This window comes from Taudactylus pleione, unplaced genomic scaffold (genome assembly GCF_031769625.1).
Source record: "Taudactylus pleione unplaced genomic scaffold, aTauple2 ptg000019l, whole genome shotgun sequence".
NCBI lineage: Eukaryota > Metazoa > Chordata > Amphibia > Anura > Myobatrachidae > Taudactylus > Taudactylus pleione.
Genome location: NW_028284421.1, coordinates 35,947,491 through 36,082,993, shown reverse-complemented (window position 1 = coordinate 36,082,993; position 135,503 = coordinate 35,947,491). Strand labels below are relative to the sequence as shown.

At 44.2% G+C, this 135,503-nt stretch overlaps 2 protein-coding genes across 2 annotated transcripts; both read right to left on the bottom strand.

Annotated features, from left to right (window-relative positions):
* Positions 1–9,629: 9,629 nt before the first annotated feature.
* On the bottom strand, positions 9,630–45,068 carry LOC148540539 (cathepsin S-like). Its single transcript, XM_088444239.1, has 8 exons — positions 45,060–45,068; positions 39,649–39,743; positions 33,133–33,275; positions 28,829–29,041; positions 25,583–25,759; positions 20,965–21,127; positions 10,039–10,138; positions 9,630–9,815 (listed from the first exon to the last, which is right to left on the bottom strand). The coding sequence occupies exons 2-8, from the start codon at positions 39,740–39,742 to the stop codon at positions 9,710–9,712; spliced, it is 996 nt and encodes a 331-aa protein (XP_088300365.1). The 5' UTR covers position 39,743; positions 45,060–45,068; the 3' UTR covers positions 9,630–9,709.
* A 26,844-nt stretch (positions 45,069–71,912) lies between these two features.
* Positions 71,913–117,827, bottom strand: LOC148540538 (neuronal acetylcholine receptor subunit alpha-3-like). Its single transcript, XM_088446931.1, has 6 exons — positions 117,721–117,827; positions 87,337–87,476; positions 82,664–82,708; positions 77,996–78,105; positions 75,007–76,003; positions 71,913–73,110 (listed from the first exon to the last, which is right to left on the bottom strand). Exons 1-6 carry the CDS (start codon positions 117,776–117,778, stop codon positions 72,988–72,990), a joined length of 1,473 nt encoding a protein of 490 aa, XP_088303057.1. The 5' UTR covers positions 117,779–117,827; the 3' UTR covers positions 71,913–72,987.
* Positions 117,828–135,503: the final 17,676 nt, after the last annotated feature.

The window sequence follows — 135,503 nt, the reverse complement described above, 5'->3', positions numbered from 1 at the left end:
AGTACTGACTCCTGAGGACTGGGACTGAGACCGGGACGACGACGGATGGATCCTCCAGTGACCAGTCTGGACTCCGGCATCAGACAGACTACGCGGCTGTAGGGGCTGAGGCTGAGCGGCACACTAGAAGGAGCCAGCAGCAGCTGGCCTGGACGGAGCTGCTACGGCTCGGTCATCAAGCCAACCAGTCAGCAGACATCTCTCAGAGAGACTCTGTCTGACTGGCGGATGTAGAAGTGGACTGTGTAACGGTGAGTACTCGTCAACCGCAGATAGGTGGTGGGGAGTCACTCGTCACGGGGGGGGGGGGGGTTGGCGGATCGGACACAGTGCTTTAAAAAAAAAAACATTTACTAACTGGCTGCGGCTGCTGGGGAGCTGGCGGGCCCCTTGAAGCTTCGGGCCCTTGGGCAACTGTCCAAAAAGCCCAATGGAAGAGACGGCCCTGCTACAATCTCTCTAACCAACACAAAAGGGAACTGAAAAAGCTGCAATAACTGAAAAACAAATGAACACACACCCTGTCAACAGATCTAGATCATCTTACAACAAATAGAAGGAAATATAATAGATAATGATTTCAGATAAATATCAAGACAAACTGAAAATGCAGAAACACTCAGGTATCAGGTGATAGTGAGAAGTTCTTTTTACTATAAAAAAAAACTTTGCTTCTGCACATGTCTATATTCTTTTAATCACATTATGCTCAATCCAAATAAAGGTGTATTTCTACACCTTTTAAAAGAAATAATAATAAAAGTTATTAATTAACAACTGAAAATCAAACCATTGATGAACAAATCATTTACCTGGGTTCTTTTGTGCACCAATTAACACATTCATATTTGTCTTGTCTAGTACTGTATGTGTCTATAATCTAAAGTATTTGTCAATTTAAATCAGTTTATCCTCCAAGTATAAAACATGTCTGAAAAAGTGAATGCATGCATCAATACAGGACAACTAGATATTTGTTCCAGATTAGACAGTGACTATGAAGTTTACAAAATACATTTATTGTCACTGGGTCTAACTGTTTCTGATCCTGTACATGTGATATTGTATTGCAAGATATGTACATTATTTCTATGCATTGCTTCAATAAAAATATATTTAAAAAAAAAATACATTTATTGTCATATTTTCCTATTAATCACCCCTGTGGGAGAATTAATGAAAATGATTGATTGAATAATATCATTTTAGATATATTGCTCTGTGGAAAGTTAGAAGAAGAGTAGTGTTTCCATTTTAAACATAACGGGGCAGAAGCAGAGTGGGACATAATTGCACCCCAAATTACAGGTGCAAAATGCGTTCACTAAAACAGTCACTATTGCAGGCATATGGAAAGCTGCAGCTATCGCAGAATATGTGCAGGTTGGCAACAATAGCATATGCACCTGGTTTACGCCAACCATACGTTGCATTCACTTACACTTACATTTTTAACCATTTGTTATCCTAGTGTACAGTATATATAGGGAATGGTACACAAATACAGTTATTCTGGAAGAAAGGACCTTTTCAAAGTACTAAAACTAAAAAAAAAAATAGTTTTTTTTTAATGTGACTTTGTTTTATGGGGCCCCTATTATTTTTTTCCTAGGACCTGGCTACCCTAGGGCTGCTTCTCTCTAGACCCCGTAAACTTTTTGACACATTTGACTTTCTAACCATTCCCCCAAAGGTCTGACCTCTAGGGTGGGTTGAAAAGTGGGGCAAAAAGGAAAATTTTTCCGCATCAATTGCAAGGTTCGAAAAAAATTTGTGGGACCACTTGAGCAGATGATTGCTGTTTAGTTTTTCAAAATTGGATATCTTAGTCGGCCAACCGGTGCCTAAACATTTTGTATTTGCCCCCTATAAGCATGCCCGCAGAACACCACTGCAAAGCGCTCTAGCAGCGCTTTTTTTCATACTGTTTGTTGCTAAGTAACAGAACACAATACTTTTGACTCGTAACACACGCCCAGTTCACTGTATAGTGTCATATAAGTGCGCTCGACATAGTCGTATCATCTAAAATGCAGTAGTAGGATATCTGTTGCCCTCTGCCTGCAGCTCTCAGATTGTTGCGAAGAAATACATGCAACATCCAAGTACTCACCATGGGGATTTGTGGCTGCAACTCGAGTCCCACCTGCTGCCCACCTTGTCACGTTATAACGTGCTCAGCCATTCATTGCTGACTCTTCAATCAGCTTGTAATTTTTTTTTTTTATCAAACTGAGGCATTACTGCACGTGACCGAAGAGTAGACATAATGAACCATCCTGACTCACCTCATCACAGCATTTTTCAGAAGCCTCAGTCAATAATTTGACAATTCTCTCCACACTTCGGGTGTGTGAAGGGAACGCAGAAAGAGGACTTACTCCATTCGTGCCACCAATCGCCATACGACGCTTCGATCGCTGGTCTTTTAGAAACATACGTTCCTTCTATTGACCTTCTCTTCCTTCTGACACTTACATTCTCCTTCACAAGGACAAGTGCAAACATCAAACAGTAACCTTGCCTCAGTTTTGAACTTTTCAAGCCTACTATGGAAAGTAGGCCCTCTCTTATTTTTAGGAGTGTCGAGCAACGCTCAATATTTCTTGTAGTATGTCTGAACGCGTTTGTCTATGGTTTCCAGGGTGACAGGAGGTAATGATGCTTTAGTCCATACAGCTATAAATCTGTTAGCAACAGCCCTAGCGACCTCTGCAGATGACGGGTTACGATGTGTATCTAACAGAATTTCATGTCAAATGACATGGAATTGAAGAACTACTTTTTCGTAAGTCAGAAGAGCAGTACCATCAAACTCCTGAGGGGTCCTGAAAATAGGACAGTTAGGACGTGGGGGAGGAGGGAGAGTTGTTTTCTTTCTAGTGGAATCGGCCGGAGCCTTATCCAAAAGCATCCTAACAAATTATTCAATGGTGTTCTGACGGTTGACTTTTTCTTTAATTCCTCAGAGCTGCACTGGCCCTGGCTCCTTCCTGGCTCCTGTGTGTTTGCATTATGGGCATCTTGTACTCGTTGGAGCTGTCTCTGGGAATCAGTCAGCCTCAGTGATACCTCCCCTCTGTAGGCTGCTGCTAGACGGCCACACACATTGCTAGCACTGATTGGCTCACCGAAACCGTGATAACCAATCAGAGCACAGCTTGCCCCTCTCCCCTGCTGCAGCTTCTACTAGCACAGCCACAGCATGATGAGCATGGAAGCAGATAATATCTTAGTCGATCTCACCAAGTCACTCGTCACTAATATCTTCGATCACTCCGAGTCACTCAGTGACTGTTGCTGGAGACAGGCTGGACAACAACAACACAGTATACCTCTATCAGCACTGCCAGAGTGCTTTGCGGTGCCGTTCTGCGGGCATCCCCATAGGGTGTAAATACGAAATCTTTAGCCGCCGGTTGGCTGACTAAGATATTATCTGATTTTGAAAAACTAAATAGCAAATAATCTTTTTTTCTTACCCTAGCAATCGATGCAGAAACTGTTTTTATTAACTCACCCTACTGACTCTCTGTACAGATCACCTCATGAATTCTGATGGGAAGAAGACTCGACAGAGCTCCCAATCTTGGAGCACTGCTCAGATTCCTGGGAATGGGAATCCATTACCTTTATCTGTGTTCAAATTGTAGTAAATTCCTGTATATTAATAAAAGTTGTGTTATTAAATCTCTTTGAGACTTCATAATATGATTCTGAATGTCACAGACAATGCTGAAAAATTTGTAAACAGAATGGTTCTTTTCTCCATCTCTGGTGGGCTTGCCTCAAAAAGCTAATATTTTGGCTGGGGATCAGGAATATACAGTATTTTGTGTATTATTTCAGTGTGTGTCCCTTTTAATACCAACAAACATTTTCTTCCACTCCCTACACCTGTATGTAACTAAATAGCACAATACATCTATCAGACATTTTGTTGATATTTTTGGTTTTATTATTGCAACCTCCTGACAATTAGCAACATCATGGAGAGAACCATATTCCCCTTAAACTCCTAACAGTCGTTACATGCATATGGCAGATTTATGGGATGGAGTATATGACAAGCATTCTGGGAAATATTTTTGTAGGACCAGGGCCACATTCATAATGAAGCCATATTTGCCGACATTCTGACTTGCCCACTTTTCCGGACGGCCAAGAGCACCAACCGATTTTTGGGAACCTCCCGAACATTCCGGAAGAGTAGACAAATATGAATAAAACTAAAGTGTAATCTTCCCGAGTGGATATACTAGCCCTACATGATTTGTATGGATTTATGGCTACATGATTTACTTGGATATATGAGCTATCTATGTATCATTTGTTATGTATTTGGTATTGATGTACTTGATTTCTCTAATAAGCAGTTCTATAAGTAAAACAATGCTCATGGTCTCCCTGTCACAATGAAAATAGGAGCTAGTTGTGGATGTAAATAGGGATAACGCTGTATCTAAAATGTGTTTCTCCTCAAGATGGGGTCCCTTAAATGTATATGACGAGACCTTCAGTGGTAAAGTGCATTTCTAGACTATGTAATAAAAAACACCCTACACTCAAAGTTACACAAATAATAAATGCGCTTCCAATGTCCACTCTCTTTCATGATTTCATTAAGTTATAAATAAGGATAAACTGAGCAGTATTTTGTAGGAGAGGATAGGTCTTTCCTCACTTTTACTAACCTGGCAAACAATGAAGGCCCACCAGTGCAGAACCAAGGTGCTTTTGTGATGATCTTTATATAGCAAATGATTCATATTTGCCTACTCTCCCAGAATGTCTGGGAAGCTCATCAATATTCAGGGAGTACCATGAGCCCCCAGAAGAGTAGATGACCCTCCCGCATAACCCCAATTCCTATTGAAATGGGCATGGGGTGAATTGCATCATGTTGTCCCCGCCCCTGCTGGGTCCCTCGGAGGGGAGAAATTAAAAGTTTGTAAGTATGAAATGATCTCCCCTAACTATAGAAATGCAAACCATGCAAATGAGTTACAATTCAAACACAGAGCTCCCAGGCAAGTAATACCATGATGACGTGGTAATAGATGCTGAGCACTTATGAAATCAAGTTATATCTATACCTTTTGTGGTCTTGTTGATAACTGTATGCTGAATAAAGCAAGATAGTAGGTATATGGTCCTCCTCTGTTGCCTGATTGTGATTCCACATATTCCACACACAGGTACTGTAAGTCTAAAATGTATTGTAATGTTTGGTTCAGGGTGTTTTAAAAGTACCTGCTTACAATTAATGTCACAGATCTCTCAGAAAGCAAACCTAGCGAATGTTATAGCTGAATGTTCTAAATTCCAGAAAATTGGCAAATCCACAGACCAGTACATTGTAACCTTGAGGGAGATGGTGGTCACAGGTGTAGAGGTATACATATCCCGTTTGGCAGAAGTGACTTGCATGCCAACCAGTTTCTGCCCTGGAAGACCCGGCCCTTGGTGGCCATGTTGTGTTGGTTCTTTGTACGTTAGTTTGCCGTAAAGACACGCTTTGTGCATCTCAGGGGTGTGGTCTATTTTGTCGACGTTCATAATGTTGACATGAGAATGTTAATATGGTGCTAATGTCAACATGCAGCATGACATCGACCACATTAACACTGTTGAAATGGCAACATGATTAGAATGGCCTGGTGGTCTTGTCGTGACTTACCATATCTGGTGGCTCCAGCGTTGTTGGGCAGTGACGTCCTGATGATTTCTTGAAGGTCCTGCAGTGCTTTCGGCAGTGAATGTATCTCTAGCCCCTATCACTAACTCCTAGCCCTCCCACTGTCTAAAAAGGTACAGACTTACTGACGCTGTGGATAAAACTGACACTATTGTTTATGCAGAGGTAGAGGATAAAGAGGATCCGGAAGTCCTAGGGGTCTATTCATTATCACTTAATTTCTACAAGATTCCCAAGTCTGAATCAGGCCCATGTTTTGCTGAACCAAGAGGGACAACACTAGTCTCGGGACTGGATCGATAGAGTTTATCACCAAATACTTCTGGTGAAGACAGTGAGGATCTACTGTAACTCCATTTATCATGCTTGATGGATTGTCTCATTACAAACACATGCCATACAGGTTCACTTCATCACCCAATTGTTTTCAGTGGGTGACGTCTCCCATTCTGATTGGTCCTTCCAGGAAACCAGTGTTATCTTGTCAAAGTGATTGGAAACACCAAATGAGCACTTTCAACATCAGGGCTGATACTGAACTTTTTTAAATGTTTCTTCAGACAAACCAAGTTGTAATTTTACAGACAGGACTGAACATGTTGTCAATACAGAAGGGAAGCAGCACTTCATGGGCGGGATGCATGACGCATTGCATTCGGGATGCGATGCATCCCACTGCTATTTGCATGCATGCATGATGAACACCAAAAAGGACCACACTCCTGGTAAGAGCACCCCTGTCACGACCAGAGTTTTTCGGCATTGCGGTCGGCGGGTGATACATGTGAGGATGCTATGGCGAGGGGCGTCTGGCGGTGGCCCTGGTGCCTGGCGGGGAGCATTGGCTGTGCGTGGTTCAGTGTGGGCATACTATCACTCTAGTCTGGTTAGGCTTGGTGGTGCTTCCGTTCCGTTCTGGCATGGGCGCCGCCATCTTGCCTCTGGACATGTGACCTAGTTGCCCAATCCTGGTGTGTCACATGCTCCTCTCTGACCAGTCACGGCTGAGCACTTTGGATTTAAGGGAGTTCAGAGCACCCTTGCATTGCCAGTGCAACGTGTTTCTCAGCATAGCTGAGAGAGTTCCCTGTGCTCACCTGTGAAATGCTACCTGCCTAAGCCTGTTTCACCTAACCTGCTCCAAACCCTGCTGGATTCCCCTGCCTCCTCCAATTGCCTCTCCCATTGCCTGAGTACTTGTGTCAGCTGTTACCCTGCACCTTGCCTCCACCTGCAGTTTCCCTGGACATTATTTCTCAGACAGCAATTCACTTCAGTCTGCAATTCATTTCACCTCACCACACCTGCATACTGGACTGTTTCTGCCTGTCACTATTTGGACATTCTCCCATTTGCTTCACTACAGTTCTCAAGTGCACTTCAGTGCTATACCTGGACTATTTATTTTGCCATATCCATGTCTACTAAGTCACTCATTAAAAGTTCCACATTTTCATTTAAATCTGCTTCTGTGTCTGCTCCTGTCACCACCCCGGGCCCACAACAAAACCAGAACCTCACAACCCCTTTGCGATGGAGGGATTTCTGGGTCTATGACCCAGAAGCCCCTCTGGTGTCCTTCTGCCCATGTGGTGGGGGGTGCTGGGAGGGATCCGATTGGATCCCTCTCTCAATACTTTCCCAATAGCAGCACATAGGCTTCTATAGGGTAACGCTAATCAAGAGATGGCGTTACCCACCACAACCAAGCCCCGGGGTGCATCACATTCTGGGGCTTGGTGCATATGAGAAATACGGTCAAACCCGCATTGTCTGGGTTTGACCACATTTCTACCTTTCCTGCATCCCGCCCCATATATGAGTCAATTCTCAATTTCTACAAATAATATCCCTGGTGTTGGCGTGTTAGTTGAATAATGTTTTATTTTAAACTTTTGCTATTATAAAAGTTCTTCCACTCTTCCAAGAGGTGCTGCCCTTCCTCAGTCTCCCCTTTTATGAAGATGGTGTAGTACCTGTAGAGGTGGCTGGTGTATCAGTTTGGCTGCTGGTGCTAGAGAGCTGTGTTTGAGGTACAGTATGTTGCCTATTTGCACCTGTTGTAGGCTGGATATTGCAGCACAGATCTAGATTGTCATTAGCTGCTGTTTGTTATTTTGATCACATATAGTCTGTGTTAGCTCCATGAGATGTCTATCAATAAGCTCCATTGTTATTGTATGTTTGGCTTTCATGCACTGAGATGTAATTGTGGACCGTGTAAGCCACACAAAAAACAGACAACAATTATCACTGAAATAATAATTACAGTAAAAACAAAGACTAGCACACAGCACTCAAACAGAAAAAAGACAGGAAACACAGACAGAAATGACAAAGACTGAAAATGCAGTAACAAAATATAAAAATACAGAAAATTTCACAAATACAATTCACTCAGTTATTGATATTCAAATTGATATTGATATTCATATTACCAATTAGTAATAGCAACAAACTTTCTCGTCTCACTTCTCTCCTATCCACCTCTTACTGTAGCTCCTTCACAACCCTTCAAAGACAAAACAGCACAAACAAGGCTTATGAAGGGCAAATGAGGTTAAACTCCCACAACTTCAAACATCCAATAGTTACAGTATGATGGTTTCAGATAGAAACTCATCATGGGATTAGCAAGAATTTTATAGCTTTCGACACCAGCCAATTGATGTCAGTCACCATCGAGCCTATAGCTTGGGTGACTAATCTATCAGAACAAACTTGCTGCAAACTCATACTTGCCTACTCTTCTGGAACGGCCCGTTGGCTCCTGAAAAATAGGTGGTGCTCCCAGTCGCACGGGAGGTTGGAAAATTCTCTCAGTGCAAATCTCCTGCCTGCAGCTGTCCACACCCCCATGCAGCCAATGATGAGATTCGCTCTTAATTGCATCATCATCCCCGATTTACTTTGCCTGCTATCTTCGCACTGTATAGTAAGGGGTGGGGCCACCATACCCCACACCATCCCCTATTGTGCCACGCCTCCTGCTGTGACTACCAGGCTGCACCCTCCCTGAGGGGACAGCCAGAAACTTGGTAAGTATGCTCAAACTCTATTACATTTCCACAATGACCAGATATAAAAAGCTACATAATATAATAAAACAGTTACGGTAAATGTAATGTATTGGCTAGGTATAAGCTTTTTGCATTGCTAATGTCTTACTTTATACTATGTGTAAACTGTTGTTAGCCAAAGTTAAACAAAGTAACATTCATTTTAGAAGTTATATGTAGTGTATTACCAGTTTTAGCCAGTAGGTGGCAAGACAGTTAAAGTTTAAGCAATTGTTATGTGTATGGTTGTTGTCTTGTTAATCACTGAATAAAGGAAGGTGTAGAAAGTACCTCTCCTCTCTCCCCTGATCACTATACAACAATTATATACAACGTGACCATAATTAAAGTTTCACTCTTCAGAGCTGTCTGCAGCTCTAACAGGCAAAATGCCACCATAAGCGTTCTATTGAGGATTCTGTGAAAAAGGAAAACTGAACTGATCTGAAATTCTAATTTTAAGTGAAAAAAAACTGCTCTCTGCACTTTTACAGATCAGAAAATTTGCATTAATTTAAAGATTAGCTTTTTTAACTATCAACAGAGAGCTAAAAAGTTCATTTTCTTTTTCCATTTTTTACAAAGAAATTTTAAATGTAATTTTGAATAGTATATTTACATTCTGTCTATTAGAGCTGCAGACTGCTCTGTATCGGGAACCTTTTCCCTATTCATCACAAATAAAACACTTATATACATTTAGTTTAAATCGTCAACAGCTGGATGATTATTTACAAGGAATGCAATAAAATCATCTATTTGCAAATGATAACAGTATTTTTTCAAAAGTGTCCTCAGATATTTTAACAGGTCATGTATAGTTATTTGTGAGATGAAAGTCTGATAAGTCATTCTGTAAAAGCATCAGCATTATTCTTTATTGAGATTTATGCACCAGACACATTTGTAGAGAGGAATAGAAAGTATGAAGCATATTATGAATACATTCATTTTATGTAGGATCTGCAATGTCTCCTGCTGCCACAGAGCCTGGCATAAAGCACTGGTTTATGACGTTAACTCTTGCATAACCATCCTCACCCCATTCCTTGCCCCAGCTGTAAGAGGGAAGAAAAAAAAACAGAAAAAATTAGTCAAGAATACAACTAGGTTCCAGAATAATCACATATTAATTAGGTTAATGTCTGAGATGAATCTTACAAGCCAAAGACATGAAGATCCATGTATTGGGGTTGGCTAATACCAACTGTATTAACCCAAAACTTATGCAAAGGCATACTGTAAATATATTTGTATTATTGACATAGTAACAGACAATACCTATTTTTAATTATCCAATAATCTGTTCCACAAGAGGATCCATAGCCTACAACTGTCATCCCAAAAGCTTCATATGGAGAACATTCCTCATCATAGATTCCTGTTACAAGAAATACAATTAGATTAGCTTAAAAAGATCAATTCTGGGCTAGAAGGTGATTACTTTATGAACAAAACTGGAATAATTAAAATGTGTCCAATAAAATTGTAAACATTGGACTTTGTATGTATTGAACAAATGAATCAGTGGGAGAGACCTTAAATGTACCTTAAATGGAAATGTATTATTCATTTTGTGTTTTATTGCCTTTATTATTCACTCTATGTCAGTGGTTCTCAAACTCGGTCCTAAGGACCCCACACGGGGTTGCCAGGGGGGTTTCAGGCGCCTTGCCTGGGCTTTCATGCTCCTTGCCAGGGGGTTTCATGCTCTTTGCTATGGGGTTTATGCTCATTGCCGGGGGTTACATGCTCGTTGCCATGGGGTTTATGCTCGTTGCTATGGGGTTTCACGGGCAAAGATGCAGCTTTCAGAATCTTCTCATGGCACTTGCGCTAGTCCACATGGAATCTGCTGAAAATGGCCACCGCCAAGGAGGAGACAGACACTAGAGGTCCAGTAAGGACCTTTAGCATCTGTCTCCACCTTGGCGGCGGCCATTATTGGATGGCTGTTTTCTAAATCTGCAGCCCCAAGCCACCGTGAGTCAGCCCTTTTTCACCCCCTGCATTCTGGCACCCGGTGCACGTGCACCTCTAGCCCCCCCCTAATTGCGGCCCTGGTGCCATCTACGCACATCGGCCAGTCACTCAGCATTTACAACAGGTCTGATCAGCCACAGATTCTGCAAGTCTCGTCGCACACAGAGAGCTCTCATGCTGCATATGCAATCGCAGTGGCTAATTTTGCACGCCCATGAAATGGCGTTCATGGGTGACCATACCCCCATCACCACTCCCAAATGCTGACATCCTGTCACTCAGTTTGCAATGGATTCCTTTGTGCATCTGTAATCGCTATGCAATCACTGTGCACACGCAGTGCGGCTTGTACACATGCGCAATGGCAAACAACCGCTCGACTAAGTCCATAATCACTATTGCGTATGCTGCTGAATCCGGCCCGATGTTACTTAATCTCCCATTTTTTTGTTTATGTTCTTTGTTGCAAACTGTCCCTGCATCCAACACCTGTCACACTGTATTATACCCACTCACAAATGTATTGGTTTAATGTTGATAAAAAGGGGGATGTAGATGTAAGTTGTCTGTGGATAACGGTAGTTGCATCACTTCCATTCCCTTGTTATACAGGAAGTGCTTCTGCCGCACTTTACAGCCTCTGTAGTCACATGGAAGTTCTCCAGCTCTCATTGACTCTTGCACCTGTTATTTTGATTTAAAATATATTTCAACTTATTATTCCCAGTACAATTATGTATTTTCTAAATGCAATGTAGAGCATACTTACAGAACATACTGTCCCAGAAGGTGCGGGAGAAGGTGCATACACACGTAACGATTTTTTGAACGATTTGTCGTTAACGACGTCGTTATCGTTCCAAAAATCTTTCAGTTTCTGAGTTATAACGATGAACGATAATCGTTCAAGTGCGCTCCCGTTTGTAGTTCATCGTCCATTTCAGACTGTCCAACATAACGATTTTCATTAAGGGAAGGAACATTTTTCATTCATCGTCGTAAAAATCCACAGAAAATCGTTGGATACAAAATCGTTATGTGTGTATGCACCTAGACTCATGACTTTTCAAGTAGTCCCACGCATGAAGAATGGGTGCATGTACTGCATCCCAAACACTTCTGATTGAAGTGGGCAGGATGGGGAGATAATACAGAGAATCGATGGTCCGTAGGTGAGGGGTGGGGCTACAATTTCATGAATTGTGTCCTTTTAGCCTTGCGCCAGGGCACTGTCTACAAATGACCAAGAATAAAGAAAACACCCAGTGCTAAACACCTAGGATAAACAGATATTATCGCAGCAGTATAAGAAAGAGGTGTTTGCCAACCTCACACAAATATACCAGAAACCAATTTACTGTGCTGAAAATATCTTTGTCAGGATATTCAAGACATGCATATATTAGTAAAAGAAATTATATTTATTATATCAATTAATAAATAATACAATCAAAAATTGCAGACATAAAAATAAACAAATTAAACAATTTAAATAAACTCTCATATAATAAACTCTGTATATAAGCCTTGAGGTAAATAATAAACTTAATAATAAACTTCTGTTCACAGACCAATTATCTAATATTGCACTGCTAAAAAAGAGTTGATCAGGCTCTTATGTAAAAACAATGTATCAGACACAGTTGGTTATAGTATTATATTATGAAACACAAAAATGCAACTGTTCTCCTTAGTTGTAAAAAAATATGCCGTTTTAATTGACAAGCTAGAAATCAAGCTGCCACTCTACTTTGTGCACACAACTGTCACATCCACAATTAGTGTCTAATTAAAAAGATTATTTCAATCACTGGGGATTTCCACTAATATAATCAATTGCCATGTAAAGTACTGATCTTGAATCAGCCTTCCGCTTGTAGCTTTATTAGTGTAATATATATATAATTTACTCCAATTCCTTTAAACATTCACTGACTGCCAGACCGTTATAGTGAGTTAATAAAAGCAATGGCCTTCATTCAGAGCCGCTCGCTATTTGCGGTCGTTCGTTCTAAAACAAGGGGTGGCTATTCAAATGAACCGTTCGCTAATTGCGGTCTGTTCACGCCTCTAAGTCTGAACGAGCGAGCAAAACTTGCGGTTGTAATTTTGAAAAATACGCCCCCTTGTCGCTTGCACCATACGTCATGTCCGCTATTTATTAGATTAATCGAGTACATCGAACAGCGTATGAACTGCTCGCTATTCTTGTGGCTGGTTTTTTCAACTGCTATTTTGCGAGCAGTTCTGAGTAAAAAAATAACCCAGTGACGTGGTCAATGACGCTGCTGTATTAATTATGCACTCCCTTAAAACGCCCGTTTTGACCTTTAAGCACGCCTGCGTTCGAATTCCACACCCCCCGTTTTCAAGCACCTTCCCCTGTTACCACCCACATATGCCTCCTTCTGTCACTCAAAATAGCAGGCATTAGCTATATAGCGAACAAACGATTTTTGGCCGCACTGACTGGTTCGCGCATGCGTATTAAAATCCGTACGCATGCGCAGATGTGCGAACATCGGTCAGAACGAACGAGCGGCCGCTTACGAGCGGCTCTGAATCAGGGCCAATATATGTGAGGATAAACACACTGAACCTCTCCCTGTCTTATCCAGGGAGGAACAGCGGGCTACATCACCTCATCTATTGCACTGATCCCATGTCAATGACTCCTTCAGTCAGGGCTCTGCTTATGTCCGGCAGCACCATATACGCGGTGCAGTAGTGATCTCCAGCCATGGCTGTAATTCTAACCGGCAGCTTGCACACACCGCAGTGTAGTAGCGGTCTCTGGTTCCCGGCTGTGGCTTGCAGCTGGCTTCAGGGTAGTGTCGGGCGGGTGGCTGTAACGATAGCCGGCAACTTACACACAGTACAGTGTAGTAGAAGTCTCGGGCTCCTGGCTGTGACTTGCGGCTGGCTATGGAGCAGTGTCAGACGGGTGCCTGAATAGAAAGTTGGATCCCCGGTGTCTTGCAGGCCCATTTATCAAGGATCGTTTTGCAACGCGATCCGGGCATGCCAGTAACGCCCCTGATCGCACTGCAAAAAGCGATATCTTCGGCCGGATGTATCATCCGGGACATGCAGGGACATGGGCTCTTGTGGACTGCACATGCAAATCTGCCATAGCCGGGGAGAGTTCCGGCGGATACCTCCACCAGCAAATAGTGCGCGGTGTAGCCCATAGGCTACAGCGGCTAATGTCATCTTCTGATGGCGTTAGATGCGGGGGCCAATATCTGGAATGCTTCGCATTCCGGATATTGGCAAATTTGGCAGCATCGAATGCCCCATAAAAACCTATGGGGGAGGCGGCTGCCACCGGTAATGGAGGGCTCGCAGCAGGTATCGGAGATACCTGCTGTGGTCCCTCCTTAATACATCTTAATACATCTGGGGGATACTTAGTATTTGAGGTAAACCCCCCCAAATGGGTGTTTTCGGGGATTTTACTTCAAATACATTTATATAAATGGGCCTCATGGTGAGAGCAACAATGTGTTTCGGCTAGCTCAGTAGCCTTTTTCAAGCTTTGATACTCTCATAATTTCCTTATGCAATTTAAATAGTATAGAGGCTTTGGTTATTGGTTAATTAATTAATTGGGTTCTTAACCTTTTCATATCCACAGTCTCGGTATTCCGATTACAAGGATCACATTCAGCTTCTATATGCCGAGAAATTGGTCAGCTGCATGTCCTCTCCAGGCTTCTCCCGGAGAAGAGAATTTCAAAGTAGGCGAGTATGATGCAGAGTCCTTGATTCCCTCTTCAAATATTTTTTGCTTACAACAGTGGTTCCCAAACTGGGTGCATTGGCAAACCAGGGTGCCGTAGTTAATTGGCAGGGATGTCACAGGTTGGTGGTCCAGTCCCCAAATGGTTTATGGTCAATGTGATGGGCAAAACTAATGCTTGTGGCTGCCAATGATAATATGCCGTACATGGACTAACAGAAGCGCATCTGCATAATTGAACCTAAAGATGACAGGTAAGCACAGTGGCCTTCATTCAGAGGCGGCCGTACGGTCTACCCACAGCCTAACGACCGAAACAGAGGCGGGCGGTCAGGATGCAAGCGGCCGCCCAGTTTCTGAGCGACCGCTTGCATCCTCCGACCGCCTCTGAATGAGGCCCAGTATGCTTAATGTAATCATTTTTGCTGATTATCTCAACAAAAAAACTTTTGGCCTACCGGTTGGGAGTAAAGCAAAAAAGAGCAAGTTACTGTGCACCTGGACAACACCATGTTACAATTTAAGGGGTGCAAATACATGTATATTTTTGCATGCAGGGTAATAACTGGCTACTTTTGCATGTAGCACACAAATGCTGGACAGCTTTATTATTACACTGCAATTTAGATGTCAGTTTGGCCACAGGGGGTCATTCATTCAGCGTCAGGACGCTCGCAAGCGGGTCGATGTTCCCCACTGCGCATGACGGATGGAGCTCTGGCGTGCGCATGCGCGAGACCCGGGGAGCGACGTGCTTTCCATCGCTCCGGGTCTCGCACCAAAGGGGGCGTGCTGTCGATGTTGATTGACAGCACGCCCCCTTTGGTGGGCGTGCCGGGGGCGTGCCTGCCAGACGGAGGCGTTCCCATGGGAACGCCTACCGTCTGAAGCCGGCCCCACTGACATCACTAGTGATGTCAGTGGGAGTGATTTTGGCTCTGATAGAGCCAAAATCACTCCAGGGCTTGTGGCAGGGAGACCCTACCGCAGGGTCTCCGTCGCAAGTCCGATGGTCGCGATGGTCAAGACCATCGCGACCATCTTTTTGGCCGCTCGCATATGCTGTGGTCACCCACATCTATACGAGCGGCCAGGAGGCCGCTCCATTTTCATGGAGGAGGGCCCTGATTCAGAGCGAGCACTCTGGTCAGAGCGTTCAGCTCTGAATCAGGCCCACAGTCCTCTCAGATCTAAATCTCCCTGTACATTTTACATCTGCCCTTTATCTGCAGTGCAGCATGGTTTTACCAAGGTGCACAGTTACTTACTCTTTTTTGCTTTGTTCCCACCTCAGAATCAGCCCTGTGAATCAGTATTATCTAATGTCCTATATTTCCATGAAACAGTTTAACTTTCTATCAAACTAATGGGCCCATACCTCACACTAATACTGGTTCCACAATGGCCGATATATTGGCCGATCAATTGATCAGCCAATATATCTGTTGGCCGTTGGCTAGTGTGTACAGACATATCGCATTGGCTCTGCTGTACTGCCGCTAGACAGATATGTTTGCAGACATATCTGTCCATCAGCAAGTGTGTATGGGCGGTCTGCAGACTGCCCATACACATACAACGGCAGCCGCAGGGAGGGCGGCGGGATACGCCCCCTACAGTACATGCCTCCCGGTCGCCAGGACCCACGGGCAGGAGTAGATGATGGCCGTTCAGTGTGTATGAACGACCATAATTTGCAGGTATATCTGCAGATCACTCGATCTGCAGATATATCGCTATAGCGTGTACCCAGCATAAGATCAGCTGGAAGATCTTGTGTATCTCATTGAAACTTTCACTATCTAGACCACAGATTTCCAGCACATACAGTATGAAGTAGCCATTTAGATGATTCATAGAGCCCATTGATCAACGTCTGTTGTTCTTATGTTTACAGAACACAATAGTTAGATCATTTGTCCCCTGCAGCTCTCTCCTGACAAATCAAGACCATTATTAGCATATATAAAACTATTTGTCTCTCACATAGCTTGCGTGTACAATTGGTTGTGTACTTTAATTGTAAACTCTAATATACCTATTACTAAACTGTGCATATGTACTAAAAATTGTAGAGGTAACACAATTTTTCATTGTAGATCGCAACTGGATGATAATTTTTCACATGATAATCTCTATGTACTAAATGTAACTCGCAGGAACAGAGGTAACACTAACCGCTGTCCTGCGAGTTACATCCCCGACATATCAGTGAAGTCTTTAACATTTGTTTAGTATCATATTATACTGTTTTGTTTATTTTCTTTTGTTTTTTTAATAGATAGAATCTAACAGTAAATGTATCTCTGGCAATACAATCCATCCCGGTGATATATATTACATGAGTATGGAATTAAACTATAGTCTTAAATCTAAGGGGTATATTTACTAAGAATCGTGTCTGGCCGAGATATTTTTCCCGTGAAACTTTCCCCTGATTTTCAAACACGGAGATTTACGAAAGGCAAACACGGGTGTAAAAGCAAGAATCTATCTGCAAAATACGGCTGATCTGTGCAGGATTCTGTGTGTAATCCAGTAATAAAAGGGTTTAATAAAAAAAAAAATGGCATGGGTTCCCCCACAAAAATATAACCAGCCCTGGATCTCTGAGCCTAGTCTGGTAGAGGAATATCGGGGAGAAAACCAACATGGGGTTTCCCCTATGTTCCTTTAACAAGCCCCAGGCTGAACCTGCCTGGGTACTTAAGCTGGGTACACAATAGACGATATGTCATCCAATCCGGCAGGTTGGACAACATATCGTCCACATCGGGCAGTGTGTACTCGCTATGTCGCTGGTCGTCAGCGTCCGAATGGCGATATCATCAGCGGGGCTGTGCTGTTGAATGCAGCATGGCCCCCGCTGCCGCTCACGGTATTGGCAAGTGTGTACACACTTGCTGATGCCAGCATCCCTGCTGGGACCCGCCGCATGACACATCAGCTGGGTACACATTGTTAAGTGTGTTCCCAGCATTACACTATAGCAGGGAGTCACACAGTGTGGGGTCCCCCTGCCATAATGTAAACCAGATCCAAACTGGTCAACCCATGGCTGGCAATCCTGAAAAAGTGGGGACCCCAAAAAATGGGGTCCCCCCTCCTGAGCATCAACCAGCCTTGGGCTGAAAGCCCAGGGCTCTTCCCTGCACCCCTGGTGGTGGTGGGTACAGATGTAATGTTATAAATAAAGGGTTAATATTGTTTTTCACAGTGAGACTACAAATCCTAGGCATCCTGCCATGTGGCACTAGTATAACTACTGCTGGGACTGGGACCCCCACTGTGGAAAAAATATTAAGAAAAGACACACACACCAAATATTTTAGTATTTAATACACTTAGCCAATCATGGCTAAGGTACAGGAAACACACATGGGTTTCTTGTACCTTAGCCATCATTGGCTAAGATTCAGGCTGCTCTTAACCAATCAGCGGCCATCAGAGTAACCTGCTGCTTATTGGCTACAGACAGCTGAGGTGCAGAAAACCTTGTGGGTTCCCTGTCACTCGGCTAGCGCAATACTGTAGATACATTATACAGTAGTGCTTGTTCTGGTCTGGGTAACTCATTTTATTTTATGAAGACTACTGGAGAAGAGGTCCAATCGGCGCCATGGAGTAGGGAAGTATGTAGTGAGTGGGGATGAGTGTGAGTGAGTGACTGAGTGAATGTGTAATAAAAAAAATAAAAAAAAATACACACTGAATGTTTTAGTACCACAGTGGGGGTACCAGAGCCAGCAGCCTGCTGGCACTTGTAGTTCTACAAGTGCCACATGGCAGGTTGCCTGGGACTTGTAGTACCACTGTGAAAAACAATATTAAACCTTTCAGCCCAGGGCTGCTTGATGCTTAGGTGGGGGGACCTCATTTTTTAGTGGGGTCCCCACTTTCCGCAGATTGCCAGCCCTGAGCTGACCAATTTCTGGTTTACATCATGGCAGGGTGACCCCACACTGTTAGGGGAATTCAATATGGAGCGAAAACTCAATTTTTTGCATTAATATCGCACCTATGACGTCATTATTGCAGGTTTTAGTTTTACACTGTATTCAATTTCAAAGACTTTTCGCAGGTTCGAAAAGTCTTTGAAAAAAAACGGGGATGACTTTTCACCACTGAATAGGTGGCTTAAAAAGTGCAGAATTGGGGTAAAAAAAATAGCCTGCACCCCTGGGAACGACATTTTAAAAAGAACTGTTTCAAAAAAAATAGGGACACCCCAAAAAATTAATTTAAAAATTGGGGTGATAAAAAAAAAAAAAAAATGGAAAAAAAGTGTTTAAAAATAGGGAAATAGGTTCAGGGCTATTTTGCAAGTATGCGGCAGGTATATTCTAGAATAGGCTATTAGCGGCAGGTGCATAGATGCAGAATTTTTAAAAACTTACCGTATATACTCGAGTATAAGTCGACCCGAATATAAGCCGAGGTACCTAATTTTACCACAAAAAACTGGGAAAACTTATTGACTCGAGTATAAGCCTAGGGTGGGAAATGCAGCAACTACTGGTAGTAATCCCCCCTCTGGTACTGTCCCCAGTAGTAATCCCCCCCTGGTAGTGCCCCCAGTAGTAATCCCCCCCTGGTAGTGCCCCCAGTAGTAATACCCCCCCTGGTAGTGCCCCCAGTAGTAATATCCCCCCCTGGTAGTGCCCCCAGTAGCAATATCCCCCCTGGTAGTGCCCCCAGTATTAATCCCCCCCTGGTAGTGCCCCCAGTAGCAACATCCCCCCTGGTAGTGCCCCCAATATTAATCCCCCCCTGGTAGTGCCCCCAGTAGCAATATCCCCCCCTGGTAGTGCCCCCAGTATTAACCCCCCCTGGTAGTGCCCCCAGTAGTAATACCCCCCCTGGTAGTGTCCCCAGTAGCAATATCCCCCCCCTGGTAGTGCCCCCAGTATTAATCCCCCCCCTGGTAGTGCCCCCAGTAGCAACATCCCCCCTGGTAGTGCCCCCAGTAGCAACATCCCCCCTGGTAGTGCCCCCAGTATTCCCCCCTCCCTGGTAGTGCCCCCAGTAGCAACATCCCCCCATCTGGTAGTGCCCCCAGTAGCGATATCCCCCCCCTGGTAGTACCCCCCGGTAGTAGCCCCCCCAGTAGAAAGAAATGTAAAAAAAAAAAAAAACACTTACCTGTAACCCCGCTCCTGGTCCCGACGCTGCTACAGGCTCCTCCGCCGCTTTGCATAATGGGAGAGACGTCGTCATGACGATGTCTCTCCCATTACCCACTGCGGGAGCCGGAAGATGCTTCCCGCAGTGGGAGCAGCAGTAGCCGCTGAGAGTCTGACAGACTCTCAGCGGCTGCTGATTACACCAAACACATAGCTGCCGGCTCCGGAGGCTGTGTGTTTAGCAGTGTGTAGTGCTGACTGAACTCCGTCCGGTCAGCTCTACACACGCGGTGCAGGCTGTGTCACAGTGACACAGTCTGCACCGCGGCCCGCATGGTACGCTACTCAGCAGCGTACCATGCGGGCATGACTCGAGTATAAGCCGAGGGGGTGCTTTTTCAGCACAAAAAATGTGCTGAAAAACTCGGCTTATACTCGAGTATATACGGTACTTTAGGGACATAAAAATATGCTAGTACCCATTTTCATGTACCCCAAATTTGATGGGACCACTTAAAAAAACTAAAAAAATAACCTAAGTGCTCTTCTGCAACACTTCTTCAATGTCGGGGAAAAAACACCTGCTGCGGCTATTTAAATCCCCGACTTTTATTTGCAGGTTAAAACGGGGGTACCCATAGTGATCTCCCATGTTTTTACAACTTTAGGGGGGTCCTACAATATTTTCAAGGAAAATTAAATTTTTTTACGCAAATCCCACTTCGCACCTTCCCGTTTTCGTAGATTTGATATTGAATACGGGGATAAAGCGGGCGCGCGCCCGATACTTTATCCCAAAAAAATCTCCGATATGAAACGTAAACTTCGACAGCGAAGTTTACGCTTCATATTGAATAACCCTCTGTGTGTCTCCCTGCTATTGTGTAAGCCCCCAGATGGTTCTGCCTGGTGCTAGTTGAAGGAAAATAGGAGGAACCCAGCGTTAGCCTTACCCCTGTTTTTCCTCTACTTTTGGGGGGGGGGACGACTCTTTAATTACTGTATTACACAGGGAAGCCTGCACAGATCATAACGCATTGTTTCTACTAAACACACTGCTGACAGGCAGGACTATTGTTTTCAGTCCAAATGCACCTGAACACACACACTTGCAAACACCATCGCATACACCATCGACAAACACAATTCAGTCAAACACGATTCTTAGTAAATTTGAGAGTCTACTTGAAACAAACTAACTTGTGTCTATGTGATGCCTAGCGTGTTTAATACAGGGCCAGACATGATTCTCTGTAAATATACCCCTAAGAGTACAAATGAAGAAAATAATTTTTAATTACTATATACACAAAACAATTGTAAATATACATGATTTTGTGATGTCTTATTTGAACTTACCTCCATTATATAGGAAGAATTCTGAAGTCATGCCAAATACTACTGCTACTGGTCCATCTGTTGCCACTGACTTCGCAATATTCTCCTTTTCTTCTGACAGTGTATAGTATTTGGTAACATTTAATTTGACTGCTTTCTTGGGCTTGTACAAGCACCGAGATTTCTTAATGGGAAGATATAATGAAAGTGTTAATAATAGTGTGAATGATGCTCACTGAAGAAAACATCTTAGCGAGGTGGTCAGGTAAGTCAGGTTGTCAGGTAAAGAACATGGTTTGATGAGTTCATTAGGCTGAAGATAACAGGCCTTATTCAGAGATGCATGCAAAGTGCATGAACAAAAATTTCCAAAAGGTCCTAAGGTGCATGCGTTACACAGAGTGTACGCACAAGTGCGCTTTAGTCACCTGGACAGATGGTATTAGAGATGTTGTGGAAAAGTGATGGCCATTCCTTGGCAGTGACTGGGAGACGGCTAGTAGTGCACGCAAAAATGTCTGTTTAGTGTCCATGTTATGAGTGTAGCCGAGTGCGTCTATGCAAGCAGGCATAGAAGGCCATGGTCAGACAGAGAAACTTCACCTGCCGTAGTGTTTGTGAAGGTTTTGATGGTGCAGCCGATAGTGGCATATAAGACCTCACCTTTCGGTATTACAGTGTGCACGGATACTAAAACTGGGCTCTTCAGACCTTGCACATTTCCTTTTGCGCTCAGATAGTGCATCTGCTTTTATAGTTACTGTTGAAACCTGGAGAGCGCTACTGCACAGTCTTTATATTGGTTCCACTTCCATCTGGAAGGCTTCAGTCCCTAACCAATATGGCTGCAGTTTAGTCTTCTGTACATCCCTGACACCATACGGTCACTTTGTTAGAGCATCACAGTGGAACATGGACGTGTTCCATTTAGCTCTGTAAGACCCTGGCATTGCTGCATTACATACCAGTTATCACCGTTTGTATCATACACCACTACCCCAGTAAGTCACCAGCTGTTGTCTCTAAAGCTCGGCTCCATGCTGAGTGTCTGTTACATACTAAACTGTGAATACAGCTGTTTATTCAGATAACTACTGCATACACCACCCCACTGGTTTAGTATTAAGCTGCCTTGTGATTTGAAGATCCGCTGGTGTGTACTATTGCTCTGCCATACCACGACCAACAGTATACATACTAATTTTCAACAGGTTATGGGCCCAGGCATACATGCACTAGTCATAAAAGGCCCTAAGCAGCCAAAATGCCCAGCAGTCACACAGATGCCATTAGACACATGCAAACACAGTGATATGCACAGAGTGTTTCCAGACACAGAATGAGGTTAGCACAGAGAGTTTCCAGCACAGCCTATCACTGCAGAGAATTAAACAGAGCACAGAAACTGCCTAACTATGTCAGTGTGCAGCATGCATTCAGGAGCTACACCCAAGATGGGGTTCATTAAATTTAAAGGCACAGAAAATTACACCACATACAAAATTTTCAATGAAAATGCAGTAAAATATAAATGGCTGCTAAAGGTCACAGTTGACCCAGGTGAAGGTCCAAACCCAGTATATGTAGAGAGCCATGAGTTCCATAGGCTTAAGTGTAGAACAACAGGTATATTTTATTATACTTGGGAAAGTGTCAGCAAAAGACATATGGATGGAGGTCTAATGAGTAGCATCAATCTGAGGCATGTATTATAGAATACCAAGCTATTTGAATGATTAAGTTTGAGTGACTACATGAATAAGATGATGTCCATATCCCAACAGTTAACATCTGTAAGAGTACAGGTGGATGACAATGGCAATGCTCCAAAATCTAATGCCTGAGTTTGACTTTCTAGTGGTAGCGTTGGAAGCATACACAGCCAAGTTAACTACAGAGGTGGCCAGAACAAACCTACTACAGTTCCAAGAACGTGTACCCAGGGGTGCCGAGAGGGGGGGAGCCGGTACTAGTTACCCAGGCCTGGGCTTGCTGGAGGGGCCCGCAGGGGCCCGGATCTGGTGCTGCCCCCCCTCTTACATCACAGCAGCCCAGCACATGCTGCTGTGTGCTGGGAGACTGCATGCAGCTGCTAAGCAGCAGCTGCAGCAGTCCCCTATGCCTGCTTTCAGCACCCCCACCCAGGGTGTGGAGCTGCAAAAATGTTTGTTTTTTTCCTCTAAGGGGACATGGCCACACCTCCCACAATTAGGCCACACCCTCTTCATTACAAAGATGCAAGATGTGCTTTATGTATCAGAGATGGGAACAAATCACATAGCAATCAATGTCCTAGAGCAAAAAAGTTACAGAGTCCATTTTGCAAAAGGAAAATACATTGTGCGGAACAGACCAGGGACTTTATATAGCAACAGGTACCCTGTGTCAATGATTGTATGTCCTTGACACACAGAAAAATATGAAATAGTGAAGAAAATTGCAGATTACAAGAGATTGGTGGAAAATCAAACTGGTCACAGACTAAAGACCTTGAGATCTGACAATGGAGGAGAATATCTAAATAGAGATGTGGAATTATTCCGAAAGAAGCATGGAATTGAGCATCAATTGACCATCACATACACGCACCAGAGAAAAACAGTGTTAAATGAGCGTGCAAATTGCACATTAGTGGAGGATGTATGATGCATGCTGAAGGATTCAGGCCTAAACAAACAATTTTGGGCAGAATCAGTGTCCACAGACATTTACCTGAAAAATCATTCTCCCACAGTTGCCTTAAATGTCAAAACACCAACTGTGGCTTAAGGGTATATTTACTAAAGTGAGAGTTTTTAGAAGTGCAGATGTTGCCAAGAGCAACCAATGAGATTCTAGCTATTATCTTCTGGAAGGGAGCTTACTGAGGAAGCTGTAGGTGAAACGCGCGTCTGCTTGTCTGCTGGGAGCCTCCGGAGTGCACGTGGGGACTCCCGCTCTCTGGACCCACCGCCATCACACACAAGACACAGGTATTTCCCTGTCCTTTTCTAGGAATATCCGGACTGCACCAGTCTTCACTTACTGTTCCTACTGCGCTGTCACATGATATCAGTAGGGTGAGGTGATTTAATTGCAGATACTGGCGCTGTTTCCTTCTTTCACTATCCTCCACGGTGCTACTAGTGCCGTCTAACATCAATATCTTTCGGCTGATTACTATAGCAAATCTTTTCTTATACCTGATAAGGATGTTTGCTAATCTTGCTATGATTCACCTATTCTAACATCACTTCTGGACATCTCTCACTCCCCTAGTGCTCCACCAGTAAGCCAGCATATATAAGCCAGCATATATATACTTGGCTATAGGTGGATCTACACGGGTGACAGTGTATGCCCTCTTATCACATTATATCATACCCTCATGGTACATGTGGTGGGTCCGCTCATATCCCATTCAATACTTAGGTACATGGGATACAGAAGCCACCTATCCCCATACTTCAAGTGAGTGGTATCTCTATTGTGTCATCTTTATCCTACAACTATATATCTGTTTTAAATATGTGATATACTATATATTGGGTTTATGTCTACCTCACGTACGCAATGTACAATTTCATACTTGATTTTATGGTCATTCTGTATGTACTGTATGGCATTGGAAGTGCTTCCTATTAAACCTGATTTTAATAACATAGTGGCTCTTACATTATAGCCTGCAAGTTGATTTTAATGATTTAGCCTATAGGTTGAAGCCTCAACTGTTTTGCTTTTTAATTTATTGCCACCTTAAGTATACAGGCTAAATTGTCGGAATTGCACCAGTTTCTACAGCTTGAATCCTCTTTTATAGAATCCAAGTATTAGTTTATGCCGGGGCCGGCTCCAGAGGGAGCCACGCCCTGTGCAGGTCGGTAATTTGTTGCCCCTTACCCACGCGGGACCGAAAATGGGGGAGTGGATTAATTACCATAGGCCACGCACCCTAAGTGGCTTTATTTGGGGGGGTATCCATATGGCATGCCTTCTGTTGATGTCAGGTTGGAGGCGAGCCCAGTACTATGGAGTCTATTTACTAAGCAGTGTTAGGAGACAGAGTGAAAAGTGATAAGGTGCCAGCCAATCAGCTCCTAACTGCCATCTCACAGGCTGTGTTTGAAAAATGACAGTTGGGAGCTGATTGGCTGGCACCTTATCACTTTTCACTCTGCCTCCTACTAACACTGCTTAGTAAATAGACCCCTATGTCAGTAGCTGGGCTGTCACTAACCCTCTTCCTGCACTGAATAGATGCCGCGTGCCTGCGCACAGCATCTATTCCTCTTCTCCGGGGCCCAACATCCCGACAGCCCGCGGGACACTTTGTCCCACGGGTATAACAGTGAGGCAGTGCCCAAAAAACGGGACTGTCCCATTGAAATCGGGAATGGTTGGGAGGGGTGTGCCTTCTATGGGGTGGCACCCCTGTTCAACCGCACTGGTCGATCATGCCTCGAGCCAGCCCTGGTTTATGCTAGTACTGTAATAACTAAAGAAATGCAATATAGAATTCCAATCTAAGCAATATCGAACATTGTCAGCATTCTCTATTGAATAATTAGCACAAAACATCAAATATTTTTTATGAAAATAAAATGTACAAAAAACATTAAGTGTAATGCAATATTTTCTTCGAAATGAAGAAGGATTTTACCGATTGTTTGTATTCATAATCCTTGCTCTCCATGATCCCTTTGTGAGAAACATATTCAAATGCATAACTCCCGCTGCAGCATCCATTATTGTCATCATCACAGTCTATCAATTGCTGTTCACTGAATGTAAGCAGACGCTTATGCTTGATACAGTAACGTGATTCAAGGACGCTCACCTGTAATCACAAATTAGCCACACACAGATGTAAGTCTCGTCCCTTCTGAATAATTGCATATATACAGTACTGTAGTTAAATAAATCTGGATTCTGGACAGTGGCGTAATTAGGGTATTTGGAGCCCAGGAGATAAAAAATGGAGTCCCTCATGTGCAAGTGCGCGCGCACGGTGAAAAAGTGGGCATGTCATCATGACAACAAGACCATCGTGACCATCGGGCTTGCGACGAGACCCTTGTGGTAGGGTCTCGTGGCCGCAAGCCCCAGAGAGCTTCTGGCTCTAATAGAGCCGGAAGCTCTCTCACTGACATCATTGGTGATGTCAGTGGGGCCGCCCACAAATGGCAGGCATTCGCATGGGAATGCCTCCGTTTGTGAAGCCACCGCCACACCACGCCTCCAAAATGGTGCGAGCTGTCGATCAAAAATCGACAGCCGCCCCCTTTTGGTGCAAGACCCAGAGCGACGGAGCACCCGTCGCTAGCAGGGTCTCGTGCATGCGCACATTGGAGACAGCTCCGGCGTGCACATGTGCAGAGGCCTAACATCGACCCACTCGTGAGCGGGTCTGAATCAGGCCCTATGTGTATATTTGTATTTATGTGTTCTATGACTGGCAGAGGCCTCAACTGCAATGCCATCCTCTTTAGAATATAATCCATCCTGACAAATCCTACACTCAGTCTTTTTATCCTCTATCACACCTTATAGGCATAGGGCCAATCCCCCGTGGAGTAAACCAGTTCCAACTGCGTTTATTGGGTCATTCAAAAATGGGTTGGCTAGTTACAGTTAAGGAAGATTGCACTCTCCCCTCTCCTTCCTGTGAATAAGGTGCCAGTCAGACTAATTAAGTCCCATCTAAGAACAATGGCCCTCATTCAGAGCCACTCGCTATTTGCGGTCGTTCGTTCTAAAACAAGGGGTGGCTATTCAAATGAACCGTTCGCTGTTTGCGGTCTGTTCACGCCTCTAGGTCTGAACGAGTGAACAAAATTTGCGTTCGTTTTTTGAAAAAATACGCCCCCTGGCCGCTCGCATCCTACGTCATGTCCGCTATTTATTAGATTAATCGAGTACATCGACCAGGGTATGAACTGCTCGCTATTCTTGGGGTTGGTTTTTGCTACCACAATTTTGCCAGCAGTTCTGGCTCTAAAATAACCCAGTGACGTGGTCAATGACGCTGCTGTTTTAAATATACACACACCCATAAAACGCCCGTTTTGACCTTTAAGCACGCCTGCGATCGGATCTCCACTCCCCGTTTTCAAGCACCTTCCCCTGTTACCACCCACATACGCCTCTTTCTGTCACTCAAATTATCAGGCATTCGCTATTTTGCGAGCACATGAATTTCAGCCGCACTGAGTTGTTCGCGCATGCGTATAACGATCCGTATGCATGCGCAGTTGGGCAAACATCGCTCGGAGTGAACGAGCAGCGACTTGCGTCCGGCTCTGAATAAGGGCCAATGTGTCATCCATCACTTTAATTAAGAGGTTTGGCTTCCTTGAGACTCCCAAGTTTAACCTCTTTCATGCTTTCGTAATGTCACTAGGCTTCCAGTTGATTCAAGCTTCCTTTGAAACTGCAAAAACTGAGCGGGGCTAGTTGACAGGTGAGAACATCCTGTCCTAAGCTTAATAATGCAGTTTAACAGGGCAGCATATCTGAGTAGATCATAGCTATAACAGGTTATATGTGGAATCTGAGCTTGTGAAAGTGCAGAAATCTTTATTACAACTGCAATTGACAATAATTAGACCAAAAGCTGGAGACATATAAGAAGAATGCACTCTGGTAGCAGGTTGTCAGAAATTCAGGATTGCTCACTGGTAGCAGAACTTAAGGAACTTAGGATAGCACATGAGTAGCAGAGTGGCATGAACTCATTAACACACAATGGTAGTTGTTTATGAGGAACATACTGCTAGCATACTGAGAGCATACTGGTAGATGGATGTCAGGAACTCAGTATAAGTGGAACATGATAGAATCGCAGGAGCTAGTGTTGTGTGGCAGCCAAACTTCACTAATGATCTGGCCCTTATTTTAGGTAGAACTAGAGTTTTAAAATGCCAGGCAAGGTGAATCTCATTAGCTGTGGAATGCATCAGGGTTTATTAATTGCTACATTGCTGTAAAATAAGAAATTCAATATACAGCAAATCCTCTACAAACTGTAGAGTCAGCAAGACCAGAGTTGCAAGCACTGACCGTCTATGTCCAAGGCTACTATGAGACATTAGCAGACTCAGTAATAAAGTTTAAGACATTAGTGGGACCACAATTATCTTTGCGAAAAACAAAAGTGGAAACTTTGGGGAAACAGTTGGGGAGTTTGACTGAGGCATTACACCTGTCAAACCAAGGTGCCATAAGGCGAGCTCAGGAAGGACAGAAACCTCCCATGAAGAAGGACTAAAGCTTAGCTTGAGGAATAACTTTCAATAGATCGCAGTGAGGGAGCTGCTCTGCAATACATGAAATGGTTTCTTTCCTCCCTGAGATCGCCTTAGGACACCTGCGTTACTGTTTGACAAGTGTAACGCCCCAGTCGAACTCCCCACCTGCCACTGTACCTGGAGCAGTACATATTAATGGTACAAATAATCCAAGGACATATTTAAAAGCTGCTTAATTACACTCAAATAAAAACAGAGAATTATACAGCTAAGCTTTACTAACAAAACAGTGAGTTTCAATGGACATTTGAGTAACCATAAGACTTAGGACAAGATTCAGGAAGGACATGTTTTTAGGGTTCTACCATCATCATATGTAGCAGTGAATATAAGTAGAAGCCTTGTCACTGTGATTATCCATATCTTTACAGGATAAAAGACTGAGGTAATAAAACATAATGAATTGTTGTAATTTCAATCTTAATTTATTAATGTATTTTAATACTTGATTCAAAGCTGGTTAATAAATATGCCTGTGTGTATGAGCCTATTTTGTGACTGATAGTGCAAACAAGTCAGTGACTTTAAACAGAACTATAATATAAACAATCTGTTAAATAAAATAATACATAACAATAATAAAATATATCTTTACTTACTGTGGCAAAAGCCCATGATGAAAAACAAAGCAATCCAGAATTTTTGACAGGAGTGACACATCCCGACTCTCTCCAGTCCACCTGCTCAGGGAATATTTTTGTTTTCTTTGTTTCACAAGAAGAAGCCAGTGCTGGGTCTGAAGTCATTTCTGTTTTTGTTTTTTTTTGCCTTGTATAACATGGGATTTTTTGAGGCATCAGTTCTTGAACAGTCTGTAAACAATATAAATTTTTTTTAAAAACTATTAGGATGAATATATTCATATATTTATGTAATTATACTGGCTACATACTTTGGGTATTTCAATCTACATACAATGATAGCAAAAGGGAGCTCAATAAATCAAGGCATATGATATAATGCAATTAATACAAGTTTTAAGATACCAACTCCAATGAATGAGTCCTCAAAATTACTCACAGATGCAAGCCAACCTCAGTATAGATAATTGGTTAAAACATAACAATTTTGCTATTCTATAAAAGGTGATCATCAGCAGTATAACAGGAATTCCCCAACGCATTTAAAGGCCTATGTACTAACAATTGCAGAACTGCCGCGATTAAGGTTCCATTTTGTGGCGGAAATTTTAATTTTTTATGAAAATATCCTCGTTGTGTACTATGGGAAACTTGCAGTGACATCGGTTGCAGTAACCGCTGTCCCTTCGAATTATATCCCCAGCATTTTATAGAAGTCTTTCACATTTGTGAAAGAATTCTCTTGGGGAAGCTGACACGCAGTGTCAGTTTCCGCTGCCGGCCAAAGTGTGCGGGAGGGATATCGGATCTCTCACCTGCATGTAAACCTCCATAGGCTTAAAGCAGTGGACACCATCTTTTTGCTTTTCAGAGTTTGGTACATAGGGGTCAGATCATAGTCCCCATTCAAAACAATGGGGACTGTGATCTGCAGTACTAAATTTATGTGAAATCTCCTGCATTGTGCCATTAATATATATCTACAATTCATAAAATTGTGCAAAAATCACAGTTTCTACATATTTTTATGAAAAAGAAAGCTTGACACATAGGCACCTTAGTCTGACACCACCAAGGTGTCACAATGACTTCTTCACAAGCCTGTGACCATCAACTGTGAAATTGCTGTGGGAAAATACTTTTTTAGATAGGCCTATTATCTTTTTATTATTGTAAGTGCATTTTCTCTTTATTAAACACTTATTTGTGAAAATACTACACTATGGTCTTCTATATCTTTTTCTTTGAGAGATAATTCTCCCACAGGTTTCTGCAGAAGAAGAAGGTAGTGTTCAGTGTCATAATCTACTAGCTGGGATACCCGACGTTGCCCAGGTTGAAGGCTGGACCCTGAAGTACACCTGCAGCCTTTATTTGTTTACATTGTCCTCACCTATAACCCCATTCCATTGATTCTGAAAAGGACCCCACTGTTTGCAGGAGAATGCAGGATATTTGTAGATAAACACAAGCACTTGGAGAGTACAGGATTATTGTAGGTAACAGGTGCTAGGAGATGCAGGATATATGCAGGTAAGCACAGGCACTAAGAGAATGCAGGATTCTTGTGGGTAACACAGGTACTAGGAAAATGCAGGTTATATGCAGGGAAACACAGGCACTAAGAGAATGCAGGATTCTTGTGGGTAACACAGGTGCTAGGAGATGCAGGATATATGCAGGTAAGCACAGGCACTAAGAGAGTGAAGGATTCTTGTAGGTAACACAGAGTCTTTGCAACAGAAATTAGCAAACCTTAGGTGTAACGGCATGAGCACTGGAATAGCAGCTGTTTCTGACTGGCAGAGGCGACACTCGGTGTGGTGACACTAGGTCACCACAGGCACTTACTGACCTCTTGTGCATGCCATAGGAGTGAGCACTTGAAAGAGTTATGGCCTCACTTCCACGAGGCCAGGCCCCTCATGCAACAAGTTTGGGGGTGTGACCACATGTCATGACCCCGTCTGCATCACATTGGGGGCTTGCCCATTGCTGCGAGCTGCTGTGAAGCCCCCAGCCTCTCCAGACACAGGGGTGGTGCGGATGATGTGTGCAGACTCTGCTGCAGTGCTGGCCTCCTCAGATGGTAAAATATATACAGTGTGCGGTTTCTCCAATATACTTTAAAGAAAGGGGGAAAGCTGACTGCTCTGTCTAACATTCAAAAAAGTCTCAAATGGTTAAACAAATATATAACATTTTTATTACATATATGTGGAATCTGAATGTTTCTATTTTGCTGCTCTAAAATCAAACTAAATGTCTCTCTCCTACCTACTGACCAATAAGCGGCGAGCAGAGGTGTGTCTCGGTCAATTATCGGTGAGCGGAGGTGACCTCCAACCAATGAGCAGAGAGCAGAAGGAACACCTGGTGATATCAAGGATGGGACTCCAAGTCTGTATTATGCAGCCGTCACGTCAAGGGTGCACAGAGTATTGGGTGACGAAGTTCATGAAGACGATGCCCAGCAGTCGCGTGCTGCCCAAAGACTGCAGACACTGTTTGATATCTTAGACTATGGTCATAATGGATAAGTGCACATCCACACTATGGAAATCAGTGATCAGTAGCTGTTAGCAGGGGCATTCAAATGGTGTAAGCTCCAATGCACTAACGCTAGAAGGAGACTGTACATGATTATATAATAGATATACATGTTTTGAAAGGGAAAGATCCCGGCACCAACTTAGAGATTTAAAGAGGATTTTTTAAAAGATGTATCAATATATGTTCTCCCTTCAGATAAAAGGGTGTCTGCTATACCCAGAGTTATAGGATTTTTGGTGAAATCCATATGTGTAAATGTTCAAAGTGTACCAGGTAGTCGAGCGACTGACGTATAAATAAAACGTTTTTTGTGCAATAGTGCTTGCAAGTATGGTACATACAATATGTGTTTAGAAGATGTGCAAATACTGCTTTGCAAGTATAATACATATAACACGTGTTTATAAAAATAATAAATAACACATTTTATTATTAAAAAAGGGCGGACCTACATAGATTAGGTCCGTTTGAATACAGCAAGTGCAATTGTCAAATATATACAAAGTGCAATCGTGCTGATAAATCAATAAATAAATAAATATGTCTTATATAAAATTCATATATTCATATAAAAGTTATTGGAAGGATATATAAATATATAAAAAACAGGAGAGACATATAAGGTCAAAGCATAAAAAGAATCAATACATATTAACAATTTAAAACTGGTACTTAAAAGGTTCTTAAATTGTTAAAAAAAAGGGAGGTAAATAAATAATCCAAGAAGTAGCTTAGAAGGTATAGGTTATATGTATCAGTTCATTCAGGCAAAGGCAGCTTCCCCAACGCGTTTCGTCCAAGGGGTCTTGATGAAGTTCCTAAACGGACGAAACGCATTGGAAAAAGCTGCCTTTGCCTGAATGAACTGATACAGATAAGCTATACCTTCTAAGCTACTTCTTGGATTATTTATTTACCTCCCCTTTTTTAACAATTTAAGAACCTTTTAAGTACCAGTTCTAAATTGTTAATATGTATTGATTCTTTTTATGCTTTGACCTTATATGTCTCTCCTGTTTTTTATATATTTATATATCCTTCCAATAACTTTTATATGAATATATGAATTTTATATAAGGCATATTTATTTATTGATTTATCAGCACGATTGCACTTTGTATATATTTGACAATTGCACTTGCTGTATTCAAACGGACCTAATCTATGTAGGTCCCCCCTTTTCTAATAATAAAATGTGTTATTTATTATTTTTATAAACATGTGTTATATGTATTATACTTGCAAAGCACTATTTGCACATCTTATAAACACATATTGTATGTACCATACTTGCAAGCACTATTGCACAAAAACCGTTATATTTATACGCTAATAGATATACATGTCAGATTTTACAAGTTAACTCCTCTAATTCACATGATGTGTGTATTGTTATCAGAAGGATCAAACTGTACAGTACTTGGTCATATCTAACAGTGCACCATTTGTGTGGCTGGACAATGACCACATGCACATAAGATGTGTTTAACGTGACTAGACTTGACTTTTGTCTGCCACAATCTGCTAGAACCCAATCAGATATTGGTTAGGATTGGGGATCTTTATATCCCATACACATTGTGATTTGTGGCCACTGGCCAACTACATCTAAAATTGTCAGTGACACATGCAATGTACAGTACAGGCTTCTCAGCAGGTGCTCGTTTTGCATCGTTGTTGCTTCCAATTAGTTATATATAATAGATTAGGGCACCCAAAGCTTCTTTACAATAAACCATTTAGGAGGAAAATGCAATTCTACTACTCACCTTATCAGCAAAGTGATTCATAGCCAGAGTGTAATTCTTTAAGCCCTGCTCCGCCAAACTATTGTGCTTCTGCACTTTCTGCCAAGTTGCCTCCCAAATTTGTCTTCTATATGCTTCTTCATTTCTATTACTATATTCCTTTCCTGCATAACAAACGCACAGATATAATCTCTGATTGTACAGTATAATGAGGATTGTCGGCACTTTACAAAAGAATAGTAGCTTCCAAAATATTCACCCAAGCTTCTTACTTGATTTGACACATAACTTAGAAGAACAGCACAACTATGGGCTATGCTTTACTATTTACCTAGCATACTGTATAACTACCCCTCACATTTGCAAAACATATTAAAGGGGAAGTCTTTTAAGTTCTTGCTATTCGCTACTCAGATTGAATTGACAGGTAACCCGGCAGCACTGCCTGATCACACATTGGTAATATGAACTTGGGCCTAGTTCAGATCTTTACGCAGTTGAGCGATTATAAGCAATCTGCGCATGCGTATGCGTCACACAGCGCATGTGACAAGGTACATTACCACAGTTGCTCGCAGCGACTATTTACTCGCAGTGTGATTGACAGTCAGGGAGTGTTTGGGGGAGGTAACGTGGAGTGCAGGCATATTGCGATCATTTTTGGGGCATGTCACAGCCTGCATCTGCGATCCTGTACGCAATGAAAGTGGCTACGACGTATCAGTACACATGGCCATTCTGCGCAACCATAGGATTACTCAGAAGTCCAAATATCTAAGGATTTGCAACCGATGCTGCGTCTTTCTATGCAGATGCTTGTTTTGCAATGCCGCCAGTGGGCATCTCATAGATTCCTCAGCGTATGCAGCATTTGCATATCTTCGCACAGCAGCTGCATCCGAGATCGCAGATGCGATAGCATAGCGCCAGCCTCATTTATCAACGAGATTATCACTCAAAACTAGTGATAGGTTTCACTTTTTATGATAAATGGTGCTCCAGCCAATCAGCTCCCAACTGTCATTTTTATAACAGATGACAGTTGGGAGCTGATTGGCTGGAGCACAATTTATCATAAAAAGTGAAATTTATCACTAGTTTTTGAGTGATAAACTCGTTGATAAATGAGGCCGAATCAGGCGCTTGGCTCTGACATTAGTTGCAGTGTACATTTCATGAATAGGCACAGCAATTTCCCGGGCATAGCAGTATACTGTACTTCTCAGAATTGTGCGGTACTGGAATAGTATTGGGCAATGACAATTAGGATGCTGCTGCAGATTGCCTGTGGAACATCCAGATATCTCAGGTTTGGCAGAGCAAAAGCAGTAGGACTGAATGGTCCAGTTCAGGTGTTGCCTCAATCAGTTATCATCTAATTAATTAAACTGCACCTGTAATTAGCCTTTAAGGATGTGTTCAGAGGGCCTGATTCAGAGGCGCTCGCATAAAGCAAGCACTCACTCTGAATCAGGGCGGCCGCTTTTTTTTTTTTTTTACCCGGCCTCCTGGCCACTTGCTAAGCTGTGGGTGACCACCCACAGATTTTGTGAGCGGCCAGGTGATGGTCACGATTATCGCGACCATCAGGCTTGCGACGAGACCCTTGCGGTAGGGTCTCATCTGCCACAAGCCCCAGTGAGCTTCCTGCTCAAATAGAGCAGGAAGCTCACTACTGACATCATGAGTGATGTCAGTAGGGCCGCCCACAAACAGAACACCTCCGTTTGACCAGCCACCCCCCTCCCGCCTACAAAACGGGGCGAGCTGTCGATCAACATCGACAGCCGCCCCGTTTGTAGCGAGCCCCGGAGCGAGTGAATTTCTCACTCGCTCCAGGGCTCGCGTACGCACATTTCGCACGCCGCGCATGCACAGTGCCCCACCATCGAACCGCTTGCGAGCGCATAGCGCTTGCGAGTGGTCTGAATGAGGCCCATAGCACAGAATGGGGCCTCTGACGGTGACTAGCATCCAGAAGGGGGTGTGGAATGTCAGGGCATCTGTTCCTGTAATATGATCTGGTGCTGACATACTGATATGTTCCTGTGCAACTGTGAGCTGATGTGAATCTGTACTGCTGTAACATATGCTGTATGGAGAACTGCCTAATAACCTGCCTGTGCTGGTAATAAAGAGTGTTTTATCCGGTATATGTGATTTCTTGTCACAATATATATATATATATTCCATAGACAAAAAACCTTACGGTTTCACCTGTCCCATTAAGGCTGCTTAGACATGATCTAAAAATTCACAAAACCATTTGAATTTCTGTCTATCTATCTATCTATCTATCACATATGCACAAAAACACTAATATAAAATAGCCTTAAGTGGGGTGAATATATTGTGTGCAATGGAGGCGGTGCCTCTTCAGTGTTGGCACCTGACGGCAGGCGTCTCCATTCTGCCCCTGTTCCCCCATCCACCATACTCTTATCCCATCTGCGTAGCTATATGAACTGCTCAGACCTCAGTTGCATAGACTGCATGTGTGTATTCCAATGAGCACACAATTCTGTGAATTAGCAGCTCCACCATTTTGTGAGTGACAGCAATCTCACTCTGTGAGAGTTCTGAATCTGCAGTTAACCATATGGTGTCATGGCATACCATATCATACCAGCAAGGAACAAGTCCATTAAGGCGTCAGCCATAATTATCGTAATTTCATTGCTTTTTGGAGTTTGAGTGGCAGAAATTCAATAGGTTTTGTGAATTTTTAGATCATGTCTAAGCAGCATTAATGGGACATGTGAAACCGTAAGGTTTTTTGTCTATGGAATTTCATAGCTTTTTAAAAATGTATTAACCATCAGGGTTTTGACAAGCAAACTGGGCCATCTGCAGGGCAGAAGGACAACAAATAGGTACACTAACACGGGTGGAGGAGCAGACAGCACACAGGATTTGTTTTAAGGGTGCAGAAGGAGAGAGACGGCTGTGGGGGCAGGCTTCAGGTGTTTGGGGCAGTGGCAGCAGCGGGGGTATGGAGCAGTGGCCAGAAACAGAGCCGTGCACAGAAGCATCAGCGGGTGACAGAGGTAACTATTGTTCAACGGTAGGTGCTTTTGGGGTGTAGGTAATTGAGCAAGTTACAGTTTTTAAACTATTACCTCACAAATCCACCATTATAGAGATAGGAAGTTTCAACTTGATGCACAGCCTCAGTCAAAGTGTATATCAAGTACTTACAGTGGCTTCACTTGGGTACACTAAGATGGCAAGTCAGTGCGGGCTGTAGCGGCGGATGGGCTCTGGGAAAGGAAGCAGCCGTAAGTTACAGCAGGAACCCATGGGGGCAGCAGGCGTTATCTGTGGCCGGGACCCGGGGGCGTTGGTGGTGGTGCAGGTGACCTGACGGAGGTAGCAGCAGACAGATGCAGGCTTGGATCTGAAAGATCCGTGATACCTGCATCTGTTTATAAATAAACACAGAAGCATAGATGAGATCAGTGAGACCTGTCTGTACTTCTGTGATTAAAAAGAAACCCTGTGTAAAACCCCCCACCTCCCCAGAAAACCAACCAACCCCGGACTATGGAGCCCCAGTACTGGTTGTGCTAAGTACAGGGGACAAACAATGTAGGGTTCCCTAGTATTTAGCACAACCAGCACTGGGCTCTGAGTCGGTCCTGGTTCTGGAAATACAGGGGGAAAAAATGCATAGGGCCCCCCTGTATTTCCCAGAACCAGCACCGGACCCTTTCTAGCAGGGGGGTGATGCCACAGCCAGAGGAGCCCTTTCTACAGGCCCCCCAGCCGAAGCATCAACCCTGACTGCTAGTCAGCCCAGGCCAGGGATCCCTGGGGAGTTGGGGAACCCCCATTAAAGGGGTCCCCCCTCTCCAGGGCACCCCAGGCCCAGGCTGATAGCTCGGGGCTATCCCCAGCACCCCTGGGTGGTGGGTGCTGGGTTGATTTGTGTTGTGTGGTGCATATGAATATCTAAATATTGTCAAACGTCATTTGTCCCCCGTATTTTGGCAACAATGACTGGTTCTGAAAAGCCCGGTGCTGGTTGTACTTCATACGGGAGACCCCTATGTCATTTGTCCCCTGTATGTAGCAAAACCAGTACTGGGGCTCCATAGCCGGGGCTGGTTGTTTTTTTGTGGAGGGGGCCACACCATTTTTTACACTGTTTTTATTTTTAAACACAGAAGCACAGATGGGTCTCACTGACCCATCCGTGCTTCTGTGTTTGTTTTTTTAAACACAGATGCAGGTATCACGGAATTTTCAGATCCGAGCCTGCATCTGTGCGCTGCTACCTCCCTCAGGTCCTAACACCTACACCAACGCCACCTGCACCACCGCCGCACCACCACCACTCACGCCCGCTACCGTGCTCGGTTCCTGGCCGGCTAATGCCCGCTAACCCCTACCCCCTCTCCCCCGCATCCCGGCCGCAGCAAACGCCAGCTTCCTGCCCCCTGGTCCAGCCCCCCCGCTACCGCCCGCAAATTATGGCCATCTTGCTGCACCCAAGTGAAGCCACTATGACTACACCTGTTGGAGGCTCCTACTGAGGCTGCGCAGCAAGTTGAAAAGTCCTATCTCTACAATCGCGCATTCTTGAGGTAATAGATTAGAAGCTGTAACTTTCTAATTTACCTGAACCCCAAAAGCATGTACCCTGGAACAATAGCTACCTAATAAAACAAACCCCAAGTCTAAATTCGCCACCTAGCCTTTGCCTTCCCAAAAAACCCCCATAGACTACAGCAGAAAAGTTGTCCTAATTGAGAATGTCAAAAAATTTGACAGTTGGCGCTTTAGATTACTCCCAAAGCCTATTTTTTTAAGTTTATGCCTTGAAATTTGGCATGCAGCACCGTGTGACAGTTCTACCCGCCCCTACCAAATTTCAACTCGGTATCTCAAATAGTTTTTGAGGTGTAGCCCCTTAAACATGCCGACCCCTTCGGAATTCTCTATGGAGAAAGCCGTTTTTTTAGATGCAACCTTAATATAAGGGCACGACTGTACCTTTATAATATATATATATAATAATATATAATATACCATAAGAAAAAAGCGTCACTCCCGGACAAATAACACAAAGAATAGCTGTTGATTTAATACAACGTTTCCGGGTTAAAGCCCCGTCATCAGGATGGTGACGGGGCTTTAACCCCGAAATGTTGTATTAAATCACCAGCTATTCTCTGTCTTATTCGTCCAGGAGTGCCACCTTTTTCTTATGGCATATGTGGAGGGGGCTGAATTCCCCAAGGTGGGCACCCTGGCAAGCTTCTTATGAGCTCAGGTCCATAAGAGTGCTGGAAATTTGGAACTATATATATATATATATATATATATATATATACTAACTGGGTTGCCAGGGTTCAAATATTCAAGTTGTCAATTAGTTGGATGTATCTGTCAAAATTCAATTTCAAGAGTATGAATAAGTGGATGATGAGAATATGAGTGGGTGGATGATTATTTTGTAAAAAGTTTGGTTGTTAAGAATGTTTAGTGTATTTGAGTACAACACAACAGTAGTTACAGTAATATTTAAGAAAAGTGGATAAAAAAGTTCTTGATGCTATTATTTATCTATAAAATGGGCTTAATATAATGACTTAACATTGATTGAACAGATATTATTAATATATTACTTTAATTGTAATATATTTTACATTAAATTATATTTGTTTTAAGATTATTATGTGATGTCATCCAAATCCATCCAGTGGAAGGCCCAGAACAGGATCCCTCTGCGTGGCACTCTCTGTCATGAGGTCCTATCAGGACCTCAACCACACCATTAGGCCTCCCAGACCAATAGCCACCCTTCTGTGAAGTTTTCATCCAAATCCATCCAGTGGAAGGCCCAGAACAGGATCCCTCTGCGTGGCACACTCTGTCATGAGATCCTATCAGGACCCCAACCAGACCAATAGCCACCCCTCTGTGAAGTTTTCATCCAAATCCATCCAGTGGAAGACTCAGAATAGGCTCCCCGGGTCAAAGTTTTGCCCAACGTACACCAACAGGAGGTCCGACCAGGACCCTAACCTCCCTAAAACCTGACCAGGATCCAACTGGACCACCTCCCGCTGGTTTCATCTCAATCGGTGCAGGGGTGTCCGAATGCATACCCGGACAGACAAACAAACAGTCCAATGAATTTTATATAGAAGATATATGCTGTATTGGTAAATAGTCAAGAAGTTTATTCAGTTTCTCTGATTGTAGAAATTGCCTGCCCTACTAAGGATGCTGAGGAAGATAATGATTGTGTAAGAGCAAAACAGTCTGCCATCTTGTTCAATCACATTCACCTCCATCCTATTCAAAATGCTATAGATATAAAATCAGTGTGGGCCTCATTTGGAGTTATGAGCAAATCACCTTAAAGGTTGTGATATGAATCTGGGCAAACCATGATGAGGAGTGCAACTATGCAAATTCACATTTATTGTATATATAAAACACTACAAGTTTTTCTGTTAATCTGATGTTTTTAAAATTCTAAATTAACATTTAACATGCAAAATGTAAATTATAACCTCACTTTCTTACCATAATTAGATTTCCAAATGTTCCACTCTTCATCAAGAACATTTCCAGCTGAAGCCACGAGAAATGTTGCTCCTAAAACAAGTAAATTCTTCATCCTGCATGACAAGATGACAAGCCTGCTATAAGTGAAAAGTAGCTATCCTTTCTCTTTACCTACAGTATATCACTTGATTGTAATATTTATAAAGAAAAATAACTTGTGACAAACAAATTTTTTTAAAAGAAAATAATGTACAATTCCATTGTACAATTACAGTGTAAAGGGCCATAAACAAAGGCCGGCTGGACAGGGTGCACCTGGATGGATTCCCACTAACAGCTTATGGTTGGCATCCAGCCTTCCCAGTGGTCCAGTGAGCGAACTTGATGTGGCCACATATGAGCGACCTTAGCAGCCGTGGCATCCACTGACCCTAAGGGAGCCTGTAGGACACATTCAGTGATTATGAGTAATGTCCCCTACCTCTTACAGGCACTCCGTGGAACATGGATCTGACAGGCCTCTTGCCATCTCTACTGGTTCAGGTCATTTCTGGTTGGGGTCATTTCCTGTTTTCTCATCTATACAGAAGACTGCTTAAATGGGCTGGGGGAGGGAGGGGGGGCAGGGTATAATAACTTATTTGAGTTAGCTTTACTTTTAATATATATCTTCAGTATATACGTATGTAAAAAATGACCATGGATGGGACTCGGGCACAGAATAGTGTAAGAGCAAATGTGGTAAAAGGCAATGGGTACAAGGAAACTGAAGAATGAAAGTAAATAGAAGATGAAGGGAGCAATAGCAAAATGATGAGAGCAAATATGGACCAATGTTAACATTAGGGGCCAAATGTAATAGGGTGAGAGTTTAGAAAATGTGAGAGTTTAGCAGTAAACTCTCACATTGGTCGAGATTTATCTTCAAAATGGGAAAACATCTGGATGAGATTTTAAATCGTGAGAGTTTTCTAAGTCTAAAAAAAATGCAAGTTCGCTCTGTTACTTTGTTTTTGGACACTATTACATTGGCAAAGTTTAAAAAGTGTCAGAAACTCTCACTTTTCTAAACTCTCACCCTATTACATTTGGCCCTTGGAGTCAATTGGTTTAGAAGATGCATAGCATAACAAGAGGGTCACATGAAAGACATAAGAGAAATACTGTATGTGTATTGCTATATGAAAAGAGCTAGAGAACAGGTTTAATGAGATATAAATAACATTTGAATCCAGGTCAGGTGATAGAACAAAAGAAATGAGTATAGATAAGTAATGACTAAATTAGTGACAAACAAAACACAAAATAGTTTATTATAGTATGGGAAATATCAGGGCAAGAAATACAAATATCAAGAGAGCGAAGGGGAAAATAAGCAAAGGAGTACAATGGGCAGAAGGGCTGGGTGTAAGATGGGGGCTACACTACCAATCACTACCAATCAGACATTGGGCACCTGTTTGTACAGAACATGCTTTCCAGATCCATTCAAGGGTCATATATTACATTTCAATGCCCCTCAATGAGAAGAAAACCTGAAAACTACTGTAGGCACAAGTGACAGGAGAGGATATCTGGAAGCACAGGGTTTTCAACAGATCTGTTACATTTTTCTGTTTAAAATTAGAATTCTAGGTTTCTTAATAATAGAGGTTAAAATTGGGTGCCCAGAAATAAGAATCCTATTTGTTCTGCACCCACAGCCCAGTTCACCATCCTACATACTGGCATGTGGAAGTCCCAGTGGTACCACTGAATATTAGACATTAATATGCATTGTGTTTTGTTTTGTGTAGTGGTCATGAGAATAAGGGCGAGATGTATTATTGTTTTAACGCAGCCTTAAACAGCGCTTACCGCAATGATGGAGTGTATCGCATATGTATTAATAAAGTTTCGCAAAAAACCTTGTTGTCATTACAAGCATGAAATCCCACTGGAATATCGCGGCGTTTCGTTCTGTACCTGCTCCCAGTACATACTACACTACTGCGCATGCCGACGTGAAAAGACAACTGCGCATGCGCCTAGGACATCGCGTTGACATCCTGCCACGGCAACGGTAAATCTTTGTTAAAATAATAATACATTACGGCGAAGTTCTAGACATGGATTAACCTTTTCGCGGCGAACTATATGCGGAAAAAATTAACTTTTTTAGCGATCAATAATACATCTCGCCCTAAGTTCTGTATTGTGTATAGGATGGTCTCTGCATTGTACAGTAGTCATTTGGGGCTGCTGTTATATTTGTGCCTAATTTTTTGACAGTCATTTTGCATGACACCAGAATTTCTGTCACACCCATTTGTCCGTTGAGGCATCTGATAGTAGAACATGGGCTGCTTGCTTGTATTTGCCCCCCTTCCCCAGGAGAAGAATTGCCAGACCACTCCTGGTCATAAAACAATACATTAATGCAGTACAGGACAATTTATAACATGGTTTGCTTAAAAAAAGGCAAAATATGACATTTTAAACATATGTCAAAAAAAGATCAACTGACTCTTCTTGGTTAGATTCTAAGGGCTAGATTTGCTAAAATTTGTGTTTGGCATTGGCACCCTCCAAACCCAAATATACAGTATTCTATCATGTTTTGGATTGTCATAGGCAAACCGAATATATTCTGCATCAGTTTAATGTCATGCATTTTGGTTTACACCTCATATAATTTTGACGTTTTTAAACTATCGCACATTGCCGTTTCATTTTAAAAATATCCTGGGCGGGTGTCTGTGCCAATGCACAGCAACATCGGCCCCTTCCTGGTAAGGTAGACTGATGGGTTGTAGGGAAATAAAAGGGACTTTTTCCCCGTTCATTTAAGAATAATAACCTGTGCCCCCTTTAGTAGAATAAATCTAATCTGTGCTCAGTGGCGTTGCTATGCGGGTCAGGGCCGTACCCGGGTGTCACCCTCTGAGGGGGGTGACACCAAAATGCTGGCTCCTCCTCAGTGACAGGAGCTAGGTACTGCAGTGTGACTTTCTCCTGCAGCACTCAGCCCTGTCACAGACGAGGAGTCAACACTGCAGGAACTAGTCTCCGGGGATGCTGGGCACGCCCCCGGAGGGATGTGATTGGGATTTCCCATGAGGCCATGCCCCTTTAGTAAAAATAATAATCTATGTACCCTTTTCTAGAATAATATATTCCTCTTATTATCTTTTATTTATTATATAGGTGCCATAAAGTGTACGCAGCGCAGGAGGTAGACATAACAACAAATACTGTTCCCCTGTGCAGCATTTTTATACGTGACCCATTTCCCTTGTCCTTGCAATTTTTGCATCTATATCTTAGTCAGGATGACTGGTTATATTTTTCCTTTACTTTTGCTGTTCATGAGTGATTTTTCCTGTTGGGCAGATGGCTACTTCTATATTTTATAATTGTGCCAACTGTTGTAATCTGCTTCTAGAAATAACTGGTTTAGGTAGAATCAGCAGACAGTTGTGTGTAACTGGGGAAAGGCCAGTGCCCGGTCAGCCATTAGCTGCAGCCAATTGCGTTAGGACTTTGGTGGGCTCCATGCAAGTGACAGATGGGGAATAAAATGTAGAACAGAGGTATTCAGCATACGTCCCTCCCACCCAGCAAATTATGCATTATGAAACCTTTGTACATATAAATATACAGATTTATTTTTTGTCTTTTGTTTTTTGTTGTTTTGCGGTACATATTTATCCACCTATCCTGAGGTAGTGTGGACGGAAGTTCTTAAAGTGACAACCAGATGGCTGTGCCAAAGTGACCAGGTAGATGGCTGTGCCAAAGTGACCAGGTAACTTACTGCTAAAACCTTTACTCTATGTACATTGCGCTACAGCACCATCTAGGAAGTCTGAAGAGCTGAATGCAATTATCTTTAGAGTGTTCCTTGCATTACCCAGAAGCCAGAATCTCCTTCACACTCCACAAACATCATTAGAAGCCAAGATCAAACATGTCAGTTGTATAACCTTCATTACCTGCACATGCACAATAGGAATGGCAATTTCCTGATCATGCATACGCACTGTACTCTGTGTTTGCCAATATTGCATGGCATGCTACAAGTGTATTAACCTAGGGCACAGGTTCACAAACTCGGTCCTCAGGACCCCAAACAGTGCATCTTTTCCAGGTCTCTTCACAGAATCACAAGTGATATAATTAGCTCTTCTAAAATGTGTCAGTGAGTAATGAATACACCTGTGCACCTGCTGGGTGACCTGGAAAATGTGACCTGTGGGGTCCTGAGGACCGAGTTTGAGAACCACTGGCCTAGGGCATCCAGCTCCTAACCAAGCCCTGGGAAAGGCACAATTGCTACTAATAAACCTGTACCCCTCTTATGGGTGAGCAAACAATGTCAGGGTTGCTGAAGGCGAGGAAATAAAAGACAAGGAGTACTGGTGGTAAAGATAGTGTAAGAGAAGAACAAGAGGGTTCTGGCCGAGAGCTTACATTTTACATGGAGGGAGAAAACAGATAGATGGCATACCGGAAAGGAGACAAGATGGGTAGGAGGGAGAAACAGAAGTTATGAGGCGCGCTGGAAGACTTTAGTAAAAAGGTGTGTCTTAAGGGTACATTTAAAGCTGGAGAGATTGGAAGAAGTCCAACTTGGCAAGGGAGTGCATTTCAGAGGATGGGGAGAAGAAATCTTGGAAATGGGTGAGGGAGGAAGTTATCACAGTAGAGGTGAGGTGGCAGTCAAAGAAGGAGCGTAGAGGGCAAGGAGAGTGTGAACAGAGATGAGCTTGAAGATGTAGGTGGGGTAGGAGTGATTAAGAGCTTTATATGTTTAGGTGAGGTGTTTGACCTGGATGCTGAAGGGGGCAGGTACTGTAGCAGAGGGGAAGGCTGATGACATGTGGAGAGAGGAAAATGAGAAGCAGCAGTGGTACAGATAGACTGGAGACAGGCAACATAGAGGTAGGCTAGAAAGGATCCATCACACAGATGGCTCTGAAAAATATTCAGTGATAATGTGACTCACACAGATATGATCACTGTGTGCCTATTCCTATAGAAGCTGTCATACACTTCACTAAGGAGGAGAACTGGTGCTCATAATGGCAAATGAATGGAAAAAATTCTCTTTACAGTTGTACAATATTAGTACAGTGTCAACTTATTTTCTCATTTGTGAACTATCCACTATATATAATAAATAATTCATATAAGTAATGTTTAACATACTTTAAATATATAACATTCCAATAAATCTTATTGATACTGTAATGGAGAACTTTAAAAAAATGTAAAATAAATATTACATGATATATATACAGTATATGTCCATAGTAATGGTAATGTGTTTGTTACAGTTTATACAGTAAAACCAGACACTGTTACCATAATGTTTAATACTGGTTGATAGATGTTACCAAACAGAACCTCAATCACAATAGACAATGATAAATCTATCTATACCTTACCTGGATGCTTCTGTTCTGTATCTCACAACTTCCTAATACACTGAGACTATATAAAGGCCATGATCCTATCACCAACTAGAACGCATGTGTTGATAACCAGTACACAATCACTTGAGATTGTTTGGAGATTTCTATCATAATCTTTACAGTGTTTACATAATTCATCATAGACTAGCTCTAACTGCACATGAAATGTGATTACAAGCCAGAATTATATCTATATGGATTTATGAAAAGTATTTATTTATTGCCAGTTATTTATATAGCGCACACATATTTCGCAGCGCTTTACAAAGAATATTTGGCCATTCACATCAGTCCCTGCCCCAGTGGAGCTTACAATATGTGTTCCCTATCACATGCACACACACACACACTAGGGTTAATTTATATTTGGAGCCAATTAACCTACCAGTATATATTTGGAGTGTGGGAGGAAATCGGAGCACCCGGAGGAAACCCACGCAAACACAGGGAGAATATACATACTCCAGTTAGGGCCCTGGTGGGAATCAAACCCACGACCTCAGTGCTGTGAGGCAGTAACGCTAACCATTACACCGTCTGTGCTGCCCAATGTAAAAACATTTAAAGATATCTAGATATTTCTTGATGATTTTTACATCAGGTTTGAGTGAAATATTTCATTCTGAATATTGCCATTTGTCCATTTTTCCACCTAACAGTATCTTTTGGTCGGATCGTCCGTTTAATGGGTTGAAAAGGCAATCTCCCGGGCCCCCTGCAGGCACCTGAACTGCACGAGTGTCTGCTTTTCTTTTTTATTTCACGTCCTGACCGCCACATGCATGAGTTGAGAGAGCACAGTTCAGAGCGGACTAGGTAGTGAGACAGACCACAAGTGAGACAGACTATGGCCGGGATGTACTAAAGGAAAAATGTGGTAAAAACACAGTTTACGTGGTTTTTAACGCATTTTCATGTGTACCAAACCCCTACCGCCTGATTTTCGAAGTGGAGGGTAACTCCATGTTTTTCTGGGCCTATGGGCTTCTTATCGCATCCTGCTCCCGACACTTTGCCGCCGCCTCACTGCCCCGTAGTCACCCAGCACTGGCCCCCCCTTCACCTCAGCCTCCTGTGTGCCAGCCCGTGCTCCTCCTGGGTCTCCGGCCACCTTCTCCTCTTCTTCTTCTTCCGGAAGCAGGGAGGAGGAGTCGGACCCGGGACTTCCTGCAGAGGTCACCAGCAGGAAGCTCCCGGGGCTAGGAGGGGGAGGAGACCCACGGAGACCCCACACCCGGTGACAGCAGCTTCGCAATGTGCAGCTCTTATCGCAAGAGCTGTCCTTTGCGATACTAATCGCATACACTGATTAGTATTGGTGCGATGCACCGAAAGGTTAGAGCATCACGGCCTATTACTTCTCATGACTTCATCCAGTATGCAGTCACTTTGTCGACAATCACTATGTTGATATTCATATGTCGACACCAGAATATCGACACAGTGAAAATGTTGACAGTAGTGTCAGAGTTAGGTTTATAGTTTGGGTTAGCATTTGGTTAGAGGTTAGGGAAACATTAAAAAGTAATTGTGACCATCTAGACTTGTAATACATGTCAACATGCTGAATGTCGACATGCTAGGTAGTAAAATAGCAGTTGTACCTTGTGGTGGAAACAGTGTGTGTAGCTACTGTAAAGGTGTGTATCCACTACGCAACCCACGGAAGACAGTACAATTACGACATCGTAATCATACCGCCGTTCTCCATCCCCTGCAGTGCCTACACTGGACGATTAGTCCTTCAGTGTAGGTGTGGTACTCCAGAACCTGGGAGTACCTCATGTTGTGTACCCTTATATAGGTGTTGCTGGACATTTGAATGTATTCATTGGTGACAGTGGACAATGTACCCAGCTTCTGGAGCTGGCGTGCGGCTGGAGAGACTGGACTTCCAATGCAATAGAGAAACAGTGCCCCGCGACCAGAGGGGCTTGTACTGACAGTTGGGCAGCAGTTGGTGTGGGCAGTTGGTGAGGTAGCTGGACAGGAGAAGGGTCAGCGCTGCCTTGATGCTTATCTGAGGGCTGCGGCCGTACTCCGGGACAAGCAGCGGAGGTCTCTGAGGCGGGGAACATCCGGCGGGACCAAGCTGTGTCATCCGGGGAGGTTCCTGAGAACAATCAGCCTAAGAGGGGTGTGTCGGACGACCCCTAAGGGAGTTCCTCAGGCGGAGCTGCGGAAATATAGAGAGACTGAGCTTGTAAAGGAGCCGGAGGTTGAGAGCTGATACTGGAGGGGTAAGAAAACTGCTGCAACCTCCCAAATAGACACTCAGTGACATTAGCGCCTATTAACTGGAGGCCTACAGTTGTCCACCATTACATATGCACAGCAGTCCCGTCAGAGATGAGTGTGGGGTTTATAGACTGCATTCATAATAGTAAGAGTAACCCCCTGATACCCCCTGGAGGTTAGGTACAACAGTTACCAGCAGTGTTAGGGCGACACCTCACTGCCAGCACCTGTAATACTTCCGCTATGAGCTAAGGTTGCTAAGCAGAGAAGGAGCTGACTGTAACACCAACACCATCGCAGCAGGATCATTTACAGAGGATTACAGTGTTGCATTAATTAGAGACAAGTACTGTAGCTGGAGCAGGTTAAGAACATCTGTACAGGACTTGGCAAAGACAGAGTAGATTGCCAGTTAAATAATTCCCAAAGAACTGTTCTTCATATCCCGGGCAATGAAGGGTGCACCCTATTAACTATTTCAGCGCTGTACTAGCATTGTATGAGACATGTAAAGTGCAGTAGTGTGAGGAAAATGTTTTCCTAAAAAGGTGTATAGAGAAGTAACACAAGTTTGCAATTGTATTCTTGATGTAACCTTATCCTACTCACGTGAGGTTGTTTGTATATATTTTAGAGATGTTAAGGGAATTGCAAAATGAGTCATTTGATAATCGCCACTAGAGAATACTTACCCATTTATAGTTTGCAGGTTCGAAGTCCAGAGTTCGCTGGTGATCTTCAGGTTCCTGAAGAGTAAAATAAACGAGAGTGTTAATGTGTGTGTTACTGTCTACTGAAATACATTGTTGATATATGAATATTGCCAAGAGTTTATTTGTTCCTGCAAAGTTAAATAATCATAAGAAATGATTCACTATCTCTATCTTTACTGTTATACTATGTTGTATGATTACATTGTGAATAAACTAATAGTTTAGGGTATCACATAGGCACCCTCTGTTATCCCCGAACATGGTCAATCTGTTGTTATCTGCAGATTGACCAGCATGTTCGGGCAAAGATTGATGCCGGAAACGACCAGCGGGAGCGCGCATCGCTGGTCGTTTCCGACATTTTAGTGCCCGATTCATGCACGATTAACAGACGACTGACCGATAACGATGTCATTATCGTTCAAGCATCCAATAATATCTGCTAGTGGATGTGCGCCATAAGACAGAAATATTATTAAACACCAATATTAATCCTAGTATTGGTGGCTAGCATTTCTGTGCAGCTAATGGTGGTGTTAGAATTGGGAGAGAAAGTGTAGAGTAGAGACATAAAAGATGAACCAAACACTGTAAAAATGTCTAGATAGCTACCAGCATTTTTCTCATCTGAACAAGGAAAAGGAGTTTGTTGTTGTTGTGTTGCACTCATGTGGTCATCTGCCAGCTCAAACTAGCTTTGGACCCTGTAATTTTTGATGGTATCATGCTCGCTGCTGAGCACAGAGCAAGGATGCTGTTTGCTAACATCGTGGCGCCAGTTGCTGTCACCAAGAAGTGACATGCACAAGCCTCAATTAGATTATTTTTTAGAAAATCAGCATCTAAAATGTCTTAGGTTTTAGGAACCTGTGTCAAATACCCCCATATGCGCCTTGTAGATATATTTCTCATTAACTTTACAGTTTTAAATTTATTCTAGTTTCATTGTTTTAATTGGTATACAATTACATTTATTTAATATTTTCCTTAATCCCTCTGACCCAAAAAGGCAGCACACTCCTCCCACATCACAAGAGAAGTACGACATAGGGGGGATGAATTATTGCCAGATATAATTATATGACATAAATTTTTTGTTTAGAGGTTGAAAGTAAAATTCTATGATTTACTGCAAGGATTTATAGGGCCCCTGAAACCAAAAGTACAAAATGACCACATGAGAAGATTTCCTGTAACTGTCAAAAATATGCATTTGAAACTTCCTATTTCCCAGCAAAGGATACAAAGTTGAAGAACCACAAGACGTCCCCTTCAGCAGCGTCATTAGTCTTACTGACAGATTGGATGTCAGTCAGGTGCTTCCTTCAAAGCTATGGACTCATATTAAATATATGTAGTTCTGTTAAAGTCATGAGTCGTTTGCATATACAGTATATATTTGTAAGTTTTATCATTCTATTAGTTTAACCAGCTTGTTTAGTGATTAAACTTGACAGGAAATTAGCTTTGCTTACATAAGATGAAGCATGTAGAGGGAAGGACAATATGATAGTGAGACAATGCCAAATGTACTAATAGCCCAGTCACGTTTGGTGTTCCTACCTATGTGTTGCCCGGAATGGGATTGAAATGCCGGCGGCTGTGTAGCCGCTGGTCCAAATCCCAACAGTGTCAGCCTGAGAGGAGGAAATGCCGACAGCAGCAGGTAAGTCACCTAACCCTCCCCTCTCCTCCCACTAACCATCCCTTATGGGTGCCTAACGCTAAACTCCCAGGGTGGTGCCCAACCCTAAGTCCCCTCCGGGGGAGCCTAAACCTAACCCCCCTCCCCTGTACCCTAAACCTACCCCTCACAGGGGGTGCCTAACCCTAACCTCCCCCCAGTGGTGTCTAACCCTAACCCCCCTTCCCCTAGCCTAACCGTAACCCTAAATCCCCATGAGGTTGCCTAAACCTAACCCCCCCCAGCTGCTAAGTGCTAGGGGCAGCCTTACTCACCTCGATCGGTCTGGTATCCTACTGCACTCCGGCATCGGAATGAAGATAGGCATTGGTATTTCGATACCCATTTTCTGTCCCTTGCCGGTCTTCTGGTGCCGGGATATAGACCGGTGGCATTTAGTCCACCAGTCTATTAACTACATCCCGTGTTGCTCATCTATGCACACTGATATGATCTAGACGCAAAGTCACATCTTAACATTACCTGTTAAGCTAGCCGTGCACTGCACGATAATCATGCAAACCAGACAACTAAATTACTGGATTGACTGTTTAACGTACAGCGTATGGTATTGAATGATGACCATTCACAGCATGAAAATGGTTAAAATAATCATAACTCGATCCTTAGGTTTTCTTTTCAAACATGTCTAATCCACCAGACCGTTGTTCAGCCTACTTCATACTTGCCCACCTTTTGGCTGCTTCCTCTGGAAGGAGGAAGCCAGGCCAGAACTGGGGGGGCATGACTTGGCGGAGATTGGCGGGGGCGGAACTGGGCAGAGGTGGATGGGTCTGGGGCTAACACGTCATCGTAGCCCCGTCCCCAATATGCAATGATATTATTGCCATTGTGGAGCCACCTGTGTGTGGCTGGGTGTCCCTAAACCCAGAAGACTTGTCCACCTTTCGAGGTGGCCTGAAGCACCACCCTATTTTCAAGAGCCTCCTGGTAATTCCGGATGTATAGAAGCGCTCCAACTATTGGACAGTCGGCTACTCTGCTATCCCTGTCAGCTGGTCTGCTGCATGTTTGTGTAGTGTATTTAGTATTGCTGGAAACACACATTGTGCTATTGCAGCCAATTATGGCTGATTGTCCGGATATGTTTTGGTTCAATAAGGGGGTTGGCAAGAGAGATAAGCTAACTATCTACCCCACCCCTTTCTTAAAGCATCTTCATTTAATTATATAAAATGATTAAGGGCTCTATTTACTACAATCCGCATATTGAATGCGGATTGTAGTGTGATATTACCGAGTGAATTCGCATTGCGAATTCAGGCAACATCACAGGGATTTACTATAAATCCCTTGCAGGGACAGAGCTTGCGATAAAGCTCTGTCCCTGCGGATCCCATCCGCACTGTAGTCGCGGTATTTTCGGAAAAAATACCGCGACTAAGAGCCCGCGCATGCGCCGACCGACCACCGCTACTAACCCCCCCACGACGCTAAGCCCTGCCCCCTGGTGCTAAGCCCCGCTATCGCGGACCCCGCGAAAAATCTGGCCCTGCACAAACTGGCTCTACGGAGGCAAGATGTCCTCCTCATCCTCCTCATTCACCGATTCCTCACCCTCTTCAGTGTTGTGTACATCCTCATCCTCACAGAGTATTAATTCGTCCCCGCTGGAATCCACCACCACAGGTCCCTCTGTACGTTCTGGAGGCTGGTCTCCCTGGAAGAGTTGATAATAGAAAACGAAGGTTGCCTAAACATGAGTGAAATAAGAATCCTGGGGTTTTTGCTGATCGGCTGTCTTGACAGCCTTGTTACTAGGCAGATTAAGTTGGTTTGGTGGTCAGGTGGTTTAGGTGACCAATACTGTGATTTATGGGTGTGCCTGTGACTATCAGTATAAAAGAGGTGATTGGCATTTGATCTGCCTCTTTGGTGATTTCAGGAGGACAGATGAGTATCCAGCTGTTTGCAGCTTTATTATTTCTTTTTCTTTATCCCTTTCCAGTTCTTTCCTGTCACCCCCCCTTCTTTTCCCCCCTTGCTCCTTTCTTTCTTTCTTTTTATAGGCTTTGTCCTCTTATTTAGCACCCCTTTCCGCCCCCCCTCCCCCCCCCGAGACAGGCTTGCCTGCCCAGACAGCGCTTCAGTGGCACAGGAGCGCTCTCCCCTACCGACTCCAAGTTCCCCCTCTGTGGCAGGACTCTGGCTGATGCCGAGTCCTGCTCACTGTGCGTTTTTCCTTCACCAGCGGGAGTTGTCGCGTCCGCGACTCCCGCTGGGCACCCCCCCTGGCCTCCTTTTGTTCCTCCCGTGCAGGACTCGGCGCTGACGCAGAGTCCTGCTCATTTGGGTCTTCCCCTTCTCCAGCGGGAGCAGTCGCGGCCGCGACTCCCACTGGGCACTCTCCCCTCTGACCTCCTTGTGTGCCTCCCGCGCAGGACTCGGCGCTGACGCCGAGTCCTGCTTATCAGGGTCTTCCGCTGCACCAGCGGGAGCAGCCGCGGCCGCAACTCCCGCTGGGCACTCTGCAGGTGGCCGCCGCCGCCTGTCCCCGGCAGGTGGCTGCCCCCCCCGCAGCAGTTTTTGCGGCCCCCGGCCCACCCCCCCTGCATGGAGCATTTCGCCTCCTCATGCCGGACCCCACCGCAAGGCAGGTCCGGCGGCCATTTTGTGGTGGCGGCCATCTTGGATCCCACTTTTACAGTGGGATCCAGTGTTTATATTTAGAGCAAAGTTTTTCTTTGGTGGTGCCCCCCTTTATGTTTTAGTGCCCCAGGGGCCTAACCCTTCCCTTGCCCCAGCAATAATTGGGCACCCCCCAACATCCCACAGCCCTTCCTCCCTCGGGCGTATTTATTTCCATTTATTTTTCGTTTATTACCCATTTTAGGGGCCAGGCTTTCTTATACCCTGGTCACCAACCCCCCCCCCTTTCCTTCCCCCCCTTTTTTGCCTCCTTTCCCCTTTTTTGTCTGTGCTGTTTTTTCTCTGTTCTCGCATTGTCATAGTACCCCCCCCTTTACCTTGTCCCATGTCTTTTTATACTCCCCCCCCCCCCCCTCACCCAGTTTCCCTTTTATGCCCCCCCCTCATCTTTTTTATCAAGTTCCTTTCCCCTCCTCCCAGCAATCCTGCCTCTGGCTTGGCTGCTCACTTTTCTCATTTAGTTACAGGTCTGCCGGACTCAGCTGTGGTTTCTCGAGATGATGCAGTAGTTGTACGGCTGCTGTTCCAGTGTGCGACGAGTTGACCCCGGGTTACGATCCGATGGCTTCGTCAGGTGACGTCGCAGACGACGCAGTTCCCGTGCCTTCTGGTGGTGGTGAGTATGGATGGCTTGTTTTTTCCTCACCCTGACTCTGTTACAGCTCTCGCCTGTCTAGTTCCACCAAGCGTTTTCCGCAAGCTTATTAGGGGGTTTGCGCGAGGGTGGCCCGAAAGTCAGGTGCTAGTGTCGGGGGCCAATGGCTTCTCAGACCTAGGAGCCTTAGATGGGGCGGGCTTTGTAAATTGTGACATTGCAGCGGTCATTTAGGGGTTACGCAAGAGTGGGCATGAGAACATTTCCTTAGGTTTATATGTGGTTTTCTTTCAAACTTGTTTAGCTAATTCTTTTTCGTTCCTTAATTCATAGTTATTGCCGTTTATGCCCCCGGGAGTTCATTTCATAGCAGCGCGTCTGGTTGATTCACATGGCATGTGTGTAGGGTTGGTCCCATGGCACTTGTTCGGCCAGTCTCACATTAGTTTGAGATTAACTGCCCGACTGGATGTAATGGTACCCTGAAAGTGTTTTTTCTCCCCTTTTTTCTCGCAAGTTAGATACATAGAAACATAGGGCCTGATTCAGAGCCGTTCGCTATTTGCGGTCGTTCGTTCAAAAACAAGGGGTGGCTATTCAAATGATCTGTTCGCAAATTGCAGTCTGTTCACACCTCTAAGTCTGAACGAGCGAGCAAAACATACGCTCGTTTATTTGATAAAAACGCCCCCTGGCCGCACGCACCATACGTCATGTCCGCTATTTATTAGATTAATCGAGTACATCGTCCAGCGTATGAACTGCTCGCTATTCTTGTGGTTGGTGTTTGCTACCACAAATTTGCGAGCAGTTCTGGCTATAAAATAACCCAGTGACGTGGTCAATGACGCTGCTGTATTAATTATGCACACCCATAAAACGCCCGTTTTGACCTTTAAGCACGCCTGCGTTCGGTTCTCCACTCCCCATTTTCAAGCACCTTCCCCTGTTACCACCCACATACGCCTCATTCTGTCACTCAAAATAGCAGGCACTCGCTATATAGCGTACAAACGATTTTTGGCCGCACAGACTTGTTCGCGCATGCGTACTAAAAACCGTACGCATGCGCAGATGTGCGAACATCGCTCGGAACGAGCGTACTGCCGCTAACGAGCGGCTCTGAATGAGGGCCATAGTTTGCTATAGTTAGTACCATTTGGCCCATCTTGTCTGCCCCAATTTTTCACATAGTGTTACCTCAACCCTTATTATCCTTACTTTTTCTGAAGTATTCCCTTGGGTTTATCCCATGCATGTGTTAATAGCTATGCTGCCTTAGCCTCTACCACTTCCGATGGGAGGCCATTCCATTTGTACAATATCCTGGGATGCCTGGTTGGTTGCAATTAACCATTCGGGGTCACTTAATTTAGGAAGCCCTGGTTGTTTGGTGGGTTGCTGTCGGCACTGAGTTTGTTGGGTAGGTTTTAGGGCCCGTTTTTTCTCTTGCCCTCCCTGCAGAAACTGTTAATTCTTTTTTCTGGGTAGTCATCTTTTTTTTTTTAGGCCCTGGGGTGGTATCTGTTTATTTCAATATTTACCTTGGTTCTACGTTTTTTTCCTGTTAATTCGTCATACCAGAGCCGGCCTGTTTGTTGAGGTCTTGTGGACGATTCGTTTGGATTCAGGTATTTTGTTACAAGGCTAGATGTTATCGGTATTCCGGTTGTTGCCTTCCATCTGTAGGCATGCGTTATATAGTTTCAATGGGACCTGGTGTATTTGTTTATTCCTTTTCGCTCCTGACCCTATTTTTAGAGCTTTACTTACTTTAACACTTGTGCATTTACCCTGGCATTGCCGGTCCCATGTTGCACATTATTTATACCACATTTCTCTTTATAGGGCCAGGGGGGACTATGTTTGTGTTTTCCTCCCTCCTTTCGGATTTCGGGTGTTTCGGTAGTGCATTACGTCGTATATTTTATATTCATTGGTGGTATTTGGGCACTTAGCTAGGTGTGGTTTCTAGTCGTTGTTGTTTGCCGCGGGGTATATCGTCTTATTTTTATTTCATTTTATTTAGTATTTTTATCCTTTACGCATAACAAATTAAAGAATTTGCTTTATCAGATGTCGGTTTGTTTAGGAACAGTTAGTGTTAAATTGCGCGCAGTTCAGCCTTTGCTTGGTTCATTTAATTTTGCCTAGCGCATTATCCCCATAGGGTGGGTTTTCTGTAGAAAGTTGTAGAAGTCCACGGCAAGGGTGAGCCAGCCTCATCATTTCGTTCATTTGTCTTCTGAGATTAAGGAGGATCTTCGAACTTGGTGCAGTTTTGTGGTTCATTTTAATGGTGGACGCATTTGGCCCTCTGCTCCTGGGGCGAATGCTTCTTTGCAGCTTTTCACCTATGCGTCTGGTTTCTCTAGTTTTTGGCCTTTTTTAACGGGGAGTGGTGCGCAGCGCTCTGCCTCCTGAGTGGCATTTGGAGGGCCTTACTGGCAATTTCTACTTCAGGGTCCATAGGGGTCCACAGGGTGACCTTGGGGTATAGCTGGATCCTGGATCCTCGGGCACCATGGAGTTAAAGCTTTTAGCTGCTCCCAGGATGCACTTGGGTCCAACCTCCCCTATACCCCGCCCCCGAGCCACAGGCACCTCAGTTTTAGATGGTGCCCGGCCGGAGTCGGGTCACCCTGCGGGGTGGGCTGCAGGAGCAGCCCCCTAAAGCTTTTAATTTTTTATTGAACTTAGTTAAATTTATTTATTTTTTACTATTAGTTTTTTCTCTAGAGCAGCAGCGCTGGGCTGTCTGTACAGACGCCCACGCTGCCGCTCCTTCTCCCTGCTGGCGCCGCGACGCCAGCACTGAACTGGGGATCGCGGCGGGGGAAGCCACAGTCTGTACTAGCCGGACTCTGGCTTCCCCCGGGACTGCTGCCGGAAGACGCCGGGGAGATCAGGTAAGCCGCGCACCGCTGATTAGCGGCGGTGCGCGGGTTCCTTGTAAATGCAGTCCCATGCCCCCGGTCTAGGGGACAGACCGGGGGCGCTAGCGGTGGCGGCGGGCCCCCCCTCCAGCGGAGGCATACCCCGCCAGACCACTAGACCACCAGGGTTAATATCGCGGCAAGCGGGATGCCGGCAACCCGGGGGTTAATATGCTAGCCAGGGGAGGAAGCCTTCCCTGTCTAGCGGCTCCTCCCCTCAGCTCAGCGCGCCTTTCAGCTCGGAGTCTGGCGTCGCTGAGCTGCAGATACTCGGCCACTCCTCCTCTGAGGTCTCCAGCGGCCATTTTCTTACTGGCAGCGTGGATACTCTCAGGGAGCACGCGGACCGGTCCCCCTGTGTACCTCTCCCCTGCAGAAGGACAGTGTACACAGCACTATAGCCCTCCCAGACACTGAATCTGGGAGGTTGATTGTAGTGGAAAGGTGCAGTGAGTATATCTTCCTGCATGGTATGTGACTTTTCCTAGTGCTGCCTGTCTGTGTCTTTTTTCTACTTACTGTCAGCCTGTACCTATCCCTTTCCTTCTCCTACAAGCCCTACAGGTGTGCGGGGGAAGGGTGTTTCTACTGACCTCACCTATATAGATCACGTATTTGTGAGGTCCGTCACATACAGTTGTGTGCTACACAGTACCATATTGTGGGCTGTTGTTCAGCACATTGGTGAGTGCGCACGTTTTCTTCCTAAGTCATGTCTGAGGAGGAGATTGAGCACTCCGGGGCTCCAGCATTGTTCTCCTGCAGGCGCTGTTCTGCAGGAGTGGATAGGGAGGATTTGTCACAGGACGGCCTGTGCGGACGGTGCCAGGCGGTCCCTGGTACGTCTAAACCTCCCATTTCGCAGGAGCCACCATGGGCGATGTTTTCCCAGGTGCTGGTGTCCATCGCGGACCGTCTGTCGGTCCCGACTGCCGCCCCTACTAGGGCGTTGCCCCAGCCTGCCATCCCCCATTCCCCGGGTGTCCCACAATTATTGCAGACTCCCCCGGGGTCTCAGCCTGTTGGTCCCTATGCGGGGTTGCCAATGTATATTCAGTCCACCCCTGTGGCACAGCCGGCTGTGGTGCCGTTTCAGGCTCCTGTGACAGCTCCTCCACCCTGGGTGGATGCGCTTTCCCACACTGTCCAAGATTTGGCGGCAGCATCTTCGGCTTTTCAGTCGATGTTGCGCAGTGACGTGCCCTCCAGGGCGTCTAAACGCTCAGTCATGGCACAGGCTGCGCATCTTTCGGATTCTGAGGGGTTCTCGGATGATGGTGAGGTACAGGATGACTCAGCCTCAGATGCCTCAGTCCAGGAGGTAGACACTAAGTCTTCCATCAATGTGCGGGCTCTGGTTAAGGCGGTGCGGGCTATTCTTCTGATTGAGGATGAGGCACCCGCTCCCAAGTCAAGGTATCCTAGTTTTAAAAAAGCTAAGGTTACTTCTACAGCGTTCCCCTTGTCTGATCAGTTGACTGATCACATGGCGGTGGCCTGGCAGACGCCCAGTAAGCGTTTCCTGCCACAGAAACGCTTGGCGTCCAATTATCCATTCCCGGAAGCGCATTGTAAGAAATGGGAAACTCCGCCTGCAGTCGATTCCCATGTAACACGCCTCATCAGGAGTGCTACTTTGCCATTGCCGTCTATATCCTCGCTGAAGGATCCTACGGACAGGAAGGTGGAGACTTGTCTAAAGTCTATTTATTCTCTCTCAGGGGCTGTAGCCCGGCCGTCCATGGCCATCTCCTGGGTGGCCAAGGCCATTGAGGGGTGGGCCAACGCCTTGGAGGACACGTTTACGGATGAATCTCCGGACGTCCAGGGGGCGTTGTTAGGACAGATGAGAGATGCCGCCTCCTACATTGGAGAAGCATCTTTGGATGCTAGCCTGTTGACCTCTAGGGTTTCGGCGGCAGCAGTGTATGCTCGTAGATCCTTGTGGTTGCGGTCTTGGAGAGCAGACGCGGATTCAAAGAAAGGCTTGGAGGCCTTACCTTTTAATGGGGAATTACTATTTGGTCCGGACCTGGACAAAATAGTAGATACCCTGGCAAAATCCAAGTCAGCCTTCCTCCCTTCAGCTACTACACCTGCTAAGGTCCGGAGCTCGGCGTTTCGTTCCTTTCGGGTTCAGGGCAAGGCAAAGGGTCAGTCCTTCCCGAGGCAGTCCGCACCCAAGACCGCCACAAAGCCAAAGAAGCAAGCCTGGAGTGCTAGGCGCCCTTCTTCCAAGCCAGAAGATAAGCCTTCTGCGTGATGGGACGGGCCTCCCTCTGGGGGACCCCAGAGTGGGAGGCCGACTTCTTCAATTCGCCCAGTGCTGGCACAATACCACCACGGATGCCTGGGTGCGAGAAGTGGTCTCCCAGGGGTACGCCCTGTCTTTTCGGCACAGGCCGCCTTGCCAGTTTTTTTGCACAAGTCCTTCTCAGGACAAAACCAAGGCCTTGCAGGTTCAGGAAGCCATAGAGGCCTTGCTGACGGCGGGGGTCATTATACCCGTACCACAGTCTCAACGTGGGATGGGGTATTACTCTACGCTGTTTCTGGTGCAGAAACCCAATGGCTCTCATCGCCCCATCCTCAATTTGAAGTCCCTGAACAGGTTTCTCAGGGTTCCCAAATTCAGGATGGAAACTTTGCGTTCCATCATACTGGCGATGGAACCGGGGGATTATATGGTCTCCCTGGATATCCAGGACGCCTACCTCCATGTGCCTATAGCAACATCGCACCAAAGGTTTCTGCGGTTTGCTATTCTCCACAACCACTACCAATTCAGGGCTCTACCCTTTGGTCTCTCCACGGCACCAAGGGTATTTACCAAGGTGATGGCGGTCATGGCGGCTCACCTTCGGAGCCAGGGGATACGGTTGCTACCGTATCTAGACGACCTCCTCTTGCTGGCAAGCTCCCCGGAGGTACTGATCCAGCATCTCCACCTGACGGTCGCTTGTCTACAGGCGCACGGCTGGTTGATCAACTGGAAGAAATCCTCCCTCATCCCATCACAACGGATGGTTCATTTGGGGGCCCTGCTGGACTCTCGTCAGCAACGGATTTTTCTGACTCCAGAGAAGGTCTCCTCCTTACAGCTGCGGATTCACAGTTGTCTGAGCAGTGGCAGAGTGTCGGTGCACTCAGCGATGAGAGTTTTGGGGTCCATGGTGTCGGCATTCGACATGGTGGAGTTTGCCCAGTTCCATTCCAGGCCCCTGCAGGGGCTGATTCTTTCAGAATGGAACGGATTGCCACACAGGATCCGCTCTCAGATGCTGGTGTTGTCCTCGGAGGTGCGTCTGTCCCTAGCCTGGTGGCTGCAGACAGCGCATCTCCTGGAGGGGCGCCCCTTTTGGATCCCGGAATGGGTTCTGCTCACGACAGATGCCAGTCTCCGGGGTTGGGGGGCGGTGACAGGCTCCTTGTCACTTCAGGGTCGTTGGTCGGCGGAGGAAGCGATTCTTCCCATCAACATCCTGGAACTGCGGGCAGTATACAGAGCCCTGCAGTCGTCCGGCACCGCTCTTCACGGAAGGGCCGTTCAGGTGCAGTCAGACAACGCCACCACGGTGGCGTACATCAATCACCAGGGAGGGACTCGCAGTCGAGCTGCGATGTCGGAGGTGTCCCGCGTCCTGGCTTGGGCGGAGCGCTATCTTCCAGCTCTCTGGGCAGTTTTCATCCCAGGAGTCCTCAATTGGGAGGCAGACTTCCTCAGCCGTTACGATGTGCATCCCGGGGAATGGTTGCTTCATCCAGAGGTATTCCAACTACTCGTGGACAAGTGGGGGCTGCCAGAGCTGGACCTGATGGCGTCCCGTTACAATCACAAGCTGCCTGTGTACGGGTCAAGGACAAGGGACGCAGGCGCAAGTCTGATAGACGCGCTGTCGGTGAAATGGCTGTTTCAACTGGCTTACTTGTTCCCTCCGATATCTCTGCTGCCTCGGGTCCTGCGCAAGTTCAAACAGGACGGAGGCACACTGATCCTGGTGGCCCCAGCGTGGCCCAGAAGGCCGTGGTACTCCGATCTGCGGAGCCTGTCCATCGAAGCTCCGTACCTCCTACCTCAACGGCGGGACCTGTTGTCTCAGGGGCCCTGTCTTCACCCGGATCTGGGTCGACTATCTTTGACGGCGTGGCTCTTGAGACAGCCGTCCTGAGGTCTCGGGGCTTTTCTAGCTCCGTTATTACCACCATGCTGAGGGCGCGCAAGCCTACTTCCGCGAGGATCTATCACAGAGTGTGGCACACTTACTTTCAGTGGTGCGAGGCCAGAAACTATGATCCCCAGGTGTTCCGAGTTTCGCGTATTCTGGCTTTCCTTCAGTCCGGTTTGGACTTAGGATTACGTCTTTCTTCACTGAAGGTACACGTGTCTGGTCTGTCGGTGTGGTTCCAGCGCAGGATCGCTGCTATGCCGGACGTACACACCTTTTTCCAGGGTGTTTTGAGAATCCAGCCTCCCTTTGTGCCACCTGTGGCCCCGTGGGATTTGGCGGTGGTTCTTAGGGCCTTACAGGGTCCTCCTTTTGAGCCCTTGGAGTCAGTGGAGCTCAAGTGGCTAACTTTTAAAACTGTTTTCCTCTTGGCAATTGCTTCTGCCAGGAGGGTTTCAGATTTGGGGGCGCTTTCTTGTCGTCCCCCTTTTCTGATTTTTCATCAGGACAGAGCGGTGCTTCGCACTCGTCCTGATTTCCTGCCTAAGGTGGTTTCCAGGTTCCACATTAATCAGGAAATTGTTGTACCAGCCTTTCAGTCACCTGATCTTTCGGCTGGGGAGACTTCCTTAGACGTTGTAAGGGCACTCCAGGTTTATGTGGACCGGACTAGTTCTGTGAGGAAGTCGGATTCTTTGTTTATCCTCTTTGGTTTTCACAAGAGGGGTTGGCCTGCCAACAAACAGACTCTAGCCCGTTGGCTTCGTTCTGTTATTATTGAGGCTTATATGCAGGAGGGTTTAGCTGTTCCAGCCTCTGTTAAGGCTCATTCCACTCGGTCCGTGGGCCCTTCTTGGGCTGCTAGCCGTGGCGCCTCTGCTGTTCAGCTCTGTAAGGCGGCCACCTGGTCTTCCATTCAGACCTTTTTGAGGTTCTATGCGTTTGACACCTTTGCCTCTCAGGATGCATCCTTTGGGCGCCGGGTTCTCCTATCAGCACAGGAGCGTCCCCGCCCTTAGTTGGACTGCTTTGGGACATCCCCAAGGTCACCCTGTGGACCCCTATGGACCCTGAAGTAGAAAACAAGAGATATGGTAAGAACTTACCTTTGTTATCTCTGTTTCTACGAAGTCCATAGGGTCCACAGGGCACCCGCCCTGACGCACCTGGCTTCATAAGGGCTCTGTGACTGGTCACCGGTTTTCCGTCTCCCATTTCTGTGAGTATGGTTCTTGTGTGTTCCAGTCTTCCTTCTCTCTGTTTCGTCTCCTCCTCCGGCCTGGGCTGCTTACCAACTGAGGTGCCTGTGGCTCGGGGGCGGGGTATAGGGGAGGTTGGACCCAAGTGCATCCTGGGAGCAGCTAAAAGCTTTAACTCCGTGGTGCCCGAGGATCCAGGATCCAGCTATACCCCAAGGTCACCCTGTGGACCCTATGGACTTCGTAGAAACAGAGATAACAAAGGTAAGTTCTTACCATATCTCTTGTTTTTCTTTTGATTGGAACTTTTCCCTATTGTTAGTAGCAGTTTAGCGTTGGAGGGAGCGTTTGGCTAGTCAGCATGTAGTTTGCTAGTGCGACAATCTAGGGGTGGTCCAGGTCATTAACAATCAGCGTTCTTTCTCCACTCCGGCAAGGCGTCTCCTTATATATATATATTTGGTTTTGCGTTGCTAAAAGGCCAACATTCGGGTTTTGCGTGCGCCTCTTCCCTGAGCTGCATAATACGATTGCTGATTCATTGTCCCGATTCCAATTTGCCCGTTTCCGTTTGCTGGAGCCGGCAGCTTCTACAGTTGGGTTTTATGCCCTCCTTTCATCAGGCCGGAATATGGGCCTAGCATGGGGGTCGCTGGCTTCAGCAACTCGGATGGCTTATTCTGCGGCGTTTAGGGCAGGCAGGTGTTCTGTTCGCAAAGCCCCCAGCCGGGTGAGTCTTCCTCAGGGTTTATGGCCAGGTTCGTTTGGGGGCGCTAATAGCATGCTCGCTCCAAGGGTTCTGTGGCCTTCGGCCCTGGCGGGGATTTCCTTTTTCAGTAAATTAAAGGGTTTATCAGATCCCAATATATCATTCCTCCCTTCTTAAGCCCTTAAAAGTAGGCCGAGGAGTTACTCGCCAGGATTGACTCCCGCAGGTCTATCGAGCTCAATCTCCGTGTTCGCTTGCTGGGTGTGATGTACAGTGTGGCTTCAGATTCTTTCGATGCCCTGCTTTTTCATTTGGCTTTTGCAGGGCTTTTAGGGTCAGTGAGATTGTAGCTTCCAGTAAGTCCCCGGTGACCACAGGGTTCATGAGAGGAGTCATTATGTTTCAGGAGTCATCCGTTTTGTGCAAACTTCAGTTTTCCAAGACTGATCAGTTAGGCCGGGCCAGGTGTGTTGCCTTGATTAAATGGGGTGACTCCTCTGTTTGCCCGGTGTGACTTGCCGCATTGTATGTGGCTGGTGGTACGGCAGGCGGTGACCAATGGTTGGGGCGAAAAATTTGTCCCGCTTTCCAAATGTCAATTTCCTTGGTAAGTTTAGATGGCGCTAGTTGCGGGGCCCATTCTTTTCGGATTGCTGCCGCTGCTAGTGCAGCATTAGCGGAGCATCCTGCGGTGATATTCAATAGGGTTGGGAGGTGGAGGTACTATGCTTTTATATCTTATGGTCGCTGCGACAAGCTTTAGGTGCGCTCCTGCGCCAACCCGAAAACGCTGTTTACCCGCCAGTTATCGAATGGTTAGCATTCGATAAGTGGGGGTGTGAAGGGATTTTTTAATTTTTCCTCCCGGGGACCATTATCTGGCCCAACTTGGTTCACGGGGAAGGTTTTTTGGGTTTTCTTCTTCACTCGGGTTACCTGCTTCCCCCATTGCATCCCTGCTAGTTTAGTTGCTGTGTGTTAATTTTGTTGTGTACAGCTTGGTTTTGGTGCAGTGGCTCATAGTTCGGGTGTTCTTTCCTTACAGTGGAAAGACTTTGGAGAAGAGCAGGTTTGGCTGGTCGGCCATTCCTATATTTTCTGCCAGTTTGTTGTTGGGTTGTAGGCATGTTCGCTGGATAGGTGTGCATGGCCTGCTGTGCGTATCCGTTCAAGGTTTGTTGGTAGAGTCTGCAGCGAAATGGGGGATGCCTGATTGGTTGGTCCTGCATGTTGGTGGGAATGATCTTTGTAAGATGAGAGGTTAGAGTTGTCTTTTCGGCTGAGAGAGTTGGTGAATGCGGTGCGTTTGTTGTGGCCGGATGTGCGTATTGTATGGTCTGAAATAGTGCCACGACTGGTGCTTTGAATACACATGTTCTGTCCTGTCCTTTGGTGGCTTGGTAGTCAGGCATAGCTTTTAGGGTTCGGATTTAGACTGAATTTTGCACCATACGGTGTTCATTTTAATAATTTGGGTTTAGGTTTGTTATTAAGGATTTGCTTGCCTTTTGGATTAGTGGGTTTTTTCTCTAGGTGGCGGGCCAGTCTCAATTTGAGTCTGGCTTTGGCGGGAGAACGCTGCATCTCAGTGGCTTTATTGTGGCGCAAGAGAGCGTTGTGAGGGCGCTGGACCTCGATGTAACATGACGAGTCTGTCCTTCTCGTATGAGGGGACCTGAACGCTTTTGTACGGAAGCGCTCGGAGTAGACTGGCCCAGGAGGGAGGCGGGACCTTCGCAACGTAAGCACGTCTTTAGGGGGAGCGTTTCAGTCATTCCCTGTGTGTGTCTCCAAGTTGAAAGCTAGAACTGAGTATGCAGCATCTCCTGGCCACCTTGGTTAGGTGAATTAATTAATTCAGAAATAAAAGCTGTGACCTTTTATCCAAGCTGTTATGGTGTCCGTCTCTTTATTTAATAGATAAGTTAAGTAAGGATGTTTAGGGTATTTGATTAGCAATAAGCCAATGGAGATCTTATAGAAAACGAAGGTTGCCTAAACATGAGTGAAATAAGAATCCTGGGGTTTTTGCTGATCGGCTGTCTTGACAGCCTTGTTACTAGGCAGATTAAGTTGGTTTGGTGGTCAGGTGGTTTAGGTGACCAATGCTGTGATTTATGGGTGTGCCTGTGACTATCAGTATAAAAGAGGTGATTGGCATTTGATCTGCCTCTTTGGTGATTTCTGGAGCCCACCCTCCTGCCCAAAGCTTTGCTGTTTGTATTTTGTTGTGTTCATTTTCCTTATTCAGGGAAGGCGCAGCATGGTGGGAGAACGCTGCATCTCAGTGGCTTTATTGTGGCGCAAGAGAGCGTTGTGAGGGCGCTGGACCTCGATGTAACATGACGAGTCTGTCCTTCTCGTACGAGTGGACCTGAATGCTTTTGTACGGAAGCTCTCGGAGTAAACTGGCCCAGGAGGGAGGCGGGACCTTCGCAACGTAAGTGCGTCTTTAGGGGGAGCGTTTCAGTCGTTCCCTGTGTGTGTCTCCAAGTTGAAAGCTAGAACTGAGTATGCAGCGTCTCCTGGCCACCTTGGTTAGGTGAATTAATTAATTCAGAAATAAAAGCTGTGACCTTTTATCCAAGCTGTTATGGTGTCCGTCTCTTTATTTAATAGATAAGTTAAGTAAGGATGTTTAGGGTATTTGATTAGCAATAAGCCAATGGAGATCTTATTCATTTTTATGAACATCATCTTCTCCACATTTTGTGGAAGCAACCTCCTACGCCTTTTGCTGACAAGGTTCCCGGCTGCACTAAACACTCTTTCGGACTACACTGGAGGGGGGGCAACTCAGGTAAAATAGAGCCAGTTTGTACAGGGGCCTCCAAATTGCCTCTTTTTCCTGCCAGTACATGTAGGGACTGTCTGACATGCCTACTTGGATGCTGTCACCGATGTAATCCTTTAACAGACAGACGCACGCTTGTCGCTGCTGCTTTGAGGATGCAGGTGCGGCTACAGCCCACACAATTCACAAAGACAGGAAAAAAAAGATTTTTTTATTTTGGTTGGAGCGCACTTTGGGGGTTACACCACCCTTTAACAGACAGACACACACTTGTCGCTGCTGCTTTGAGGATGCAGGTGCGGCTACAGCCCACACATTTCACAAAGACAGAAAAAAAAAGAATTTTTTTATTGTTTGTGGAGCGCACTTTGGGGGTTACACCACCCTTTAACAGACAGACGCACACTTGTCGCTGCTGCTTTGAGGATGCAGGTGCGGCTACAGCCCACACATTTCACAAAGACAGAAAAAAAAAGAAGAATTTTTTTATTGTTTGTGGAGCGCACTTTGGGGGTTACACCACCCTTTAACAGACAGACGCACGCTTGTCGCTGCTGCTTTGAGGATCCAGGTGCAGCTACAGCCCACACAATTCACAAAGACAGAAAAAAAAGAAGAATTTTTTTATTGTTTGTGGAGCGCACTTTGAGGGTTACACCACCCTTTAACAGACAGACGCACGCTTGTCGCTGCTGCTTTGAGGATGCAGGTGGAATCTAGACGGGATTTGGAACCGGGGACACACTACCTCCATCAATTGTCTAAATCCCACTGCACTAATGGCGGATACCAGACGCACGTCTAACACCAACATAGCAGTCAAGGCCTCAGTTATACGTTTTGCTTCAGGATGACTGCTGTCGTACTTCATCCTCCTCGCTAGGGACTGTTGGAAGGTCAATTGTTTAGTAAAAGTAGTGGTGTTCCTACTTCCTCTCTGGGATGATGAACAACTCCCAGCAGCAGCAACAGCACTAGGAGGAAGTGGTTCTTGATCTTTCCCTATTTTATTTTTATCGGAGAAAGTTTGGTCCTCCATTTATGTTATATTGATATATACGTGCGGCTAAGGCGCACACAAACACAGAAAATAATTTTTAATTTTTGTTGGACACTAGTGCACTTTGTGGGTTACACCACCCTTTAAGAAATGAGCCAGCCGGCCCTTTACTTATGGGACACAGGCGCACGCTTGGCGCTGCTCCTTTGTTGATGCACGTGCAGCCACAGTGCACACAATTCACAAACACAGAAAATATATTTTTATTTTGTTTGGAGTGCCCTTTGGGGGTTACAGCACCCTTTAATAGACAAGCCAGCCGGCCCTTTACTTATGACACAGGCGCACGCTTGGCACTACTTTGTTGATGCACGTGCTGCTACTGCGCACACAATTCACAAACAAAAAAATATTTTTTTTAATTTTGTTTGGAGTGCTCTTTGGGGGTTACAGCACCCTTTAACGGACAAGCCAGCCGGCCCTTTACTTATGACACAGGCGCACGCTTGGCACTACTTTGTTGATGCACGTGCGGCTACTGTGCACACAATTCACAAACACAGAAAAAATATTTCTTTTTTTTGCACTTGGGGGGAGCACCCCTGATGGACGGAGCACCCCCTGGACAACACTACAGCACCCCTTTAGGACTGGGACACTGTACAGGACTTTGGAGAGGACACAGCCCCTATGGACAACTGACTGCACAACACAGTCCAGCAAGCCCCTATGGACTTTGGAGGAGTGGACACAGCCCCTATGGACAACAGCAGCACAACACAGCCAGCCCCTATGGACTTTGGAGGAGTGGACACAGCCCCTATGGACAACAGCAGCACAGCACAACACTACACTGCACTACACAGCCCAGCCAGCCCTATCTCCCACCCTCCCTCTTCACTGTCCACAGCCGAGTGAGAAAATGGCGCCGACGCGGGTACCTTATATAGGATCCAAAACCCGCGAGACCCGGAAGGCGGGATGATGACGTTTTGCCTCGATTTCAGATCCGAGTCAGGCGGGAAAAGTCAAGCCTGACTCTGATCAGCCTCGGATCGGGGGGGTTCGGATTTCAGAAATCCGAACCCGCTCACCCCTAATATATATATATATATATTTCATGTATACATACAAATAGAACTACAGTGATATCATGTTTTGAGGCTAGCATAATTAGAAATAAATAATCTTGTGAGTTTTGTTCCGTTAGATAAACTCCGGAACCGTTAAGATAATATGCGATAAGCTGTAGTTAGTGCACCCTGATAAAGTTCATATCTAAGGCACATTTTTATATTTCATATACAGCTATTGTAGTGTCTGTAAACAGATTAGAGGTCGAACAGTGATACACAGCACTTGAAAGTGCTAAAATTTTTTAGGAGATCTCTCTGACAACTATCCCAATTCTGGTGCGACCGTCCCAATTTAGGGGTCTGTCCTGAGCTGACCGGACATGTCCCCTTGCTTCATTACCTAACCTCAGAATAGCGACATTAAATTATTTCCTACCCCCTTTTACCACACAACTAGGGTTATTGGTCTGGTCATAGACCTTAACCAAGATATGTACAGTATAGGGAAAAAAATCCACATATCATCTACTGACAATTTGTGATTGAAGAATGAGCTATACATACCAGATATATTTGCAATCCATAATCTTGGGTCTCTCTAAAGAATTCTCTTCATTGATGTTACTCTATATATAATTCTATTAATTCTTGCAAATCCCCATAACTCTAATCTATAATGGTCCCTTCTATCAACTAAGCTATAACCTTTACATGGGATAGTATATAAATATAGTGAAATGGGGTGCATATTCGTGCAATTTGTATATATTGAACTGAATCATATTTATGTGTATGCATTATGTATGTATATTGATGTGTGTTTATTTTTATATGTATAATTATGTATGCAAGTGTGTGATCACGTACAGTTATTTGGGTTAAAAGAATTATAGTTATGTAAACACTGATATATCTATCAGTAATTGAATGGGATTACTTTATACCACTATGCGCATTAGAAAAATAACTTTTGAGCTTTTCTATATCCTTTCAGGGTCCTAACTAGACCCTTTACTTGCAGCTGGTGTTATTTAACTATACTATTTTATATACTATTAGCGCCGGGAAGTATATTAGTTTCACTATATCAGAAATTGCTAACCTTCTGGAACGCAACTAGACGTCAAGCTGCGTATGGCATCACAGTGGCTAATTTATGCATGTCCCTGTAACGGCATTCTAGCGCACTGACATGCTTGCTTTTCACCAACCCCCCCGTCAAGGGAAGCAATCGGGAAGCCGACTGCCTATATACCGGCAGCCGGCTTCCCGACTGTCTTATCCCGGCAAGGGTGAAATGCCGGGCGTCTAAATGTAGACGCCTGCATTTCCCCGGACCGGCGCCCAGCATCACGATCGTAGTGATGCTGGGCGCCGCGAGCGGACAGCCGCGGGGGGGGAGGGTTAGGTTTAGGGCTCCCAGGGGGGGACTTAGGGTTAGGCACCCCCCCGGGAGGGTTAGGGTTAGGCTAGGGGGAGGGAGGGTTAGGGTTAGGCACCCCTGGGGGGGACTTAGGGTTAGGTACCCCCCGGGGGACTTAGGTTTAGGCAGCGGGGAAGGGGGTGGTTAGGGTTAGGCACTTAGAGGGGGGATTAGGGTTAGGCACTTGGGGGGGAAGTTAGGGTTAGGCACCCCTAAGGAGGGTTAGGGGGGTTAGGTTAGTGGATACTTACCTATCCACAATCGGGATTTCCAGCGCTGTCGGTCTTCCGCTGCGTCGCACTCTGCTCCTGTCGGGCTGCCACTGACGGGAATCGAACCGCCGGCGGTATATCATACCCATTCCCCCGTCAACATCCCCAAGCACTCACTTCCTGTCATTCACTCTGCAATAGGTCTGCGTGGTCTCTGCGATCACAGTGATGCCTTTGGGCAAACGCACGGCGATGCATGCGCAGTACGCAACAATCGGCCGTCTGCATGCGTAATCGCAATTGCGATCCTTGCTGAATCAGGCCCAAGGTACATATTTTAGATTTCTAATTCTTTTTCACGCTGTTCATGGTACCACTCTCTATCTAATGGCGCTGGACTGTCAGGAGCCCTGATCAGTTAATTGTGACAACTGAATTACTTAATTTTAGTCCTTTAAATCCTATGTTGTGGTGATTGTAGATCAGCGTAATTAATAGCCCAGGTCCAAGTTATGGCAGCACCCAAAGGAGAAAATAGATTCCATTTTAATAGCATATTTAGTACTTTATATTATGCAGTATAGTGCTTTCAAGTTGGATATTTTAGAAATTTACACTTGCAGAAAAAATATTTTGAAATTGTTGCTTATGTTAACATTGTGTTGTAATATACATGTTGGCACAGGGCCGTAATCAGGCTGTTGCGGCCGGTGATGCTGCACAAAGAGCAGGATGCCCTGGGGCGGAACCTGCCACCACTGCAATCTGGATATGCCGGGCACCTGCTGCTATGATTCTGAGCTCCGCCTCCCCTGACTCCCTCACTGTCTGTAGGGAGAGACATCATGATGTCTCTCCAGACTCCCACAAGAACAAGCATTGAGTGAGGAGCTTTTGGGCGCGCAAACAAGGCAGTGACTTAATACTCCTGGCAGAGTCCAGGCACTGACACTGATAAACAGAGTTACTGGTCGGGTCAGCGCTTGCTACATATGTGAGAGAGAGAGAGAGGGAGGCATGGGGTGAGGGGGCATAATGTGTAAGAGGCATTACTGCGTAGCATAATGTGTAAGGGGCAGGGCTGCAGAGAGCTGGTATGGGCCTCTGTAATTCTGGGCCTCGGTAATCATCAGGGGTGTGGTTTGCAGGAGGCGTGGCCACGTCCCTCATAGAAAAAAATAGAAAACAATATTTGAGCACTGAGCAGGGTGGTCGCTGTGAGCCCTTCAGCCAGAGACGAGTCCAGGGGGCAACGTGATCAGTGTGATTGCTCCCCCAACTCCTGCACAGGCAGAGGAGACTAGTGCTCAGCAGCAGCAGCCTCCCTAGCTCACAGGTAAGAGGGAGGGGTCTCTCTCCGGGCCCAACAAGCCCAGGCAATTAGTACCCACTCCATCCTTCACAGCACCCCTGGTAAGGGGCATTACTTTGTGGCATAATGTGTAAAGGGCACTATTGTGTGGCATACTGATCATAAGAGGCACTACTGTGTGGCATAATGTGTAAGGGGCATGTCTGCGTGGCTTAATGTGTATAAGGAGCACTACTGTGTGACATAATGTGTATGAGGGGCTCTATTGTGTGGCATAATGTGAATAAGGGGCACTTTTGTGTGGCATAACGTGTAAGGGACATGTCTGCGTGGCTTAATGTGTATAAGGAGCACTACTGTGTGACATAATGTGTATGAGGGGCTCTATTGTGTGGCATAATGTGAATAAGGGGCACTACTGTGTGGTGTAACGTAAATAGGGACACTACTGTGTGGTGTAATGTGAATGTGGGGTACTACTGTGCGGTGCAATGTGAATAAGGTTGCACTACTGACCCTATTTAAAATATGGGGGGTGCCAATGCTCTTTCTGGCACATGGCACCAAAATGTCTAGTTACGGCTCTGTGTAGGCATGGTAATCATTAATCTGTTCAACTGTATTTAGGTATCTGTGCATCGGCAACTCACTTAAGCTGGATAGTTTGTTGGAACATTGAATGATATATCAGCAGCAGTTCAGCGGGTGTACACACCCAATATGTCTGAGAACTACATCATTTGTAGACTTATCAGGTCGGCCCTGCAGTACAGTTGATGTTGATATTTCTTGCAGATATATCAGTGCATCTGCATGTGTGTACGGGCGACCTGCCGACTGTCTGTACACTAGCTGCAGGTACTACCAACACTGATTTTAAACTGGGTGGGAAAATGTAAATGCTCACCCAGTTGTGATGTCTGGCCAGACACATCGAGCAGACGAATGGTAAGTGTGTATAGCTTTCTAAATTGGTCGCTTGGTCAGTACGAACTCTGGTTGTCCATTTCGTCTTTATAGTGTACCTAGCATTAGAGGCAAATTTACTAACCCACCGCCAATCATCAGCAGCTTCGATCGGTAGTTTTAATACGGCAATAGCAATTACAGCTAACCCAAGCCTATTTACCAATAATTCCTTTTGCTATTTTTAAACTATTGTCAAAGCTGTAAAAATATGCTTTATTGCTCTGCACAATCATATATAAAAAATGGCTGTATTTAGCGCCAAATGTAACTAGAACTTGGGGATCATTACATCCAGAGAGACAAAATTGTGGTAAATGAATATGTTAGTACAGTAAGGGAATGCACAGCCCCTGGAGAAGCGTCCTATTGCCAGACACACCTCTTTGGAAGTGTACGTCTTGTGGCTCCCAACCACCTGTTGTATAGATAGTTGCTTTTGATTATTTGATTATACTATCATTACACGTTTTAAGAAGATTTCAGTACATAATTTAAAAATGTAACAGCTCCCAAATGAATAGCCAACCCCAGTGCTATATGATGCCAATACATAAAGATGCTGGAAACACAATGTGTGCTGCTACTAGACCACCTTATAAAAGAGGAGCTGCTGGGATTCTGAAATGGTGCCTCAGTCATTGGCATATATTCTTGTTGGAATTTTACTGGTTTTCTAGCATAATGTTGTTGCAAGTTAGACATTGTAAACAGCCTAGAGCGTTAACATTTCTGGGGTGCCTAAACCACTGAGGCGCTCATGCAGATTTATTAACAAAATGGGTATAGATTCCTGTAAATCAAAATTCACCCCCAAATAGTATATATCTGCCCATATGCAGACATGTGCATGGCTCCATATATACAGCAAATACGCCTGATTTAGCTGATTTATCTTAATCACCATGTATTGTACCTGCCCTCTAGCAGGTGCAACATATTCGCCTCCTAACAGGTGTAGTTGTGTATTTCTGCAGGTGAGTGAAAATACCCTTACAGTACGTATGATCGCCCTCCCCTACAAAGGAGGTGCATGTGGCCGCTGCATCCTAGCACTTCGTACAGATTCAGGCTCATTCACACACACATGTACAATGTCACACTTCAAATTGAATAGTACAATCCAGCAGTAGTTTTGTCAATTCTAGTTGTTTTATTTGTGCAAATAAGACACTCGGCATGGCTGAGTCACCTGGGACCTGGCAGAGAGAGGCTGTTTGGCGCGACTTAAGCCACCGTGCAGGCAGAGAGAGGCTGTTTGGCGCGACTTAAGACACCGTGCAGGCAGAGACAGGCTGTTTGGCGCGACTTAAGCCACCGTGCAGGCAGAGAGAGGCTGTTTGGCGCGACTTTAGCCACCGTGCAGGCAGAGACAGGCTGTTTGGCATGACTTAAGCCACCGTGCAGGCAGAGAGAGGCTGTTTGGCGTGACTTAAGCCACCGTGCTGGCAGAGAGAGGCTGTTTGGCGTGACTTAAGCCACCGTGCAGGCAGAGACAGGCTGTTTGGCGCGACTTAAGCCACCGTGCAGGCAGAGACAGGCTGTTTGGCGCGACTTAAGCCACCGCGCAGGCAGAGAGAGGCTGTTTGGCGCGACTTAAGCCACCGTGCAGGCAGAGACAGGCTGTTTGGCGCAACTTAAGCCACCGTGTTTGAGGAAACATCTGCGCCTCCAAACTGGTATGAAAAATAAGTAGGTCTTTTGCACTATAAAATATACGGAACAATATCATGCCTGCTTACATTCCACCACTTGTACGTAATTAAAATATCAGCAACATACAAAATTAGATTCTTGTGTTTTGTGCTGTTCCTGTCACATCATTGTGTTTAAGGCATTATGCATAAAAATTCCCTATTTGTTTTCATTCACAGCAATCTCATTCACAGCACGTCATTTGGTACCCAAAGCACAATGTCTAGATGCAAAGGTTGGTGCAAGTCATCACAAGAGAGGAAGAAGGCTTCAGTACAACACTGTAGTGGCAATAATGCCCCCACTGCATACATGCATCAACATTCAACTGAATAACACTGAAATAAAAATATTTATTTAGTGTTCCAATGCCCGTCTATGTTCACGTGTTCAGTTTCTAGGAAATCTGTATTTTCATGCTCATGCAGCATCCTCTTCTTTATACATATTCCCCTTTCATTTGCCTAAATGTATTTGGATGCCACAAAGAGGCTGTTAGTGTTCAACTCTTCTTCAGTCGCCAAACACCAATGGCTGCAGAAAGAGTCCAGCAGTGCCCAGGATGCAGACCAGTACAAATACACAGAGAAAGATGCGATCAATCACCATGGCAACATATTTCCAGTCATTTTCAATCTAAAGAAAGGAGATCAACATTTACATCAATATCACTTCATGCAATATAGAAATACTGTATTTGTTGATTTGGAATGTTTAATATTTCTTAAAAATAAAACCAAATTGTATCAGATTTTGTTAGAGACCCTAAATTATGTTTTTGAAAATGTCAAAGGAGAACTCTATCTCCGTTCCTCCCACCTCACACAACTACAGATAATCACGTAACAGCAAGTAATCTTCAGTATTATTGGGATTGCTTTAACACTGCTTAGACCATACTTTCTTCTTAACTCCAGACATTCAGGGTTTAGCATGGAGTATAACCGTTAGTAGTTTGAAGCCAGTCACAGTGCTTAGGTAAGTTGGACTTTGCCCTGAGTGCGACACCTATCTGTACAGAATGGCTACTGGATATGACTGAGGTGACGCATGAGTTCATAGAAAGGCATATGGGTCTATATAGTGTATAGTGCATGAGGTATTACTGGGAATATCAATATATAGTGAACTGTTGGGTAAATGGGGCTATGTGGAAGTATGTGATAAGACCTCTTAAAACATGGAAACCCATTATTCAGAAAGATCTCAAATTCAAGGAAAACTAAAAATGATTGCTACAAAGAATCTGGGTCCATGTCTGCTTTGGTGACCCACAGCAATGGGAGACAATAATAAGTGCAGATAGGGACCAGAGCAGTAGGGTGTTCAATAACAAAGTGTGTGGCAGATCCAAAATGTCCGCAATGTCACAACACCTCTGTAAAATCGTATCTTTCTTATATGCCCAGTTCTTGCCTCGGGTATCCCCAATGGGCTTGCTACCTCCAGGCCTAAATGGCTGACATAGGGGACGTTTCCAGTAAAGATGGGTATGCTAAGTTGGGTGGTATAAGGAAGGTTACATCAAATGTACGATACCAGCAGATACATCTTTATATTTTCCATACGGTTTACTTTACCCTACTCAAAGTATTTTGCCTGGGAAACCGTAGAACATCCGAGTTCCCTATCACACTGAAACTGTCCAGTACTGTATAAATTCTGGGCTGAAGTGTAAAATGTTGTTCTTCTCACTGGTATTACTGTTTCCCTTCTCTGTTCCAGTGTCTGGCTCTTTGGGATCACCATTGAAGAGACCCTCAATAAACCTGTGTTTAAATACTGTTTTATTTTAACATCGCTGGTGAGGGTTGTTTTTGCTAGGAGCTAAATTGCAGCATGTGCCCCCTGCTTGTAGACATGGATTATCCTAGTTATCAATATTGTGACCCATGAACAATTCATGTATCGGAGCCCACGGGCGGTGAGTATGTCATTGTGTGTGGTCTTTCTGGTACTGGCCTGATTTCACAATTCTTTCTTATGAGATTGCCTAGGAGCATATATTTCTGTCACTAATATAGAATGTTTTCATAGACCAGAGTGACAACACTGATTATAATAAACTTGCTGCTTCTCTCTTAATTCTAATTTCACTATTGAATCTAAGTGATGATGTTTATGGAAATTATGACCTTTATGGAAATGTTAGCTCTGTAACATCCTCTATATATATGAAACACAGGATCTCTTATTTTATTTTGTTGAATGGGGGTTTCTTTCCCCCTTCTTTTGTTTTTTTGTTGTTTTTATTTCCCTACTTGTTCATGTGTTCTTTACTGTAAAATGGAAAAGCATGCTATAAAATTTACCTGATTAAAAACAGAAAAAAAAACAATTTCCACATGCTAAATTTTAAATGTCAATTACAGCAATGCTTCTGATAAATTGTGCTGAATTTAGAAACAAAAATGTACAAACAAAAACATCATCCATCCTTGCAATGTGAGAAAGTGTATTCAGTCCTAATGACCAAGCAGATTACTAATTGGAGGTAAGTATGCATATATTCATATAGGAATATGATATTACCTCTTTCGATTCATTTTGTATCTTCATGTTGTCTGCAATAAAATGCACATTTTCAATGACTTCTCTTATCTCTGTGGACAATAGTGAATTTGAGATCAAATTGTCCATCGATTCGAGGCTGGACCCACGAGTAAGGTTGCATGCAATGTCTGAGGTATATAATCTTTTCATTTGTCCACATGGGCATGAGTTGTCCTGGCAGTACAGTTGGTCATTGCAACTTCTACTCTCAGAACTGCTGATGCTACTGATGTTGAAGATATCTACATTTGATTGTGGTTTTATGTCTTCCTTTGATGGTCGTGTCATAAACATTATTTTTGGGAGCTTTTCCAAGAAGACTTTCTTGACCCACTGAGGCATTGTGTGTGTTTTAGGAGTTCTGTAATGTACATTCAGCACAAATACAGTTATAACAATAGATAGAGTAACAAAAATCATGGTAAAGAGTAAATATTCACCAATAAGAGGGATCACCAGGGAAGTGGATGGGATGATTTCAGTAATAACTAGAAGAAATACGGTTAGCGATAAAAGGACAGACATGCACAAAGTCACCTTCTCTCCACATTCTGATGGTAAATAGAAAACCAAAATTGTTAAGCATGAGATGAGAAGACAAGGAATGATCATGTAAATGGTGTAGAACAATGGTAGACGTCTGATATAGAGAGAATAAGTGATATCCTGGTAAATTTCTACACAGCAGTTGTATTTAATTTCATGCTTGTATCCGGGAGCCCTAATAATGACCCACTCTCCACTTTCCCAGATGTCCTTCAAGTTCATCTCAGAACTGATCATAGCAAGATCAATTTTTGCTTTGTCATATGTCCATGAGCCAAACTTCATAGTGCAGTTCTGGTAATCGAAGGGGAAGAACGTTACATCTATCCTGCAGGAGCTCTTGAATATTGCTGGTGGGATCCAAGTTATGTCTCCTGTGTATTTTAATATTGCTTTGACTTTGTCATCCACTTGAAATATCCCGACTGCACTAAAAACATACACAAAAATATTTCAGTCATTTGTTTCTGAGTTTCTTATAGCTCTCTGCTTTAGCTAATAATGGGCCAATGGTTTGCATCCTACTCCGATGTTAGAAGATAGACAAATGCACAGGACCTGTACTGCGCATGCGCCGGTTTTCTACAGCAATATCTCTCTCAGTTCCCCAAAGCCTCAGCCTGATTGTCAGGCTGCGGCCGTTTGTGGGTGGGGCTAGGCTTCGTTCTGGAAAACAGGGGCGTGTCACCGTACAACTCTGATTCAGGCCCATTGTGTCAATAATTTTTTGTTGATGTTCATCAGAATTGGAGACTATGTCTTATATCAGGCACTAAAAGACTGCCTTGCACACTAGCCATCGGAATTGGGACCTGCAATGATCCCTAGCCAATTTTATATTAGTAATTGGAATAGTTCCCAGGCTATACTAGGCACCTACATGGATGTTTGAAACTTTGACTGATATACAAGTCACCGGAATGGGTGACTGCGTTGTGTATTCAATACCTGAATACAGTATGCCCTGCTTTCTACGCGTGTCACTAAAAGGGGCCTCTCCATTATATATTGATTGCCATAATGGACTTTGGGCCTGATTCAGACCCACTCGCGAGCGGCTGTCCGCTCGCAAGTGGGTCGATGTTATGGACTGAGCATGCGCACGACGGAGGGAGCTCCGTCGTGCGCATGCGCCAGACGCGACGAGCGAAGGAAAGTCCTTCGCTCATTGTGTCCGATCAAAGGGGGCGTGCTGTCAATGTTGATTGACAGCACGCCCCCTTTGGTGGGCGTGCCGGGGGCGTGCCTCCCTGACGGGGGCGTTCCCACGGGAACGCCTCCCGTCAGAAGCCGGCCCACTGACATCACTAGTGATGTCAGTGGGAGTGATTTTGGCTCTGATAGAGCCAAAATCACTCCGGAGCTTGCGGTTGAAAACCTCAACCGCAGGCTCCGGCTCGCAATTTCGATGGTCGCGATGGTCTCGACCATCGCGGCCATCACAAAGCACGCTCGTATAGCCTGTGGGTGGTGACCCACAGCTATACGAGCGTCCAGGAGGACGCTCCATGAAAATGGAGCCCGGCCCTCATTCAGAGCGTGCGCTCTGCTCAGAGCGTACGGCTCTGAATGAGGGCCCTTGTTTTGTATGCTATTCAAAATAATGTTTCTGCTTTTTCACTATTAAACAGTGATCACACTACTATCTATTCTTTATGTAGTGTTTTTGTATATATTGTTATAAGATTGTTACAATGTACAATAGGTTGCCCAGAATGGGATGTAGTCAAGATCCCGAAGGTCAGAATGCCACCGGTCAAAATCCTGACAGGTTCAGACAGTGAGTATTAGGGTTAGGTTTAGGGTTAGGCTTAGGCACTAGGAGGAAGGTTAGGGTTAGACTGCGGAGGGGGACAGTTAGGGTTAGGCTGCGAGAGGGGACAGGTATGGTTAAGGTTAGAATTGGGGTTAGAATAGTTACCAAAATCCATCTGGATTTTGACCATCTGGTTGCCGCTATCGATATTCTGACCTGTCGGCATTGTGATTGTCGGGATCCATACCCAACCCACCCAAAACATAGTCTCAGTGCTAGTCTCCCTCATATCTAAGACCAGTCCTGAAACAATGTGGTTACTTTGATTAATAGCTGTGTTTAGCTAGTATGTTTGTAAATTTAGTCACTGTTGCGACCTTTCTTCCTCCTCTGTTCAACATATACAAAACTATTCAAATCTTTGGAATTTTTAATGCTTAAATTTCTAATGCCCAGAAACAAACTGGAGAATGAAATTCAGTTGTCATCGCCTCCTAGCAAGCACCTTACAGAGAGCTACAACCTCTAGCCTCTTTTGACCTCATTTACATTGATTTTCGGTCACTGAATTGCTAGAATGTGGCAGTCACATACACAGTAAACCAAACATATCTCTGAACATGTATGAAACATTCACAGTTCAGTCTGGATTAGAGTAGTCATTACTTGTTATAGAGAACTATGTCTGGCCTCCAGATCTGGGAAGACGGAACCCGAATATATTCAATTCCTCCAAAATGACTTGGAACCCATTTAAGCTTGTAATCATTCCATATCTGTAAAACAATAGAACAGCCATGAATCATGTACAGTGACTTTAGTTACTCTATGAAATTTAGCATCTGTGCTGTATTTATGCAGATTAGCAAAGATTTGTGCAATGCAAAAATATAGATTGGAAATAATATAGTATATATCAGATATGTCCTCATACTCATTTGCTCTAAGCATGCTAAATGGGATGTAGTCAGCTGCGGCCACCGGTCTAAACGCCAACGCTGATATTCAACAAGGGATCAGTGGCATAACTAGGGTATTTGGAGCCCAGGGCACATTTGAAAAAGGAGTATCCCCCCCAATAGTAGTCTCCAGTAGTGGTCCCCCCCCCCAATGCAGTGCCCCCAGTAGTATCCACCCCAGTAGTAGTCCCCAGTAGTGGCCTCCTCCCCAATGTGGTCCCCCCCAATGCAGTGCCCCCAGTAGTATCCCCCCCAGTAGTAGTTCCCAGTAGTCCCCCCCCCTCCCGATAAATACACACGAAAATTAAACAATAAATAAAAGAAAAATTCTTACCTGAATCCACGCTCCCGCCGCCGCCATCCGCACGTCAGTCCTCCCGACCTGGCACGCTCTGCATTATGGGAGAGACATCATGACGTCATGACATCTCTCCCATTACCCACTGCAGGAGCCGGAAGGGAGCCAGCTCTTGCAGTGTCCGCTGCGGCTGCAGCAGTCAATGAGTCTGTCTATCTGACACTCATTGGCTGCTGTATAACACACATATCGCCGCCAGCGCTGGCGGTGATGTGTGTGCAGCAGCAGCCAATGAGAGTCTGTCTGACCTCATTGGCTGCTGATTCACACACACATCGCTGCCGCTCGGCGGTGATGTGTGTGCAGTAGCAGCAGCAGCCAATGAGAGTCGTTGGCTGCTGGTTAAAATACACATCGCCGCCAGCGCTGGCGGCGATGTGTGGGGTGTGTGTTAGCACAGCATGAGCCCGCCTGCCACCCTCCTCCTGGCGCTATTGGGCAAGCACTCAGAGGGAGGGAAGGGGCTCGGCTGTGCAGCACAGGACCGGCGCTGGAAGCCTAGCACCGGTCCTGTGTAAATGTGTAGTGTTGACCGCACTCACTGCACTGGCTAACTAGGGCGGGCCGGTACCGTGGCCGGCGGCGCCCCCCCCCCCCGCGTGCCACCGGTCCCACGGCACCCAGGGCAGGTTCCCCCGCTCGTCCTGCCCTAGTTACGCCACTGCAAGGGATACAAGCGGGCGCAGATATACCTCCCACCACATACCATTATACTGAATCTGTGACTTTGTCATAAGTTGTTCCAATTCCTTTGCAACAAAAGTTGCAACCTAGTGTCTCTGGTACACTTTGAGTGACTTTGTATGTGGCTATGATGTGACTAAGATGCAATATTTCTTGTGTTGGAGCATCTCAGACGCCCCAAGCATGTCATGCTGTATGGCGTAAAGTGATTAGGTTATGACCATACATCTGTATATATTCACCGCACAAAAGCATCTTAGCACCCACTGCGTGCCTTGCTTTGTATAACTGTACAGTATCTAGATTTTTGCACAGCGCTTAGGTTTATAGAGAAAGAGGGCTGCATTTGCAGAAGTACCAATGGATGCACCTCATATATGACCACTATAGGCTGACTGGATAGTTACCATGGGGTCTACTTATATGGATGATAGTAATTAAAATTGTGAAAACAAAAAATACGTAGCCTCAAATTTGCATTCGATTAAATGAACTCTACCAATTATTTGTTACAAACGTTGTGTAATATATAACTAGGTTTATGGGTGGTAAAAAGAAAAATGGAATCACAATGCCATAAAGAAGCAGCTTGCCCTACCACCATTATATCTACTTTGTTTTTTACAGTATAATAACAATAAATATTGCAGAGATGTATTTTCATTGTAGAATCCAATGAGATAACACAGTTCTTGAAAAAAACATGTAAATAATTGCCGACAATTTCTATTGTAATAAATGTGCTTGTTCTTAAAATGAACTCTATAGCATATGAAGTTTGTAGTATTTGTAAATAATTGTCTCTGCTCTGCTCCTGTAGAGGGAGCCCTAGGACTGAATAATGCTTCCTGCAGTCACAATTTAATGTTTATTTATATACTTCATAAATAGTGTTGAAGTTCCATAAAGGTAATACTGAGAGTATTTGTTGTCACATTTCAAGCTCTTTTTATGAACCACCATTATAAGACATAGGGGTAAATTTACTAGAGGTTGGTCTGGTGTTTTTGGTCGATTTTCTATTATTTTGCAAACTGACCATTTACTAAAGTCATACCTGATGGAGAACCAACCAAAAGCCCAACTTTAGAACACTTAAGGACATCATACCAAAAATCTATACTTTTACATACAGCAGATTTGCCAAAGGTTGGAAAAACGACAGCAAACCTGCCAATACAATAGACCTGCCTGTGGCAGGCGAGTTTGGGAGAAGCACTGCACAGATAATTATGATCTGCACAGGCTGCATTAGGTTAAAAAGAAAAGAAAGGGTTAAAAATTAAATAAAAATGCGTGGGGTCCCATTCCCCAAATCAGTAACCAACCCTGGACCTCTCAGCCTGGGCTGGCACTAGAAAATAGGAGAAAAAAACTGTGTGGTGTTCCCTCTATTCTCCAATAACCAGTACCAGGCTGAGCCAGCCAGGGGGATAACGCCACAGCAGGAAGATACGCAGCGTTGGGTTCTCCTGCCAAGCCTGGTAATTCTGGAGTGTGCTACTATGCTACCTACATGATGCTCCATAACATGAAACATCTATCCTTTACTGAGAAGGCCGTCATTAGTCTGCACATGCGTGGTGCCATCTTGACACTGTGTGTTTGAGTGCCCAGTACTACACAGGTGTGTAGTGCTTAGCTCTGTGGGGGACAATGCGATATACTGCGTTATCTGCCTACATACATGGCCAGATGGTCCGCTTCATCTCCGCTACTTGTCTGTGCAACTGTGAATCCGGCTGTACAATACCTGTGCACTGCAATAAACCCAGGATCCTGGTTAAGCCTATCCGGCTGGTGTGTCTTCAACACTACTTGTGGCTGGTGTCTATTAAATATTAACTCTGTATACCACAAAAGTACACACATATCAACAACAACAACCTCTTTTATTTGACAGGTTTTCCACCATGTTCTCAAATAACCGGTTTACATACTGTAGGTTAGTATCTTTTGTAGGTGAAAAATCAGGAAGACGATATAGAGTATTGATGTCGGTTTTGACTTTAGTAAATATGGTGATCTGGTGGTATGTAAACTGCTGAAAAACATTGGTAGAGGAACTCTAGACTTCCAGGAGTCACAGGACCCACAGTTTATGGGGAAGGAGCTCCCTTCCCGTGGATGGTATCATATGTATTTGTAGTACTTGGAACTTCCCTTTTCTGAAACTAATTGAAAGATTTAAAACTTATACACAAAATGGTGTTGGTACTGTATATAGTTGTGTACAGTCAGAAAAACAGTACAGGTAGTACATCTCCTTTAAAAAGGTGAAATTATCTTGTGTTAGCAGACCAATGCCTATTGTAGCCAAATGATAATGCTTACATGACTTTACCAGGCAATCTTGAATAAAATACTTTTGCTAAAAGTGACCCTGGGGTTAACTACTGTACTATAGAGCCATACATGTGCAGTATCTCAGAGCAGTCAGTGATTAGACTTTAAAGATCTATTGCAAAGTAGATTATAAAAAGCAAATGTGTCATTGTTTGTTTCGTCTGGTTGCAGGGTCGATGTGATGCGGTAAGTGGTGGTTAGCATTGCAAGAGGGCGTCAGGCTGGAGAGGCGCTGTCCCGGCCTGAAACCGGCCGCTGCCTCCAGATCACTATTTTAATAAGCGCTTGGCAAGTGGTGCAGGACCAGTTTAATATTGTATGGACCACGAGCCAATCGTGGCTTGCAGACCGGTGGTTAATAGGCAGCAGGTGCCATTTGAACTTGGCGGCTCACGGACGGCAGCCCATTAGAAGCAGCCGCGGCAAGCCAATCACGGCCCCCCCCATCATTGCTCCGCCCACTCACAGCATCTGGAGTCAGATGCCGCTCAGTGGAGCTTGCAGTATGACGGCGGTCAATAGAAGAGGATGTCACTTGAAGAGCTCAGGCGGCTGCTGAAGATGTCAGAAGATGTTGCCACTGGCCAGGACAGTCCAGAAGCAGAAGAAAGAAGATGAGGACCGGAGAGTACTGCAGATGGTGGGAAACAGAGCTGAATGAAGTTCCCCACTGCAGCCACTCTTTAGTAACAGGTAAGGGGGGACACCTACTGTATGGCATAATGTGTATAAGGAGTATTACTATGTGGCATAAAGTGTTTAAGGGGTACTACTGTGTGGCATAAGGTGTATAAGGGGTAAATATGAGGCATGTCAAGAGGACATATTTGTAGGTGGGCGCATATTTAAAGTTTGCAGGGGGGCGCTGAGCACCCTAGCACATGCCCTGTCTGGTTGCTAACATGCTATGGGTTCCTGCACTTTGCACAGCTAGTAGATAACCTCTTTCAGTCTAGATGTAGAGTGTTCTTTTCTTTATGTACTTACATGTGTCAGCCAAAGGTTGGTTTCCATAATCTGATTAACTTCATCCTGTGATTGTGCAGAGAGAAAGCCATTTATAATTACAAGATACTAATGTACATGGCCTGTAGATAATGTTTACTTCTTTATAACACACAATAGTTTAAGAATAAATCTGAAAATATGTAACATAAATTATTTATACATACTTTCCTCTACTCTCTCATTAGGCTTCGGCCTGGGCTTCTCCTTTGTGGGAGCATAATTATCCACTTTCACATAATTGTACAGCATTCCTGGAGACATTTTGCAAAACCTTTGATGACGCAGGTCACGTATCTTTTTCAGCTGCCATCATTCTGATATGATGTCATGGAATATCTAGTTCTGGACTTTAGCTTTTGAATTGAACTACAAATGACCACCTTTTGGCAGGAGCTTAATTAAAGTATTAAAGTTGAGCTCACATCTATACATCTTCTCACTTTCCTTGATGACCTAGTCTCCTTTTGTAATAAGGTTTATATCCGATTTTCAGGAGAGAGCTCAGGAATGGGATATCTTTTGAAGAACCAATGCAGTAAGGCTACTCCAGATAGTAAGGAAGAGGCTATTCTTGGTTCACCTTGTAATTCTCTAGCTTTGAAATCTTCACCTCAACTCTCCTCCTAATAAATCTGTATAACTGCCTGCCTTCTGTGTCTCTTTGGTTAAAATTGTTGGGATATCGATTAAGCCACTCTCCCATCCTGTTTATTGACTAGTACAAAGTTTCCAAAGGTTGCAAGACTCAACCCATTACCATGCAAATACAGTAGGAGCTTTTCATTAAGAGGAAAGTTGTCCAAGGCCATCAATCCTATATGGGTTAAGTCTGGCTTTAAATTCATGCTGCAAGTCTGTATTAGCAGACACATTTGTCTTGGAGCTCCACCTGTCATTACCAGTGTTTTTAAAAAAAGTGATAACTTGAAAATTTGCTACAGTCTATGGGCAGCATGCAGTAATGGGAAAATGTGGCCAAACCCTGAAAATGCAGGTTTGACTGCATTTTACATATGCAAAAAGCCTCAGAATGTGATGCACTCCAGGGCTTGGCTTGGATGCACTCCAGGGCTTGGAAGCCTATGGGTTTCTATTCGGAGAGTGCTGTCAGAAGGATCCAATCGGATCCCAACCATCACCCCCTGCAGCGTGTGTGTCATTCTGTGCATGCACAGAATGACACCAGAGGGACTTCTGGGTCATAGACCCGAAAGTCCCTCATTCGCAAAGGACCACTCTTACCGAGAGATTGGTCCTTTGCGGTTTCCTTCATGCATACTGGAGTAATCCACGGGGGCATACCTGCGAAGAGTAGTGGGATGTATCGCATCCCGAATGCGATGCATCATGCATCCTACCCTAAAGCTCTATAGATGTAACGTCAGGAAAGTGCTTCATCATGAGTGTTATGTATACACTATACATCCCCAAAATGCCTTAAATGAGAACCATGAATGTGGATTCATAAGCAAATCCTCTTCACCAGCAGGGACTGGCTTCTTGTTTTTGAAGAAAAAGAACGGGGCCCCTTTACAGACTTCTGTGGTTTCAATGCTATCACAATCAAGAATAGATAATCCACTCTCTCCCCCTCATATCCAAGTTTTTTGACAGTATTAAAGGGGAGAATGTAATAGGTAGCAATTCTGGCGGTCTTCCAGCGGGTTTCAAGTCATCATATGACAAACTGACCAAAATCATACCTCAATCTGGCTGTAATGCAAATCACCATCCCCATTTTTCTAAGGTTAAAGGTAGAAATCAACAGATGTAATAATAGTCAGCCAGATGAAAACTCACTGGAAATGAGTGAAAATAACTTGCAAAACAAATGACGAGTCGCAGGGCAGCGAGATTGCTGAAATCTGATACCTGAGGCCTATTAGTGCACACATGTGACCTGGTTCAACACATTCAAAGGAGGGTCGTATCTATAATGGGTGCAGGGTGTTAGGCCCCCTGGTCCAGGGGGGACCCGCACCACACACCCTGCACCTATATTCTGTAAAACTTACCTCTCTGAGGTCCCGCATCGGGTCTCCCAGCGCTGCTCAAATGCTGGAAAATGGCCACCGTGGCCATTTTTCCTGCATTTTGTGTATGCGTTGTGATGAAATCACCGGGAAAATGGCAGCCGCACCATTTCCCCGGGGATCTGCGCATGAGCAATAGACTCCGGGCACACTCTAGTGCCCAGAGTCTATTGATTCTGCAGTGGCCGGCAGGCCGCGTCAGTCGGCTGCCGGCAGCAGGAGTGAGAGAGGGGGCCCATTACGGGGATGCACATGGGCCCCCTCCTCTAAAGACGCCCTTGATTCAAAGCTTATATAAAGTAGCCCACAGGCCATTTCCATTGTGAGTGGCTGTAATAATGTTTTTTGGAAATGCAGTGGATCTGTGCGGTAGTGGGATCACAAGAACAACACCAGGACCCATGTAGGTTTTGTGGAGGTTTTGTGCCAGACACACCTATAGATCTAGAATGGCCCTTAACTCTCTCTCAAATCAGGAGGTGGTTCAGATGTTTACTCTAAATGGCACAAACCTCCTGATTCTCTATGAGCATAATCCTAAACCATTGCCTGGCAGTAACTATGACGTGCCTGGGCTGCATACTTTATTGCGGCCACAGGCTCCTTCCAGTCTGTGAGTTTAAGACTGCTAGGGATTATACTGGCAACTTTTTCTAGACACTCAAGCCATGTGATAGATGCCATCGAGAAATTGTTGTGCACATACAGTATATCTCCTTCCCCAGTCATCAGTCAGAGTCACAGGACAGAAGAGTTGCCTTATATATTATCTCAGGTCAACCTAATCCTCTAGGGGCCATTGATTGTAGTCATATTTCACTGAGAGAAATTCACTTGAGGCCAGAAGTCTGTCAGTAGGCATCACTGACTCTCTCAATGTGCAAGTGGTCTTTGATGCTAATCACAACATTATGAGTGTGGCATCCAATTTCCCTGGTACTTGCCATGATGTCTATATCTTGCACCAGTCAGTCCTGTGAGATAAATTTGATAGAGGGCAGATGATGTGCCAGAAAACTAGGTCTCATTATTTTTCTCCAGCATCCTGATTATTGTATCTGATCCTGTGTATATGAAATCTGTGACCCCGACTTCCACCTGTACTAAGGCCCTGATTCAGAGCCGGACGCTCTGACCAGAGCGCTCGCTTTGAATCAGGGCCCACCTCCATAAATATGGAGCGTCCTCCTGGACGCTCATATAGCTGTGGGTCACCACCCACAGCCTATACGAGCGTGCAGGATGATGGTCGCGATGGTCTTGACCATCGCGACCATCGCCACTGCGTGCAGAAGCCTGCGGTTGAGTTTCTCAACCGCAAGGCCAGGAGTGATTTTGGCTCTATCAGAGCCAAAATCACTCCCACTGACATCACTAGTGATGTCAGTGGGGCCGGCTTCTGACGGTAGGCGTTCCCTTGGGAACGCCTCCGTCTGGCAGGCACGCCCCCGGCACGCCCACCAAAGGGGGTGTGCTATCAATCAACATCGACAGCACGCCCCCTTTGATCAGACACAACGAGCGAAGGAAAATCCTTCGCTCGTCGCGTCTCGCGCATGCGCACGACGGAGCTCCCTCCGTCGTGCGCATGCGCAGTGCACACCATCGACCCACTTGCGAGCGGACAGCCGCTCGCGAGTGGGTCTGAATGAGGCCCTAAGTTCACAAATCTGGGCCTGTGACCGTGACCTTGCACAATGCCTTCACATTCTTTGCCACCAGCTTCCTTCACAGTTACTGTAGTTAAGCTAAGGAAGTAGTCAGAGGGAAGAGATCTGCAGGTACTCATTAGAAAAGCCACCTTTCACAATGAATATTGGATTAGTACATATCAGTTGTGCTAATAAATTCCAGTGGTCTATGACTATGGGAGAGATTTATCAAAGAGAGATAAAATACTAACCAATTAGCGTCTTTGTCATTTTACAGGCTGTGGGTCTGATTCAGAGATTGGCGCAGTTTAGATGCTCTGGCAGCTGAGCGATTTTTTTGCTACTGCATACGCGTTCTAAATTTGAGAAATCATTACTGCTTGTGTGCAAACCCAAGTGTCCGATGGTGATCGCAATTGCATACAGCATTGGTAACACTTCAGAAGAGGCTTGCGATCCCTGGTGGAGACTAGAAGGTGTTCTAAAGTGAATGCAAAAATGGGACTGCCTCATGTGCGTTATGTAATAGTCACAGGTGTGTCTGGGAACACTGCTGCATTCCCAAGCACATATCCACAGCTTCGGAGGCCATGTTTAGTTGGATACGAGGAGAGTAGCTAGAGTAGATTCTAGGCTACCACGAATGTCGATGTTGCGACCAATGTTGGAGTGTTTACGATCTCCATTGCAAATGCGCAGACCTTGCAGCCTGTGGGAGTCTCAACACTCATACACTCCATCACACTGTCCCGCACAAAAGGAAGGCTGTGATTATTGTGAAAGCAGCTGTGACCACAGCTAAATTATCAGTAAAATATGTTTTAAAAGATATACAGATAGCTATAGAACCATTATGGAGATGAAAACATGATGGCATTGGGCACTATTTTCTTATACAGACAGCCCCTTTACTGACCAGGCTAACAACACTCCTGTGCATAATATTAAAACACATTGTAAATCTTACCACTTTAACAAGCTGGGACAACGACACCTCAAACTTGACAATGACTGGATCAGACACATTCTCCACGGGTCGGATGTATGGATTGTAGTTGTCAAACAACTTCTTATAGAGTCTATGCTCTGCACTGGAGCAATTACATCCTGGAACCAGAGCACATTATTAAAATGGGATGAATTTTCTGTGGTAGATAGATTTGAATTAGAGATGTGCTGGTTCGGTTTTACTCAGATATGTTCGGATCTCAAAAACTGCATCATATCGGCTATCTGGCTGTCACGTGTTTTGGATAGCCAATAAGAGAAATCCAAACTAATCCGAACTTGTGGTAATTTGGTGATAAGAACCGAATAAAACCGAACCCGCACATCTCTAATTTGAATATACACATATTTCTATGAAAATCTCTGAATAACTATTGCTGCAAATAACCTGAGTTGCATGTAAATTGTAAAGACGCATTCATGTACTAAGAACACAATTTGAAAAATGAAAATATCTTGATTAACAATGAAAATGAAATTCCTTTATTTATGCAAATGTGCTTTCCCTTAGGTCCTCTTTGGGACTCTTATTGTTGCTGCCTTTATTTTATTCCAAGAGTAATACCTAAATGCTAACCACTTTAAAGGTGGGTACACACTGGATGATGTGTACATGAACGATATGTCAGCCCGATGGGCCAACATAACGTACTACGGGTACACATTAGAGCTATGTAATTAACGACGGAACGATCCCTCACTCCGTCCTTCATTAAAATGCATGGAGCCGCAAGCGATATTGTCAGGTTTGCTGTAAAGCACATCAAACCTGACAACATCGCATGCGACCCCGTGGGAGCACGCATACCGTGCATACACAAGCACAGTATGCACAATATGTCATTATAATTTGGCGAAGTTGTTATGTAGTGACTTACTTAGGCTTGAAAATCTATATTTATTAGGATTTCACACTAATCCTTTGACAAATGCTGGTCCATGGATGGATTAGATAGATAGATTAGATAGATAGATAGATAGATAGATAGATAGATAGATAGATAGATAGATAGATAGATAGACCGACCAGAGTAGAGCTTTTTCTTGTGCTGAGCCCACAATAAATATGATGGTCATTTCCAGATACTCAGGAGAGATTATTTTGACACCATGCATGAAGCCACAGAAAGAAGCCTGAGCGCTATTAAGCCAGAGTCAATTATCAGTGCAGCAGTGAAACTTAGAGGTGATTGCTAACCTCACTTACAAGAACAATATGAAAAAACACTGCGCTCTGATAATTAAGTAGGAACATATGAGTAACACCTTAGTATATTAAACTCAATTTATTATCTATAAAAAAGATATTAAAATAATGATAGGACACATATATAAATGACATATGAACACATAATAATCACATAAAGTCAGCTAAGGAAGCTATATAGATTGTGAACAATAAAGGATAACTAAGATTGTGAATACAGATAAAGGAGATGATCAGTCTCCAATATTAGTAACGCAATCCTTTACTAATTACTATAGATATATTATGACAATCTGTGCCACAAAGTAAAGCTGCAGCTAAATAGCCAAATTCAGGTGTAATCAGCAATGCATGCAAAATGAGAACATTGACACAGTCTAGCTAGTGGTCGCTCAGTCTAGCTAGTGGTCGCTCAGTCTAGCTAGTGGTCGCTCTCCCCTTTAGAAAAAACAGAAGCCTTTGGTGTTATGTCCAACACATGTATCAAAGTCCTGCATACAGTGGGTTATCCCCAATAAATTGTAAACATGAAGAACTGTTATGTGATTATTATGTGTTCATATGTCATTTATATATGTGTCCTATCATTATTTTAATATCTTTTTTATAGATAATAAATTGAGTTTAATATACTAAGGTGTTACTCATATGTTCCTACTTAATTATCAGAGCGCAGTGTTTTTTTCATACCATGCATGAAGCGCCTCACTTCTCAGAGTATAGACCCGGGATGGGCAATTAGCAGCCCCCTAGCTATTGTAGAACTACACATCCCAGCATGCACTGCAACAACTTTAGCATGGCCAAATAGCAAAACTGAGGCAGGGCATGCTGGGCTGTATAGTTCTACATCAGCTGGGGGGCCGCTAATTGCCCACCCCTGAAAAAACTCAGATAAGTGTACATTTCAGTCATTTGTTCCCCCAAGATTGCCATCTTGCATGCGAAGTGTGTAGTGTCATGATCAACAAAGGTTAATGCCTTTGGATATCTTCAAATATATTTATCCCAATATATGTATTATGTATAATGTGTGTGTTAACTGCAATTCATGCTAGCCATTGTCAGGACTGGCCCTGGCCAGTTTGGTGCCTATGGCAAGATGCCCGTCTGCGCTCCATGGGCCTAATGCCCTACACCCTGGTGGTCTACACCAGGTAATGAGTAAAGGGTGTCCTTACCTGCTCTGCTGACCTTGGCAGACACAGAGGGGTCCCCACAGGGATCAGTGCTGCTCCTAAGCTTGCCAAGCTCCAGATCTTCACTTACCTTTTAGCATTGGCTTGACTCCACCGGCTATATCACTCATTCCAGACTTCACCTGAACAGCAAGGGGACAAGTATAAAGACTTGCAAGAGCTCCATTGCCACCAGCGCTCAGGCATCCTGGAGTCTTCTGGCTTGACCTGGTGTAGAAGGTGTCTTCCATTTGCCTCTTCTTCCAGTCTTCTGTCTTATAGCACCTTTGATCTCTTCCTGTTGGATCACCTCTTCTGTGCGGCATCTTCTGCCCCTCTTCAGGAGATCTTTTATGCTCCTCCTCCATTATCATACTGAGGGCCTGATTCTGACCCCCTCTGATAGAGCCAAAAGCACTCCTGGGCTTGCGGCAGCGAGACCCTACCGCAGGGTCTCGTCACAAGCCCGATGGTCGCGATGGTCTTGACCATCGCGACCATCATTTTGGCCACTCGTTATAGCTGTGGGTGGTCACCCACAGCTATGCGAGCGGCTAGGAGGCCGCTCCAAAAAGGAGCAGGGACGGCCCTGATTCAGAGCGAGGGCTCTGTCAGAGCGTCCGGCTCTGAATCAGGACCTGACTTTACTCTGGCCAATAAAAGTCAGTGAGTGGGTGGAGTGATGACGTAGCAAGCCGCGATTGGCTTACTGCGGTTGCTTCTGATTGACTGTCCATTCTGGACCTAGGTCACCCTAGGTAAGCACCTAAGTTGCCTATGGCCAGGGACAATAGTGGCTATTATATTATGTATGATAAAGATCTGTAGCCTAGAGAGACCCAATCCTGCCAAGCTCCATCTAGTGGTCAGCTTCATAGCAGAGATATTGCTAGAAGTTTGTCCCATCTGGGCTTCCACAAAGCTCCTAAGTGGATTCTAGGAGGAAGAAGGAACTATCCTCCATTTTGCACATGACAAACTGTATAAAGGGGCTGCATTTCATACATACTCCTCTTGGAAGCATCTGTTTCATTACATATACTGACAGTTACAAAACTTAATTATGTCAGTAGTTGTGTATTAGAAGTTAGCAGATTCTCTGTATGTGCTCACCCATGTTTGTTTGTGTGCTCATGTTTCTCATATATACTGCATCAGATTCTTCTGTATGTGTTTTCATTTTGTGAATATTACTATGTCCTTTACACTGTCACATGCCATCGGAGCCCGGGAGTCCACTTATCAGGTCCGGCAGCAGTGGTCAGTGCTCCCTGCAGTCCGTTGGCTAGCTGATTCACTGTACCCCTGAGACAGCATCCTGAAGACACGCAAGCTTTCATAACTGACTGCCTGGCAATGCAGCTCTCTCTTAGAAGTGTACACATGGCTCACTTCTGTCTTTAGGGGCTGCGGTCAAGTCACCACTGACGCCAAATTCAAGCCTCCTATATAAACCCCACTCTGGCACTAGACAAATACCAGAGTGTCAGGTTCACCTTCCTGTGCATGTCAGGTGCAGGTAAGCCCATCTCATGACAGTGGTCCCTGGCAAAGACCACTGGCACATTAGACTCCACGCCTATGTCCTGGGTGGCGTCAAACCTAACTGGCAAAAAAACATTATTAATTCCTGAGATCATGACAGTACACTCTGTCCCGCAAAATGGATTCCGCAGGTAAACCGTCACACGTGGATATGCATCTCATTAATAAGATGGACAAGCTCAGGTTATGCAGTGTAAACCGACATCTATACAGTGGATGTATGCCATTCAGACCTGCTCAGCTGCACCCTGACCTGATATCTGCTGCTCCCATTACACCAGTTGTATCAGCAGTTCATGTTACCACTTCATGCTCCTACCACATACCTAATTCCCGAAGTATGATCCAAAGGCCTGCAGGGAATTCCTTAACCAGTGCATCATTCAATTCAAGCTCCAAGCTACTAATTTCCTGTCGAACATAGCCAAGGTGTCCCTTCTGTCTGGAGAAGCACTAGAAGGGCCTCACTTTTATGGGAATGCAATGACCCATTACTTTATAATTGTTCTGAATTTTTGGATGCATTCCGAAAAGTATTTGACGAGATGGGTCGAGTGACATCAGCATCCTCTGCTCTCCTACGTCTCAAACAAGGGATTCATACTGTATGGCAATATACTGGACTCTAGACTCCAAATTGCACTGGAACACTGAGGCACCTTTTGGCAAGGTCTAGCAGAATGAGTAAGATGAACTGGCCTCTAGGGACTTGCCTTCATCTTTAGATTACATCATTTGTAAAGTTGGATCTAAGTATTGGAGAAGGCACAAACATGCCGGCCCTTATAAAACAACTCTCTTCAATTGCTCCCACTTTTATCCAGAGGAAGATGCTTCCAACCCTCTGAAGTTTCATGTTGTGGAGAAGAATTATGCCACTGGAGATAATGAAGTCCTTGATATTAAGCTGGCTCTGAAAGAATGGCCTCACCTTTTAGAGAGAACAACATTCCCAGTCATAGTGTACACCGATCACCAAAATATTTCCCGGACAGGCTAGGTGGCTGTTGTTCTTCAATTGCTCTAACCTGTTGATTACATATAGGCCAGACACTAAACACAAAAAGGCAGGCTCTTATACACATCTATTGATTCCTCAGACAAAGAAGATCCAGGTAATATCAAGCCTATTTGACATGCTATCCTCTCGTGGCTTTCTCAAGGCACGACAGTTGCCTTGAGAAAGCCACAAGCAAAACGCATGTTGGCGTTTGCTTTGTGCAATCTTTCCATCCAAAACATTTAATATAGCCTATATCCTCTGCAGTGTGCAAGATGAATTTATATGCAGTATGCATTTGTGCATTGCCTAGACTAGCATTAGAAAGTGGAGTTAACCATGGCATTGGCGCAGGCAGGGGGGCTTCTGAGTACCCAGAACCCCCCTCCCCTGACAAAACAAATTTTTTATTCAGACAGAGACAGTCTTGTCTCCATCTCTGCACCGGCAGTGGGTCACCAGCGTCTGCAATTGGGGCTGCCGCACATGCAGATCAGCTCCTCAGACAGAGAGCTCTGATCGACAGATCTTTCTGTACTGAATAAAGATGGCCAAGGGAGCTGATGCAGCAGCTCCACTCACATGCCATCTGTTATAGGACCCTAGCCATGGCGGTGAGCCTTCTCAGCTCATGGTTTGTGTAAGTACTATGTGTGTATGCTGTGTGTATGTACATTATGTGTGTGTATGCTGTGTGTGTAGGGATGCAGTTAAGATGTCAGCGGCCGGGATGCCAGCGGTCATAATCCTGGCTCCGGAATCCTGACCCATGGCCAAAATACTGGAGCTGGAATCCAGACATCACTTGAAATTAGGAATGTGCGCTGACCCCCGTCTTTTGGTTTTGGATCTGTATTTGGTTTTGCCAAAATCACCCCTTGCGTGTTTTGGTTTTGATTTTGGATCTGTATTTTTTATGAAAAAATCCTAAAAACAGCTAAAATCACATAATTTGAGCCTGTTTTTGTTCCTACAGTATTATTAACCTCGATAACATTTATTTCCAGTCATTTCCAGTAAATTTTGACCACCTCACAGCTCTCAATATTGATTTTTTAATCTAGTTTAGGGCCAAAGGTTGCATCCAGCTAGCTGGCTGACTAAGCTATGCAGCAGTGGGTGGCACTAACATGTGGCAGTTCAGCTTCCAACATGGCATAGAGTGGCATTGCAGTGGTAGACAGGATGGAATTTAATAAACTATACGACCCCTAGGAATTTTAAAAACCAAGAATGTTTTCCTTAACTAGGTTAGAGGCCCAATGGAGTTGGAATATGTTTATGGACTGAAGACAGGGAAAGAACGGAAGGATTGATTAGTTTTTAATTTATTTATTTTAATGTTTTGATTCTTAAAAAAATCTATGAGGTAAGTTCTATCAAGTTCTTCAGTTCCTAAAATACATCTTTGAGGAGGTTTTTTAGTTTTTTATACATCTAATAGAAATGAGGTGGCGTTGCTTGTGGAGGTACTGCTAGAACATACTGTAAACAGATGTTTACTTAGTACTCAGGAAGGTTGTTAGGGATAATATGACCAAGACTTGCTGTTTACATCAGAGGAAAGCAGCCTGTAGTTCTCCAGTTGAACTAGAACTACCAGCATCTGTACTGTTTGCAGGGCCTACTGGAAGATATTTGTCAACAACAGGTGACGTGCTTCAGGTTACCTCAGCCTGCTTTACGCACTGTATGTACAATGTAAATATGTATGTAAGTGACCAATATACACAACTAATTTTTGTATTAAACGTATTGCTCACATTTGCCCAACCCATCAACTTGGTGGTTCAGAATATAAAAAAAAATGTAAGGGGCATACAGGAGATGCTGACTGTGGCCATTACAATTTCTGGACATTCATAAACCATAAAATTTAAAAATGTCAGGCAGCAATGCTCCAAACATCACATAATACCAAAAAAGAGGTGCAAAATGGAATTGTCCTTGAGCCCTCACACCCACCCTTATGTTGTTTATATGAAACAGGACTTTCACAGTTTAACAAACCAATCACTTCAGCAACAGGTACTGCCACTTGCGGCTGAAATTATTGGTTTGTTTGGATCTCCACAAAACAAGCTGCCTGTGCGCAGTGGACATTGGTGGCAATGATCCCATACACAAACTGGCTTTACAACATAGGCAAGATCAGATATCATCATCATCATCATCATTCCCATAATTGTGTAATTAATTTGTCCCCGCTGGAATCCATCATTACAGGCGCCTCTGTATTCTTTGAATTAATTGCTGGTAAAGGTCTTCCTCGTGGAATTTGTAATTCATTTTGATGACCATCATCTTTTCCATGTTTTGGGGAAGTAACCTCCTACGCTGATCACTGACAAGGATCCTGGCTGCGCTGAAAACTCTTTCAGAGTACACTCTGGAGGGTGGGCAACTTAAGTAAAGCAAAGCCAGTTTGTGTAAGGGAATCCAAATTGCCTCTTTTTCCTGCCAGTAGTGAAACGGACTGTCTGATATGCCTATTTGGATGCTATCCCTAAAATAATCATCCACCATTCTCTAAATGGTGACAGTATCAGACAAAGTCACAGTAGACATGTCATGACAAGTTTTTCACCAACAGCTCTTTGCATCTTTTCAGATTTCAGAACCTAGCCCTCATACAGGGCACTACCTCACTTTTGAACCCTGACTATTATGGGCAGCTAGTCTGCAAACATAACTGTCTCTTTTAGTCCTGTCCCCCTGGCCTGACTTTCATAAAGTCACATAGTCTCTTTAGTGGTCCTCCCTGGCTCCTGCAAGTATGGACCCAGCCTCCTGACCTGCAGCTTGGATATCTTGGATATCTTTTTGAGAAAGTCACATGGATCATGACGAAATGCGTTAAGGACCTCCACACTACAGGGTATTAGCCAAGCGCTATCTACTCTGACGGCTAATAGCCCAGTGCTTCATTTGGAATCATTCTGCTCTCACCTGGCCGGGTCTTATTTACCAGCATCAGAGGAACCGCTCCTTGCAGACTCCGAGGACGCTCGGACTGAGGGTGTGAACGGCCACAGACCACAAAAGCGTGAGTAGGCACACGGCATTTGCCGCTTGTGTACACAGTTAGCCTGTTTCACTGTGACCCCAATTTACAACTGACACACTATAACAAGCAGTACATTGTGGATGAGACACTTGCATACAGGCTGGAATTTATCTTGGGAATACTAGGAATCCTGCATCAAGTCTGTGTTATTATATTTTCCTGTCAGTAACTATCTAATAAGCTCCACATATACAGATCCAACATCGTAGGCTTACTGCATGCCATTCAGCAAACTTGATTTTTTTTGCATGATTCCAACACACCGTGCTGACTGTGAATTACAACAGAATATCCTTTTCATTACAACAAGAGGTTACTTTATTTTTAAGTTGCCTTTACATTTGCAACACTACTAACAGTTTATATTGATATAGTGATTTGCTATATGCCCGCATTGCATCCATTTTTTGTTAGGTTTTTTACAATTGTGCCCACAATTTATACTTATCTAGAGCCCCTAATCCTAACCCTCCCCCCGTGGCTAATGCTAAGGGTGCCCCGAACTTACCTTTGTTGGACTGGAATCCTCGGCATTCTGGCGTCGGGACTAACATAGACAGTGGTATTTCAACGCCTATGTTAAATCCCTTGTCGGGATTGAGACCGTCTCATAACTACATCCCGTCTGAACATTTACTGGAAAGTCTGGTGCAGGTTTTATTGGTCTTTTCGAACTTTCTACTAGTCATCTAAGATTAAAAGTTCTGACCATGAATTTTGACCCAAGGTTAATCGATCCATTTAAGATTCTAGTCATCAATCCTGTGGCCTATAGAGTAAAACTTCCAGCAACATTCCGAGTTCTTAATGTCTTTCATGTCTCTCTTCCCAGACATTTAGTTATCAATTTGCTCCCTCAGCTGTGTAGGTGGATCACCAAGAAGAGTATGAAGTTAAACAAATCCTAGACTTCAGAATCTATGGGACAATTTAAAAAATGTGTGAATTGGAAAGGTTTTGGCCCAGATATCCATGATTCTCGACTCATATGTGCCCTCCACATGAAGTTTCCTCAAACCTTTTGTGGGGTGTAATGTAACACACCACCGGAGCCTGTGGCCACCTAAAGAGTCCAGCGCGTTGGTCCATGCTTCCGGTAGGCTGCCGGCGGGCTGAATCGCAGACAGGCAAATGCTCGGTTCTGACCTCCCGAAAACACTGTTTTCTCATAGAAGCAAGCACATGGTTAGTGTCCGCCTTTAGGGGCTGTGGTCATGTAAACTCAGACACCGCACTTTGCACCAAATTCTTACCCTGCCTCGAAGGGGCGGATAGGGAACTAAAAGTGGCCCTGGAAATATTTCTAGCAGTGGCCTCATGTGGGCAGGCTTAGTACATCACCTGTGTGGAAGCTGAGTGACAGAATATAGCAGGGATGGTTTTAAGAAATCTAGCGTGAAAAAGTTGTGTGCACATACAAATGTAACACAAACTACCCTATGCAGTGCTTGAGCACATTCAAACATTATACAGGGATTTATCCATTTCATCAATATACTGTAGTAGACGTAGCAACAGTACAGGAATAAAATGACACTGAGTGTTCGGATATCCACAACATAGTGTTAATTCACAAGTACAGGTTATTGAGATTGAGGCGTATTACCCAATTCAAATTCTGGGTTCTAGTTTCATTGTTTCACACATTGGTGCCATCCATAATAGGTTTAGATACCATAATTCACAGTGCAGCCATGAGCTTGTCATTTTGTTATATAAACATAGTGGAAGCCTAACCAACTCCATACCCAATACAGTGTTCTTCCCACATTATATTTCTTGAGCGGTCCGCCAGCAAATTTCCTTGTTGCGAGGCATTGTGATGCAGAAAAAAGTCGTGCTACACTAACGTTTCATGCAGAAACCACAGTGCAGCGAGACCTATTGGCTGCGCCACGGGCTGCGTTACAGTGCAGCTCACTGCTCAGAGCCAGAAGAAGGATCATGACAGCACCCTCCATTTTGGCCTACCCTAAACTGGAGGCAAGCATTACAGCCTCACCGCCTCTCCCTCTACTACCCAGAGCCCGCAAAACTGTAAGCAAGATGCCGGGTGGGAGGAGGAGAGACTGCACAATGGGCTGCTGCTTACTTCCTGTGATAATGTACTGTCCACCCCTCCCCTGGTCTGCACTTTCACCCCACTACCTCATAATGCCACCCGGCATGAAAAAAATTCTGGGGAGAACACTGCCAATACAATAACCCTGGCCATGCAACAAGTGCATGTCTGAAAGACAGGGTTATACATTATGGGCCTGATTCAGAGCCGTTCGCTATTTGTGGTCGTTCGTTCAAAAACAAGGGGTGGCTATTCAAATGATCCGTTCGCAAATTGCAGTCTGTTCCCACCTCTAAGTCTGAACGAGCGAGCAAAACATACGCTCGTTTATTTGATAAAAACGCCCCCTGGCCACACGCACCATACGTGTCCGCTATTTATTAGATTAATCGAGTACATCGTACAGCGTATGAACTGCTCGCTATTCTTGTGGTTGGTGTTTTCAACCGCTATTTTGCGAGCAGTTCTGAGTTAAAAAAAACCAAGTGACGTGGTCAATGACGCTGCTGTATTAATTATGCACTCCCTTAAAACGCCCGTTTTGACCTTTAAGCACGCCTGCATTCGGATCTCCACTCCCCGTTTTCAAGCACCTTCCCCTGTTACCACCCACATACGCCTCATTCTGTCACTCAAAATAGCAGGCCCTCGCTGTATTGCGTACCAACGATTTTCGGCCGCACTGACTGGTTCGCGCATGCGTACTAAAAACCGTACACATGCGCAGATGTGCAAACATCGCTCGGAACGAGCGTACTGCCGCTAGCGAGTGGCTCTGAATGAGGGCCTATGTTCTTTAGACTTCTTTCCCTTTCCTACCTTCATTTTCCTCCTGTTCATTCTTACCCTCCTATCTTCCCATTCTTCTGTCTCCTGTCCCCAATTACCCTCCCTTCTCTCTCTCCCTTTGGTTCTCCTTTCATCTTTTTTCCCTCTCATCTCCCTGAACCTTCCATCTCTCTTTCATGTGAATCTCTCTCCTCTCTGGCTATCCTCCATTTACTCACACTACCACCCATATCACTCATTTTACCTCTCACCCTGTACTAATTGTCCTATCCATTTCCCTGATCAGCGCCATGATTACCCACATTTCTGCTCAGTGCCATATACACGTTCTTATATACAGTATACTATTAACTCATCGGGCCAAATGTAATAGGGTGAGAGTTTAGAAGATGTGAGAGTTTTCGGCCAATGCAAATTCCGAGAACAGGCAAACTCACGATTTTAGACTAAAAAAACTGTCATGATTTAAACTCTCATCCAGATGTTTTCCCATTTTGAAGATAAAACTCGTACAATGTGAGAGGTTACTGCTAAACTCTCACCCTATTACATTTGGCCCAATATTCCAAAGTTTGGGAACCACTGGTCTATTCTATAGTCACCCTCCTATCCCAGAACGATGCCCGAGATCATGCCCCCCTAACAACAAGAACCTGCCCCTTCCCCTGAGTCCCTGCCCCTCCTCTCTGTCTATTCTATAGTTACCCTTCTATCAATGAACAAAGACCATGCCCCTAATGCTGAGACCCCGCCCCTTCCTTTCCAGTGTAGCCCATTGTCTCTCTCTTTGAGTTGCTTCCTTTCCTGTGCCTTAGAGACCAGCAGGGGTCACACAGATCCTAAGGTAAGTAAGTGGCAGTGTCATCTAGGGGGGTGGTATATGTATGGGGAGGGGTGTATTTTTTTTGGGGGGGTTGGAATGTATTTTAATTCTGTCTGTGGTGGGGGTGGTGTATTCATATTCTGTATGTGTAAGAGGTGTATTCATATGATCTGTTTTATAACTTATATGTGGGTCACCAATGTTCTCTGCATTATATAACGCTTACTGCAAATCTCTCTGCATTAAATGACGCTCACTGTGACACTCTCTGGATTATATGGTGTTTACTGTGACACTCTCTGCATTATAAGGCATTTACTGTGATGCTCTCTGCATTATATGAAGCTTACTGCGATGCTCTATGCATTATATCGCGCTCAGTGTGACGCTCTTTGCATTATATGGTGCTCACTGTGATGCTCTCTGCATTATATGGTGCTCACTGCGACACTCTCTGCATTATATGGCACTCACTGTGACACTCTTTGCATTATATGGTGCTCACTGTGACACTCTCTGCATTATATGGTGCTCACTGCGATGCTCTGCATTATATGGTGCTCACTGTGACACTCTCTACATTATATGGTGCTCACTGTGATGCTCTCTGCATTATATGGTGCTCACTGTGACGCTGTCTGCATTATATGGTGCTCACTGTGACACTCTCTGCATTATATGGCACTCACTGTGACACTCTCTGCATTATATGGCTCTCACTGTGACGCTCTTTACATTATATGGTGCTCACTGTGACGCTCTCTACATTATATTGTGCTCACTTCAACGCTCTATGCATTATATGGCACTCACTGTGATGCTCTCTGCATTATATGGCTCTCACTGTGACGCACTCTGCATTATATGGCGCTCACTGTGACACTCTCTGCATTATATGACCCTCACTGTGACACTCTCTGCATTATATGGCTCTCACTGTGACGCACTCTGCATAATATGGTGCTCACTGTGACACTCTCTGCATTATATGGCGCTCTCTGTGATGCTCTCTGCATTATATGGCACTCACTGTTACGTTATCTGCAATATATGGCACTCACTGTGACGCTCTGCATTATATGGCACTCACTGTTACGTTCTCTGCATTATATGGCGCTCACTGTGACGCTCTGCATTATATGGCGCTCACTGTGACACTCACTGGATTATATGGTGTTTACTGTGACACTCTCTGCATTATAAGGCATTTACTGTGATGCTCTCTGCATTATATGCAGCTTACTGCGATGCTCTATGCATTATATCGCGCTCAGTGTGACGCTCTTTGCATTATATGGCGCTCACTGTGACGCTCTCTGCATTATATGGTGCTCACTGCGACACTCTTTGCATTATATGGTGCTCACTGTGACACTCTCTGCATTATATGGTGCTCACTGCGATGCTCTGCATTATATGGTGCTCACTGTGACGCTCTCTGCATTATATGGCCCTCACTGTGACGCTCCTTGCATTATATGGTGCTCACTGTGACGCTGTCTGCATTATATGGTGCTCACTGTGACGCTCTCTGCATTATATGGCACTCACTGTGACGCTCTCTGCATTATATGGTGCTCACTGTAACACTCTTTGCATTATATGGTGCTCACTGCGATGCTCTATGCATTATATGGCGCTCACTGTGACGCTCTCTGCATTATATGGCCCTCACTGTGATGCTCTTTGCATTATATGGTGCTCACTGTGATGCTGTCTGCATTATATGGTGCTCACTGTGACGCTCTCTGCATTATAAGGCGCTCACTGTGACGCTCTCTGCATTATATGGTGCTCACTGTAACACTCTTTGCATTATATGGTGCTCACTGCGATGCTCTATGCATTATATGGCGCTCACTGTGACGCTCTTTGCATTATATGGTGCTCACTGTGATGCTCTCTACATTATATGGTGCTCACTGCGATGCTCTCTGCATTATATGGCACTCACTGTGATGCTCTCTGCATTATATGGCACTCAGTGTGACACTCTCTGCATTATATGGCTCTCACTGTGACGCTCTTTGCATTATATGGCACTCACTGTGACGCTCTCTACATTATATGGTGCTCACTGTGACGCTCTATGCATTATATGGCGCTCACTGTGATGCTCTATGCATTATATGGCTCTCACTGTGACGCACTCTGCATTATATGGCACTCACTGTGACACTCTCTGCATTATATGGCCCTCACTGTGACACTCTCTGCATTATATGGCTCTCACTGTGACGCACTCTGCATAATATGGTGCTCACTGTGATGCTCTCTGCATTATATGGCGCTCTCTGTGATGCTCTCTGCATTATATGGCACTCACTGTTACCTTCTCTGCATTATATGGTGCTCACTGTGACACTCTGCATTATATGGCGCTCACTGTTATGTTCTCTGCATTATATGGCGCTCACTGTGACGCTCTGCATTATATGGCGCTCACTGTGACACTCTCTGGATTATATGGTGTTTACTGTGACACTCTCTGCATTATAAGGCATTTACTGTGATGCTCTCTGCATTATATGCAGCTTACTGCGATGCTCTATGCATTATATCGCGCTCAGTGTGACGCTCTTTGCATTATATGGCACTCACTGTGACGCTCTCTGCATTATATGGTGCTCACTGTGACACTCTCTGCATTATATGGCACTCACTGTGACACTCTTTGCATTATATGGTGCTCACTGTGACACTCTCTGCATTATATGGTGCTCACTGCGATGTTCTGCATTATATGGTGCTCACTGTGACGCTCTCTGCATTATATGGCCCTCACTGTGACGCTCTTTGCATTATATGGTGCTCACTGTGACGCTGTCTGCATTATATGGTGCTCACTGTGACGCTCTCTGCATTATATGGCACTCACTGTGACGCTCTCTGCATTATATGGTGCTCACTGTAACACTCTTTGCATTATATGGTGCTCACTGCGATGCTCTATGCATTATATGGCGCTCACTGTGATGCTCTCTGAATTATATGGCCCTCACTGTGATGCTCTTTGCATTATATGGTGCTCACTGTGATGCTGTCTGCATCATGTGGTGCTCACTGTGACGCTCTCTGCATTATATGGCGCTCACTGTGATGCTCTCTGTATTATATGGTGCTCACTGTAACACTCTTTGCATTATATGGTGCTCACTGCGATGCTCTATGCATTACATGGCGCTCACTGTGACGATCTTTGCATTATATGGTGCTCACTGTGATGCTCTCTACATTATATGGTGCTCACTGCGATGCTCTCTGCATTATATGGCACTCACTGTGATGCTCTCTGCATTATATGGCACTCAGTGTGACACTCTCTGCATTATATGGCTCTCACTGTGACGCTCTTTGCATTATATGGCACTCACTGCGATGCTCTCTACATTATATGGCGCTCACTGCGATGCTCTATGCATTATATGGCACTCACTGTGATGCTCTATGCATTATATGGCTCTCACTGTGATGCACTCTGCATTATATGGCACTCACTGTGACACTCTCTGCATTATATGGCCCTCACTGTGACACTCTCTGCATTATATGGCTCTCACTGTGACGCACTCTGCATAATATGGTGCTCACTGTGACGCTCTCTGCATTATATGGCGCTCTCTGTGATGCTCTCTGCATTATAGGGCACTCACTGTTACATTCTCTGCATTATATGGTGCTCACTGTGACGCTCTGCATTATATGGCGCTCACTGTTATGTTCTCTGCATTATATGGCGCTCACTGTGACGCTCTGCATTATATGGCGCTCACTGTGACACTCTCTGGATTATGTGGTGTTTACTGTGACACTCTCTGCATTATAAGGCATTTACTGTGATGCTCTCTGCATTATATGCAGCTTACTGCGATGCTCTATGCATTATATCGCGCTCAGTGTGACGCTCTTTGCATTATATGGCGCTCACTGTGACGCTCTCTGCATTATATGGTGCTCACTGTGACACTCTCTGCATTATATGGCACTCACTGTGACACTCTTTGCATTATATGGTGCTCACTGTGACACTCTCTGCATTATATGGTGCTCACTGCGATGCTCTGCATTATATGGTGCTCACTGTGACGCTCTCTGCATTATATGGCCCTCACTGTGACGCTCTTTGCATTATATGGTGCTCACTGTGACGCTGTCTGCATTATATGGTGCTCACTGTGACGCTCTCTGCATTATATGGCACTCACTGTGACGCTCTCTGCATTATATGGTGCTCACTGTAACACTCTTTGCATTATATGGTGCTCACTGCGATGCTCTTTGCATTATATGGTGCTCACTGTGATGCTGTCTGCATCATGTGGTGCTCACTGTGACGCTCTCTGCATTATATGGCGCTCACTGTGATGCTCTTTGCATTATATGGTGCTCACTGTAACACTCTTTGCATTATATGGTGCTCACTGCGATGCTCTATGCATTATATGGCGCTCACTGTGACGATCTTTGCATTATATGGTGCTCACTGTGATGCTCTCTACATTATATGGTGCTCATTGCGATGCTCTCTGCATTATATGGCACTCACTGTGATGCTCTCTGCATTATATGGCACTCAGTGTGACACTCTCTGCATTATATGGCTCTCACTGTGACGCTCTTTGCATTATATGGCACTCACTGTGATGCTCTCTACATTATATGGCGCTCACTGCGACACTCTATGCATTATATGGTGCTCACTGTGATGCTCTATGCATTATATGGCTCTCACTGTGACGCACTCTGCATTATATGGCACTCACTGTGACACTCTCTGCATTATATGGCCCTCACTGTGACACTCTCTGCATTATATGGCTCTCACTGTGACGCACTCTGCATAATATGGTGCTCACTGTGACGCTCTCTGCATTATATGGCGCTCTCTGTGATGCTCTCTGCATTATAGGGCACTCACTGTTACATTCTCTGCATTATATGGTGCTCACTGTGACGCTCTGCATTATATGGTGCTCACTGTTACGTTCTCTGCATTATATGGCGCTCACTGTGACGCTCTGCATTATATGGCGCTCACTGTGACACTCTCTGGATTATATGGTGTTCACTGTGACACTCTCTGCATTATATGGCATTTACTGTGATGCTCTCTGCATTATATGAATCTTACTGCAATGCTCTATGCATTATATCACGCTCAGTGTGACGCTCTTTGCATTATATGGCGCTCACTGTGACGCTCTCTGCATTATATGGTGCTCACTGCGACACTCTCTGCATTATATGGATCTCACTGTGACACGCTTTGCATTATATGGTGCTCACTGTGACACTCTCTGCATTATATGGTGCTCACTGCGATGCTGTGCATTATATGGTGCTCACTGTGACGCTCTCTGCATTATATGGCACTCACTGTAATGCTCTTTGCATTATATGGTGCTCACTGTGACTCTGTCTGCATTATATGGTGCTCACTGTGATGCTCTCTGCATTATATGGCACTCACTGTGACGGTCTCTGCATTATATGGTGCTCACTGTAACACTCTTTGCATTATATGGTGCTCACTGTGATGCTCTATGCTTTATATGGTGCTCACTGTGATGCTCTCTGCATTATATGGTGCTCACTGTGATGCTCTCTACATTATATGGTGCTCACTGTGATGCTCTCTGCATTATATGGCACTCACTGTAATGCTGTTTGCAGTATATGGTGCTCACTGTGACACTGTCTGCATTATATGGTGCTCACTGTGATGCTCTCTGCATTATATGGCACTCACTGTGACGCTCTCTGCATTATATGGTGCTCACTGTAACACTCTTTGCATTATATGGTGCTCACTGTGATGCTCTATGCATTATATGGTGCTCACTGTGATGCTCTCTGCATTATATGGCACTCACTGTGACACTCTCTGCATTATATGGATCTCACTGTGACGCTCTTTGCATTATATGGTGCTCACTGTGATGCTCTCTACATTATATGGCACTCACTGTGATGCTCTCTGCATTATATGGATCTCACTGTGATGCTCTTTGCATTATATTGTGCTCACTGTGATGCTCTCTACATTATATGGTGCTCACTGCGACGCTCTATGCATTATATGGCACTCACTGTGATGCTCTCTGCATTATATGGCTCTCACTGTGACGCACTCTGCATTATATGGCACTCACTGTGACACTCTCTGCATTATATGGCCCTCACTGTGATACTCTCTGCGTTATATGGCTCTCACTGTGATGCACTCTGCATTATATGGTGCTCACTGTGACGCTCTCTGCATTATATGGCGCTCACCTTGATGTTTTCTGCATTACATGGTGCTCACTGTGACACTCTCTGCATTATATGGCGCTCTCTGTGATGCTCTCTGCATTTATGGCACTCACTGTTACATTCTCTGCATTATATGGCACTCACAGTGATGCTCTGCATTATATGGTGCTCACTATGACGCTCTCTGCATTATATGGTGCTCACTGTGACGCTCTCTGCATTATATGTTGCTCACTGTGATGCTCTCTGCATTATATGGTGCTCACTGTGACGCTCTCTGCATTATATAGCATTTACTGCAACGCTTTCTGCATTATATGGAGCTCACTGCGATGCTCTCTGCATTATATTGCGCTTACTGCAATGGTTTTGGCATTAAATGGCGCTCACTGTGACGCTCTCTGCATTACTAGGCAGTCTTTGTGATGTTCTCTGCATTTATATGGGGGTCACTTCAATGCTATCTGTATTATATGGTGGTCACTTCAATGCTCTCTGCATTATATGGCGCTCACTGTGACGCTCTGCATTATATGGCGCTCACTGTTACGTTCTCTGCATTATATGGCGCTCACTGTGATGCTCTGCATTATATGGCGCTCACTGTGACACTCTCTGCTTTATATGGTGCTCACTGTGACGCTCTCTGCATTATATAGCATTTACTGCAACGCTTTCTGCATTATATGGAGCTCACTGCGATGCTCTCTACATTATATGGTGCTCACTGTGATGCTCTCTGCATTATATGGCACTCACTGTAATGCTGTTTGCAGTATATGGTGCTCACTGTGACACTGTCTGCATTATATGGTGCTCACTGTGATGCTTTATGCATTATATGGTGCTCACTGTGATGCTCTCTGCATTATATGGCACTCACTGTGACACTCTCTGCATTATATGGATCTCACTGTGACGCTCTTTGCATTATATGGTGCTCACTGTGATGCTCTCTACATTATATGGCACTCACTGTGATGCTCTCTGCATTATATGGATCTCACTGTGACGCTCTTTGCATTATATGGTGCTCACTGTGATGCTCTCTACATTATATGGTGCTCACTGCGACGCTCTATGCATTATATGGCACTCACTGTGATGCTCTCTGCATTATATGGCTCTCACTGTGACGCACTCTGCATTATATGGCACTCACTGTGACACTCTCTGCATTATATGGCCCTCACTGTGACACTCTCTGCATTATATGGCTCTCACTGTGACGCACTCTGCATTATATGGTGCTCACTGTGACGCTCTCTGCATTATATGGCGCTCTCTGTGATGCTCTCTGCATTTATGGCACTCACTGTTACGTTCTCTGCATTATATGGCACTCACTGTGATGCTCTGCATTATATGGTGCTCACTGTGACGCTCTCTGCATTATATGGTGCTCACTGTGACGCTTTTTGCATTATATGGTGCTCACTGTGATGCTCTCTGCATTATATGGCTCTCACTGTGACGCACTCTGCATTATATGGCACTCACTGTGACACTCTCTGCATTATATGGCCCTCACTGTGACACTCTCTGCATTATATGGCTCTCACTGTGACGCACTCTGCATTATATGGTGCTCACTGTGACACTCTCTGCATTATATGGCGCTCACCTTGATGTTTTCTGCATTATATGGTGCTCACTGTGACACTCTCTGCATTATATGGCGCTCTCTGTGATGCTCTCTGCATTTATGGCACTCACTGTTACGTTCTCTGCATTATATGGCACTCACTGTGACGCTCTGCATTATATGGTGCTCACTGTGACGCTCTCTGCATTATATGGTGCTCACTGTGACGCTCTCTGCATTATATGTTGCTCACTGTGATGCTCTCTGCATTATATGGTGCTCACTGTGACGCTCTCTGCATTATATAGCATTTACTGCAACGCTTTCTGCATTATATGGAGCTCACTGCGATGCTCTCTGCATTATATTGCGCTTACTGCAATGGTTTCGGCATTAAATGGCGCTCACTGTGACGCTCTCTGCATTACTAGGCAGTCTTAGTGATGTTCTCTGCATTTATATGGGGGTCACTTCAATGCTATCTGCATTATATGGTGGTCACTTCAATGCTCTCTGCATTATATGGCGCTCACTGTGACGCTCTGCATTATATGGTGCTCACTGTTACGTTCTCTGCATTATATGGCGCTCACTGTGATGCTCTGCGTTATATGGCGCTCACTGTGACACTCTCTGCTTTATATGGTGCTCACTGTGACGCTCTCTGCATTATATGGTGCTCACTGCGATGCTCTTTGCATAATACGGTGCTCACTGTGATGCTCTCTGCATTATATAGCATTTACTGCAACGCTTTCTGTATTATATGGAGCTCACTGCGATGCTCTCTGCAGTATATTGCGCTTACTGCAACGCTTTCGGCATTAAATGGCGCTCACTGTGACGCTCTCTGCATTACTAAGCAGTCTTTGTGATGTTCTCTGCATTTATATGGGGGTCATTTCAATGCTATCTGCATTATATGACGCTCACTGTGATGCTTTCTTAGTGTTCCCGCTAGGCTGTTTTAGCGTTGCGTGGCGCCCTGCCCTCCTTCTGGAAGGCAAATAGTGCCCTGCCCTCCAGAAGGAGGGCAAAAAGCGCCCTGCCCTAACAGCCTGCAGGAACCGTCTTCACCCGCGGGTCGCAGTGTCCCGCGGGTGAAGAAATGTGCGGTGACCCGGTCACCGCCGGAGAATAGACGCCGGGCGCATGCGCCCGGCATCTGTTCTCCCTGTCTGCAGGGCTTGGGGGCTGCCCGGCGTGTCCGTAAGTGCCGGGCACACCCCCAAGAGTACCGAAAAGGGGACGCATCTTATAGACATGCCCCCTTTTTGATGACCCCGCCCCCTTCTCGGTCGCACGCACGCCTTCGGCGCGCACACGGACATGCCCTCTCTAGCTCCGGCACCCTGCCTCGCGCCGGAGCTAGAGGGAACACTAGCTTTCTGCATTATGTGGTGCTTACTGCAACGCTCTCTGCATTATATGGAGACCACTGTGACGCTCCCTGCATTATTTTGTGCTTACTGCGACGCTTTCGGCATTATATGGTGCTCACTGCGATGTTCTCTGCATTACTAGGCAATCTTTGTGATGTTCTCTGCATTTAAATGTGGGTCACTTCAATGCTGTCTGCATTATATGGCGATCACTGTGACGCTCTCTGCATTATATGAGACTTCCCCACAAGATCACACTTCTGCGTGCCTCTGGTGCGCAGATAGTCCCTTGCTTGCAGTGGGGGCGGGAAAGCATATTGTTGCACCTGGGCCCACCACTCAAGAGTCTGCCACTGCGGTGACAGGGCTGTTTATTGGAGTGTTCGTGTGCATTTTTACTTCCGGGCCCTGCAGACTGTCAGCTTATTGATTCTGGACAGGTGACGGGTGCTGCTCTTTCTCCTCTCCTGCTCTCCACTGTGTTGTCTGCCTGTGTGTGACGTGACAGAGAGAGGGGGGAACTGAGAAGATAGAAGTTGAGGTGCAATGCCTCCTAAAGTGGATAGTAGAATAGAAGGTGAGGTGCGCCTGCTGCCTTTGATTTTACTGGGGGAAGGGGTTTGTGGTGCCTGCCAGTGTGGGAGGGGGGGCAACACCCCTCCCCCCTCTTTACACTGGCAAGCACCTTTACTGATTCCAGCTTTCACCTACATTCACCTGTTACAATTGGGTGGTTGGGGGTGAGTGTAGTCCAGGGGTGGGGGGTTGGATAATCCTGGCACATTAGTTACTGTAGACATAAGTCCTTCTCTGTAATATCCACATATCTAAAAATATTAAAGTCCCAGGGCTGGGGGGGGACAGGTCAGGGCAGGGATTAGGCATACATTGACTGACTGGTGGGGTAGGTGGGATTTGGAATATGCAGACTGACTGGGAGGGGCATTGTTTGAGGAAGTGGGGCCCCAGATTGGTATCTTGCTTAGGGCCCTATGAGGTCTAAATCCACCTCTGATTGTACCCACTATCCACTTAACCACAGATATGTGGACAAGCAGTACTGGTTAAATGAAAGATTACATGTGACTGTCCACTGGGTGGGTGTATCGCCTTCAGCAGCAGCAGCAGTATCTAACACACAATGCCCGCTAATTCAGTCAGGCTACTCTCGGTATCAGCGGCTTCACTAAGAGGCATACTGGTGTCAACCTGTTAGAAAACCTCAGAGATGTCATAGCAAAATGGCTTAACCCGCTAGGACTCAGGATTTGTAATTTCCGATAAAACCATGTAAAATTGTGAGAGCAATTAAATTGGGTGACTTTGAACACATCCCATGTTTTGCCCACACAATAAACTGGGAGGTTTAATTTAAAAAAATAAATAAAATGAAAGGAACATGCAGGAGTTGCTGTCTGTGGCCAGAAAAATTTCTGGACATTTTTCGCATTCAGCAACCGTGTGTAGAAGATTATAGTGGCTGCAAGAATAGTTACATTTGCAATGCCAGCAACTGAAGCAAGAGGTAGTGACCAGGTGGAATTCCACCATTCATATGCTTTAGTGAATAGGAAAACAGCAACAAGCCACCCAAACCTACACAACAAGTCATGACGTAGAGGTATATTTACTAAACTGCTGGTTTTTAGAAGCGGTGATGTTGCCCATAGCAACCATAGCAAGCAACCAGATTCTAACTATTATATTCTAGAAGGTGATAGATAAATATTAAGTAGAATCTGACTGGTTGCTATGGGCAACATTGCCACTTCTAAAAACCTGCACTTTAGTAAATATATCCCATATAGAGAGGAGGAGGAATGTACCTAAGTCCAGCAGACTGGAGAATACTCTGTTTTATGCAAACTACTGAATCCATTTGAAGTAGTAACTTACTGTATGAAGTGAGTTCAGACACTGCCAGCTTGAGAAAGATGATTCCCTTAATAAAACTACTGGAAAATCAGTTAGAGAAACTGAAGGAGGGGATGAAACAAAGTGATTCCGCTAAGTATGTTTGACTTGTAGATCAACTTCTTTAGTTGCTTTGCCAGAACTAAAGAGTTGTCAATTGGGTCACTACATTTTGGGAACCATGTTTGAGCCTAGGTTTAAGGCGTACATAATGTCTTTTTTTCCAAGTGACAGATCGTAAGAGATGCAAAGAGCTTCTTGCAAACAAGTTGACAGCTCAAATTGCACATGGCACATCTCCTGCTACAGTTTCTCCTGCCAATGCTGCTGCCTGGAAAAAAACTGACCTTTTCCAAGAGAACCACTGGGGGTGAGTATGATGCGTCAACTCAACGCACCAAAGTGAAACATCATTTTGACATCTGGTCAGGCTTAAAAGAATTGCCCACAATTATTGACACCTCTACCATGATTCAATCTGATACAATAAGCATCAATAGGATGGTGGAGGATTTTATTAATGACAATGTACAAATTAGCATGTCACACAGTCCTTTGATTACTGGGAGGAAAAAAAGGCAATTTGGAGCGCCTTGTACAAACTAGCATTCATGTACTTAAGCTGCCCACCCTCCAGTGTGTACTTGGAAAGAGTGTTTAGCCGGGAACCTTGTAAGTGATCGGCATAGGAGGCTACTTCTTTAAACTTTGGTAAAAATCATGTTCATAAAAATGATCTACAAATTCTATGAGGAAGACCTCTGCTGCCAAGTACAACAAAGTACAGAGACTTCTGTAACATTGGTTTCCAGTGGGGATGAGCTAATATTGTGTGATGATGATGTTAACATTGATGAGGGAGAGGATGATGATAATAACATCTTCCCAGTGTACAGATGATTAACAACGCTGTTAGCCATCTTAAGCCAATTGGTGGTGTGAGGTGGTCAAAATTGACTGGTAATGACTGGAAATTAATGTTATTGAAGTTAATAATACTGTAGGGAAAAGCAGGCCCAAATGATATTATTTTACCTGTTTTTATAAATTAAAAAACAAAAACACAAGGGTAGTTTTGTCAAAACCAAAACACGATGATGAATTAGAAGCAAAACCATGTGAAGTCTAGAGCTCTAGCTCTGCACTGAGAGAACCACAACAAGTGTGTTTGGCACAGCTTAAATCCCCTTCCAGCAGTCCCTGGCAAAAACCATCAGACTCCACACCTCAGTCCTGCCTAATGCCAAACCTAGTTGGCAGAAAACATCCAATAACTTTTTCTGCGATCATAACACCATATTGAATATATTGTTTGTTGTAGTGGACACTCTGTTCACATTGTATTTGTATTTTATTGCCTGTTTGTTTTCCAATTTTACCAATTCAATTCAATCCTATCACTATACTGTGTATATTCTCATCTTCAGATCTAGTTTGGATTATTGTAAAGTAGGAGTGGTTTTAATTCATCTGTAAAATTATATACAAGCCATAAGGAAATCTATAGAGAGAACAGAACAATACAATACAGAGTTGCTGCTGGCAGTGGTACCTCAGAAAGTTGGGCAATATCCAGCACTCGGACATAATAACTGGTGAATGAGTCCTGCCCTGAAAGACAGGGCTATTATTCAGGTTGAACGGACTGTAACGCCATTCCTGAAGCTCTTTTGAAAAACAACGTCATCAGGAATGGTGTTCCGGTGCCAACCTGTCAGTTTGAAGCATTGGGTATCGGGTGACAGCGGTGCGCCAGGCCACGAGCTAGTTGCAGATCGGTAGCCATCCAGTCATGAAGAAACAGCAGAATTTTGGGTTTGGCACAGGCCATGAGCCAATCTCAGCTAGTGGGCCGGCAGCCGATCAGGAGTGGCCACTGCTGCGGCTACAAATTGGCTGCCGATCCACGAGCTGTGATTGGCTTGTGGCCGGAGCCAAACTTGAAATGTTGCTGCTGTCCTTTCCTGCCCTGTGCACCCCCCCTAATCCAGTGTTCCCTGCCCTGTGCCCTTCCCTAGTCTAGGCTTCCCTGCCCTGTGCCCCACATTATGGTCCAGACTTCCCTGCTCTGTGCCATCCCCCCCCTACAGCTATCCCTGTGCCCTCAATAGGTCCATCTCTCCCTGTCCTGCACTTCCATATAGTCAAGACCTCCCTGCCCTGTGCCTCCCAGGTTCAGCTCTTTCTGCACTGCATACCCTCTTGGTTGAGCCCTCCCTACCCTCCATCCCCCAGGTCTAATCTTCCACTTCCTGTGACCTTCCAATTGCAGACCTCCCATATCCAGACATCACTGGTCTCCCATATATTTCCACCACCACCCTACTTTCCCCTGTGCCCTCACCACCCACCTTTCCCCTGTGCCCTTCACAAACCACTTTTCTTCTTCCTGCCACTCCCTTTCATCTTACACTTTCCCTTCTTAATCCCTTACCATCCTCCTCCTCTTCTACGGAAGGTGATGGAGTCCTGCTGGCTGATGACCAGAAACGGAGTGGAGAAACCTGAGCATGGCAGGTAAGCACAATCTTCTGATTTAAATAATTTTTCCCTCTAACACTGCTATCGCTGGCGAAAACCCTGACGGCAGTCAAATTTACCACCTTTCGCCAGTGAAGGCTACCCCATATGCATTGCACAAGTGTTATGGTGGTACTTATATTGCCATAATACCTATTTTAAGTGGATCTGGAATTTTCAATGTATTTTAGGTGGATACGACTTTTTCAATGTTTTTTTATGTGGATCAGGCTTTTTCAATATATTTTATGTGGATCTGGCTTTTTCAATGTATTTTAAGTGGAACTGGCTTTTCCCATATTAATATGGATCCTACTTTTCTTATATGTATTGTTGTGGCTTGATGTGGCTTTCCCTATATATTTAGTATAGATTTTGTTTTCTGTGGGTGTGTGTGTGAATTTACAGCAGTTTTCTTCCTATATTTCTGTATTTGTATATATACTTATATAAATTGACATGTTATAACACCCACCCCTACAGCGCAAACTTTGACAATTTAGAATAAATATATATTGGTTAGGCACCAACTGATGACTCCTTATTCCATAGCAGCTCCGCCCACATTGTCCACAGCTCCACCCACGTCTGCGCCGCTCTCTCCCAGGCATTCCTGAACCTATTTTTCTACAAAAATAGCACTGCTGAAGGATAAAGTTTTCATATCGTGAAGCGTTAAGGTACAAGTCTGCTTTGAAGGCTGGGAATCACTTCTGGAAATGTGTTGGTCTTGAAGAAATTTATGTCAGTGCTGACTTTGAAAGGGTTACGGCAACTGCAGGACTGTCTGTTGTATTTGAGCGCTACTAAAGGACAACGATGATAGGTACATTTTCTTGCTTTATGAGGATAACTGCAGACCTTGTGGTTGTATGTGTCCGCCGAAAGTGAGACAGTGAAGCAGGTCTCCTGCCTTGTTGGCAGCACCAGGACGAAGCCTCTGCAGCACTAAAGCAAGCCTAGAGCAGATATTCCCACTTGGTATTATGATGTACTTGATCCCCTGTATATTATGTAGCTTCTGCTGTAGTGTGATTTTGAAACTTATTCCTACTCTAAGTGCTGTATTCACTGTTGGTGCTTTGTGCTAATAAACTTAATGCATGCTTTTATCAGATATTTGCCTGGTTGTTCAAATATCTACGACTATGTAGATGGAAGGTAGCATGGTCATCACTACACGGGCGTCTTTGTTGGGTAATTCTCAGTAGCGTCACTACGGGTTATGTGACACTGAGTAAATCCTTGTGCAAAAGAGGGTATAACCTTGTGCCGGCAAGGCCACACCCCCTGATGTGTACCATTTTTGGGCATGGCAGTATTTTACATCCCCATTCTTGTCACACCGAGGGCTTGCCCAGCACTCTGGGAGTTGCTGGGCAGCCCTCCAGCCTCTCTGGACAAAGGGAGGTGTGGATGACGCATGCATGCTGCAGTGCTGCCCAGTGACACCATCCAAGGGAGTGACACCAAAATAGCAGAGCTGCTTTCCAATTTTGGTGTCATCCCCCTGGAAGGTGTCACCCGCTGCACCCCGCCTCCATAGCATCTCTGCAAGTAGGACAAGTTAAAAAGAATGTGGGTACCACAGTATAAGGCACATTCGAATTATAAATGTAGAGTAAACACATATTATATAAGGTCATTGGTTATTATAAGACGGAAGCACCAAAACAGCCTGTTTTTGTAGACAATTATTGATATTCATTATACTTAAGTTTAGGAAAGTAAGGCTAGGACTGGATGTACCCTTCAGCTCCTCGAGAGGTTTCTGTTCTCACCTTACAGTTTGACAGGTGTACCGCCTCAGTCATTCTCCCCAACTGCCACTGCTAGAGAGTTCATCTACCAAATGATTTACCATAAGATAGGGGTTATGGGCCTGATTCACAGTCACACACAAGGGGGCTTACATGCTGCAAAATAGATGCAGATCTCTGCTTGTATACAGAGATGGCTGCATATATGAGGCGGAACTGCCCATGTGCCATCACCAGTTAAGAAGCCGTCATCAATATTGGAGGGTATTTGCAGAAGTCCTATACTTGGTCCAAGAGAAACATTTGAAATCATCCCTATTTCGTTGTATGCTCACATTTAAATAGCCTGCAATTCCGCCTCCACACCCACAGCACATTTATACTACGTGCGAACGCCCTGTTGCCACCAAGTTACACTCATTTAGCTGCAAGCGGGAATGCTGCTCAGTTGTGTGCGACTCTAAGTAAACCGTAGATCCGCAGAGATGCTTTGTGTGTTTTGGGTGAATGAGCAGTGAGAAAAGATGAAGCCGCTTTGCATGTGATTCTGAGCCACATCCTGCAGTTGCAGAAAAGCCCTTTGGTTTATGTTGCACATGCTGGGGTTAATGCTGAGTCTCATACAAAGAGGCTGCAGTTGCGGGAAGCCGCAGAAGCCAGATTTACTACCTTATGCTAATGCGAGAATCTAAAAAACGTGGGCTCGCATTGTTGCCATCCAGTTCCCACCCTGAAACGCCCAATTTAATGAAAAGACAGATCCGACCATTTTCAATTCGACTTAAAGAGTAGGAGGCACATATTCAAACATGCATGAATTCTCATCTGCACATGCGCTGTATGCAAACACTCGCCATTTCAGTCCATGCACAGAGATTTGTCTGACTTACGGGTATATTTACTAAAGTGAGAGTTTTTGGAAATGGAGATGTTGCCCATAGCAACCAATCAGATTATTTATCCAGCATCATTTATCTAGCACCTTCTAGAAGATAATAACTAGAATCTGATTGGTTGCTATGGGCAACAACTCCACCTCTAAAACTCTCACTTTAGTAAATATAGCCCTTAGAATCAACTCCTTAAACATTAAAAAGTCCACAAAGATAGACTTATTATTTAGCCTTCTAGTACACTGACTTACTACAGAATGGTATTTGGTTAGCTCTAGCAATAGCAATAACTAACTTTTATACTACCAATGTGCAGGGAACATAAATACATGCCAACAGTTTTAAAGAATGTCCAGGGATGGTATACTACTAAGCATGTACTGTACATATATCAGTCTTTATTCAATTTAGGGGGACCTTGGTTCAGTACAGACCCCATAATTGTATATATACTCAGCTTTATTATAACATAATAATCTCTTTTTCAATGTTTAAATACTCTTCTTCAGTAAATGTTATATTCATTTATAAAGCCCATAAAACTAAAGCTCATAAGACTAAATGAGACTTGAATTGAATATACAAAAGAATAGGATGGTACTCTGCACTTACACTAGTCAGTATTGAAAAACAAGGATATTTCAAGGGACTAAACTTTTCCAGGGACAAATTCTGAGACTGACTGTGCAAATTATGGACAGTTGTTGACTATGAACATACAGTAGGTCATTAGAGCAGTATGATACATTATATATTCAGCAAGCATAATGACAGCAATTAACCTAATCACATTTGTATGTGATGATACTTTATTTATCCACCAAACGAGCCACACTGCTATGCAGAAAGACGGAGACCGAACCATCTGTGATCAGGGGCAGCCCCCAGAGTATCTGCAAACGGGGGTCTGGCACTTTACCAGAATAGGATTGCCTGTGGAGTCAGACAGGCCTAGCCTTCATTTACCTGTTGACAGCAGCTCATAAAGTTATACTCAAATGCTTTTATATGATAATTATTAATGATGATACTTATTAGACTTAGTTAAATAATGCTGTTTAACTATGTATACATTAAATACATTTACCCATGATCACATAAACAAATTCAGAAGTTTCAAACATTTTATGTAATCTTGTGTTTAATACTGTTTACTGTAGCATATAATGCTAGTATGTTTATTTACTAGCATTACTCTGAGAGCTGCTCTGAGTGATTTGTGGATCTGTGTGCATGGAGAGGCAGCTGTATTTTACATACCTCATTCCATTATATACTGCTCTGTACTATAATTCCTCACCTCCATGCGCTGTGACAGTATGGATCATATGTGCATCCGAGTTACAGGGTTGAGTCTTTAATGAAGTTTTTGTATATATATATATATATATATATATATATACACACACATATATATTCATATATATGTGTGTGTGTATATATATACATACATACATACATGATGTCTCCCTAGCTGCCAACATATACAGGTTCTGCATGGTGTACAGTAGGCAGATAAAAGTTGCAATACTGGTAGTGAAATGAAATGAGTGTTAGACATTTGCATAATACATTTCTAATAAGTATCAAACACAGCAATATGTGTATAGGAATTGGAAAAACATAGTAAGAATAACTGACATTTGGGGTAGATGTACCAAGCCTTGGAGAGAGATAAAGTAGAGATAGATAAAGTACCAACCAATCAGCTCCTAAATTATTTTGCAGGGAGTGTTTGAAAAATGACCGTTAGGAGCCAATTGGTTGGTACTTTATCTCCCTCTACTTCATCTCTCTCAAAGACAGTACATCTACCCCCTAGTATTTAATGCATCCCTATATCCACTTACACAATTCTACATGGATGCTCGCCTTAAGGAAGATAAAACATATATATTGTATCCTGCTAGGTTATATTTGCTGCAGGATGAATTTAACATTGTATACCTTGACAAAAAGTACAAGATTTCTTGCTCTACCAAATAGAATGTGTTAGTCGTGGTTTCTACTTTCTACCACACTAAGAACTACAGTAGTTAATTACAATAGTAATATTATGATCCTGCAGACACACCCATTAACACATTGATCCAAAACTTTTACACACACACCGTATATACTGTACATAGAGAACAATACATGCACATCACTATGTTCTCATTACCTCCTGCGTTCGGATATTCTGTGCTACAACTAAGCAATAAACCATCCAAGTGTGCAAGTTCTTCCTCCTTATGCTTATGCTTGCACCATACACACATATATATAAAGACTTATAAACATATGCTGAAATATTCTATGCTAGTTTTGCTAAGATTTACAACCTATAATATTGAAAACTGAATATTGCAAACATTACTCACCCTTAGTTAAAGTCAATAGAATCATGCAGGTATAAAGCCATTTCATTGTCTCAGTCATACTGACAATACAGGAAGGTTTTAGTGGAGTTAGACACTGGGAGATTGTGTGAGAGGGGTCTGCACTACAGAGACTTACTGACAATAAAATCAGATCTGCTCATAATAATGTCCTCCTCCCCCTGCAGAACAGAACAGCTGTATGAGTATGAAGAGCTCAAGAATTAACACTGCACAATCGCAGAATAAGACGCAATGTTTAAACTATGTTATTATTATTAATATGTGCATATAACTCTACAATTCAATTTTGAGTTTAGTTTTTTTAGAAGATAATTACAAATCTGTGCTAAAGGGCTAACCTAAAATATAAGTTGTCTTATGTAATGGAGCTAAGGATAACTATTATAAATATTTATGTAAAGGTTTCCATACCTTGACAGAACTTAAGATGTTTGATGTTGTTCTATTACAGTATATGCTTTGCACAACTGAGCAAATGGTGGTTTTGAGTGGCTGGTTACCTGTGTCCAGGGGCTTAAAGTGGCCCTTGAAAAAATGATGAAAGTTGCCTCATGTGGACGGAACCATATTAACTGTAGGGCCAAAACAAAATAGGCCCAAACCTTAGAGTATCCCAGTGAAATACAACACAGAACATTAATGTCACATCACACAATAGAGAAAGCATCTAGGTGACCACCATTCAACATTCAGTGCATCCTAGTGACCGCTATATTATGTAAAGAGCATCCTTGGGACAACCATACAATATAGAGAAAATTCTAGTGACCAGTATACAATACAGAGAACATATTAGTGAGTGTTATAAAACAGAGAAAACCTCAGTGAATACAGTACAATTCCCAGAGCATCTCAGTGACTGACATAGAAAACAGAGAGCATAGCAGTGACCACTATACAATAGAGAGACCATATCAGTGACGCTATATCATGGAGTATTTTTGTGATCGTCACACACTATCATACCCTCATAATTAACTTTAAGCATCATCATATAACAATATTCATATAAAAATAACTGCATTCAACATAACTGACCCTTTTACAATCATTAACTTCCAAACACCTTCATTAATTCATCTCCATATAATCAATATATTTGATTCATATTAATTTGAGGAGCTGTGGCCCTATTGGCTAACTTTATCTACTGCTACATTTGAGAATATCACTATAAAAGTAGTTTACAAGATTAATAAATTATACAACCCTTTGTGAAGAAAAAATAAATAAAATAAGTGATTAGCAAATATCTTTTATTACCGTGATCAGTGTTCTAAAATTTACTTCACAAAGTGTTTCATTTGGTTTATTTTAGATTGAGTTTGACAATAATTTTGTAAATTAAAAACAACAGTATTTTTAGTTAAATAGAGAATTCAATCATTACATTTTGTAAAAAAAAAAAAATACAGGAAAAAATATAAGAAAGGTATTACATGAAAAACACATTTAAAATGCAGGAAAATGTATTAAAATATAATTCATCACCTATATTCTATAATTATGTTTATTATTGATTTGTTGTCTATAGTGAGCAGTTACCTATGCTGATAAAACTGATATGTTTTCCCTCATGGCACCCAAAGGGGTATCTACAGAGGTGATGAGAGGACATCCAAGATGATATGGCCTAAAGACAGTCAATAACATGGGCCAAGAAAGAGTGTGAGGAGAGACAGAAGGTCCCTTATAAACGGTTTCCTTGATAAAAGACTAGATTCTAACTAATGTAGTGGATGCACTGCAACCTCCCTATCCATGGTCTATTATTGAATATCCTAAAAAACATACAAAGGTCCATGCACATTCAATGTACTCTGCTCACACAAACACAGCAACTGTAACTGTAATTCAATTAAATACAGCAACTATATAGCACCCTTACTGATATACTAATTAATGGGCAGCACACATGGTGTAAAGGTTAGCATTACTGCCTCTAAGAAATAAAACAAAGTGTAACAGTGCTAAGAAAAAATTAAAATATACAGTGTGGCTTGATGTTAAAAATAGAGTATGTTTTAATCATATATTAAAAAACATAGAGCCATTCCATTAAAAGATTAGAATGTATAACATATAAGCATATAGTTAACCACAACTGAACATAGAGCCATTCCATTAAAAGATTAGAATGTATAACATATAAGCATATAGTTAACCACAACTGAACATAGAGCCATTCCATTAAAAGATTAGAATGTATAACATATAAGCATATAGTTAACCCCAACTGAACAGTATTGGTAATAAGCCCCCACAGATCACTGAGTGTGGGGATAATTTTGTCTCTTGCGAAACCAGGCAGGGCCACAATTAGGCCTAGTGTTAGAGCCAGTAAATATAAATATATATGATCCAGATATATCAGTTACCATGTTATTTAAAACATGTTGATATTCAAAACATGTTGACATTATGGTGTCAACATTTTTGTCAGGGAAATATCATATCAATTGGGAATGCCATAAGTGACTAGTGTTTATTGTTTCTTTCCCCGACCTGCTTGGAGACAAGGGGTCAGGTAGATATAGGAAGCTACTTATATCAAGGAATAGATAACAGTTTATTGGTAACTATTTATTACTAATATGTCACTGTTCACATGACATGATATTCTACTCCCCAAATTCCATGAAGATCTGTGAAACGTCACAGAACCTGATCCTATACCAAAGACCCACTTAGCCATGACAAATTAAATTTAGGAAGAAGGAATACATTAGGTAATGGTATAACTTTTGAAGACACCCAATATAATGTATTCTCGTGTCCTGTCTATTTGTTGGTAATGAGACCCATACTCTCGTTCTCTGATGTACCCCTGCAGAGTTATAATGTGTTTGAACTGTTCCTCATTTTAGACAGTTCGTTTAAGCATGCTTTGGACAAAGGGGCATAACATCTAACTAGCATCTATACAGGCCAGTGAGACAGCAGAACGGGGACTATGTGACATCCCATGTAGGTGTAAAATACAATGTATAACTCTGAAACGTTACACAATTCTTGGAAGCCAATCTGACATTGGGAATTACTCCATCTTCCTTCTTTTTCTAGCAAATAGGTTCATGTAGGTGAAAACGTTCTAGTAATTTGTTCCATTATGAGAAAATGAGTTGCCTAACACTCTTTGTATATCATTCTTGTGAATTGTTTTTGTATATACAATAATCATTGTCTTTCTCATATTAAACGTAATTTAATAAGATTGGTCTCTGTGATTATTATCAGAACCATTTTGCCTGCGGATTCTGCTAATCCATGCTACATATCTAAACTACAGGCTATTATTTAGGTAATGATAACTGGTACTTAATTGTAATTGCGTAGCGAAATCAGAAACTTCCTACTTGTTTCAGAAGTGTGTTGCTCCTGAAACAACATCTGTGCTTGCAGAACCTGGAATTTAATAGTGCCTGGGAGAGATACCAGGGAGTGTAATTATTTCTGTAGACAGACCAGGTGGTTGTTGTTTTTATAACTCTGTGTCAGATCCACATCACCCTGGCTAAAGTAAATGCTGATACGGATAAAGGGCCATATTCAATTATCGTCGAAAAACCGTTTTCGGCGAAAAAGTTTCGCCGATGACATCATTTTGCAAGGCGAATATTTATCCCTGTATTCAATTCCAAAGACTTTTCGCGTACGCGAAAAGTCAATGCAAAGCAGAATTGCGGTTTTGGGGTGCAAACTTCGGGAAACCCCCCTGCACCCTTGGGACAGTCCCCCAAAGCTAAACTGTGTAAAAAAACTTTTTTAAAAGACTTTAGAACACCCCAAAAAAGTACTTTCATTTTGGGGGCAAAAAAGATCAAAGTTGGGTGACAAACTTAAAAACTAGCGAAATCTACTACAGGGGGGTCCCCAAGTATGAGGCAGGTGTTTTTTTTTATTGCAGGTACTTACGGAAGGTGGAATTTTTATGTGATTTAAAACTTCACTTTGACAACTTTAAAATATGCCAGCACCCAATTTCATGTACACCAAATGTAAACCGCCCCGGTAATCTGTACCAGCTCCCCCCCTCTCGGCGTCCCTGGGTGTCAGGCTGAGTTCCCCATTTTTGACAGGACTTTTCGCCTGTTTCAGTTTCGCCGGGTGACATTTTCGCGTCCTTTCTAATTGAATACGGCGAATAGCGGGAGTGCGCCCGATACTTTTCTGTATGCAAAACATGCAATGTAGGTGAAAAGCCCGGCATGCGAAAAAGTATCGCGGGTGTGAAACTAATTGAATACAGCCCAAGGTTACAGACGGTTGTTAGAGATTGGAGTATCTTGGAATTAGGGACCTGAATCAGAGCCGCTTGCTAGGATGCGTTCGCTCATAGCTGGCCGATTCCCGCTTTCTGCGCATGCCGTACACACCGCAGTGCGCGTGTGTGAACCAGTGCTAGAGATCGAGAAGTGTTCGCTCGTTGCACATAGACTGCCCAGCAGAGTGAGTGATGGGAGAAGCCATTTGTGGTTGGTGACAGGGGCTGGCTGCTAGAAATGGGGGAGTGGAGGTGTGAACGCAGGCGTGCCTGAGCGTCTCAACGCCGTTTCAGAGACGTGCATAATTAACATGCAGCGTCATTGTACACGTCACCTGGTTGTATTTCACACTGAAGTGATCGCTGTGCTTGAAATAGGTTATAGTCAACCTCAAGTGCTGCGTTCGCTTCTGATTGTCCCCAATGTACCGATGGTTGCATACACTTCCTGGAGATGATGTGCGCAATTGGGTGTCTTAAGGCAGGCTGGTGGGCATCTGCATACACAAAGTGATCGCAGGCCAAGACATAGTGGGCGTGCTTATGCCTTTCCGTGCGATCACCTGCTGTGCCGTCACTTAGCCGAATTCGCATACGCTGGGTGCGAGCGAATGCATCTAGCGAGCGGATCTGAATGAGCTCCTAGGTCCTTGACAGTAGCCTAACCCTGACCTTAATTGTAGCTTAAACCTAACTACATTGGGACTGTCATCATTCACAGTGACAGCATTTTGAGCATGCTGACATGTAGGGGTTGTTGACATTGTGCTTATTGACATGTTATCCGTTGACATTCTAAACATGTCGAAAGTTTGATTGTTGACATCCTGATTGGAACCACTGCAAAGAAGAATATGCTGCATTTCTATAGTGAGTTGAAAAAAGATGTAATTGTGTGTCTTATATTCATACTATTTCTCTCAGTTCTTCTCATGTATCTACATCAGGGCTATACATAAACTGTAGTCAGTAAGCCCTTTGTTTCTTTTCCAGCTCTCAACCTGACCACATGTAAGTAGGATTACTGTAGACAGATCTGTCTGTATTTCTTTTCTACTAAATAAATATGTAATCTAATACATTAATCTCCACTTATGACACTGCCATACACTCTTTCTTATACCATCCAGTATACTCTCCATACATCTCGATAAGGGGCTGATTCAGAGTTGCACGTTGCTTTGGCATCTTTGCTGTAGTTGCATCTGCAACATTATTCTAATGCTGGTCTCAGCCCTTCCTATGAATTTATAAGTGTGCATGAGAGTGTACGAGGACTTGGATGCCCACTTTGAGTGATTTTAGATGCAACAATCCGGCTTGGTGCGTTTCTAGGCGTAACCATCGGACGCAACATTAAAACTTGCACCTGCCCCATGCTAGGTGAAGATTCTCCTTGAGAATATGGCCTCCAATGAAAACGATAACACATCTGATTTTGCAACCAGTTGTGCAAAATGGCCACAACATTCCTATAACATGCCATGGGGTGTATTTTCCTATCGGCCAAAAGGGCACTCCCCAGGGGCGCCGGACAAGGGGGCCCAGTGCTGCCCGTGGCCTGTTCTCTATGTGAAAAGTCTGTGCTGCTGTTGACCTCTCAGTCAGAAGCATTAGTGCTGGACGATGGGGGGCGAACACAGCCCGTACAGCCTCCATGGTGTCTGTTTGCCAACTGCCTGGATCAAGGAAAGGGGCGCCAGTGCCTTACTTTGCCAGGGGCAATCGGACCCCTATATACACCCCTGAACACGCCCATAAGATGGTACATGTCTGTACCGCCAAGGAATACCTGTTGGGTATTCCTGAGTGGTGATTGGGAGGTGTCTATACAAAAGCACAGATATTTACCATCTTATGGGTGTGTTATAGGGGTATCATGGCCATGTTGCATAATTGGTATCATGACTGGTTACATGACTGGTTGCATTTCCAATACATTTCTGATACTATGCATCTCAATCGCTACGGCGACTCTGTGTGTACACAATGGGCGGAATTCAATTGATTTTGCGGCCCGCACCTCCCGTCTAAATTGACAGGGGATCGCGGGCCGCTATTCAATTGTGCCAGCGTTTCACGCTGATCGCACCCAAAGTGGTCAGGTTTAGCCGCGTAAAACGGCTAACCCCGACCAAAGTGCTGGGTGCGATCGCGAAAAGTGATGTTTGGGCGCCCAAACATGTCACTTTTCGCACATTTCAGCTCTCATCCCCCAGGGGCTGCGAGCTGAAATGTAGCGCTTGGCAGCTGATCACGCCCGACAGGAGCAAGAATAGAATAGCCTTATTTTCTGGGCGCGCTCTAGCTGCATCTCCCCTTAACCGCAGCTACACTGGCTTCAGCAGTGTGAATCCCCAGTCATCTTGAGCAACCTGAGGGTTACACAGGTGACCAATGTTCACGCAGATGAGAAAAGCTATCAGGAGGCGTCTATTTACACATGACACCTCTTGTGGCATTAGCATATTATCACACTGTCGCTGCCTCTGTGTGATATGCACCCATCTCTGAATTAGGCCTACAGTTCTGAACGGAATCGGTATGTAATTCCGGTGGCTGAACAGTTGCCAGATCAAATACCGACAGATCAAAATCCAGACTGGGGCTTGTATGCACCCTAACCCTCCCTTCTCCCTATCCTAACCCTCCCTTAGTGGTGCCTAACCCTAACCTCCCCCCCTAGTGCTTAACCCCCGTTGGTGTCTAACCCTAACCCCCCCTTGCTGCACCCTAAACCTAACCCTCCCAGGGGTGCCTAACCCTAACCTCTCCCTAGTGGTGCCTAACCCTAACGTCCCCTAGCCTAACCCTAAACCTCCCAGGGAGGCGCCTAACCCTAAGTCCCCCTGGGGGTTCCTAAACCTAACCCTCCCCCTCCACGGCTATAACCTAAAACACCCGGTTTACCTTCATTCGGTATGCCGGGCATCAAGATTTCGTCGTGGGGCTAAAGACGGCAGCACAGACAGTGTAATGGTTAGCATTACTGCCTCACATCACTAAGGTCGTGGGTTCGATTCCCACCACGGCTCTAACTGTGTGGAGTTAGTATATTCTCCCTGTGCTTGCGTGGGTTTCCTTCGGGTGCTCCGGTTTCCTCCTAGATTCCAAAAATATACTGGTAGGTTAATTGGCTCCCTACAAAATTAATTCTAGTTCTTATGTGTGTGTGCATGTGATAGAGAATATAGGTAAGCTCTTCTGGGGCATGGACAGATATGAATGGCCAAATATTCTCTGTAAAGCGCTGCGGAATATGTGTGCGCTATATAAATAACTGGTAATAAAGAAATAAATAGGCATCAGGATTTCGACGCCTATCTCTAGTCCCATGTCGGGCTTTCAGTGTAGGGATTCGGTAACCTGACTACATCCCGTTCTGAACATCCAAACTAACAGCATCCAGTAGTGCATTCAATGCTATCTTAAATAAAGTACCAGACAGTTCTCTAATACCGTATGTCTCCCATGTTTTCTCATTCCTCTTACATCTAGCCCAGCAGGGCTTTATATACATTTTTGTTTCAATATGTTACTGTATGGTAAAAATCTGTTATACAATCCCATTGTACAGTTCTACATAAAATGCTGACACTTTCTAAATTAAATAAAATAAATGGATAATGGATTACTAACAACAGCTCCCAAGTTCCTAAACCATAGGAAACCATTATTAGACCTTTTATAATGTTGGTCACTCATTCATTGGCGTTGATAGAATAGAAGCATAGAATGCACTGACTGCTGTAAGCAAAGCATTAAATTGTTATAATTATAGCAGGCAAATAGACTATGCCTTAATGAGCCTTCATATAATCAGGAAGTCATTTATTCTGTAATGGTTGTCGGAATATTCACATTTTTAGTGCTGGGAAGAAATCAAGCAGCTCTTTGGGCAGGAAGCTGTTATGTACATTAACAAGATTTATCTAATGGGAAAAGGTCTACAGCAAGTTATGTATATTGGTGCTTCCAAAATGTTTGCCTAATGGTGAATGAGTGCTTAAGCATGCTACAACTCCATAGGCTTTGTTATGTATTTTGCTGCTCCTAACCACAAAATCCCCACCTACTGTACCGTAAAATGAAACAACTGCAGATGGACATGATGTAAATCAATGAGGAGATGCTGCTATATGTAAAAATCATAACCACAATACAAATAAAGTTTAAGAACATGATAAATATTCCATACAGCATTAGTATGAGCTTGAAAAAGTCCCTAGAGGAGGGACGTTGATCAAACCAAGTTACCAATTATTTTAAAACAACATGTTGTTCATATGCCGGGGTACATCTATTCACTTGTGATCTGAATTGATTGTAAAATAAAGGACTTGTCTTTTGGAGAACACCTGAATTGTCATTGACTACCGACAAACAAGTCCTCAAGTGTTTAAGTTTAACACCGCTGTGCTGTGGAAAGTTGCTTCCTGCAAAGGGAGAACAGTGTATGGGACCCAGACTACCGCTAGTGCTCCCACCGGCTACCCGGTCAGTCTACAGTCTTACCGGCTATTCAATATCAGAGGTGCACACCCTACTCCAGTTTTGAGGACTGCTGTTTTAATCCTCCACCACCGCTTCTATATGCACACAGGACGGCTGCAGCGGCTGGTGAGTATTGGATACTGAAACTTATCATTGACGAGAAGTCAGTGTCTTATGCATGCTATATAATAAGTTACAAATGTAACAACACAGAGCAAGTACTTTTGGATTTAATCTTAATGCAATATTTGAGATCTACATAAGGACTCGTTCTAAATAAAAAAAAAAACACAGATATCTAAAAGTCACTTTTATTATCTGAACAGTGTCATTGATAACCATAGGAGTTCCTTGTATTCATACTTATACATAACTCCCAACATGACCCATTCCAGGAGGGACAAAATGCTCTGTTCCTGGACTTCGTGATTAATTTATCATTGCCATCACCTGTGTTTAAACACCTTTATTATCAATTAACTAGTTCAACACAGGTGACTGCAATCATAAATTAGGGGCCTATGCATCAACTAATTTTATCATACGCAACGAGTTGCTAAGCTCCGATGGTCATTGACCATACCTACTGCACCTCATATTAAGAGGCCTGTTTCTTCTTGCTGGGAGCTGCTCTCAGGTTTCCTAGTCCAGGTCGTTTGCTCAGATCCACACAGCAGCTTGGTAGGAAAAGCTGCTGACTCCATTCCTCTGTTATAATGTATGTTGTGGCTGCAGCTCTAGTAAAGCAATACTATATACTACTTCTAGAGCCTGATTCTGAGTCACGCTCAATCGCAATGTTCACAGAGTTCGGTGATTTTTTGCTACTGCACATGCATCTAATTTACTGAAAAATCTCACTGTGCATGCGTTTATGGTGTCTTAGGTCTGCATCTGGGATGGATTGCCGCGATCCTGCGATCCTGCAACCCGGCATTGCAGGATCGCAGAAATGATGGATTCACCGATATGACAATCACGATCAAAATATTATCGTGATTGTCAAATCGGTGAAATTTAACATGTGAAATTTCAGCAATCCTGCCACGGATCGCTGAACATCGATGGTCCCCGGTCGGCATTTCCGACCGGCGGATCGGGGTTTCCGGTCTGATCGCAGGATTGCGACGATCCGTTGCAGATGTATGGGTACCTTAACACAGCACTGCACCACACCCAGGACTGTCATGAGCTGAGCTGATCCCGGGTACTGGGAGGGCATGTCCAAATCTGGGAGGCGTGCTTCAAAAGGGGATATTTGTTCCCCTCAGCAACTGACCTGGGCACCCGCCAGCCCCTCCAACAAACCTGGGTAATCAATGCCCCCCCCCTCTGTGCCAGGGATCACCCACAGATCTATTTATCTATATAAAAGTCTATTTGACAAACAAGTACTGCCTTGCATTGCCTTACATTATGGGGACTAGTACTCCGCCCTCACCTAACTCTACCACACATTAAGTAGTCACTATATTTTAAGGCATTACTCTGCCCTTTTAACTATATCTACCCTAATCTGTAAAGCAACAGTGTATTCTCACAGTGGAATGGGTATGAAATACCGCCGGCCGCATGTATCCACTAACCTAACCCCCCTAACCCTAACCCTCCTTAGGGGTGCCTAACCCTAACTTCCCCCCCAAGTGCCTAACCCTAATCCCCCCTCTAAGTGCCTAACCCTAACCACCCCCTTCCCCGCTACCTACACCTAAGTCCCCCGGGGGGGTGCCTAACCCTAAGTCCCCCCCGGGGGTGCCTAACCCTAACCCTCCCTCCCCCTAGCCTAACTCTAACCCTCCCTAAGGGGGGTGCCTAACCCTAAGTCCCCCCCGGGAGCCCTAAACCTAACCCTCCCCCCCGCCGCTGTCCGCTCGCGGCGCCCGGCATCACTACGATCGTGATGCCGGGAGCCGGTCTCCCGGCGTCGGGGAAATGCGGGCGTCTACATCTAGACGCCCGGCATTTCACCCTTGCCGGTATATAGGCAGCCGGCTTCCCGATTGCTTCCCCTCACAGTGGGACAGATGTACTAAGAGTGATAAACTACCAACCAATCAGCTCCTAACTGTCATTTTTCAAACACATCCTTTAACTTGACAGTTAGGAGCTGAGTGGCTAGTAGTTTATCACTCTCCAGTTTATCACTTTCCAGAGCTTAGTACATGTTAATGATCCCATACTTTCAACAGACTGCCTGCTGTTACAAGAACTTTCCTTATACCAGACACATTTAGGAACTATCATCTTTGTTATCACTGACAATTTCAAAGCCTGAACCTAATGTCTATAGGTGATACTTTCTTTCTTGCATTGCATTTGTACCATTATCACTACATTAGTACCTGTGCACAGCATTATTATTGAATTATTATTATTCTATCATGGATTAGCGGTTGAAAGTAAAATGAACAAAGCATAGAATTTATATGCTTTTGTTCATTTTACTTTCAATCGTTAATCCATTATCTCATTGCTATTTTATTATCCTGCTTGCCTTATATTTGAAGTTTTGCTTTGTTACACTTAACCAACAAAATCGTACAGATATACTGGTCAATTCCCTTTTCCTTAATTTTAATTGGCTTTGCATTTTTTTGTTGCAAAAGTGAAAAATTGTGCATGTCTCACCTGAAACAGATATATGAATCTTGTTTGCATAATGAGATCAACCGAAGACGAGTTATTTTAATAGTGCCATGTGCTTGACGTTTTTGTGCCATATATTTGATGTTTTTGTGCTATATATTTAATCTTCTTAAGACATTTGTTTGATTTTTTTTTACTATTTTGTTATTTTATGAATGTTATTTTCAGTTTCAAAATGTATTTTTAATGTTCTAGTTATGTTATGTGATTTATAATTTCAAAAATGTACTTTCTTAGACTTTAGAATGAAGACTTTATTTCACAAAATGATTATCCTAACATTAGTTTTTTCTTGTTCGTAAAGGTCTAGTGTATCTATGGATGATGTACAGTTGTTCTATTTTCAAACATATTATGTGCAACTATTTCTTTTTTGGGGGGTGTTGTGAGCACCTGCATACTTACTTGATTTTTACCTGCCTAGCCACTTAAAGGGTAATCATTAACAAACACCACTCACTAGTCACAAGGTGGCAGGACATGAGTTACCAGGACTCTACCCTAAGTAATGTACCAGGCGGCTTGTCCCATATACCTGTGAGTGTGTGTTTGTTCATCCATGCCCTCCAGCTGCAAAATGTTACAAATGGTGTTTAAAGATAAAATATTATATTGGTTGTTAGAGCAAAAACTTGATACTAGACCTGCAGATTTTATGTATTTATCAATTGGACTTAGAAGTTCTGCTGAAATAAACAAAAGCTACTGTACATCTAGAGGTGGTGTTTTGTGCTCTGGTTTTTACAGTGTCTACCATTATTTTCTAAGTTGTATGTCTTGAAGAAGCAGATCAAATGCCTCCCTAAGGGGTTGTTCAATCCCAGGCTTCACAAACACTGATAATGTATTTCAACACCAGCTGTTCCATGACACAAACTGTTATTTCAACTCATTATTATAGCACTATGCATAAACCTACCTGACAACAGAGTTGAACCATACGATCTATTTTGAATGCTATAACTGCTGCTCCGCTCTGTCAGTCCCTACCTTGGCTTCAAATATAAATATATATATTTTTTACCATGAACAAAGATGCACCAAAATACATGTCTTCTTTTATTTCAAAATATCTTCCAACTTAACAACTCTGCAATGTGTAAGATCTGTGTGTCTTATTCATTCACATTACCTGCTCTTGTTCCTGGTTACAGGACTTTTTTTTTTTTGCTGTACAAGGCTTTTCTCTAGCTTCCAAACTTTCAAGTGTTCCCTGAAAGCTCACCTGTTATCAAAGAGCTTATCAGATTCTAAAACCACCCTCATAACTCTCTAGGCCAGTATTTACCACAGATATTGTAAAAAAACAACAAAGAAGTACTGCGGTTATACGTGGATTTTATATAAAATAGTATACTGTATTGCATATCACTTGACTAAAATAGAATTCAATAAGGCTTCTCTCAATAGAAATATATATTTAATAGACACAGACACTTTTATTGGTATTCAATATGGGTGTGATAACATAATTTTTTGCGTTAATATCGCACTTTTTAACGTTTTTGCGTTAATATCACTTGTTTTAGTTTTACACAGTATTCAATTTCAAAGACTTATCGCAGTTTTGAAAAGTCTTTGCTAAAAAACGGGGATAAGTTTTCACCATTGAATAGGTGTCAAAAAAAAGTGCAGAATTGGGGTTTAGGGGTGCAGGCTTAAAAAAAATAGCCTGCACCCCTGAGATTGACATTTAAAAAAGAACTGTGTCAAAAAAAGTTTTTAAAAAAAATAGGGACACCCCAAAAAATTAATTTCAAAATTGGGGTGCAAAAAAAAAAAAAGGGAAACAATTGTTAAACAATAGGCAAATAGGTTTAGGGCTATTCTGCATGTATGCGGCAGGTGTTTTCTAGAATAGAATTATAGCGGCAGGTGCACAAATGCAGAATTTTTAAAAACTTACTTTAGGGACATCAAAATATGCTAGTACCCATTTTCATGTACCCCAAATTTGATGGGACCACTTAAAAAAACGAAAAAAATTACCTAAGTGCTCTTCTGCATCACTTTTTCAATATCGGGAAAAAAACACCTGCTGCGGCTATTTAAAGCCCCGACTTTCAATTAAAGGCTAAAACGGGGGTACCCATAGTGTTCCCCCATGTTTTTACAACTTTAGGGGGGTCTTACAATTATTTTAAGGAAAAATTCGTAACTTTACGCAAATCCAACTTCGGAGTTTCCCGTTTTTGTTAATTTGATATTGAATACGGGGATAAGCGGGAGCGCGCACCATACCTTTACGCAGAAAAAAACTCCGATATGAAACGTTAACTTCGCCAGGGAAGTTAACCTTTCATATTGAATACCCCTCTTAACATATCTAAAACACAAATATCCTGTAGCAAGTATGCAAATGTATTATAATAAAACATTTACATGAAAATTGCTTGAAATAATACCACTTATGGCTGCACTATTCAATTTGGTAGTATTTTGTAAATTTTTACCCATATAAGTACTGAAATCCCGATGCCGGCAGCCAGATGGATGAAGATCCCGACAGCAGAGGTAAGTAGGCTCTCCCTACCCTTTCCCCCCCTAACCCTAACCCTACCTTAGGGGTACCTAACCCTAACCTCCCCCTAATGCCTAACACTATCCTCCCCGCCTAAACCTAACCCCCCCTCCCCGCACCCTAAACCTAACCCTCTCGGGTGTGTGCCTAACCCTAACCCCCCCTTCCTCTAGCCTAACCCTAACCCTCCTGGGGGGTGCCTAAGCCTAATTCCCCCTGGGAGTCCCTAAACCTAACTCCCCCCTACGACGGTTAAGAGGTCCCGACGCCCGTCTTTCCTTCATTTGGTATCCCTGGTGTCGGGATTTCGGCGGGTGAATAATGATAGGCGTCGGGATTTCGACGTCTATCATTAGTCCCATGCCGGGATTTGACATTCGGGAAGCCGGCGGTCGGCATTTCAACCGCCAGCTTCCTGACTACATACCATAAGTCCAAGTCTGTCTTCTGCAAAAAAGGAACTAGCAAATAGGTTCTATATCAGCAGCTGCATAGGGTAGTGTTTCTAAAGCTGTTGTAGTAGATGAGGCTAGTCAACCTCAATAAAATAGGTATTAGAGAGGGTATAAACAGAGCTATAACTTAACAAGTAAATGCATATATAAGACGGAATGGATTGAACAGAAAATATTTAATATAATAGATAATATTATTTTCTTAGTAGAAATAATTTACATAATACACATGAATAAATGTAAACACAATATCAATATATGATAGACATGTGGGACAATTGATATGGAATAGAAGGAAAAGACACCTGTTTCTAGTGGAGTCTCTGAAAATGCTGGAATTGGTTGGTTGATGTCACATTAATATAAAAACAGTCTAGTATAATTACCACTATGATCCAAAATAAAGGGGTCTTTAGCAGAGATGTCCTGCGCACTGGTAATCCCTTGGCGGAGATGTGCCTTTGTGGACAGAGGGCCTGATGCAAACCCACTCGCTGGTCGTGTTTTTTTTTTCCTCCAGCCCGCTCGCAAAGCTGTGGGTGACCACCCACAGCTTGTGCGAGCAGCCTGGAGATGGTCACGATTATCGCGACCATCGGGCTTGCGACGAGACCCTGTGGTAGGGTCTCTGTTCTCGCAAGCCCGAGTGGACTTCCTGCTCTAATAGAGTTTACTACTGACATCACTGGTGATGTCAGTAGGGCCGTCCACAAGAGTCCCAGTGCAAAGCAACGTCCAGTACAGATACTATCTGACGTGTTTCCCTGTGTGTCTCACAGGTTTGTCAACGGATAATGATCTGTACTTCTAATGGGATTTTTATACCCTAACCAATATGGCTTCTAATTAAGGGATCTATTTACTAAGCAGTGTTAGGAGACAGAGTGAAAAGTGATAAGGTGCCAGCCAATCAGCTCCCAACTGTCATCTCACAGGCTGTGTTTGAAAAATTTCAGTTAGGAGCTGATTGGCTGGCACCTAATCACTTTTCACTCTGTCTCCTAACACTGCTTAGTAAATAGACCCCTAAGACACCTGTGTAGAGTAATCCATTCCATTTACAAGGTATAAAATAATAAAATAATCACTTATAAATAAAAGCATACATTTTACTAGAAGGCAAAACATCAAAAATGTAAAATTTTATACACAGTATTCCTGGATCTAAACAAGATGTTTGTCTTGTGATAATTAGAAATGTAACTTACTTCCTGGTCATATGTGGTAAACAAACCCTCACATGACCCAGGTGTGTCCAGTAACATCTGTTTTTAGCTGATGGGAAGGTAAACTTCCTTTGGCTACATCACTAGTCATGTGACTAGTGTAACAACATGGAAATCTTTTAGCCTATTATCTTTAAAGCTGGTGGTGCACATCCTTAAACACGTGACCGTGCCCTTAGTGGTGCGAAATGGTGCGCGTGCTTAATCACATGAGCGCACTCAGTAATTATTAGTGAGTAGGTATATAAGCCTGCTATAGACCTACTCCGGTTTTACCACTGCGGCACATTTAACCGATCAGCATGGGACACAGATAGACTGCTGGTGCAGGCTCCGGCTCCGGCTGATCCAGGCTCCGGCTACCACCGAAAAATACATCGGAGCCTGGATTTATATGTTGGCGTCTTTCATCCAGGATACGCAGGCCAAAGCTGTCCATAGGTATTTGTTGATAGCATTTACTACATTAAGTCGCTTGTCCAATTTATACATAACACATATGGACAGTGTTGTGGAACTTAATTAAACCGGATCTAAATACCATTACCTGGAAAAAAATGTTTTGGCTAGATTAAAGACTGAAGCCAAGGGATTTAAAATATCATTTTTCCCCTTCCAACAAATGTATTGGGACATTTCTGCAGAGAATTATGCATTATAATCATTTTAAATTATCCGATATCGGTATTTCACAATTTAAATCAAGTAGTTATATTATTACTATGTAGGAAATTTTTATTAACTGTAGTTTGATGTGTACTGTGATACCTATGTATTGAGAATATATCTGTATGCCATTTCACAATTTAGAAGTTTTAAACTATTAGTGCAGTCCTTTTCGAAAATATATCTCCGCTAAAGACCCCTTTATTTTGGATCATAGTGGTAATTATACAAGACTGTTTTTATATTAATGTGACATCAACCAACCAATTCCAGCATGTTAAGAGGCTACATTAGGAATAGGTGTCTTTTCCTTCTATTCCATATCAATTGTCCCACATGCCTATCATATATTGATATTGTTTTTACATTTATTCATGTGTCAATTATTTATACTAAGAAATTAATATTATCTATTATATTTATTAAATATTTACTGTTAAATCCATTCCATCTTATATATGCAGGGCTGGCTGGCAACTTTTAGCCTAGGGGGCAAATGCATGCAGGCGGCCCTGGCAGAGGAGTAGCGTGTAGCCAGGGTGCTCGAAAGAATGTGCGTGCTACGGCGCCCTCCCCCCCCCTCAAGTGTTCTAGGGAGGACGGGTCCATATGGGATTAATGTAAGGTAAAAATAAAGATATGGGGCAGCCCCCTGTCGTAGTGCCCATATGCAGTGCCACCCTGTGCCACAGGAGGACACCCTTATGCAGGCCTCGAGTAGTGCCCCCAGTAGTGATCCCCCCTATGCAGTGCCCCTTGTGCCCCCAGTAGTAAGCCCCTTATATAGTGCCACCAGTAGTGGTAACCCTTATGCAGTGCCCCTTAAATAGTGACCCCAGTTGTAATCTTCCGCCTATGCAGTACCCCCACTATTGCCCTTTATAGAGCCCCCAGCAGTGGTCCCTCGATGCAGTGCCCCCAGTGGTAGTCCCCTCCCCCCTATGTAGTGCCCCTAGTAGTAGTCCCCTCCCCCTATGCAATGCCCCTAGTAGTAGTCCCCTCCCCTTGTAGTGCCCCTAGTAGTAGTCCCCCCCAGTAGTAGTACCCCCCCTGTAGTGCCCCCAGTAGTTGTAGTCCTGTCCTTATAGTGCCCCCAGTAGTAGTAGTCCCCCCCTTGTAGTGCTCCCAGTAGTATTCCCCCCCTGTAGTGCTCCCAGGAGTCCCCCCCTTGTAGTGCCCCCAGTAGTATTCCCCCTCTGTAGTGCTCCCAGTAGTCCCCCCCTTGTAGTGCTCCCAGTAGTCCCCCCCTTGTAGTGCCCCAGTAGTATTCCCCCCCTGTAGTGCTCCCAGGAGTCCCCCCTTGTATTGCCCCCAGTAGTATTCCTCCCCTGTAGTGCTCCCAGGAGTCCCCCCCTTGTAGTGCTCCCAGGAGTCCCCCCCTTGTAGTGCCCCCAGGAGTCCCCCCCTTGTAGTGCTCCGTGGAGTCCCCCTTGTAGTGCTCCCAGGAGTCCCCCCCTTGTAGTGCTCCCAGGAGTCCCCCCCTTGTAGTG

What these genes read in the sequence shown, in the direction of transcription:
- LOC148540538 (XM_088446931.1), bottom strand. Translation starts at nt 117,778, where the DNA reads ATGACTGAGACAATGAAATGGCTTTATACCTGCATGATTCTATTGACT. An exon ending in TGTCCCAGCTTGTTAAAGTG is followed by an intron (nt 82,709 to 87,336) that starts GTAAGATTTACA and finishes GCACAATCACAG; the next exon opens with GATGAAGTTAATCAGATTAT. An exon ending in GACATAGTTCTCTATAACAA is followed by an intron (nt 76,004 to 77,995) that starts GTAATGACTACT and finishes GTATGTTTTTAG; the next exon opens with TGCAGTCGGGATATTTCAAG.
- LOC148540539 (XM_088444239.1), bottom strand. Translation starts at nt 39,742, where the DNA reads ATGAAGAATTTACTTGTTTTAGGAGCAACATTTCTCGTGGCTTCAGCT. An exon ending in TGAATCACTTTGCTGATAAG is followed by an intron (nt 29,042 to 33,132) that starts GTGAGTAGTAGA and finishes TATTGTTTACAG; the next exon opens with ACTGTTCAAGAACTGATGCC. An exon ending in CATCATGGGCTTTTGCCACA is followed by an intron (nt 25,760 to 28,828) that starts GTAAGTAAAGAT and finishes TTGTGATTACAG; the next exon opens with GTGAGCGTCCTTGAATCACG.